General features: G+C 39.0%; 4 protein-coding genes and 1 pseudogene across 14 annotated transcripts; 3 read left to right on the top strand and 2 right to left on the bottom strand.

The window, feature by feature from the left end:
• Window positions 1–1,407: 1,407 nt before the first annotated feature.
• On the bottom strand, window positions 1,408–6,377 carry LOC148845870 (HhH-GPD base excision DNA repair family protein). 2 transcript variants are annotated; one of them, XM_088956271.1, is made up of 8 exons: window positions 5,915–6,377; window positions 4,329–5,743; window positions 4,137–4,196; window positions 3,798–3,914; window positions 3,569–3,666; window positions 2,726–3,267; window positions 2,530–2,636; window positions 1,408–1,706 (listed from the first exon to the last, which is right to left on the bottom strand). In XM_088956271.1, the coding sequence occupies exons 2-8, from the start codon at window positions 4,785–4,787 to the stop codon at window positions 1,629–1,631; spliced, it is 1,461 nt and encodes a 486-aa protein (XP_088812397.1). In that variant the 5' UTR covers window positions 4,788–5,743; window positions 5,915–6,377; the 3' UTR covers window positions 1,408–1,628. The 2 variants fall into 2 exon arrangements, with proteins under 2 accessions (XP_088812397.1, XP_088812398.1); XM_088956272.1 differs by having other exon boundaries at window positions 4,329–5,709; window positions 5,915–6,366.
• Window positions 6,378–11,299: 4,922 nt separating this feature from the next.
• ATG10 (autophagocytosis-associated family protein) lies at window positions 11,300–34,242 on the top strand. Of its 7 annotated transcripts, none has more exons than XM_088956292.1 (8): window positions 11,333–11,606; window positions 22,246–22,419; window positions 22,525–22,575; window positions 24,497–24,574; window positions 24,795–24,888; window positions 25,555–25,652; window positions 33,932–33,983; window positions 34,071–34,242. In XM_088956292.1, the coding sequence occupies exons 2-8, from the start codon at window positions 22,264–22,266 to the stop codon at window positions 34,193–34,195; spliced, it is 654 nt and encodes a 217-aa protein (XP_088812418.1). In that variant the 5' UTR covers window positions 11,333–11,606; window positions 22,246–22,263; the 3' UTR covers window positions 34,196–34,242. The 7 variants fall into 7 exon arrangements, with proteins under 7 accessions (XP_088812411.1, XP_088812418.1, XP_088812417.1 ...); XM_088956291.1 differs by having other exon boundaries at window positions 11,336–11,598; window positions 24,789–24,888; XM_088956285.1 differs by having other exon boundaries at window positions 11,300–11,598; window positions 24,789–24,888; window positions 33,932–34,242.
• Window positions 34,243–36,386: 2,144 nt separating this feature from the next.
• LOC148845872 (bacterial hemolysin-like protein) lies at window positions 36,387–80,325 on the bottom strand. Of its 4 annotated transcripts, none has more exons than XM_088952861.1 (9): window positions 79,877–80,325; window positions 79,047–79,137; window positions 56,772–56,851; window positions 40,534–40,636; window positions 40,249–40,405; window positions 39,646–39,774; window positions 38,664–38,750; window positions 37,507–37,551; window positions 36,387–36,895 (listed from the first exon to the last, which is right to left on the bottom strand). In XM_088952861.1, the coding sequence occupies exons 1-9, from the start codon at window positions 80,160–80,162 to the stop codon at window positions 36,755–36,757; spliced, it is 1,119 nt and encodes a 372-aa protein (XP_088808987.1). In that variant the 5' UTR covers window positions 80,163–80,325; the 3' UTR covers window positions 36,387–36,754. The 4 variants fall into 4 exon arrangements, with proteins under 4 accessions (XP_088808987.1, XP_088808988.1, XP_088808990.1 ...); XM_088952862.1 differs by having other exon boundaries at window positions 79,047–79,128; window positions 79,877–80,067; XM_088952864.1 differs by lacking the exon at window positions 39,646–39,774 and having other exon boundaries at window positions 79,047–79,128; window positions 79,877–80,059.
• Window positions 80,326–85,546: 5,221 nt separating this feature from the next.
• LOC148845873 (putative cysteine protease RD19D pseudogene) lies at window positions 85,547–87,248 on the top strand (annotated as a pseudogene).
• Window positions 87,249–111,312: 24,064 nt separating this feature from the next.
• Window positions 111,313–111,645, top strand: LOC148845874 (uncharacterized). Its single transcript, XM_088955901.1, has one exon. It carries the CDS (start codon window positions 111,313–111,315, stop codon window positions 111,643–111,645), a length of 333 nt encoding a protein of 110 aa, XP_088812027.1.
• Window positions 111,646–116,034: the final 4,389 nt, after the last annotated feature.

Below are 116,034 nucleotides of genomic sequence, written 5' to 3' on the forward strand. Positions count from 1 at the left end.
CAACGTTTGGATGGTTGATAAAAAAACATTAGATAACACTTTAACAGGCTAGTTAATGACAAGTACTGTATTGACACGTTTTGAAAGTTCGGGTATTGAATTATTGCATTTTAAAGTTAGGGACCAAAGTGGCACTAGAAATCCTCGCAAACCTACAAGGACGCATATGGAACAGTAAAAGAAATCCTCCCAGAGAAAAGGGAGGAAACTTAGAGGATTATCAAAAAGCTGTAATCTATCTTGTTAGTCATACGCATGATTAGCAAGCATATCAGCACATCTATAGCAATGAGACAAACCACGTTTTGGAGCTGGTCCAAATATGTAGGGAATTTTAGACCGCACTCCACTGTAAGGCACTCGGCCTTCCAACTATCATTTTGACGAACTTCGAGGGCTGATATTGTTGACAAGGAATCAGATTCGATCACAAGGCTGGAAAAACCCCACTGTAAGGCTTGCTTAGTTCCTTGATGATTTGCCCATTGACAACCCTATTTTTGAGTACTCTTAAATGAAAAAGAAAGAAAAATAAAAAAGTTATTTTGTTTATTTACAGTATATGGCATCATTTATCAAAGGATGCATAAAAGGAGAATGGGTTTTTTTTTTTCTGAAAGGAAACAAAAGATGGCCTTGTCCTTTTTCTGTTCATTCTTCAAGTTGTACTTCTGGAAGGATACAAGTACTTTAATTTCTTTTTCACTTCTAGTTCTACTTCTGGAATTGGATGTGCTTTAATTAAATATAAATTTCCTTCACCAAATTCACTATTAAAGTACTAAAAGACAGATGGCAGTAATTTTGTCTAGTAGAGTTTGAGTTTTTTCCTCATACTTTTGGACATTTTTTTATAAAGGTTTCTGATTTTGTCAATTCAAAAACCCTGTTTGTAATGCAAAAATTGTTCAATATGTATATGTTCAGTATGCTATTTATCTTCATATCCATTTGAACCTTAAATTGTTACTGATGTTTCTTTATCTGAGTTTTCCTAGTATATCCATGTGCAATTTAATTTTCCTGGTATTGACCATTTTATTTACACCATCCATTGAATACCTATATGTTCAGTATGCTATTTATCTTCATATCCATTTGAACCTTAAATTGTTGCTGATGTTTCTTTATGAGTTTTCCTAGTATATCCATGTGCAATTTAATTTTCCTGGTATTGACCATTTTATTTACACCATCCATTGAATACCCTAGTTCTGTCAGACTAAATGCATTCCAAGTAAATTTTTCCCCCATCTGGTATGATTGAAGAATCCATTTACAAGAAACATTACAAGAATAATCAGCAAGTACTTAATGCAATACAAACATATGCACATACCAATAAGAGAATTTTTTAACTGTCCACGACAGGCCATGTAAAAAGATGCCCAGAGTGAACACTCCTGATGATCAATCTCCAATATAACCTCTATGATTAATGGTATCATAAATTATGCAAGTTTCAGACAGATGAAAAGATATACAAGTTCAGCAAAGGCAATGAGAGGAAACAAAACATTCTACAAATTCTGCTTATATATGTGATTAAGCAGAAGTATAGTTGTACATAACAGGAACAGCAATTTACACGCCAGCCCATTGATTCACAGTTCATTAAATCTAGCCTTTCAGATTCTTTTTCCTTTGTGGTTTGTAGGATTCTTGGGCAGTCTACTCTTCTTAAATTTCTGAATCATATTGTAGACCTGCATCATAGGAAAATTAATAAAAAAAATGTATAGAGATTGGTTCCAAGAGAAACTAATATGTTTGGTTATGAATACAATTCTGCTCCAAAGAATTACAATCTGAAGAATGAATTCTGAGTGAAAGGCGATTCTTTTTTGAAGCTAAATTTTTTAGATTCAAAGAATACAGTTTTCATAAATTCAAACTTAAAAGCAATTCTTTAGAATCATAAATTAATTCTCTCAAAGCATGCCAAACACCAAGCTTCTTTAAGTAATTAGTTCTATATGTTCAAGTAAAACATGCAGTTTCTTTGTGCTAGTTTCCAGAAAGGCCAATACAGGACAAAAGCTTATGAAATCATTCAATATATACATGTATATCTTATATAACCTTTCCTCATAATGGATTTTCCTTTCAGGAAAGACTTTAAGGGAATGGTCTTATAGTCAGGTAACTTCCCAAAACAACGTAGGAATCTTCTGTGCAGCAACTCAGTTTGGATCAAATGGGGTCTCCATATTCCCCTGCTCACCCCTTATTCAGGGAAAAACTTTTGGCCCGAAAGACCTTACCACATGTTCAAGATAGACCCTCTTTCATGGACAACCTTTAGATTAAAAACATTAATATATACAGTTTAGTTGAGTGGACAAGAACTTCCAGGAAAATAAAAGGTCATGACCAAATGGAACAATTTCCTACATTTTATTTCAAATCTTAGTCAAATATTGGCTTCTCATTTCATGTAGTTTCCATCTTAGAAGCAATCATGTAGAGAACTGCCTATGGAGCATCAAATCAGATTATTAGGACTTGGGTTGTAATTTATGTCTGTACCTTTCTTACACCAGATGTCAATCCCATGCTTTGAATGGACTTTCCATCCACCAATTTCCATGTCACTGTCTCTTTGTCCATCTTTGGAAAAATGATGTTTTCCCCGCCTAATGGCAAGAAAAAACTTAGAATGGCATATATATACAAAGTGAATCATGAATTATAAGGTCAAGTATACAGGAGTGCACCCACAAACCTTTTAGATGTAAAACCATCAATTCCACGTACATTCTAAGCTGAATGTGGGAGAAAATATGCACATATTCTCCAACAACTTCCCTCAAGGCTATGCTACAGTTTCTTTTGGCATCAAGATTGAAAGACTTCTTCAAGTACTGATCCATTAATTTTCTCCTTGTAATTAAATTTACTTCTCCACCCAGCAGCACAGATGGGAACTCCCAGAGGCCAGCAAGCAATCCTTCTTCCGGCCTCTTGACAAGAAGAAACCCTTTGCTCTTATGATCTCCCTCTTGAATATCTGGGCCTTCAGATATTTCAACAACACAAACAGCTGCAAAATCGCATCTTTTTTCAGCCTTTACAATCTTTGTGGGATAATCTGTAACCTGTATTGATCGACAATTTCTAGAGACTGAAAGTGCATGGCATTGCTCTGAGATGGGGCATGTGGAGCAGCTCGGGCTCGATGGACTGCATATGGTTGCTCCAAGTTCCATTAAAGCTTGGTTGAAATCTCCAGGCCTAAGGGGATCAACTAATTGCCCTGCCAGTTTCCTATGCCAAAGGAAAAGTCCAAAAGATAAAACCTCATACCCGTACCCAAGCTCAGCATAATCACGGGAGTCATACTATATCAAGGTTAATAATAGAAGTGCAGAAGGACCAAGGTAAATAAACAATACTAGAAAGAAGATGAGTTGAGTGGGAAGCTCCACATACAAAAGGAAGCAGAGCTAGTAGGAAGAACTTTCCTCCCCTCTCCCAAAACCAGAAATTGAATTAAAATATGAAGCTCCAATACCAAAAAGGAAATAAACAAAACCTCTAATGAATCTAGGGATATGCAAAAGCTTACCAGAAACTCTTGATGGTTTTCCCCTCCTTTGGATTGGCGGAAATAGCTTTCAGTCTAGCAATCACCCTAACTACATTTCCATCAACCACAGGGACTGTCTGAACAACAAAGCTTGAACTGTTAATGGGGTGATAGATTTTTATTTTTCCTTCCTCTTTCTTAGGAAGGTAGGACTCTAAATTTTGTTAATTGTATAATATGCAACAGAGGAACAGCACAACCTACGCACCTCCTTGAAAGCTATGGAAGCGATTGCTCCAGCGGTGTAATCTCCTATTCCTGGAATCTCCCGAAGAGCAGGGACAGTTTTAGGGAACTCACCTCTTTCAACAATCAGCTTTGCTCCCTAACCAATCAAACTGTATGCAGTTAGAAGGAAATGAAGCCATGTTCAAATGCGAGGAAATGGGGCTCCCCAGCAAGCTGGAGAGTGGTATTTGGTAAACACTTCAGATGACAAATATGAAGTTTAAGCAATAAAGCAAGAAAAGAAAGGGGCACCAGTTGAGTCTATTTCAGCAATTTAATTGGAAATATTTCAAAGCTTCTACATTCTGGCTGAACTGACCTCCAACAGATAGCGAGCCCGTCTGTAGTATCCCAAACCAGCCCACATTTCATTGACTTCCTGCCCACATCAGGAAGAACGTCAGTCGTGAAAAGGGTACATCCCAATCGTCTTGATTCAGCCAAAATAAAGGCTGGCTTCTGTTACTTCTTGGATTAAAACCCGTCCAGAAATTTGAAATGCAAAGAATACCTCTTGAGAAGCCTGAGCGAGATGATAGACAGTGGGCCATTTCTCCATCCAACGGTTGTAGTAGTCAATCACAGAAGCAACCCTAGTTTGCTGGAGCATCACTTCGGAAACCCAGACGGCATAAGCTCGAGTTTCACTTACACCTTGTGCATTATTATCTTCATCGTCTTGATTCTTTCTCCAGGGCAGGACCCTCTGGTTCTCGTAGTACCACTGTAGCAGAGAAGACCTCATCTTTAGGGTTTCCTCTCTGGAGAAATCTTCAATGTCGACCTCTGTGTCGACGTCTCTACCACTTCGTGCTCTCTTCTTGGTGATCTTCTCCTTCTCCCCCAGCGCCATGGAGGATTTGACCGTTGTGTGGTGGAGTGGCCAGACAAAGATCACCGAGAAAGAGTCCCGAAATTCAAATTGTAAGTCTGGCCAACCTTTCGCCGCCAAGTATTGGAGATGTAGCATGGAACAGAGTTTGACTTTGACCTACAAATGGGCTTTTGCCTTCGGCCTAAATTTATGGAGATTTCTTCCCACGAGTCCCAACTGCCAAGCTAGGCTGCACTGGGTTGCAGTTCAAATTTTGCACCTGCTTCAGTTTTGCATCCTTTTGCTCGGAACTCTGAGTTGCGCCTTATGTAAATTTTGTAATTTTTGTCTCATTTGCACTCATTAGCAATATAAATTTTACTCCTCAAAACTGATGCAAAAATTTGCACCACTTATCTCCTACCTCAATTCTCTCTCATGTAAAGTGGGAAGTGGAAATCACACCATCTTGGTAGAGTTCCCTCTTCTTTAATTTCCCTTTGATTCTCCCAATCTCTCTCACTCTTCCCAACGCTGCGGCTTCTGCTTCTCTACTCCTCGCCCCGGCTGTAACAACCATACCGGTGTGGTTGTCCCCAAAGAACACCGTCACCGACACTATAACTGGCGACGAGCTTGCAGTAGACGTGATAGCCCTTCCCTTTGCGTATGGATCAGAGCCTAGCCCAATTGTTGGCGCCCATCACTTCCTCTTCTCGTTTGCCCCAATTCCCCTCTTGACTCATCTAGGGAGCGGTGTCAAGGGAATGATTGGGCTTCAGTCGCAACCGAATTGGGTTACCGTCATAGCTTGCAGCAGCGTTTAATTTCGATCAGAAGTTTGCTATCTGTTTGCCATCGTCAACCTCATCGGACGGAGTTGTTTTCTTTGGCAATGGGCCTTATACGGTGGTTCCAAGCATCGACCTATTGGAGACACTTCAGTTGGAGAAGAATCTTGTACAGTTGGACGTGGGTGCTTCGAAACTGGGGTTCAGTTCTTCACTCTTGACCCAACAAACGACGTGCTCCGACTTCAACCTCCATCCGATTCGCAGAGGCTCCTCAATTTCTCTCTCTGATTTATTAGGATTTGTATTAACAATCCTGCACTGTTTTTTTGGACTAACTACGTGAATTTTAATTTATAGACGTGTGAATGAAATTTTACTTTTTCCATCAAAGGAGATGGATGAGTTCGATAATTCAGAGGCACATTCCCAAATAACAGTATTACACCAAAAAATCTAGGAAACTACGAGAAAGGTAATTGGAAAACTCACTCCGTTCTGCTTGCAATAGTTGACATCCGTCCAGCAGTCCTCCCCTTTGACGACATCAGCAGGCTAGTACCGACTTGGTATGGTCAATGGTGGTGAAGATCGATGATGTTACCACCACCCATCTCGCCCCACACTCCTTCACCGCTTTTCAGCACATTTATCGTCCCTTTGATCACCAGATCCAAAAGCTCTCTCAATTAATTAAGTAAAACTAATTTTCATTTGTTCTGCCTCAGAGCCTCCGAGAAGGACCTCGGGGTTTGCGACTTTATCCCCAATGCAGGGGAAGCAAGGTGGATTACGCTGACGGTTCCATTAATCGTGGCTACAAGAGAATCGTAGTCGATGCGCCATTATCTTCTGAACTCAATAGCAGTCAGCCAGATAGAACCAATTTGGTCGAGTGGGACAGTGTTCGAGCAATATCGTGAGGAAGAAGATGAGCAGTGTTCGGGCATACTATGGAGTTGATGAGACGGTTATTTAATTCTTAAAAGGGTAAAATAGGTATTTTAAAAAAAAAAACTATTTATCTTTTTAACGTTTTTGTCTTGTCATTGATGGAAGGGAGGTATTTGTTAAATTTTTTAAAAATAGAGAATGCGTTTTTGTTAAAATGAAACTATAGAAAATGTTTTTTTTATTGTCAAAAAATTCAAATGAAGATTTTGTATTTTATCCTAAAATTTAAAGTGAATAGTTGGAACTTTTACATCGATTAAATCGATTGATTATGAATGGAAAAGTCAATCGATGGGGAGGTTTTTCGATGTAAACCTTACATTGAAAACAAACATGATAAAATACAGTATGGGAGTGGAGTTTTATATTAGTTAGTATTTACATTGAAAACAAAACCGGTATCAACACCCGATTTTTGCTCAATACTTCATTCGAACTTCTAACTCACATTTGATCAAACTGTTCCAATCTCTTCAAGACTCAAAGAATCCAAATCCTTAAAATTCACCATTGAAGATACCCTTCAAAATAATCCCCAAAATACCCTTCAAATCAAATTACTAAAATAACCTTTAAAACAATCCCCAAAATACCCTTCACACCAAAATACCATTTACACCAAACTATCAAAATACCCTTCAAACAATCCCCAAATACCCTTCACATCGAATTACCAAAACCCTTCATTCCCCAAATTCCCTCACACAAATGACTAAAATACCCCTCGCTCAATTGCTAACAAAAAATATCCTTCCTGAAAATTTATCAAAATACCCTCACATTGATCATCAAAATATCCCTCGTTACCCATCACATCAAAGGCCTGAAGCCAAAGTCCCCCCCATCTTGAATTGCCGAAATTCCCCCCACCTCTAAACCCTGAACAATCCAACGTACTTAAACCCTCCAAAGAATCGCTGATATGATATTTTCCCCGCAAACTCTAAGAGTTCCTAAAACACCCCCTCTAAAAAACCAATCCTCACACCTGAACCCCTTTTAAATCCTCTCAAAACCCCAAATCAATCTAGACCACCCTTGAATACTGTCTTCAAATCTCACCCCTCAGATGGGCACCTTCATAGATTTTCTTGCTCCCCCTCACCATTATAAAGGGAGGGAGCGTTGTTCCCAAGGCAAGGGGCTTTCTCAAATGAAAGAGGGGTTTCTCTCGAACAGAAGAGAGAGACACTTCGGTAAAGAAAAAAGAGAGACGAGATAGGGTTTTTTCTCTACTTAGGCTAATGATTAGGGTAAATCCCTAATCATCTTTTCCGCTTCGGTAAATCCCTTACCTCATCTTTTCTACTTCATCTGAAACCCCAATTCTTACTTAGGTTAATGATTAGGGTTTTCTCTCTATTTAGATATTGTTTGCATCTTACAACTACGTTCTTTGTTTTTTTTTTATCTGTATATTTGTGCCTGTTTTTTGAGTTCCAGTATTCCCTGGCATCTGGGGTTAGTTACCTTGCTCTTTCAGCTATTTAGACCAATTGACTAAGTCTGAAGGTGGGGACTGATTAGATAGAGGGGTGCCTAACCCCTTTCCTCTCTCCCTTTCTCTCTCTCGACTTGCTCAGACCATCCTCATCTAGGTTAGAAAAGCATGAAGTCACCAAAATCCAGCTAATTTTGAAAAAATTAAACTCCGTGAGGCCCATCACTCCTCATTACACATTTGGCGGTGGCGATTCCATCATCTTGGCCATGAAGTGAACTATCGGTTTTTTCAACATTCGCAATGGACAAATGCAAACCAATGGTGGCATTTTACGTCAATTCGCATTTACACCAAAAACAAATGCAGCCTTAAGTATGGCAATAAGTAGAGTATGCATGAAAATTGTCCTTTCTATTCCTTAACCTGTCCAAGCACCATTGATCCCAAACTTGTTTAATTTTTCCTCCTAATTTCCCTAGGTCATCCTGTTCCAAACTACGGGTACAACTTGGGTGGGCCTAACCCATGCCAAGATTGACCTAGTTTGCAATTTTATACAGTCTAGGCTTGGGATTTGGTCCTCAGGCTAGGCCTCAACCCAAAAGTTCAAGCTTTTTAGTGGGTGTTTGGCACCGAAGCATTTCGTTTGTGCTAATGTGTCATGCACATCACATCATCAATTAAACGGAATTGGCAAGAAAATCGCATTTGGCAATCCTAGTTTTGAAAAAAAAAATGATTTTTGTAATGATTAGTTTTGGAATTCAGGAAAGGAGGGGTTTCTTGAAACATCAAATTGATGTTTCTTGAATCACCTTGGTGACATGGCACATTAAAATTTGAAAAAGTTGACTACTTTTTATAGATATCACACAATTATCATTATCAATATATTATAATATTAAGCCAAATCACTTTAAATGCCCAATCAACCTACAACATGTTTTTCAAAAAAAAAAAAAGATAGGCGAAATGAAGCACTATGAATCGGGGCAAACCTTATTCCAACCCGAGCCCACTCGATTATATACACGTATATATGCACTAGTATATGTATATGTGCTTTGCGCGTGACGAATGTGATGATGATGATAGTATATAACTTCACGAGTTGACACATTTGACTCGAAATGTTGAATTTATCTACCACCAAACAGAAAGAAAATCACTTTTGGGTTAGTTTTGAATTTTGTATTTTATTTATATCAGCAATAAAAAGTTAAAAATAATTATTGTTTATTGTGTCTATTTTTTAATATGATTAATATAAAGTATTAAAGATGTGTCCAAATGTTTTTCTAGAGTTTCTATCTTTTTCATATTTTTTTTGTATTTTTATCTTTTTAAAGTTTTATTATTTAATTATGAAATCAATGGTTGGCACATATGATCCAAAAGGTTGAACTATTGACCCACCACCATCAAAACAATTTCATTTTTGGGTTGGTTTTAAATTTTATATTTCATTTCCAATATCAATAAAGTAACTATTATTTGTCACGCTTATTTTTCTTTAATATAATTAAATATATATATATATATATATATATATATATATATATATATGAAAGTGCCTACTTGCTCCTTTTTAGATAAAAACTATTACTAAGTAGTTCTCTCTCTCTCTCACACACAATTCCTGACAGAGTCTAATGAAGATATGCCCTTTAGAGCTAAGGGCATACGTTGTCAGCATTCTAGAGAGACAATCTCTCATCATTTTAATATAGTATTGAAATGTTAGATAATGTATGCCCTTAGCTCCGACCAAATTGATGTATACAAATATTTATGAATAATATAAGTGCATATTGTTTCATGATCACATTTGATATGTTTTTGTGAATTATTCCTTAAATTAAATGCTTATGAGACTCATGTTAGTTTAGAATGTTTATAGCCATTGGATAGACTTTGAGAGTTTATCTTGACAATGCTGACACTAATGTGATGTTGAATTAGTGGAGCAGTTTGTCTCAGCTATTATGGTTGGACCACAAGCACAACTGGTGGATGTTTGGAAGAAACATTGAACTCATACTCATTTGTAGTTATGCCTTGGACCTTGGAGATAGGTGGACAAAATTGGAAAGTTGTAGTTAACCACATAATTGATTATGATACTATAATAGGTTTTGGACTAAAATGTCTTTGTTGTGCCAATCAATAAAATCCATCAAGAGTCAAATATATGTGGGTGATTATAGTGATAGGATTAACCCCTTTGTCTGATAAAGTGAATATCAGGGTTTATATTCTATTTAATGAAAACCTAAAATACTGCTATTGGATTTCAACTCTATTCAAAATCTAATATGCAAAATATATTTATATGTTATATTACTATTTTGTGAAAAATGTTTGCAAAATGTTTTAATCCTGGGACCCATCCGAGCAAAGAGTTTTACATTGTATTTTGCAATTAGGGAAGAAATCCTTCCTTATAAATAGTGTTTTGATGATTATGACCCGAGAAGTTAGGTGTAAGAGACCAGGGCCGATTTACTGATGGGATTCATCTTACATAAACCATGAAGCCCATTGTCCTTGGGTCTTCATAAGGTGGCTGAATCCAAGGAACATTTATATGTAACTTGGCCCTTGGGTAGTAAATTTGGCCTAATCTCTTATAGAAGTGGGTCTGAACCCTTATGGACTTGTGTTGGACTTTTGTAGGTCTCATGCCATACAATGTTTAAGCCTATATGACCTTACAATGCATTGAAAAGTGAGCCATTAAAGAAAGTGGGCCTAAGGCCCATTACTAATATGAATAATTAGGTAGGCACACGACAACTTGACATGGGGCAAATTTGAGTTATGGATATGGGTATGGAGCACCCATTTCTCTGCATTTCCCTTCATTTCCTTATTTTTTTCTTCAAACCAAACATAGTCCAAGTGATATACATCTCTTCCCTCTTCTGTCTTACTTCTATCTCTATTATCCACATACTAATTAGTGCTTGTAAAATGGATCTACATGCTTTGTCTATACTTTGGACTGTTAATTCATCACGAAAAATGAATTCTAAAATTGGCCTGGGTAGAATAGTCTCGGTCTCTAGGTGATCCCTGAATGAAACCATACTAACACCATACATTAACGTGGTGTTTGGTGTTTGGCGTGTTGCGGGAAAGTTCAAACGACCAAATCAACTAGTCTTTTTTCTATTTAGTATCAGATGGATCCAAACACAAAAGACTGAAAATCACGAAGTTTTAAATAAAGCTTTTGATTTTTTCGCACCGAAAATCAGTATTAAATGAAAAATATAATTATTAAAAATATTAAATCTTTTAAATTAATTAATAATAAATTTTAATTATTAATTTAATATTAATTAATAGTAAATAAAATTATTAAATCTTTCAAATTTTCCCTTACATCATCATAATCCCCGCTATATATATATATATAATACTTCCACATCTTCAGAATCAAATTTTCAGTTCGTTGCAGTACTTTTTGCCATATCCAATTCTCCTCTCTCAGAGCACAAGGGTTAGGTTTTTTTTTTGATGCCTAACACAAGGGTTAGGTAAATAAGTTTTTTGTAAAATTTAGGGGTAGTAGTATTTTACTATTTTACCCTGTTTAAAACATCGCTGTCTTAGTAGGAGGTTAGGACTCCGACCAATCGAGGAATTGTCAGGCGTCCCGAACTCGTTTCTGCCCTTCTGGCTCTTCTGCCGCCCTTTTTCCTGGTTCAGTCGATCTCTGCTTTGTTCAAAATTCTGATAGCCTCCAGTGTTGTCGAGAAGGCGAAGGAGACAAGTAAGTTGGTAACAATCATCTCCCAGTCTTCGGTATTTTCGTAAGCGATATTTCTTGTTCCGTTGATCTAGTTGGTAATAACCATTGCGGATCTCTTATTTATTTATTTATTTTTTGAGTAAGTAATCTTTCTTGTTCCAGTTAACTTCTGATTGAATTAGTTAGTAATAATCAGCTCTGTCTCTGTTTTGTTTTTACACGCAATATTTCTTTTGCAAGTACATGTTAACAATCATTTCTAGTATCTTCAAATTGTTAATTGCACTCGCTGAGTTCTTGCCATCAGTCTAGGTATTATCCTCACTTTTTTAATGGTATTTTCAATCCTTTTATTGGTATAGTATAGTATTGTCTCCTTTAATATCTACTCTCGTTGAGCATCGTTGGCAGGCCAAACTTAAACCCAAGAGCCTGTTTTCTGAGTCCCTGAATACTATTCTACTAGCTGCATTATCCCCATTCTGTCTTATTGATTCATCAAAATTCATTTGTATCTACTCTGTTTCCGGTCCCTTGTATTTGATCTGTTGTGGCTTCTTGAATTGCTGCTTCACCTGCACATTAAGTTTAGATTGACATCCGGTAGCTAGTTTGAATTCTTCCCCTATTAAACATGCTTTTTCAAGATTCTCTTGTGGATGTGCCATCTCAATGTTAAAAGTCTTCGGTTTCTAGCTTTCCAAAGTTCCCACATCACAAAAAGAATTTAAGTGTTTGGTATAGCTCCCTTCAAATACCAGGCTTGAATCTCTTGTAATCTCTGAGATGCTTCCTCACGTTGGTGCCTGTCTCCATGTCCCATTAGTCTCCATACTCCCTGTGTGAAATTGCACTCTAGAAGAAAGTGTTCTATTGTTTCAAGCTGCCCAAACCGGTTACGACCTACTTCAATGTTCATGCCCTGGTTGTTTAAAATATTCTTAACCTGCAGTTTGTTTAAGCGGATTAATTGCAGAAAAATATGCACTTTTGGGGGGCAATCAATTTTCCACACTTGGAATTCCTGATAATTAGAATGATTATCAGCGCATCTAATATCAAACATGAATTCTGATGCTGATTTGATAGAGAATTCTCCATTCTTGCTTGAATCTACAATTACAATATTGGTCCTTAAAATTTCTGTGACATATTGCTGGTTTTCTTCTCAACTTAATGTAAATTTATCCTTTCCTTGTCAATAAGACCCTTTTTATAGAAGCATGTTAAGAGGGTCTTAGTTGATTCCAGCCTTTTCAAGTGAAAGCTTATCTCTTTATAGTTTCAGCTAATCACTTTTCATTTGTAGGCCCATTTGGTTAGGAGGTAGGTTTTCTCCCTTTCTAAGTCAGTTAAGGCCTTTTTTTTTTTTTGAGAAAAGTTAATCAATATTCATTGGTAAAAAAAGAAACGAGATACATGAGGAGGTGTACAAAGCAGGGGGAGAACCCCTACAATTTACAAAGGAGGAAGTTTGTCGCTATATAGATGCTCTAAGAGCGCACCGCATTTAGCTAAACCATCTGCTGTATGGTTGTATTCCCTAGGAATCCAAACTAACTTTACATTTAGGCATTCCAAAGAGTCCCTGGCCTCTTCTAAATAGTGACTTAATCTCCATGGTCCCACTTCCTTTTCTCTTAACCATTTTATTGTATTTGCTGAATCACCTGCAATGGTTATATTTTGAAATCCCAAACTTTTTATTATTCTGATTCCTGTGAGGGCAGCCATAACTTCAGCCTTTGAGGAATCTGCCATGCCTATAGGACCGCTGAAAGTCCAAACGACGTTGCCCCTTTCATCTCTTAATGTTCCTCCAATACCAGATCCAGGATTACCTAAAGCACTTCCATCAAAGTTTAAGATCATCACACCTTCACTGATGGGTCTAGGAATTCTCAAGGGTGGTTGATGGAGGTGAGGGAGAAATAAGAAAAGGTGAACATCTCTGTTGAGGTCATTGACTGAGACTCCTCTGAAGAGATCAGAATTCACCTCCCAGAGGTTGCACAGATAAGAGATGTCTGAAATTAACTCCTCCAAGGGCCTTGATTTGTTGTCAAAGAGCCTTTTGTTTCTTTCATCCCATACACCCCACAATGCTGCGTGTAACACTGATTGCCGGTAAATTTTACCCCTACTTAAGCCTGTTCCTTGCCACTGATGTAGAAAGTCCTTGACATGCTTTGGAATAACCCAACTGTAACCTGCCATTTTCAAAAAATGGAACCAAATCTTTTGGGTGAATTTGCAGTGAAGGAAAATGTGATCTGTTGATTCTCCCACACTGAGGCATAAGGTTGAAGCAACCAACTTGAGTGGCATCTACTCTGCCTTATCTTTTTTATCTAGATTTCTTTGTAGAATTCTTTATGTAGGTCAGAAGCATTCCTTGTATCACCTCACCCAAGTAGGGTTTTTTTTTAGTAGCAGGCCCTTTTTTTGACTTGGAAAACAGTTGGAAATAAAGAGTTTGGGGAGAATCGAGATCGAGTGAATTCACACCTAGAAAATTTTCGTTTAACTTAATGTTGAAAATTGCATACATGCCCCTAAATGGGTGATAAAATACAAATAAAATGGAAGGACAAATAAATTTGCATACATGCCCCTAAGTGCCCTTGCTCACAATACATAATCTCAACACTCCCCCTCAAAGTTGAGCATAGATATCTATCATGCCTAGCGTTCCTAGGTTTCTATCAAGCTTCGACTTGTGGAGGCCTTTGGTAAGACAATCAACAAGTTGATCTTTTGACTTAACAAAAGGCACACAAAATTCCTTGAGATGCCCATGGTTGGAGTACAAAATTCCTTTGCCTAGGCACCCCTTTGAGTAGGCAAGAATCTTGTTGGTTTCTTGCATATGTGAAGTTTTGGGATTATACATATACTAGCTCACCACACTTATGACATAGGATAAATCAGGCCTGGTTAAGGACAAGTAGAGTGACCAACTAGTCTCTGGTAAACACCTTTGTCTGGAAGAATGTCTCCATCATCAACACTTAGTTTATGATTGGGGTCAATGAGAGTTTCAACTGGCTTGCACCCCAACTTGCTAACCTAATGAAGGAGGTCAAGCACATACTTTCTTTGTGAAATGAAGATTCCTTCCTTTAACCTTGCCACTTTAGTTCCGAAAAAGTATTTGAGCTTCCCAAGATATTCAATCTCAAATTTGGAAGCAAGAAATGACTTTACTTGGACTATTCTAGAGCTATCATCTCCAGTGACAACAATGGTAGCAACATACACTATTAGTAGAGTCACTAGGCCATTAACCCTTCTTATGAATAGAGTATGATTTGCATGTGATTGAGTGAACCCAATTTTAAAAACAACATTTTTGAATATGTTAAACCAAACTCTAGGAAATTACTTGAGCCCATAAAGGGATTTCTTCAGATAGCAATCCTTCCCTTCATTGTTAGGGAAGGTTAGTCCTAGGGGAAGATCCATATAGACCTCCTCTTGAAGATCTCAATTGAGGAAGGCATTTCTTTTTTTTTTTTTTTTCAATGAATATTGAGGAAGGCATTCTTCACATCTATCTAGTACAGAGGGCATGATTGGTGTGCAGCAAGAGACATTATCACTTGGATAGAGTTCATTTTGGCTAGATGTGCAAAGGTCTCTTGATAGTTAATCACTATGTTTGGGTGTACCCTTTTGTCACCAGCTTAGTTTTGTATCTTTCTGAGCCATCAACCCAGTGTTTAATTATATACACCCACTTGTAACCCATTGGGACTTTACCCTCAAGAAGTGGAACAATCTCCCAAGTTTGGTTCTTTATGAGAGCTTCCATCTCTTGGTTCATAGCATCCTTCCATCAAGGGGACTACACTACATCTATAACATTATGAAGAAGAGGAACATAGGAAATGACAAAAATATAAGCATAGTAGGAAAGTGAAAGGGCATAAGAAACATAGTTAGTGATGGGACGGGTAGTACATTTCCCTTTTCTTTTTCGAACTGTAATGGGAAGGTCATCATCAAGATAATAAAGAGTACTTTGAAAAGATCTACGACTCTTCTTTGAAGAAAAAGGAGCAATTCATCAAAGCTCATGTTCCCATACTCCACAACAAAATGGTGTAGCAGAGAGAAAAAACAAACATGTGATTGAAGTTGCTTGAGGGTATTCTTCCAGATGCATGTGCCCACTTGTTTTTGGAGAGATGCAATTAAAGCAATGGTGTATCCCAGTAAGAAGCTTCCTTCACAAACTCTTCACTTTCAGTCTCCTCATCAACTTCTTTTCCCTAATGATCCCATTTTTTTGTTTTCTCAAATTCTTTGGTTGTAATTGCTTTATTCATGGCTTGAGTCCTTTCCTCAAACTCAATCCCAAGTAGTGTTTTAAAAGGCGTGGGAGGCATATGTTTAGAGGTGCGCCTCCAAGCAAGGCGCCCCAAAAACGCCTTGAGGTGTAGGCTAGAGGCGTTGACACCTCTAAGGCATATGCCTCATACGCTTTTTTTCATGAGGCCTCATGCACACCTCATATAAAAAGACAAGAAAAAAGAAAAAAGAAAGAAAGGAAAGGAAAGAAAAGGAAAAGGAAAAGAAAAAGAAAGAAAAGAAGAAAAAAAAGTAGTAATTTCATGGGCAACAAATAACAGCCACACCCCATGGGCGTTTAAACATGTGATTAGGGAAGTGGAGAAGATTGCAAAGGAGGTTGAGGCGGAACTTAAATGGGTACCAAGAAGTGCAAATGGGCTAGTTGATGGATTAGCAAAACAAGGGGCATTGAGACAACAATTATTTTGGGCTACACTGTAATGAGGGGTGAATAGAGAGATTAAAGGGGATCAACAGTCCCATCATCAAGTTGTATAAACTGCTTACAATCTGAATTTTAATAAAATACATATTTACTGATCAAAAAAAAAAGAGAAGAAAAGAGAAAAAGAAAAAAAGAGAAAGCTACTCGTGAGGTAGGCTTCCTTTTTGTATCCCATGTTCCAATAAAATTTTGGGGGGATGTTGTTCTTACTGCCACCTATCTCATAAACCGTATGCTTCTCGAGTTTTGGGTTTCAAATCACTAATCAGTCTCCTGTTTCCTAATGAGGATCTTTTGCCTCTTCCTCTTTGGGTCTTTGGGTGGATTTGTTATGTTCACATTTCCAGCCATCAAAAGCAAAAGTTTGAACCTAAGTCCTGTAAATGTATTTTCTTGGGATATGCCTCCACACAGAAAGGATATTGCTATTATGATCCAAGCAGTGGCAACCACCTTGTCTTTTTGGATGTCACTTTTTGCAAAGTCCATTCCTTTCTACAACCTTCCTTCCAAGGGAGAGCATTCCATTAAGTTGTTTGATCCTCTTATTCTTAATGAGTTTACTATTCCTCTTCCTATCCGTTAAATTTTTTGTTGAATTTCTTCAGTTGCTCCTTTTGTTCTCCTTCACATATCCCTACTCCCCCTCCTCCTCCTCCTCCTACCACTTTTGTCTCTCATCCCATTGTTTAGAAGTGGTATCAACAACAAAGGCTCAAACACGAGAAAGTTGTTCCCACACATCCAATTAAACCTCTTGCATCTCCCATCATTGAAGAGGTAACATGTCTGACTTCTTTTTCCTCCACTACATTTCTAGACTTGGACTTACCTGTTGCTATTAGAAAGGGTAAACGAAAGTGTATAACTCACTATATATCCAAACACCTTTCTTACAATCTACTTTCCCTTATCTACTACTCTTTCTTAGGCTCCATTTCTTTGCAAGCCATCCTTAAATCTTTATAAGAAGCCTTGTCTACATTAGAATGGAGGGATGCTATGAGGATTGAGATAGATGCTTTGTATAAGAACAATACTTATGCATTGTGGATTTGCTTGAGGGGAAGGAACCAGTTGGTTGTATGTGGGTATACACTATCAAGTACCATGCTAATGGTACTATTGAGAGGTTTAAGGCTCATTTAGTAGCCAAAGGGTACACTCAGATGTATGGTATTGACTACTCGTAGACCTTTTCTCGTAGGGCAAAAAAGACCTTAGTTTTGGTTTTTTTGTCCCTAGCAGCTAGTTTTGACTGGGTCCTTTATCATTTTGATGTCAAGAATGCTTTCTTGAATGAAGATTTGCATGACAAAGTTTATATGTCTCTGCATCCAGGCTTGTATGGGAAAGAGATGCAAGGGAAGGTGTGTAAATTAAAGAAGTCCCTTTATGGACTCTAACAGTCCCCTAGAGCCTGGTTTGAAAGGTTCTGGGCTGCCCTTGTCACGTTTGGAAACATACAAACTCATTTTGACCATACCCTCTTCATCAACAAAAGGGACTCTTTGATGACCTTTCTTATTGTTTATGTTGGTGATATTGTGGTTATTGGTAATGATGTATAGGAAGTTCACAACCTCAAGAAGTTTCTCAACACTAAGTTTGAAATTAAAGATCTGAGGGAGTTAACGTGTTTTTTGGAGATAGAAGTTGCTTGGTCTAAAGAAGGTATATTCATTTCTCAATGAAAGTATATCCTTGACCTTATTGAGACTGGAAAACTTGAAGCCAAGCTTACCTCTACGCCTATAGATTTAAATCACAAACTCTCAACTACTAATGGTGAATTATTGACTGATAGGGGAGTGTTCCAGAGACTACTTTGGGAAGTTATTGTTTTGCATGACATGAGTAGATATTTCCTATGTAGTAAGTGTAATTAGTTGGTTCATGAATTCTCCCAGAGATACTCATATGACGGCTTCTGAAAGGGTATTGTATTAGTTGAAGGGAACTCCAAGGAAAGGTATTCTCTTTGCCAAACATGGACATATGAAGTTGGTGGTGTATACAGATGTGGATTAGGCCGGTTGTGTTGATGACAAGAGATCCACCTCAAGTTATTGTGCTATGGTGGCATGAAGCATTATTTTATGGAGTGAAAAGCAATATGTGGTGGCTAGTTCTTTTACGAAGGTAGAGTATAGGGCAATTGAAAGAATGGTAGGATCCATCTAATGGACGCCATAAAGGTTGCGGAATGGGTGGGCGAATTTCAAAAAAAATTTCCTACCTTCTCCCAACTGGGAATCATATTCCCTAAGTTTAAAATACAATATTCAAGGATCCTACTTGAACCATAATCAAACCAGATCTGTACCAAAAGATAAATGGGAGGAATATACCTGATCCGGAGAAGCAGTATCTCCCAAAGTTGGTGTTCACGCCCAAAGAATGCTCCAAGATCCGTTCCTGCTGAAGATGACACAGCTGTGAATGGAACAGAACCAGCAGGGTGCGTCCTACACACTGGATCCTTCACAAGAATCCTCTGGAAGTACTAAACACTGAATCTTTTTCAGTCTTTCTTGCAAGACTGATGTCAAGAACAGATTTCTTGACTTTCTTTTCTGCAAAGATCTAATCTTGCAATGGCAGATGGCGGCGGCAGGAGGAGATCTCCAAAAAACGAAAAAGGCTGAACCGCTTTTTCTCTTTTTCTGGAGAGTATGAGATCTGATCTCAATTCGTAGGAGATATCCTATCTTGCGATTTTTTCTTGGTTCGAAATCTCCTCCTTTCTTCTTGATTAAGAAACCTCCTTATTAGGAGTTATCCCAATCCAAATCAGTATTTGGATAGGGGATAATCTTAATCCTTTCTGCAGATAGAGTTAGCTTACTCCTGATCTTATCAGGAGGTTACCAGATTCAAATCTAATTTGAATTTGGTCTCTAAGAGTGGATAAGGCTAAAGGCCCAATCCTTTTACTAACTTTAATCTCAAATTCGCCCCATGGATGGGTGATCATATCAGCCCACCTCGAAATGGGCTTTTGGCCCATTAAGTGTTCAGTGTCTAATTACTTTCCAATCTGCTGCCCAGTTGGGCTTCTTTGTATGGCATGGGACCCAAGCATTGATCTACACACCAGCCACATGGGTTCGGCCCAACCTCTAAAACAAGGCCCAGCCGAATTCACTGAAAAACTCAATGAACCCCTTGAGTCCATCATATGGACCCTATGGGCCCAACACTTACATTAAGTGGTCCCTGGGCCAAGCCATCTTATAAAAACCCAGGGACTGTGGGCAGGTGCAAGATTAGCCCATCAGGTATTATCCTCAATGGTCTTACACTTAACCTCTCAGCCCTTAATGATCAAGCACTGCCCGACAAGAGAGGACCTCTCCCTCGGCTGCAAGGAACAATGCCGCACTCTCCTCTCACATGGATCCCGGGAATTAAAACCATTTGCAAACAATTTGAAACCGCATACATATATATAAATATATTAATTTTGCAAAAACAAAATTCCAACGATTGAAATCAACTGCCGGCAGTTTGGTTTCCATCAGAGAGAGTGCATTCCCGATCATTACCCTTTGTTCGACAAAGTGGCTGATTCTGTCACTATGATCACCCACTCAGATGAATTCTCAAACTGCCCCAACATACCCAGGTTTTGATCCCCGCTAAGGATCTCATTGAATGGCATATCAAAGGCAGCCTGATCCAACACCTAGTGAAATGTCATAATCGAGTCTAGGGGTCAGGTGTAACTTTCCAGTTTTGCCCATCTATCTCCAAGGTCCAGGGCAATACTGGAAATCTGGTCCGGTTCAAGGATTCAAGTAATCCCATACTGCATGTGCCTCGGGTCTTACCCTGGTGGCTGAGACAGGCCATCCCAACACTTGGTGGCACATCAGCATCAGCCTTGGCAGGATAAATCTCCCCAGACTTATCCAACGGCTGTGAACATTTAAAACTAACATGAGTCTCTATAAATGTCCAGTTTTAGGGTTTTACACAGAATTAAACCAAACAACATGAATCAAACATGCACTTTATTTATTTCCACTAAATAACAAAAGTACATCAAATCAGATTGAAGCTAAGGGCATACAAAACTGTCTAACAGCAATGGCCCATGGAGTGTCCGAGTTACTGTGGCTTAGATCCCTTTTGCAAGAATTGGGCATTGATTATGAGAAGTCGATGATGTTATATTGTCATAATCAAGCGGCCATCAACATTGCTCATAACCCTGTTCAGTATGACAAAACTAAGCATATTAAGGTGGATAGACATTTCATACGGGAGAGAGTTTCTTCAAGGGAAGTTTGCTTGCCATTTGTTGCTTTTAAGAACATTTAGCTGATGTCCTAACCAAGGGAGTTCCAAAAGGAAAGTTACTACATTATATAAGCAAGTTAGGCATGATTGACATCTATCCTCAGCTTGAGAGGGAGTGTAGAGAGACTGGGCCGAATGGACCCTAGTGTCTTTTTATTTCCTATCTTTTTTATTTGTTATGTTTGTGTTATTGGGCCTGTTAATAGTTTATTCATTCTTCTATGTTATGTTATGAGCTAGCCACCCCATTAAGGGCATCTTTGTAATTATTCCCTTGAGATTAGATTAATAAAAGTGATTAGGAGAAAAGGGAACTGATCGAACTTTCTTCTCCTTCTTTTCTCACTATCTTCTTCCTCTTCTGATTTCTTCTATCTTTTTTTTTCACTTTTCTTCCACTGTTCAGATTGAAATACCCTTTTTTCTTTTGAGCTGATTTACATCTTACTATTAATTTTTCCTTCTTAGTAGCTACCACAATCAGAGGTGACTGCAGTACTTTAAGAATACTGATATATGATATGCATATGTCTACAGAACTATATCTACATACATATAAACAACTGCTAATTTTGTGTTTGTGTTATTGGGCCTGTTAATAGTTTATTCATTCTTTTATGTTATGTTATGAGCTAGCCACCCCATTAAGGGCATCTTTGTAATTATTCCCTTGAGATTAGATTAATAAAAGTGATTAGGAGAAAAGGGAACTGATCGAACTTTCTTCTCCTTCTTTTCTCACTATCTTCTTCCTCTTCTGATTTCTTCTATCTTTTTTTTCACTTTTCTTCCACTGTTCAGATTGAAATACCCTTTTTTCTTTTGAGCTGATTTACATCTTACTATTAATTTCTCCTTCTTAGTAGCTACCACAATCAGAGGTGACTGCAGTACTTTAAGAATACTGATATATGATATGCATGTCTAGAGAACTATATCTACATACATATAAACAACTGCTAATTTTGGGGCTCCTTGAAACCACCTTAATGATAGATTTATATTTCTTAGGCTAGGGATCAACAAGTGATATCAAAAGTAAGTTTTATGGGGCTTGTATAGGATACATGATGAGCTCTGACTTGGGTTTTAGGTTTGGAAGTGGTCTGGGGTTTTTATATGGTCTTCTGCCTAAACTTGAGCTGGGTTTTAATATAAACCTGTTTTTGGGTTTGTGGCTGATTGAGGGCATTCACTAGACTGTGGAATCATTATCCAATGAATCTCTAAACAATGGCATATTTTGAATCTGCTGTATGATTCTAGACCCTCCATTTTCTTGTAATAGAGCTTCTGGAATTCACATACATCAGAAGAACTTTTGTATGGATTGTTTTTCTTCTTAATCAATGACGCATTATTAGCCTTATACAAAGAAAGTGAAACTTCTTTGTAGATTCCTTTTCTAATCTTGGACTGTTGTATGATTTTGTCATAAAAATCCAACTTAAGTAGCATGGGTAGTCTAAAACTTTCAGAAATTCCACCCACCTATTTCTAATCTTGGATGTATATTCCTTTTCTTGCTCATAATAAACATATTGTCATGTGCAATGTAACAGTTTCAAATCAAGCAAACAATGGATAGTGCTTCATCATGGGATGGAACTCTCAGATTGAGCGAATTTTATTTTGCTGCAAGGGCTCTATCTCAGAAATGGAAACATATGAACCATGTACTCCCTCCATGGACATGGTTCCCTTGTCCAAGACCATCCTGGGCTGCTTCTCATGAAGTCAGTTATTGATGCTTTTTTATGACAATATTTTGCACTATTTATTTAAACCAATAGACTGATATTCTCGTTCTTTTACTTCCTTGTCTCCTTTTCCATTTGCAGGTAGAGGGGTACCTTTCCTTGGAAAATGTATGCTATCTGAGATCTAATGGGGTTGGTTCCTAAGGATCCCTATATTTTTTTGGGCAAATTTCTTAAACTATCCCTAAGGTTTAGGAAATTGACTAACTAGACCCCTACTGTTTTAGTATTGTCTTAAAGTACCCTACTGTTTCTGACAATTGACTAGCTCTATCCTTACTGTTATGATCCGTCAAGTTCCGTACACACGTGACAGCCGGTGGCATATATTTTTTTAAAACCCAATTTTACCCTTCACTCTCTTTCTCTTTCTCCTTCTTCCCCTTCGTTCTCTCCCCTGTTTCATCACCACCACTGCAAAGTGGACCCCTACACCTCCGGCCTCTCTCTGCAAGTCGTTTCATCAGCACAGCTGCCTGCCTTGGTCGTCTCTTTTGAGCACCACCTCATTCCCGAAAGCTGCTTCCCAGTGGCTTACAAGGATGTAATCGAAGCTGCACTAGGTTAGGAAACACATGTCATAGAGATGGAGAGAAGGGGATGGAGAGAGATGAAGAAGCCAGAGTCCATGCCATTGCATTTTCCTGGGCAACGATGGAGGAGGAATAGAGGGTCCTGGATGAGGATGGAGGAGGAATAGAGGGTTTACCTCTGCACCAGAGGCCTTACCATTCAGGCGCTAGGCACTAGTTCGGGTTTCAGATGGCATAGTGTTATTGGCGGTGGTCCGTTTTCTTCCGGTCAGTAAGGGTGTGGAAACACCAGAGACCTTACCATTCAGGCACAACCTCCTCTTCTTGTTATTCTATGCAGCCTGCAACACAGAGAAGAAGTCTTTTTCTTTTTCTTCACACAGCCACAGACTACAGAGGCTTTCGTGTACTTGGAGACCTTCATTGGAGTTTAGAAGAAGCTCTCTTTGAAAGATGGGGTGTTTGAATACCCAATAACTGAATCCGTGTAAGGAAACCTGGTAGGTAGGTTTTGGTTGGTTTCCCATTATTGACTTCATATTCATGAGCTTCTCCAGTCTATTAGTTGCAATTTCTTTCTGCAGTCTGCAAAACATAACAGGGGACTCTAAAATGGAATTCGGAGGAGATAACAGATGCTCTACTCTTGAAATTCCAGACGCTCTACTCTTGAAGGCAGACTGGTTCTTTGAGTTGCTTAGTAAAGCGGGTTGGAGTTCTGATGGGAGATGTTTAAATTTTGGAAAGAGCTTGCTTCAAATACCCAACTGCTTCCAAGACCCGGTCTCCATTTTGAATGTTGTAGTCACACCCAAGGGATCAGTCAAGTTATGCTACATCTTAGTCGTTGCTATGATACCTTACGCACTACAATTTGTAAAACAGCGGTGGTTTTCAAGGGTGACCCCAACAAGGACTGAGAAAAAGAGGAATGATGGGCAAAATAGTCTTTTTAATCCTTCCGTTAACGGACACTGACGGTAAAGAAGATTTAGGGACTGTTCGTCTCCTCTTAATTCTTATCTCCTAAGAGGAATCTTTTAATTTTTAAGAGAAAAATGGTTGTTCGTTTCCTCTCATCTCTTATCTCTTAAAGTGCAATCATACAATTTTTTGTTTTCCAATGATACCCCCAAAAAGACAAACAAAAAGTCTAATATATGGGGTCAAAATAGATATTTGATAATTTTCAGAATTCAGAATTCAGAGTTGAGAACAACATTCTCTGCATTCAGAGTTCAGAGGAAAGAAAAGTTCACCAATACCAATATACCTCTTAATGTAATTATTGCACTTTCAGATGTCAGACTTCAGAGCAAACGAACAGGCCCTTAGTGAATTGTCAGAAACATTTGGGGTACCTTAAGATAATACTGAAACAGTAGGGGTATAGTTAGTCAATTTCCTAAACCTTAAGAGGTAGTTTAAGAGATTTGCCTTTTTTTTTATTTCAGATGAGGTTGGTTTCCCTATATATAACCACGAAATTGATGTTGTCTTCTAACAACTGCACTTTATAGGAAGATCCTGATAGAAGTTGCACTTCAAAAGAAGAACCCAGTTACTACAAGGAGGAATATACTGATGATGCCACACTGGTACGGTTCATGTTAGTTTCTCCCTTCTCCCTGCCCCCCCCTCCCTGGGTTGCTTTCTGTTACAGATATAGATAACATTATTGGCAAATGTATTACTTTTTTCATCAAAGAAAAAATAAGATAATGTTATCCTTGATGAAATATAATACTATCATGATTCTTTTCTCTATTTGTTTTCCTGATGAATAATGAAGTTCTTGGTTTTGTCTACAAGGTTCAGAGCTGTGACGAAGAAGTGCATTTCTATGATTTCCACATAGTGTACAGTGATTCCTACAAGGTCCCAGTGCTATATTTTCGTGCATATTACTCTGGTATGTAAGCATTTTCAAATTAAATCAAATACAAAATATATTGTCTAAAGATCTCCCATAAAAAATATATACAATACCAATGCTATAGATTTCATGACGTGCAGTTTCTTATTTGGGTAAACGAGTAACCATTCTTTTCACATAAGTAATGGAAAAGGAGTTGTGTATGTAATAAAAAAGGGAGCCCCTATTCTTGAAAGAGTTCAAGAGCAGGGTGCAACTAACATATTCTGACCCAGAGAAGTCAGAAAAATCCTTCTACTCATAAAACCCTCTGGATTGTATATGGATAGTGTTCCTTCCACATCAGTCCTGTATGTGATATTCTGCCATGATCAATTATTAGGATTCTCAATCTTGTGGAATTCTTTTGGTTTGCAATCAGGTACAAAGTACAAGAAATTCCACTCGTCCAAATTGCTTTATTCCAGCAGGGAAAATTTTATCTTGTCACCTGGCCTGTGCTATAGTGCTGAAACTTGCTAGGTTAGTAAATTGTGATGTGCAGACCTGTGGAAATCTTTTTTATTTGCCACTTCAACTGCCAAGGAAACCTACTTAATGAAAATCCTCCACTAAAATGGCTTTGTAGAAAACAGTTTCCCTCACCTTGAACACACTAATCCATACATACATACACTGTATATAACACAATTGTTTGTGTAGATGGACAACCTTTGGCATTAGACGACATTGAAAAGGATCTCCCACCAAACTCTTTGAAGATATTGAGGGAGTCAAAATGGACATTCATAACTCAAGAGGTACACTTTTCTCAAAAGAACTGATATTTTCTTCTTTTTTCTCTTTAATTATAGTCTCCTTGTGTAGTATTAGATTTCCTATTTTGAGTTGCCCAGATACATTAAAGAATCAAAATGGAGCTCGAACTGAAATCTTTGAGGATTTAGTATGGTTTATCAGAAAATTACCAAGAAAATGAAAATTTTGGGTAAGTCTTTAAGGTTTCTTATGAAATTTATTAACTTTCTCATAATTTTCCCTCTCACAACAAACACAACCTAATGGTCCGTTTGGTTGCCGAGAAAGGATGGGATGGGATGGGAAGGGATTTTTTTTTCTCAACCTGTCACCTGTGTTTGGTTGTTGAGACCAGTTATCCTACCAAACTTGTTTCCCAATGTTTGATTGCTGAGAAAATTTTACAGGATTGTTGGATCCATCCCAATTTAACAAATCAATGCATTCTCCAAGCCCACATCACAAGACTTGTTTTAGAGACGACGTGGCACAGTAGTATTTGATTAATGAAATATGATTTTTTTCTTATCATTCAGATCACTTATTCATTTTTTTTTTCATGAGAAGGTGCATGTTAGCAGTTAAATGTATATATGCTCAAAAGCAAAACTTCAAACATAGCATTCCGATGTTATTCAAAGGATCTCATATAGATGTGTTTCACTCACTATGTAATCAAAAGGCAAATATCAAATCCTATAAAAACTGTTTGAGTACAATCACATATAGAAAGAGTAGAAGATCAAGACTATAACCAGTCTTGAATCCTAAAAGGTTTTAGGTTTGTAAAACAGAAAAGAAGATGAGAGAAAAAGGGAGAGAATAGAAGAGAAGCAAGAGAACACAAGTTGTTGAAAGGAGGGACAGATTCTTAACAGATCTGCCGCCGCCACTCTCTTAATATTTATAGGTTTATGTTTAGTACATGATGAAAGGACACATCTGCCCTTGGTACTTACATAAAGAAAGTAAATAAAACTGAAATAAATAACAACTGAATTAGCAAACTGACTCAAACTGACACTACTATAACTGAAACAAATACTGTTGTCCTACGAACATAGTGGGGCCCACATCAGTGTTCTCTACACTCCCCTTCAAGTTGGGAGTAGATATCTATCATGCCCAACTTGGATAGGTATGTCTCTAACTTCTTCCTCGGTACAACCTTGGTGAGGATATCCGCGAGCTGCATATTGGATGTGATGTACGGAAGACACACTTCTTGTGATATAACTCTTTCTCGCACAAAATGTCGATCAACTTTGATATGTTTAGTTTTGTCATGCTGCACTGGGTTGTGGGCTATATTAATAGCTGCCTGATTATCACAATACAACATTAAGGGCTTTTCATAGTCAATACCCAACTCTTCAAGTAGTGACCTCAGCCATAAGATTTCAGCCACTTCATTAGCCATTGACCTGTATTCTGCTTCAGCACTGGAGTGGGAAACAATACTCTGCTTCTTACTCCTCCAAGAGACAATGTTACCTCCCACAAGGGCACAATATCCAGAGGTAGACCTTTTATCATCAACACTTCCAGCCCAATCGGCATCTGTATAGACTTCCACCCTCATATGATTATTGTTCTTGAGTAATATACCTCTACCCGGGCATCTCTTCAAGTATGCTAATTTTCGTTCTGCCGCAAAAAGATGAGAAGTTCTAGGGGAGTGCATGTACTGGCTGACAACACTAACTGCATAGCTGATATCCGGCTGAGTGAGACAGAGATATAGAAGCTTTCCAACCAACCGTTGGAACATAACTTTGTCCTCAAGAGGGTCCCCACCCTCTGCACTAATCTTGTGATTTTGTTCGATGGGTGTATCGGTCAGCTTAACACCCAGCTTTCCAGTTCCCACCAACAGATCTATAACATATTTTCTCTGGGAGATAAAAATTCCCTACTTGGATCTAGCAACCTCAATACCCAAAAAATACCGTAGTGCACCAAGATCTTTTACCTCAAACTCTTGAAGAAGGAGCTACTTGAGAGACTCAATCTCATGACTGTCATTTCCTGTCACCACAATATCATCTACATATACTGCTAGTAGTGTCAGAGAGGACTCCATCCTTTTGATGAATAGTGTATGATCTGACTGGGCCTATACATAACCAAACCTTCCAAGGGCTAATCTGAACCTATTAAACCAGGCTCTAGGTGACTGCTTCAAACCATACAATGCCTTGTTAAGTCGGCAAACCTTCTTATCTGTCTCTGTATCATAGAATTCAGGAGGCAACTGCATGTAAACCTCTTCTTGTAAGTCTCCATTCAGAAAGGCATTTTTAACATCCATCTGAAACAGGGGCCAAGAATGATTTGCTGCAAGGGATAACAAAACTCGAATGGTGGTCATCTTGGCTACTGGGGCAAAGGTCTCCAAGTAGTCTATACCATAAGTCTGAGTGAATCCCTTTGCAACCAGCTGGGCTTTGTATCTTTCAATAGAGCCATCAACATTATGCTTCACAGTGAATACCCATATGCATCCCACCGGTTTCTTTCCTTTTGGTGGGTCAACCAGTGTCCAGGTATTATTCTTCAATAGGGCATCCATTTCGACTTGCATTGCATCTTTCCATTCTGGAACCGATAAGGCTTCTTGCACTATTCTTGGAATAGGGACATCGGCAATGGAAGTGAGATAGGACTGGTAAGATGGTGATAGACGATCATAGGATAGGAACTGTGAGATGCTGTGAGCTGTAGAAGTGGTGCAATGTCATTTCCCTTTGCGAATGGCAATAGGGAGATCAAGGTCATCCACAGGAGGGTAAGTGGCAACGGCGAGAGGTATCTCAGTAGGCTCTAGATCTGGAGCCGCAGAAGGAACTGGATCTGGCCGGGACTGCCGAAGACTAAGATCAACTTGCCTGCATCGCCTGTGATAGACTCTCAACTCCGGCTCCCTCTGACCACCCTCACCACTACAACCTTCATTACCCAGTGGAATAGGTGAAGGAACAGCCCCACTTCCACTCTCACTGCTCAAAACAGCCCCACTTCCACTCTCACTACTCTCCCCCTGAGGAAAGAAACTCAAAACAGCCCCACTTTTACTGCTCTCCCCCTGAGGAGAAACCCTAGGATAGTAGGGTGTCTCCTCAAAGAAGGTGACATCCATAGAGAAACCGTTTCCCTGAAACCGGATCATAGCAGCAATAACCCTTTTGAGTTTATGCATAACCAAGGAAAATGCATTTGGAGGCCTTAGGGTCAAACTTGGAATGATGAGGCCCGAGAAGCTGGATGAAACAGGTACAACCAAAGGTTTTAAGGGGAACAATGAACAACTCCTTGTCTGGGTAAAGAAGGGAAAAGGGGGTTCTCATATCAAGGACCCGGGAAGGAACTCGATTAATGAGATAAACTGCCGTGAGGATAGCATCACCCCAGAAGCGAATAGGTACATTGGAGGTAAACATAATGCTTCTAGCCACCTCCAAGATATGCCTATTCTTCCCTTCGGCAACGCCGTTCTGCTGTGGTGTATAAGGGCAAGTGCTCTGGTGAATAACTCCATGGCTACGAAGGTAGGAGGTCGATGGTTGAGCAAAGTATTCCTTTGCATTATCAGATCTGAGGACTTTGATTTTAGTTCCAAATTGAGTGAGAATCATCTGATGGAAGTTTTGGGTTAGAGCAGGAACCTCATCCCGAGAACGCATAAGATATACCCAAGAAAACCGAGTATGGTCATCAACAAACAATAGAAAATATCTGTACCCACCCATAGAAGAGATATGATAATGGCCCCCAAACATCAGTATGCACAATATCAAAAGGGAAATTACTCATTTTATTACTTAAAGAATAAGAGGTTCTACAATGTTTGGCAAGCTCACAACTCTCACACCTCAACTCTGATAGCTCAACAGACTCAAATAAAGTAGGAAACAGACTCTTCAAAGACTTAAAAGACAAATGACCTAATCGGTTATGCCAAAGCATAACCGAACTCACAAACTGGGAAACAAAAGACTTCTTATCCACTGACTCTTCCCGTCGGGTACTCTCCCCAAGAAGATAGATCCCGTTCGTCTCACGGCCAGTTCCAATCACCTTCCTCGTCTCCAAATCCTGAAAAACACATCGGTCAGGGAAAAAGGTTACTGAACAGTTCATGTGTTTGGTAATACTACTAACTGAAAGGAGGTTGGTATCAAGCTTAGGAACATGCAAAACAGAAGATAAAGAGATAGTGTCCGATAACTTGATGTCCCCCTTGCCCGAAATGGAAACAAGAGAGCCATTAGCAATGGATACTCTATCTCGGCCAGAGGACAAGTGATAAGAAGTAAACAAAGATGGCAAGCTAGTCATATGGTCAGATGCACCTGAATCTATTACCCAGCAGTGATCAGTATTACCTGGAGCTGAAGCATGGTAAGCTGAGGCTCGAGTACCTGAATGTGCAAATGCAGATGTAGCAGGAGCTGATGGGGACTGGGATGGCTGAGCTGAACTTCCAACTTCCTTTTCTAATTGTATGAGGGCAGCCCGAACAACAGCTAAAGTCTCCAGGGATATAGCTGATGAGGATGTTGAATCAGTGTTCACTGCTATATGAGCATTACCCTTCTTATTTCTCAGTTTTGCTGGGACCAAGTGAGGATGTAGCTTCCAACAAGTATCTTTTGTGTGCTTGGGTTTCTTGCAATGTTCACATACCAGATCCTGTTTATCTTCCTTCTTCCGGTCCCTTTCTGAGTCACCCCCTGGCTTGGGTTTAATAGCTGTCAAGGCTGGGAAAGAAGGCTGAGGCTGCATCATAACTTTCCTCCTGGTCTCTTCACTATGCACCAAGGAGTATGCTTGAGAAAGGGTCACACTATCTCTTGTCAATATCTGTTGTCGCACAATGTCATATTCTGAATTCAAACCAGCCAGAAACTCAAATACCCTATTCGTCTCAACTTGTTTTCTATGAGTCTGTGCATCTTTGGGACTCTCCCACTCAAGGGTCTCCAGATGGTCAATCTCATGCCACAAGGATTTCAAGGTAGAGTAGACAGAAATTGGCTTCTCTCCTTGTTTAAGGCTGTTCACCTCACACTTCAGTTCATAGGCTCTGGCAACATTGAGGGGTTGGGAATAGGTTTCTTTCACAACATCCCATATTTCTTTAGCTGTCTTTGCCCACAAGTAATTTCGGCTGATATGTGGCTGCATGGAATTACACAGCCATGCCATAACTAAATAGTTCTCTTGAACCCACTTGGTGTATATTGGGTCCTCCTTGGAATGTTCTTTCACATCTCCCAAGAGGTAACCCAGTTTTCCCCTTCCTCCAATAGCCATCATGGCTGATTGTGCCCACTCCAAATAATTTGACCCATCAAATCTCTTAGTTGTAATCTGAAACCCGGTTTCAGATACATTACCATAACTGTGGTTGCCAAAACTACTATCTCCCTGACCCTTGAACTCCATCTTTGATCAAGATTCAGTTGCTACAAACTGTTAGAGCAATTATACCAGAAAACAGAGTCAAGGAAGTAAGTCTGAAAGCTGATCCGAAACTAATCTGATCTGATCCGATCAGAAATACCAACACAAAACCGATCTGAAACTGATCTGAAACTGGTCTGATCCGATCAGGAATACCAACACAAAACTGATATGAAATCAATCTCCTATCAATCTGAGATGTTGTTCTCTGAAACCACTACTGTGGGGCCCACTACTGTGAGAGCAAAAATAGGGTTTCAACTGTTGGTTTGAAGAAAATTAGTGATCTGAAATCACTAAAGTGCTCAGCTGCACTCTCCAAGCAGTCCGCACCAGTAGGACTTGTCGTAGGGCACTGTGAAACCCTAAAAACTAATCCCCTTTGAAGAGGAGGGTTCGGCCCAACAATCAAACCATAGACACAAACTTAATCACAGTTTGGCAAGCCAAACCCTAGAGCAAACTTGAACACAGTTCGGCCCCGCTTTCTAGATAGGTCCAACCTATCTCGGCTGATTGCAATCTCTAAAAATCAGTAAAGAAACAAACTTACTGATTACGTGCCTTCGGTGTACTGTCTTCTAGGGTTACCTGAACCCTAACCTTCGTTGCCTCTTCCTGATTACCAACTCTCTGCAGGCTGTGGCAAGTCTTCAACTACTGCGAACCTCTCCTGGTAATCTCCAAGATTCAGCCGCCGAAAAACTTCTTCAAGGCTTCCAGCCCTAGCTAGTTCTCATGTGATCGGCTGGACTAGATACACATGAGAAGCCCTAGATAGGCTCTGATACCAAGTAGAAGATCAAGACTGTAATCAGTCTTGAATCCTAAAAGGTTTTAGGTTTGTAAAACAGAAAAGAAGATGAGAGAAAAATGGAGAGAATAGAAGAGAAGCAAGATAACACAAGTTGCTGAAAGGAGGGACAGATTCTTAACAGATCTGCTGCCACCACTCTCTTAATATTTATAGGTTTATGTTTAGTACATTATGAAAGGATACATCTGCCCTTGGTACTTACATAATAAAGAAAGTAAATAAAACTGAAATAAATAACAGCTGAATTAGCAAACTGACTCAAACTGACACTACTATAACTGAAACAAATACTGCTGTCCTACGAACACAGTGGGGCCCACATCAGTGTTCTCTACAGAAAGCATTCACAAAAAAAAAAAAGAGATTACCAATGGAGCATTAACAAAGTAAGTTGTACAGTTTACCGATGGAGCATTAACAGAGTAAGAATCAAGAAAAAATAAAAATAAAACTGTTGTAACAGAGATTACCTGAGATCCCTTTGGCTTGCCTGAGATTACCTAAAACAAAGCAATAATAAAGCCATCACAAATTTCAAGCCAAAGCAATAAAAAAATGGTATATAAGTGAACGATAGTTCACTTTGAATGGCGGAAGCCAGATTTGGACAAGGCAAACGCTGAAAGCCAGACTTGGACGAGGCAAACCCCGGATTTGGACAAGGTAAATGTCGGAAGCCAGATCTTGATGAAGCAAATGCTGGAAGCCAAATCTAGATGAGGCAAACACCGAAAGCCAGATCTGGAGCTCCAACGTTCAAGTGAACACCTTGACTGGCAGTTCAAGTGTTTTATGGCAATGGAGGTTGGTTTGGATGAACAGAGAGGTAGAGGATGATTAGATTCGAATGGGAACTCATTCAGTGAAAGGATACAGAAATGGTATAAAAGTGAACCAAAATCGTAAGAGGATTGCAAATCTGAACTTACCAGTGAAAGAAGTCGCTGACCAACGAGAAGACTGATGAACGGCGTGTGAAAGGAAGACGATGCTCGGAATGGTGCTCTTGACAAAATTTTCTCACTTGCTTCCTTTCTGAGTGGGGTCACACCATTTTGGTGTGACCTCGCATAGACTTTTGGGAACTCGCGTCTCAAAACTTTCTCATCCCATCCCAATTTTTTCTTCAAAACAAACACATCACAAAAAGAATATTCCTTAAAGATGCTTCCCATCCCATCTCTTTCTCAGCAACCAGGACTGTAAGGGAAACAAAATGGCCACTTTCACGGGTACATTTTCCTCTAACAAGCAAACCATTTCTGTTTCGTAGTAGTTGTAGAGTGGATGTCATCTTTTTGTTTGAAGTAATACAGTGATCTCACCATCCTTCAACCATATTTGAAGAATTAGTCTATTAGCTTATAAACCGGTTCTTTATTTTTATTGATAATAAAGGATTCATGTGGAAGGTGGAGACTAAGCCCATTTCAAGTTACATAGAGCTAGAAGAGTCGTTAAAAAGAACATCTTGATCAAGCATGCAAAGGAGTAAGGAAATGAGAATAAAAAAAAAAAAGAGAAAAATGTGCAAATAGTTGTTCTTGTTGAGAAGAAACATTCAAGGAAAAATCATGCTACTCAAGAAAACACTTGCAACTAATTTATGGCAAAATGATGCTCTTACAAGACATTTCTAGAGAAAGGATGGAGTTCAGGTTATAGAATTGCCACTACCAAACCTCAATCCTATGCCTGTGAAACTTCAGAAACGAATAGATTAGACCCAAATAATGTATCTCTTAGACCTGGCCATTTTGCTTAATGTCAGTGGCAACACAACAATATTCCAAAAAAAAAAAAACAAATAAGATCTAGAATACTCCTAAGCTGATTCTATGACCATCGAGATGCCCACATCAAAATACTCCATCCCATGGCAACACAACAGTGTTCTGATGCTACATGAATTTTGTCAATGTTAAAATTGTTGATGTGGAGGTACTCGTGATTAGATTTTTTATATAACATCTGAAACTTCTTTCTGACTAATTGCAGGAGCATCCATACTTGAACAGGCCATGGTACACATTGCATCCATGTGGAACTAGTGAGTGGATGAAGTTACTTTTTTCTGGTGACAGTTGTAACAACGAGTATGTCATAGAAAAATACCTAATTTCATGGTTATCGGTAGTTGGTCAGGTTGTTGGTCTAAAAATCCCCCTTGAAATGCTTAAAAAGGCGCAGTTATACCCTGTTTCATCTTCATCTTCTGTTAATGATGGATTATCTCGATGGAACCCTCAAGAGGATTGTTAATAGTGAACAGTTTCATCATAAGGCATATATTTATCGCAATTTTATCACGTTGGATTTCTTATTTGATTCCAAATGGGTTGTATCCAGTTGAGATAATTGTTCAAACTGGAATATCTTCTGTTCTGTCGTTACGATGTAAAATTTAACAAAAAGCCTGGCTCAAATGCCGAATCTTATATACCCCACGCCCCTGTTCCAACTTCCAACCAAGAGAGTGTTATCCAATGTGAATTGTTATTCTTGTTCCAATTTCTAAAAACGAAACAAAACTAGTTGGTTTGAGAACAAATTGGTTCTTAAAACCATGGTTTTCAAAATCGGACTGGACCGGATGGTCGGACTAGAAAAATCGGGACCTAGCCAGGTGATCGGTTCTGTTTTCTCCAAAATTGGATTTTTTCCAAAAACCATTGATTTTGGTCAACAAACCACTGACCCGGGCGACAATCGTTCAATCAGTGGTCAACAAACCACTGAACTGTCTTGCACACTTTGTCAAGCCAAGCTCAGAACAGTCCCGTATGGCACGTAACCAAAGAACGTGAAACTGAATTGGAGTGGAGTACAAATTCATCTTGATTTTGCATTTGTTTTCCTACCAAATGCTGCCTAAATTTTTTGTTTAAAGAACATGTTTTCATATATTAATTTAATATCATGTGTAATAAATGATATGCCTTCCATACCGAAACATTTTGTTTCTTTTAAAGGCCATTATTTTGATGGTTTCTTAAAGTGATCGGATCGCCCCCAGAGCACGCCCCCTGCCCATCCCCTCCGTGCACTGGGAACATCTGTGCTTGTGATGGGGAGATATTCCCAATGCACGGAGGGCATGGGCGGTGGGGGGCACTACAGCTGATCCCATCTCGTTTCTAAAGCATTGTTTTGTTTATACAAAATTTGTCGTCATTATTTTTCAAAAAAAGTGTTTTTTTGGTAATGTTGCAATTTCAAAAAGTAAATAAAAACAAAAACATTCATGTTGTGCTTGTGCATACCACACCCAAAAATTGTTTCCGTAAGGTATTTAAAACTGGACCAAACAAGGAATTATTCTAGAGTTCAGTTCACAGGTCGAACGGTCTAACCTGCTCTAACAGAAAAATAAAAAATAAAAACAACAAAAAATGGCTAAAAACTATTGTTCGGATCGATGGTTCGACCGCCCGGATCAGCAATTCACTGATCAAATCAATGGTTTTAGCTAAAAAACAGTTTTGGGGTGAAATAGAATCGATCAATCCTGGTTTTTCCAATCTGACCATCCGGTCCGATCTGGTTTTGAATGTAATAACATAGGTGATAGCCGCGCTTTAACTGTGGCATTTTTCATCCAATTCCGAACTTGCTACTAAAGAGTCATCAAAGGAGGAAGCTTTTTCTTTGTGCCCAAGAACTAAAACAATAGTCACCTTGTATCTTAATGAAAAGATCCAACACCAACTTGTAGTCAAATAAGATGTAAATCTTCGAAATTGTAAATGTTTGATTTATAACTCCGCTGTTATGTAGTAACGTCCGACCCACCATAAGAGTGAGACCTTGCCATATACAAGATGTGTGGTGCCTGATCATGTTGATAAGGTATTGGAATGTGTTTTGTTGGCAGGAGGTCCGGATTCATTCCCTGCAAAATGCTTTGTCCAAATTGAACTCGATTTCATCAAAGTGATCCAAATTCAATCCGTTTATAATTGGATTAAATGCCAATCCACCCATCTCCCATCCAATAAAATCCATTTTGTTTTAAAAATATATGCTCGTATATAGTTAAAATTTACATTGTATCCAATTATTCATTAATGAGGTTAGTTTGTAGTGTTTAATACAGCCATTGGTTCGAAGTTCTACAAAATTATTTTCAATTCATTTTGTTCAGGAAATACAACATCACAGTTTTTTATAGTTCATCATATAATATTTTAATTTTTTTAATTTAATTTATTTATACTATTGGTCCGTAGTTGATTCAAATCCAATGGATATAAACGAATCAAATTTGGACCTAACTACAACTTGCAATCCCAACTTTGGTATAACTGACTTCCGTTGACAATTCCAATTTACATATTCGCCTATTAAAATTCCGTCACTTTCAGGTGGCAAAACGAAGAAATGTCATTTTACCTAGGAAGGCTTTACACAATTCTTTCTTAAAAAAACTAGGGAAAGGCATTGAACCATATAATTGAATAAATAAGGTTATCTTCAATTATTTTTGTAAATAAAAGTATTCTTCTCACATGAAGAGTATTGGTTACATCATTTGGTTACCCTTTAAAAACTGTTGCTTGCAGTCTTGTACCATCAGAAGGGTTTAAAAAATGAACAGGAATGCACCTCCGGCCTTTTGGCATTTCATTGTATTGTTGGAGGCAGTAGGCATCATCTACTTTTGCATTCAAGATCCAGACGGTAATGCAAGCACGCTTTCATTTCTAGAGAAGCAAGGATTCTCCATGTTCTTTGCAGACAAAGCTGATCATCTCTAAGTCAAAATTTTGCAATTTCTAGAAATTGAGAAGTTGAAAATTGGAATATTCTCTGTACAAGAAATTAGCATGTGGTTCTCTCAGCTGTTCGATGAAAGCAAACTAGGAACTCTTTATTACCCTCAGCACCCTTTATTGGAGATTCAATCCACCCACTGCTGGAGAATCCAAAGTTTTCCACACCCTTTATGATCCTTTCAAGAACCTAAATAATACAACCAAATCAATGAGATTTCACATTTGCATACCTAAAAAACCAATGAAGTTAACCAACAATTATGCTTCACTGCTTTAGGACAAGTGTAAGAGTGTCTGCGTGTGCATGTAAATTTGTGGTGGGCACTACCCAGGACAAAAAAGAAAATTGGTGGACAGACCACAGGGTAAGGCACTGGGATGATATATCTTGGTGCAAGAATAAGGAATTTTTGTTTTTAAGGTTGGATGGTCCATATAGACGTATGCATACACATATAAACACGTGCTCAAACACAACTACAACCACGCCCACACCCACAGGAAAAGGCTCCATTGACCAAAAACAATTCATGATAAAGCCAAAATGGAGTGACATGAAGGCTCATCCTACAATTGTAGTCTCATAGGCTTCATGTTAGCTAATAATTTCAGAATTCAACTGACCAAACAGCTTTACTGGCACCAAGAGCTAAACACAATCTCTGAATTGGTAGTGTGAGCTGAACTTTGTAAGCGGTAAAGTTGCCAAGTAGATTCTATACTTATAAAAATTGGGTTTCTGAGGCTTCTAAATTAAATAAATCAATCAAATAACAAGTTTGGGGGATGTATACATACTTCTTGATGGACTAAGGGATCTCTTACAATTCCACCTCCTCCCACCTGCGAAGGAAACAAAATCCAGAATATAAATGAGTAGATAAATATCTTTTCTTGGCTGCGACTCATTGTAAATTAGGAAATTCATACCCATTAAACTGAAAATGATGAGAACTAGATCACAAGAAAATTTAAGGAAAAAAATAACAAATAGTTTCTAGGTTCTAGCTGAGAAGGAAATTGAAGCTTATAAAACCCATCATCCAGATATGCATACTACATACTCAACTCAACTCAAACCTAATCCCAACTATTTGGGGTTAGCTAGATGAATCATCCCACTATTGTACTCTATCAAGAGCCATGCCAAAATGATTCATGATTCATATTCATATTGGATTGGTTAAATGTTTTTATGCTGGCTGTCAACCAGAAGAAGAACTCTTGAAGAGGCTTATGCTTCCTTGTGCCCAGGAGGCTTACACCTCTTACATTCTAAACTATGCCTCACACATCCGGGTAGTGGAATGCCTTGTGTCATGCCTCCGTATTTCAAAAATTTGCCCTCGAATATGTCCTGTTCTAGTAACACTTGTCTCAGCATGCACTTCCTGTTAGTGTTACCACCCAAGCATCAAAGAGATTTGCATTTCAACAGTATAATGATATGCAAATGCAATGAACTAAAAAGGAAAATGATGAGGATGTTTGCATCTGAAAAGGTGATAAAATCTTAGCTAAGTCATTCATCTGTTGAGGTAGGGCACAATAGCATGTAAGCTGGGGAATGGGGAAAATCCCAAGCTCGAACCGCCAAGGGACTGCAGTCAGTGTAGATCATCAAAGATCAGTTAGCGGGTCTCAAGATTTGCAAGTTAAATAAAAGGGCATAATCTTAATGAGCACAACTGGATTGTGCCCAGGCTTTACCAAGGTACACCTGATAATAGTTTTGGTTCAGTTAGCAGTCATTTATGACAGACTAGTTTTGATGTCTATTCTGTGCTTTGGATTAACCTTTCCTCAAATCATCCTAAATCGTTGAAGCTACATTACAAAACCCACTGGAGGACTTAAAAGGGGGGTGGGGGGAAAAGATATAAGGAAAATACATCTATGACCTTGGATAAAATATTGAAAAGAAAAAGAGAAGCAAGTACAACAGAATTACAAACCTGTGATCTGCGGGCCTCAAACTGAGGTTTAACAAGTGTAACTAATGTTGCCTCATCCTTCATGACATTGATGACAGCAGGCATTACCTGCATTAAAAAAAATTAAGGTGCATATGAATGGTCAACAAATTAACAGAAAAAACATTTGTTATAGATAAGTCAGAACAGTGGGATGCTGCTGCTGTACAGTAAGCCTAAAACATAACACTGTCTCTACCTTAAAATTTTAAAACAAAGCCTCATTATGGAAAGAAGCTACATCATCTGTGAACTAAGCTCCAGTCTCCAACTAGGTGTCCTAAAACCGAATTCAGATCACTTAAATAAACCTAATAACAAAACACATAAATTTTGTTTCTCAAAAGTTGCCCATACTGCCTTTGACAATCCAAGAGAAGAAAATTATCATAAAAATGGATAGATCTAGCATAATTTATTATGGGGTAGCATCATCAGATCAGGGCATATTGGGAGTTAGATTAGATGATATTTCTTATCAGACCACCAAATGGAGAATCCAGATAATTGAAGGGCTAGATGATCTCTCAAATTGAACTATCAGGTGTGCAGAGACGAGATAAATGAGCAAATCTCTGGCAAATACCCAAACAATGATTAGGTATTTTTCTATTGGGATTCTTTTCTTTTTGATAGGTATACCCATGAAAAGATTAATTAACCACTGGTATCTCTACCATAGAGAAAATGTTTATAAGCCACAACTTGTACAAATTACATGGCCTATTCCAAGATAATTCCTATGTGTTTTTACTCCCAATGGTTATAATTCCAATTTGTTTTTAATCCCCAATGGTTATAAGTCCCGATTTCTACATCATCACCTTTCAAATAAACACAATCTTAAAGATATTAGAAGCGTTTTTTTCAGATAAGAAATCAGAAACAATTAGGGGTCAACTCATGATTTAAAAAATATGAGAAATGTACTAAGCTTCCGTATTTCTAATGTGTTGCAGCATACCAGGAGTATAGAGATAAAGGAAAGGTCAAGGGTCACCAAATCAACTTTTTGTGGGAGTTCAGAAAGGTATCTTAAATTTGTCCTTTCTATAACACAGACACGTTCATCTCGACGTATCTTATCAGCCACCTGATGAAGAATTTAAGATCTGTTACAAAGAAATGAAGGAAAAGAAAAAACAAAGGACAACTACAAGTAAAACCCAAGGAGATAGAAACAGCACTAGGAAATCATACTTGTTAAGACACTATAAGTCCGAAACTCCAAGTAGAAAAAAAAAGAAAGAAAAATGAGATGCATGCTTTTATATCTGAAGTTTAGGAGGCTTTACAGGTTTTCATTGAAAAAGGTTATCATTAACACATCTACACTGCTTAATAACACAAAAAGAAAGTAACAGGCAAATAGAAGTTGTGGAAAAAATGTGCTGGGATGATGTAGAGTAAGAATACTATTCACACATAATTTAGAATTTCCAAGCAACATCATTAGCAGTAGAAAGCAAAGATAGAAGAAATGAGTATTGGGGAAAACCAGACCAGATACTTCGTTAGCTTTCTCAGAATAATTCATCCAATTGAATTTTTATGAAGTAAGGCATACCTGTCCATATCCCACATCAACTCCATAAACAAATGAAGCACCATTCTGAAGTAAGCAATCAGTAAATCCCCCAGTGGATAACCCTGAATCAAGAACTACTTTTCCAGCAACATCTACACCTAGCTGTTCAATGGCAGCCTCCAACTTGTATCCCGCTCTGGATTAAAACACAATAAGATATAAATAATTTTTTTTATTCGAAGAAAAACTTGAAAATTTTAAATGGCTATATGTGAAAACACAATCCAATTTATTAGGCAGGGGTTGTTTATAGAGAATAATCACCTACATACATATTTTGGAACTACAGCCATTATCTCTACAATAGCTTTGTCAGATACAGGTGTTCCTGCTTTGTTTACCACTTTACCATCCACAAGCACTTTGCCTGAAACAGGGAACTGGATTAAGGAACCAAAAGAACCATATACAAGGAATATTGTTAAGGAACCAAAAAAGATAGTAACACTGAAAATCTTCAAAAAAAAAAATCAAAACAAAAAATAAAACTGGCTTGGAGGAACATTTTAACACTATGGGACATATAAATAGATGCAATACATAATACATATTCAATATGAATAAATAAATATTAGGCAAAAAATCTCAAAATAGCAGTCAAGACATACAATTTTACAAATATATCCACATCAAGGTGATAAATGAAAAAATCTATTAAGAAGTTGTAGTTTAAGGAAACCATACATTATTTTACTTTTATCAATGTCTAGAGTAGATGACTGATAGATGAAGAATGCTGAGACAACATCACATTGTGGATAAAAATTGTCTGTCAATTATTCACTTTTGTTTATTTAATTATTTATTTTGAGAAAGATAAAGTATAATCCATTACTAAAAAGATTAGCAACATAAATAGAAAGGAGGTATTCCTGTTTTCCAAATACAGAGAAAGACTGTGAGACTGTAGAATGCAAGGTTGTCCAGAAAGAAAAAGAGATAACAGATTAACAGTCTTTTCCCAAGAAAGCATCTCTATAAATGTCCTGAAAGGGTATATCCTTGAACAAGTCTTCAAATCACTCAGCCCTCAAAAATCTTGGCATTTCTTTCCATCCATATTGACCAAATGATAGCTGCCAAAATGGAGTTCTAGGCAGTTTTATTTTTTTCCTACTCAGACCTTGGATGTACCACCTTTCTAGGACCTCCTTTACTGACTTGGGAAGGCACCAACTAACATTAAGGGACGCAAAAAAAAAAAAAAAAAAAAAAAAAAGATGTCAAACCTTTGTTCTTCTGGGGAAAGGAATAACAAAGTGATCTTCTGTGTCTCCAGATCAAGATTGCAGAATATATGGCCCAAGTAAGGAACTTCCAGTCAACATCAAAGTGGCATATTGGGTTAAGTCTTTGGAACCTTTTGATGATATCCCAATGGATAACCTTTTTAGAAGCTGGAAGGAAATAGCTGGTTCAGCCCCTGTTAAGGATGTTGTAACTCCTATTTGGTCTCCCCCAAACACTGGTTTTATCAAGCTGTACTTTGATGGAAGTAGTGTGGGAAATCCAGGGACTTCAGGAATCTGAAGTGTAATGGGGACTCACTTTTTTCCAGGACCAATTGGAGTAGGGTGACTCCTTAAGGGCTGAGTTGTTGGCAGTAATGGGAGAAGCACAGAGAGGAGTATGAGCATTAGAAAGTTGATTATTGAAGGAGACTCCAAGTCGGTGATGGGTTAGCTTTAGGAGGAGAAGAATGGACTACGGATCTATAGCAATGAAAGGAAGAAGTTGAAGTGGCTAACACAGGACACTGAGGTAAAATTGCACTGGGTTAAAAGAAGTGAAAATTCCTTTGCTGATGTATTAGAAAAACAAGGGGTAGATAGAGAATCTTTGTTTTGGGATCAATTGTAACTGCTTTGAGAATTCACTGGGAGAGCTAAGAGAGCTTATCTCTCCCTTTTCTTTGCTCATTGTACTATGTTTTGAATTTCTAATAAAGTGATACAATTATTGATAAAAAAATGCAAGGAACTTCCAAACCTCTTTTAATCAGTTTGTCTTTGGTAAGGCATTCTTTGGGAACACCAGATTTTGGAATTTGGGTTTTCAGTAACAGATCAGCCGCCTCGCCCATCTTCTGGTCCTGGAGATCTCTATGGAATTAAGGGGCTTAAACCACCTTGTTCTTCACCATTTAATAATACTCAGAAACTAGCAATTCCTTCTTGTCAGCCACTTTGAAAAGATTTAGGAATAGAGATGTCAGGGGGTTGAGGTCCTACCACGTGTCCATCCAAAACCTTACATTTGATCCATCACATACCCTATAAGAGATCCCAATTATGAAAGAATTAAATGACATGTCCATGCCTTTCAAAACCGAGCAGCCATAAGATGAGTATGCAAGGCCAGAATCCCATCCCCAATTCCTTGATCTAAACTTAGCCTCCACTAGTTGCCTCCACCAACTTACAGATTCAATGCTATAATGCCAATGCCTAATTTCTACAAGTACAAAGCTCACCACTTTTAATCTTCTAATCCTCAACCCTCCTGCGGCCTTCTAGAACAAATCAATACCCAGTTCACCAAGTGAATCTTCTTTTCATCCTTCCATCCTTTCTAAAGACATTGTGCAATTTCTCAAGTTCATTTGCCATCTTTGCTAGGATGGGGGAACAAGGAAAGAGACAATAAGAAGGAATATTTGCCAAGATACTTTTGATTGAAGTCACTTTGCCACCTTTGGATAAATAACTTTCCAAGGAAAGTCTTCTATCAAATCTCTCAATCATTAGACCCTAGATGGTGCTAGAATTGCACTTGACACCATATGAAAGGCCCAAATATTTGGTAGGAAGTTTCGCAACCTTACATCCCATCACCAATTCTAAACCTTCACTTCCACAATCCATCTGACCAGGATAATGGAACTTTTTCTAAGATTAGTAATAACACTGAAACCACCTCAAACAAACACAGCATCCCCTATCATTGATTAAAAAATAAATTAAGAAAACACTTAGCTAAATTTTCTCTTTTGTTCAATAAGTTATGTTGTTTGAACCTTACACCATGAGGTTTAAAATGAGTAAGTTACTCATAGTTCAGAATAGATGCCATCTTACAAAACTAAAATGTGCTTTGCCTTATAATGGCCCTGAAAATTAAGATTTGGTGATGAAATCATCTATAAATTTGAAAGATAGGGAGGGCAAGAAGCTTACGGATGAGCTTTTATCAATCATTGCATGAATGAACTGATTAATTTCGCGATTGGACATGATTAAGGTTTTAACATTCAAATATATCAAGTTTGTTCTTTCACAAATTGCTGTTAAGAAAGGAATCTCTTTGTTAATAGGCAATTTCTTTGGGAAATTAGAGCTCTCATGCAAGAATTGGGCACAAAGGTTGCATGGGTTTAGATCAGCAAACAATCTAGCTGATGGCATGGAAAAACAAGGGGTTCAAAGAGATCAATTGTATTGGGGTCTGGTACCCTAAAAGGAGATTTGTATCTGAGGAATCTCTAAGGTGGATAGCTGAGGCTAACTACTTCACTAGTAAGGCAAATCTAGATGATGATAATGATGGTAATAATGTATCCAAAATTTTCTATAAACTTTATGTATTTTTTTTTATTATTAATCAGATGCAAATTGCAAAATCTAAATCTGATTACATAAACACCTTAGCCAAATATGTGATAATCATATCAAGTTTTGAAGTTTCAATATCATTGACAGGCCTACCTGCTTGGCTAGATTCTTCTTTTTGTAATGTTTTATCTTTTTGGTGAATCTTTTTTTGTTCATTTATCAAAATATGTAAGATTTAAATAGAGTGAATTGAATGAGGCTAAAAGTAGTAGTTCAATTTACAGTTTAAGCCTAACAATTAAGTAGGGATTAAGTTCAAAAATGAGTATTTTAGTCAAAAGAAAGTTCCACAGTCTTATTCATATTTTTAATAGTAGTGCAAATATAGAATTATAGATGTGTTCAATTTTTTCTATAATGTTTTTTGTATTTCTGTGTGTAAAAATAATTCTGATATGTGACACTTACTTTTTGTTTAAATATGACAAATATATGATACTATACACGTGCTTGAATGTTTTTTTTGCAAAATTTATGTATTTTTTTCATTTTTGTATTTTTATATTTTATTAATTTTACTATTTATTTATGATATTAAAGGTTAACACATTTGACCCAAAAGTTGAACTATTGATCTGTGCCAAACGGTAAAATAATTTCATTTTTTATCAATTCTAAATTATGTATTTCATTTTCATTATCAATAAAAATAATTCGTGTTTATTACAATTATTTTTTTTAATTTGATTGGCAAAAATATCATAAATGTGTTTAATTTTTTCTACATTTTTGTAATTTTCTATATTTATTTCTACTTTAAAAATTTTATTACCTAACTATGACTTCATAGGTTGATCAATTTTATTCAAATAGTTGAATTTCTTAACCACCACTTGGATAAATAATGGTTTTGTTTTTGAGTCAGTATTAAAATATATGGATTTATATTGTTAAAATTAAAAATTAGTAACATTTATTGGTGAAAAATAACTTAAATATAGGATTTAATAAGAAAAAATGGGAGTTAATACCTTAAATATAAGACTTAATGAGTAGGGATTAAATGATGTAGAAAGTAATAACTGAAATTACATTTTCAACCCTTATAATTAAAGATGGACTAAATACACAAATGTGGGCATTTTAGTAGCTAAGGCTGACATTGAAGTTGTAATAAAATGACTTTTATACTCTTTCTCAAACAAAAAAATAGAGGGCAGTTTTAGTTCAAAAAAACTTTTCACTCTGCATCTGCACTTTTATATATAGTATAGATTTGTAATCATAACCCTTTTTTCAAGCAATAAATTTCTAATAGTTACCGATAAAAAAAAATGTGGTCAGGTCATCTCTTCTCCAACTGGCTAAAGTGCAAGACCATGCCTATATTGACTAGTCAAGCCCTTGGTGGCTTCAATTCATAGACCCCAAGGCTCAAGGTTAGGATCAAATTGATTCTTGATTTCCCCAAGAGATGACAATTCTTCCTCTCAACTACTACATTCTTTCAAGGAGTTCCAACCCAAGTTTTATTTGTTGTTCTATTTCATGCTTAGAAACAAAAAAATTGAAGCTTTGAGTACATGTACTCTCCCTCATTGTCAAAACAAAGAAACTTCATAGGTCTTTCAAATTGTGCACCCACCACTGTGTGGAAATTTTGAACAAGTAATTCCTAGATTTCATCAAATAAATCCAAGTACACCAAGTATAATCATCAAGAAAAGTAACAAAACTGTAATCATCCTTAAAGGGGAGGTAGCATCTTGAGCCACTTCTTAGGCTGATTATACTCTTTCTTCCTCATCATTAATGAAAATATCATTCAACTATTAAATAAAAAGAACAAAAGTAACAAAACAATGGTGTCCAAACATTGAAATAGTAAAGATAAGACTCCACAAATCAGAGTGAACAACTGCAAATGGAATAGAACTTTCATACTATTCAAAGGATATGAAACTCTACAATGTTTTCTTGAAGTCATAGACTATACAATAATGTTCCAACTTCCAAGAGACAAGAATCAAACACACAAAGGAAGCCCCAGTTTCAGATGAGAAAAAGAATGACTACCAAGTCTCCAATGCCAATGCATTGTTTTGTCTTTAATTACTAGTAGTACTACTATATCCTTTAGACAGGTAAGATGTAGAGGTAGTTGCAGTGTTCCACAATCTATGAGATAGATCATAGAAGCTAACAGTCTCACTACCACTTAAATTCTTTCTTTGAACCAAAGCCTTGTATTGTGGTGGTTTGAGTGGGGGAGTGCCATGCTTCCTCACGGACATCAGTTGCTGTTCATTTTGGTGAGGTGTTGGGTGGTGCGCTTACATCTTGGTTTCATGACAGACGAGCCATTGTTCCATAGCTTTTTCTGAGGCACTACTAAGGCAGGGACGACAGTCCGAAATTGGTTGGTGTCGACGGTTGGTCAAGGAATATCACGGAAGTGGCAGTTTTGCATCATGGGTCCTTGGTTGAAGCCGCAATATTGGAATAATAGGAATGCGGGTACACTGGCTGTTGGAGCATGGCGGCCCTGAAGAATACAATAATGAGGAAAAAAGTGAAGCTAGAATTCATTAACTTTCTTAATCCTACTAGGGCAGTCCAGTGCACAAGGCTCCTGCCAATGCGGGGTCTAGGGCGGGGCAGATATATGCTAGGCAAATTAGGAAAATGCAATACAGAATACAGAAGCAAAATCAAACAACCTTTCCCACCCAAGTCTCTCCACTGTCATAACTAATAGCAGGCAGCTGACTGCCTCTAAGATAAAACAGTCTAAGAAGGGGGGAAACAAGCTTGGCAGTTGTAGAGAACACTGATGTGGGCCCCACTGCAGTGGTCTCCACTGTGTTCGTAGGACAGCAGTGTAGTTATTTGTTTCAGTTATAGTAGTGTCAGTTTGGATCAGTTTGTTAATTCAGTTGTTATTTATTTCAGCTTTTATTTACTTTATTTATTATGTAAGTACCAAGGGCAGATGTGTCCTTTCCATTATGTACTAAACATAACCTATAAATATTAAGAGAGTGGCGGCGGCAGATTAGAAAGAATCTGTCCCTCCTTTCAACAACTTGTGTTCTCTTGTTTCTCTTCTATTCTCTCTCCTTTCTCCCTCTTTTTCTTCTGTTTTGCAAACCTAAAACCTATTAGGATTCAAGACTGATTACAGTCTTGATCTTCTACTGCAGTAAAATAGGAAGAGAAAATTTTCCCAAAAATCAACATTGCTCCAAATCAAATCAGTATAAGATCAAGACTGCAATCAGTCTTGAACCCTAATAGATTTTAGATTAAGAAAAGTAGACGAAAAGTGAGAGGAAGGAGAAAAGAGAGGAGAGGAACAGAAGAACACAGAGGTTTGAAAGAAGGGACAGATGCTAACACATCTGCCGCCGCCACTCTCTTTAGTATTTATAGGTTATGTTCAGTACATAGAGAAAAGGACAGATCTGCCCTTAGTACTTACATGACAAATAAAGCAAATAAAAACTGAAATAAATAACAACTGAAATAACAGACTGACCACCAACTGACACTACCATGACTGAAACAAATAATTACACATACTGTCCTACGAACACAGTGGGGACCACAGCTGTGGGGCTCACATCAGTGTTCTCTACAAAATCAAATAAGGTTCCTTTGATCACAAAATATGTCAGAGATCAAATACCATGCCTTATACACTCATTCAGTCTTAAGAAGTTATGGCCCATCAATGGCAAAACTGATTTCTACAATTTTCATTAAAAAAAAAACAGAAAAATGTTGGCCTTCATCCAATGAATATGAAACTTGTAAGAAAAAACTCCGTAAGTCGAGGATTTTCAGCTGATAAATATTCTTTGAACACCAAGGTTGGTGTCTAATATGTCCAATGATGTCATTCGCATGGCTAATGATGCCAACAGGTCACAAGTGGTGAAGAAACTTCCTCAGGTTTCAAGCATGAAGTTCTAATACCAAGTTGAATTATTGTTGATTATTCTGTGGTGCTTGAGTGTGTTATGACTTATGGAAAGAGAGAGAGAGAGAGAGAGAGAGAGAGAGAGAGATGAGAATGGATTGGTTGATTGTGACCAACTAGTAATATTTTGTTGGGTTAAAAAAAGGAGGCAACAAGACATAAAACCCCTCTCAAATACATAAAATTTAATATGATTTATATGCCTCGAAGGAGTACTTATGTATTTCCCCCTCATTTACTCAATCCAATTATACCCTTATACCTCAACAATAAAAACAAAGAATTTTTTGTGGTTTTTTAACTTTTTATCTGGCAAAAAGCACCAAGCATCAAATGTGGCACTTTTATGACATGAGAGATGGTGAATCTAAATTTGATCATCCTAAAATCATTATTTTAGGAAACTAAGAAATACACTAGACAGCCAAAAATGATATGTCCATCAAACTTTGTAACGTTAATACACTAGACAGCTAAAGAAGTCATGTGACATTATCATTATCAGAATGGTGGGCAGAGGTACTCCGATGTATGATGTCTGGATATGGATATGGATACTAACATGGATACAGTAAATAGGGATACGACTCCATTTCCTAAAATCCATGACATGCATACAGGTAAGGGTACCCAATGTAATTTCCATGTACTTATACAGGTCCATATTATTTTATAGTATAATTTGTTAAAACACAACATTTTATATATTTTAGAAGTGTTAATGCTATAAAGTACATCTAGAAGTATCCATGCAATATCTGCTATCATATTCAACAATGGTACACTAGGCAGTAGGCATGCATAGGTATCTGGATATCATAGACTCCTACAAGTATTTGAGAATATATATATATATATATAGCCAAATACAGAAAGAGGGGGGAGTTCAAACATCTGACCCCACATCCCCAGGACCATTAACAATCACATACACCACAAAGATATGGAATGCAAAACATTACAACTAGGCTGATGGGAAGGGTCCCTGACAGCCACAATTCAAGAACTCAACATCCCCACTGCAGAATTCATCAACTCCTCAATCTGCAAATAAAACCCCTTCAAAACTCTTTTATTTTTCTCCAACCAAACTCTCCAAACCACACCAGAGCTGCAGGGATTAGGCTCCAAAATAATCTGCCATCTGCACTTAAACCCTGTGGGAACCAACCAGTAAGCACTCTCTGATTTTTTGGACAAACACAGGAAAGGTTTGCAGCTTTTATGAAATGAAGCCATATCTTATACCCCTTTGAGCAGTGGATGAACAGATGATCTATGCACTCATAAAATGATTACACAGAGGGCAGGCAGGGTCTTGAATTCAAATCCCTCTTCTAATCAGACTGTCTTTTGCTAGATCCTTCCAAGAGATACAGCCCAGAGTAGGAAGCAAATCTTTGAGGGAATTGTACTTATCTAGACCTGTCTACTTTTGTAAACTCCACTTCTGCCTCTTCCAATTCCCATTCTTTTCCCACTGCTAGACCCACTCACCATCCCTTCCCCTTCAGATGCTTAAATTGCTGATCACTTGAAGAAACTCCAAAACAATACCTGACACCAATCTTGAGGATTTCTCCTTAGGCTAGGGGACCACACCACCACCTCATTCTGCCACTCATATGAATTAGCAACCAGGGGCATCTTTATCAGTTGCAATCTGGTAAATCTGATGGAATAGGGGTTCACTTGGACACCATGCATCATCTTTCCAAATTCAATCTTCCACTATCACCAACTTTGTATGAAATACTTTGCAGAAAAACATTATAGTTTTGCATGATGTCTTTCCACACATAACTACCATAGGAGGGAAGGAGAACATTAGACCTCCAATCACCATTAGATGCCTCAAATTTAGCAACAATTAACCTCCCCCACCACCTCTCTCTCTTTCTCTCTCTACACCAAACCTCCATAACCATTTACAGACTACAGAGAAGAACCACATTGAAGTTTCAAATATTTTTTATGCCAAGATCCCAGCTCACAACATGAATCTTTGTCGCCCTGCCAACCCCTCCAAAGGAAGTCTCTCTGCATCTTTTCAATTCTTTTTGCCACTTTTGCAGGTGTTTCAACTGGTGCTACAGTAGTCCGAACCAGAAATAGAAGAATAAGAAGAAGAGAAGAGAAGAAGAAGAAGAAGAAGAAGAGTCTGTCGAAATCTGATGGGTTACCAATACAGTCGACCCCCTTAATCTATATTAGACTCTAATAATCTTTACAAAGACAAAAATGCCCTTACTTAAGTGTGGGGCAGAGTGACTCTAATAACACTGCCACATAAGCAACCTACTTAACAAAGATAAGAAGACTAAACTACCCCTATTCGGCACACTTAACACTCCTCCTCAAGCTGGAGAATATATGTCATATAATCACAGCTTGTTACATAGATAGCTCATTTTCCCTAAGCTTAGAGCTTTTGTAAACAAATCTGCCCACTGGTCATTCGAGCCCACATGTTCTGTATTTATCTCTCCAGCAAGAACCTTCTCTCTCACAAAGTGGCAATCAACCTCTATGTGCTTTGTTCTCTCATGAAAGACAGGATTGGATGAGATATGGAGTGCAACTTGGTTGTCACAGTACAATCTCATAGGTTTATCCATGTGAAACCCAATTTCTTGTAGGAGATTCCTCAGCCACACTAATTCACAGGTAGTGTGAGCTATGGCCCTATATTCGGCTTCAACATTGCTTCTGGCCACAACCGTCTGCTTTTTACTCTTCCATGTCACAAGATTTCCTCCAAGAAATGTGCAATAGCCTGTAGTAGATCTTCTGTCATTCACTGAGCCTGCCCAGTTTGCATCTGTAAACCCAACTACTTCAAGTTTTCCCCCTGGTTTATACAATAGCCCACGGCCTGGAGCTCCTTTCAAATACCTTACAATTCTAAGGATTGCATCCCAGTGAGGTATACAAGGGTTCTGCATGAATTGGCTCACCACACTGACTGCAAAGGAGATGTCGGGTCTCGTGATAGTCAGATAGTTCAGCTTTCCCACTAGTCGTCTATACCTTCCAGGATCTTCAAATACTTCTCCTGTATCACTGCTCAGCTTAACATTTGGTTCCATAGGGGTCTCAGCCGGTTTTGCACCTAACAGTCCTGTTTCTTCCAATAGATCAATGACATATTTCCTTTGGCACAAATTTACACCTTGTTTTGACCTGGCAACTTCTATTCCCAAGAAATATTTTAATGTTCCAAGGTCTTTTGTTTGAAAATGATTTTGCAGAAATACCTAATTTATCACTACCAGTGATGACAATATCATCCACATAGACCACTAATAAAATCTTCCCAGCTTCTGAGTCATAGCTGAACACTGAGTGGTCAACCTGGCATTGCTTCATTCCAAAACTCTTCACCACTTTGCTGAACCTCCCAAACCAAGCACATGGAGATTGCTTCAACCCATAAATTGCCTTCTTTAGTTTGCACACCTTACCAACCTCCCCCTGAGCAACAAACCCAGGTGGTTGCTCCATCACCCTCTGAGTTACAGGCCGCCTAGGAGCAGGTCAAATGACGAGTCCACTAGGGAGCTCGTCACCAAGTAGCTCTCCACCAGGGAGCTCGTCACCAGGTAGCTCTCCACCAGGGAGCTCGTCACCAAGTAGCTCTCCTCCAGGGAGCTCGTCACCAAGTAGCTCTCCACCAGGGAGCTCGTCACCAAGTAGCTCACCACCAGGGAGCTCGTCACCAGGGAGCTCGTCACCAGGTAGCTCTCCACCAGGGAGCTCGTCAACAAGTAGCTCTCCACCAAGGAGCTCGTTACCAGGTAGCTCACCACCAGGGAGTTCGCCACCAAGTAGCTCATCACCAAGCAATTCGTCACCAGGTAGCTCACCACTAGGGAGTTCGCCACCAAGTAGCTCATCACCAGGTAGTTCGCCACCAGGGAGCTCCATCATCCTCTGAGTCATAGGCCACCTAGGAGTAGGTCAAATGACGAGGTACTTAGCCAAAAAATTGGTACATCACAAAAAAATTGGTACGTGACTAGAAACGACTACATCAGTAACCTTTAGCAACAAGTCTGGCCTTCAGATGCTCCACACTACCATCTGGCAAGTATTTCACAGTATACACCCATTTACAGCCCACAACATGCTTACCAGGTGGGAGAGTAGTAAGTTCCCCCGTTTGAGTATGTTGAAGAGCAGAAAGTTCCTCCTCCATTGCCCGCCGCCATCTAGGTGAACTAAGAGCTTCTTGAACATTATTAGGTATGGAAATAGAGGACAAAAGTGAAACAAACTAGTGATGTGAGGTAGAAAGACGAGATAATGAAACAAAATTGGAAATGGGATGGAGGGTAGAACTGCGTTTACCTTTCCGTAAGGCAATGGGTAGGTCAATGTTTGAAGATTCAGCAATAGGAGCCAATGAGAGGATCCACAGACGAGGTAGAAGCCGGAGGAGGGGCCGGTGTCATTCGACGTGTATACACTTGTCGGATCAGTGGTCGTTCAGTGGTGACCTGCACTGGATGAGGTGATGAGTCTACTCCAACAACAACTTCTGGAACTGGATCACTGACAGGAAGAGGAAGAGGATGTAGGGGTGAAGACAAGGGTGCTTCGTGACTGGAGAAGAAGGGTACAGACTCAAAAAAGGTGACATCAGAGCAGACATAGCACTTTCGGGTAATGGGATTATAACACTTGTACCCTTTTTGAGTCCGAGAGTAGCCAAGGAAGACACATTTAATTGAGCATGCATCTAGCTTGTCTATTCCAGGACTCAGATTGTGGACAAAGCACACACAACCAAAGACACGAGGAGTTAATGGAAACGGAGATAAAGTGGGAAACAAGATAGAGAAGGGGGACCGACCATGAAGAATAAAAGAGGGCATCCGATTAATGAGAAAACACGCAGTGAGTACATCATCACTCCAAAACCGTTTAGGAACATTCATGTGGTAAAGCATAGACCGAGCAGTTTCAAGAAGCTGACGATTCTTCCGTTCAGCCACCCCATTTTGTTGAGGGGTGAAAGCACATGAGGTCTGATGAATAATGCCATGTTGTTCTAAATACTGTTGAAATGAAGTAAGAAAGTATTCACGACCATTATCTGAACGAAGAACTTTGATTGGAACACCAAATTGTGTTCGTATTTCAGCATGGAATTTTTGAAAAATGGAAAATAATTCATTTCTTTCTTTCATTAAGTAAATCCATGTCATTCTTGAACAATCATCAATAAAGGAGACAAAACACTTGTACCCATTATAAGACTATTTTGATTGGACCCCAAACATCTGAATGAACCAAAGAAAAAGGACTCAACATACGACTCTCAACTCTTGGACTGAAGGACACACGACGGTGTTACCAAACTGACATGACTCACATTGTAAGACTGGCAACTGACTCAATGACGAAACCAGCATCTTGAGAACCTTGAGAGATGGATGTCCCAGTCAGCAATGCCATTGTAAAGGAGTAAGGAAAGTCTGAAGTGCAATTGAAGATCCACCACCGTCAAGGTAATACAATCCACCAGTTTCATGCCCCCCACCAATCTTCTTCCCCGTCTTGAGATCCTGAAAAACACAAGTGGAAGGAAAGAAGGTAACAAAACAGTTAAGAGCTTTGGTTATTTTACTAACAGACATAAGATTAAATGGAAACTTAGGTACATATAAAACAAATGATAAGGGGACAGAAGCCATGTCAACATTACCAACACCACAGATGGGAGATGAGGACCCATTGGCAAGTGTAACAGTTTGTGATGTGGAGGTTTCAGAAAGAGAAGAGAACACACCTGGAGTCCCGGTCATATGATCTGAGACTCTAGAGTCAATAATCCAGGAAGGAGTTTTAGATGACATGCAAGCAATACCTGATTGGGCAAGTGGGGTAGTGGTATGCTGTGAAGTAGTTTGAAGGAACCGTTCATACTCATCACGCGGTACACTCATCATCTCCCTCCCAGAAGTAAATGTAGATGTGGGAGGAGTTCGGCCTGCCAGTTTACTGTCACTGATACTAACCTCGCCTGCTACAGCATGATTAGCCCATTTAGAGGGGAGGGCCATGTAGGTCATAACAGAAATTCACTGTGTGTCCTTCCCTACCACAATGAGTACACTTCCTTGTAGAGTTATTTTTTCCTCTGCCACGGCCTCCCCCTGAGTCATGGCCTCCTCTGGGAGAATGACCACCCCCTCTTGTACTATGTCCATCTCCTCTAACTGTCACAAGTGCTGATCTATCAAATTGTGTGGGGTTCTCAGTCTGTCCCAAAGAAATCCTACGAAGCCTTGAGAATACTTCCTCAAGTGTAGGAAGAGTAGAGCCCCCCAGTATTTGGGCTATAACTGGTTCATATTCCGACTTCAACCCCACTAAAAATCTTGTAACATCTAGTTGTTCCCTTTGCTGTTGCTGAACTTTAATATCTGAAGTAAGGGGATGATAGACATTGAGTTCATTCCTTATTCTTCATGCAGGCATAGTGCTCTTCTAGTGTTTTGGTTCCTTGTTGTAAATCAAAGTACTCCTAATACAACTGATATACTCTTGTTGTGTTATCTTGTCCAGAATATAACTTCTTAGCATGCTCCCATATATCCTTAGCCGTATTAAGGAACATGAAGTTGGCACTAATTTTGGGCTCCATACTATTCCACAGCCAAGTCATGATTTGAGCATCTTCTTGTTCCCAATCATCAAACCCTGGAGAGTCAACCGGCGGCTTCTCGTCTCTTACATGCTTTACTTTCTTTTTGCCTTGAGAAAAACTTCCACTGATTTAGCCCATGGAATATAGTTCTCCCCATTCAGCTTAATTGAGGTCATTTGTACCCCTAGGTAGTCGGGAGAAATAACCACACTAAGTTTCTGATCATTGTACCCATCTCCTATTGCCGCCATTGTACTCTTTCACAGTTGCCTCTAACCTTACTTCTCAGCTACAAGCTGATTGATGTTGTTCACAGTCTGATACTTCAGCACCTATTGCAGCCCCTAAACACAACAGTGGGAGCACACACTTGTTCTTGTTCACACTACTGCTGACTTCACACACCTACGACCCACATAAGCATCAATTTACCACTCACTAATCACAAATAGGCCCTCTTACAACCACTCTAAAAAAATTGTGCATCACAAGCACCATAACACAGTTAAATCTGCTACACCCAGTTCAGACTTATTTAACACACTTAAGAGGGCATTACACAATCACAAAGAGCTCGGCAAGGTCACTGCATTCCACCTTACATTACTCGGCCACTTACTGCAGCCCTAACACCACTCGGCAACTCACAGCAGCCCTACACCATTCAACAGCTCACAGCAGCCCTACACCACTCGGCAACTGCACACACAGCCCTTTCTAGGGCAACAATGAACCTAGTTCTCTAGGTTCCAATCAATACTAACAGCTTCTTGTAGGGTTTCTACCCAGAAATATCAATAACACTAGAAGAAGAGATAACCGACCTTCCTTTGAGAATATCAACCAACCATTCATTGCTGAAGTCACTTTCCTTGCTGAAGAAGGTTATGCGCAGCAGAGAGAGACGAGCTGTGACGTTTCTGACCTAGGACGAACCAGTTCTCTCCATTGACTGACCAGAAACGAAGGAGAAGAGTCACGAACACAGCTGAGGTGCTTTACCAACTGAAGTAGGTCAGGAGCATGGCTCTGATACCATGTTTCGACTGGTGCTACAGTAGTTCGAACCAGAAATAGAAGAAGAAGAAGAAGAAGAAGAAGAAGAAGAAGAAGAGAAGAAGAAGAAGAAGGGTCTGTCGAAATCTGATGGGTTACCCATACAGTCGACCCCCTTAATCTATATTAGACTCTAATAATCTTTACAAAGACAAAAATGCCCTTACTTAAGTGTGGGGCAGAGTGACTCTAATAACACTGCCACATAAGCAAGCTACTTAACAAAGATAAGAAGACTAAACTACCCCTATTCGGCACACTTTAACAACAGGGATGAGGATGAGGGACAAAAAGTAGGTTGGAAGACTAATTAAAGTGCTCTTTATCAAGGTAATTTTCTTCCAGGAAGATAGCCTTTTCTCCATCCTTTCAAGCACCTAATTCGAAATGGAAGAGGCAGAACATTTGGCCCCAAAAGGGAGGCTGAGATATTTTATGGGAACAAAGTCCACCCAGCAAGCAGCAACTTCAGCTAGGTCATCCACATCCTCCACCTGGCCAACAGGGATTAAAGAACTTTTCGCCAGATTCACCTTTAATCTGGTGACCACCTCAAACCACATTAGAACACCCCACAGCAGAAGGATCAGAGAGTGATCTGACCCCAAAAAGAAAACGGCATCATCAGCAAAATGAAGAACCTGCACCTTGCCCGCTGAAGGAGCAATAGTAAAACCATCCAAACTGCCCCCACTAGCCACTCTCTTAATAAATTGGGCCAATACCTCCACACACACAAATAAAAAATAATGGGGAGAGAGGTTATCCCTGCCAAATTCCCTTTGAACTTTTGAAAAAAAAACTGCTGACTGCCCATTTATTTTTATAGATAATTTAACATTGTCATAAGATTTTTCATATGATATAAAAATAACATATATATTAAGTATCATGCATATAGAGACATAGGCCCAAAGCCCGGCTGGGCCCATTATCACCCATAGTGATATCTAAACCAAATTCACCAGGAAAACAAAAGTTTTAAATTGACACTATTTCATCTAAATTTTGAAAGCATTACACACTCCCAGAGCAGCTTGGGTTGTATTTTGTTTCTCATGTTTACTTTCTCAAGCATCCACACCTGATACCTGCACCTGAAATCCTTCTCTCTTAGGCATCTTCATTTTTTCTTGTATTCCATTTTTCATTAACAAGCTTCTTTGGTTCTTGATTAAAAAAATACCATTTAGCTTAGCATGCTCCTCAATATTCACAGGGCAATTAGCTTGGCTTCCAACTCAAAAGTGTCACTTACCTTGCAAGATCCATGATTGTATGAAGGTCCGGCTGTATTGCTGAAACCTTTCAAGACAAATCTCATCCAATCTCCTTTTCCTGAAAATTTCAGTAGTAACAGGTAATGTTAATTATTAATAAAGTCAATGATAAAAATTAAGAGAATTTTTTTAAGAAGAAATTTTAATTTAATGTATCCTCATTTCTGACTGGGAGAGGGAAGAGATTAAGAGGATTTCCTCAAGTAAAGTTTTGTAGTCTGTTTTCATGAATCAATAGTCGAGTTTTATATTTTTTCTGCTGAGTTTATTCACATTTGCTGAGAATGATCATCTATTGGGCCAATAATGCTAGACCAGCATTTGGGTTCAGAAAGAACCAAAGGACATCTTATGGATGAATCTTAACCCCAGGAAGTGAACCTCTAATGTCTGTACTCTGTAGACAGCCATCAGTTCCATTATTCCTAGTGTTTTAAAAATGCAGGGGCAATTTGCGCCACAGGCGCAAGGCGCAAGGCGAGGCACACACCTTTTTGAAGCAAGATGCAAAAATAAAAAAAAAAAGTCAAAAAATTCAAAAATTGCCAAAAAAGTTCAAAAAAATGCAAAAAAAAAATATATAAATATTAAACACAATACTAATAAAAAATAGGGTAAATTACAGATAGGTACCCTGTACATTGGGGGTAGTGACAGATAGGTACCCTGAACTTTCAAAAATAGACACTTGGGTCCATTTGTTGGTACTCCATTAGTTAAAATGTCAAAAAATACCCTTGTGTATTTTTGAGATCATTCTATAGAATGCCATCATCAGAAATTTTGAATATGTTATTTGCTGTCCATGTGAGAACATCATCATGGGGAGACATTCGATTACTTGAGAATGATCTCAGAAATACACCAGGAGGGTATTTTTGGCATTATGTAATGTTTAACTAATGGATGAACCTAAGTGTCTACTTTTGAGAGTTCATGATACTCAAGTATTGCAATTGAAAGTTCAGGGTACCTTACAAGGTACCTATCTGTAATTTACCCTAAAAAATATAAACTTAAATTTTAAAATGAATGTTTTAAAAAACCTATTATCTAAAATTAGAATACATAAGCATAACATGTAAAACGTATTCAAATGAAAATTTAAAAATAAAATCAAACATATAAAGCATTTTCAAGCATGTAAAACCCACAATATCTTTTTTTCCTCAATTGCATTACTTCAAATAGCTAATGTGACGTAAAACATAATGCACTCCTGATTCTACGAGTCGCCTTTGTACCACACCCCTCAAGGCAAGACCAAATAAGTCCATGTTAGGGTCTTAAATTCTTAATTCAGACACAAAAATAATGATTTTATAACTTTAATTGCCTTTTAAGAAGATACTTTATTTGGATGAGTGAATGAACATTAGCAAATAGAGGGTTCTTGGATAGCTCGTGAAAAGCTTAGCTCATGGGCCGGCTTGAAATAATGATTTTGTCCCTCATCCTCAGCTCATGGCCACCATAGGTAAGGGGGAACCTCCTTGGATTATAGACTCAAGAGCCTAAGAACATATGATCAATATTTCCACCATTTTCTCCTCATACCACCTCTACTCTGATAGAGATAGAGTTTCATCAACTAATGGATCCCATGCTCCGATTGCTAGGAAGGGGTCTGTTGAGGTAACCAACACCATTACCTTGCCTTCTGTATTCCATGTTCCTAGATTGAGCACTAACCTTTTATTTATTAGTAATTTGACACGGAATTTGAATTGTTCAATAATTTTTTCCCTTGATCATTGTGTTTTGCAAGATCTGAAATCAAAGAGAACGATTGGGTGTGGTTGTGAGGTGAATGGAATCTATTTTCTTGATGTGCTTCCCAGTCATCAAAGTCATCATGTCAATTGGGATAATGAGTCAAATTCAGTGGGCCAGGTTATGCTAGGGCATAATCGGTAAAGGCACTTGTCTTTTACTTCTTTGTGTTTTTTGTTTCCAAAGTTGTTCGAGTCTGTTAAGTTCTCCAATTTAGAGTGTGGGGGTTGTCAACTTAGAAAACATTGTAGATATTCTTTTAAAGCAAGCAATAAAAGATCTTCAACTTTTGACATTGTTCATACTAACGTGTGGGGACCATATCATATTCCTTCTATGGGTGACTACTGTTATTTCCTCCTGTTTGTCAATGATTATTGTTGGTACTCTTGGATATACTTGATGAGATTCCGTGATGAGGTACTTTCTTTGGTACAACAATTCCATGAGATGGTGTTACCACAGTTTGGAGTATGAGTGAAGGTGTTCAAATCAGATAATGCTCGGGAATACTTTGAAAAAAACCTGGCATTGTGAAAGTAACAAGAAGTATGATGGTGAGCACTTCAATTCCAATTTGGTTTTGGGGTGATACAGTCCTTACAACAATCTTCTTGATTAATCGGGTACCCTCTCATGTTCTTGGATACGCTACTTTGTTCAACCTTCTTTTTCATGAAGGGGAGATGTTCCATATTCCTTTGAGGGTATTTGAATGTGTACGCTTTGTCCATATTCTTGGTCCTCACTACTCAAAGTTAAACCCTAAGGCGAAGAAGTGTGTTTTCCTTGGGTACGTAGGAAATCAAAAGAGGTACTTTTGTTATGATCCGGTCTCAAGGATTTGGTATGTCATTATGGATGTCACTTTCTTTGGGTTCACACCCATTCTCTTAAGAAGTCTTTCTCAGAGGAAGTGTTTTGCGGAAGGAAGTGAGCAATCTACACCACTTTCCATTCTAGCTCCTTTGTCCACTCTAGTGTCTGACCCACCTACTCCAACTCCTATGTTGGCTCCGCTACGTCCTGCTTCTTAGTTTTTTACATGATAATGCCTATGATAGCACAAGGAGGTTGATTCCACAGTAGAGGAACCCACACCACTCCCTATTGGCTGATCAGAGATTCCAGTTGACATAGACCTAGGTATGCCTTTTGCTCAATTTGATGTTTTAGTTCCTATTGATACTACCACCCCTGTTCCTATCACCATTGTAGATGATCTAGACCTCCCTATTGCACTCTGCAAGGGGAAGAATAAGTGTACAACCCATTACATTTCACATCGCCTTTCCTACAAGGGATTATCTCCCTCTTATCAAGCCTTCCTTTCCTCCCTTGACTCTGTGTCTATACCCAGGAGGGTTAGTGAGGCCCTCTCAAACCTGAGTTGAAGATAGAGAGAAAATGGAAGCATTGATTAAAAATCATACATGGGAGATTGTGGATTTACCTGATGGCAATGAGACATTTGGCTGTAGATGGATTTATACAATGAAGTACTGGGCTGATGGAAGTATAGAGAGGTACAAGGCGAGGTTGGTTGCATAAAGGTACACTCAAACCTATGAGATGGACTACCTAGAGACCTTTGCACCGGTGGCCAAGATGAGTTCGACCTAGATCCTCTTATCTCAAACAACTACCTACTCTTGGCCCCTCTTCTAACTTGCTATGAAGAATGTTTTTCTTAACGGAGGCTTGCAGGAGGAGGTGTACATGGACCTTCTACCTAGCTTTTATAGTGATGTGGTCAAAGGAAAGGTAAGTAGATTAAAAAAAGTCTTTATATGGTTTGAAAAAATCACCCAGAGCTTGGTTTGACAGATTTAGGGAGTGCATTGATTGTATTTGGCTAAATTATCAAAAAAATAATAATTGTATTTGGCTATACTCAAATCCAATCTGATCACACCCTATTTGTGAAGAGAAGGGGATCATTGGTGTTAGTGTTGACAATATATGTAGATGACATTGTAGTCATAGGAAATGAGTTGAGTGAGATTGACAACTTGAAGAGGAACCTACACTAGGAGTTTGAGATTAAGGAGCTTAGGGAGTAGAATTATTTTTTGGGCATTGAGGTGGCAAGGTCCAAGCATGGAATTTTCATTGCTTAGAAGAAGTATGCTTTGGACCTACTACAGGAGACAAGAAAACTTAGGGCAAGGCCAATTGATACACCTATTGATCAAAACCATAGAATTAGTGCTTTAGATGGTGAGTTAGTGAATGATGTTGGAAGGTATTAGAAATTGGTGGGTCGGTTGCTACACTTATGCATGACAGGACTAGATATCTCTTATGCTGTTAGTGTGGTAAGTCAGTACACGCATGCCCCACAAGTTCAGCACTAGAAGGCTACTGACAGGATACTTGCCTATTTGAAGGGACACCCAGGTAGAGGCATATTGTTTGTTGAGCATGAACATTTGAAATTAAAAGTTACACATGTGTTGTTTGGGCAGGGTTCCTAGATAATAGGAGATCTACATTAGGAGTTTGCACTCTTATTGGAGGTAATCTAGTTTCATGGAAGAGTAAGGAACAATCAGTTGTAGCAAGGTCAAGTGCAGAAACTGAATACAGAGCTATGGCATATGGTGTTTCAAAGTTCCTCTAGGTCCACCCCATGTTATGAGGGATTCAAGTTGAGGCAAAGAAACTATGATGCTATACTGTGATAATCAAGTAGCAATTAACATTGCCCATAACCCAATTCAACATGATAGGACGAAGTATATTGAAGTGGATAGACATTTCATAAGAGAAAGGGTGACATCCGGAGAAATGTGCCTACCATATATTGCATTTGACTTATAGCTAGCTGATGTTCTCACAAAAGGGGTTGCAAGAAATAAGCTTGAGCAAGATCTATGCAAGTTAGGAATGTGTGACATCTATCCCAACTTGAGGGGAAGTGTTGAGATTCGGATAATAATACTTGAGTTTTTGTTTATAAAGTCCAATTAGAGTTACTGGGCCCAAAGCCCATTAGTTTATGTTTTATTAAGAGTGTTTTTTATATTGATTAGCAGTAACCAACTTACTAAGGGTATACTTGACATTGTAATTAGATTTATTTGTGAGTATATAAGATAACGAAAGGGGCAGCCAGATCTGACTTTTGTCTCTCCCATTCTTTCCAATTTCTCTCTTCTTCTCTTCTCTACAAAACTTCTTTTCTATTTCTTGTCTATCACAGGTTTCAAACCAGATTGCAGTTTTCCATTTTCTACTCAATCTGCACAAGTCACTGTGCAGTGGTCCATGCATTCTTTATACATTTCTATCCTGTGTGCATAGATACAAAAGAGAACTATACTCAAAAAGAAAAAAAATAATAATTGTAAGGTTTACTCCTAAAGTATTTGTGTGTTCCCATGCAAGAATATAATTTACCCCCAAATTCTTTCAGCGGGGTATCTTTTGTTGCCAGTCCTACTCTCCAATACCACCTTACCTTCTTTAGATAAGCCCTTCAGCTGCCAACTCCATAATAGGCCAGAGTTTTTGGGAAATAAATCTGAACTTCAAAAAGACCAGGTAGTTTTACCCATAAACTTCTAGTCAGTCGGCAATGGATAAGAAGATTGTTAGAGCCTGCTATAGAAGGGTAGTATAGACCTTTTTTATTAAGTTATATGTTAATTGTTTAGCTGATGTGGCTCTCACTTGAGTGAGGGCATAAGAGTAATTCTTGTTTATATAGAAAAGTATAAATAAAGGCTGGCCGACTAGAGAATATGAGTTTTCTCTCTAGTTCAACTGAAATTGTTCTTCTTCTTCTCCTTCTTATCTAAAATCGTACGGACACTATATCCGAATTTTATCATGGTATCAGAGCTAGGTTAATCAGTTCAGATCAGTCTCCTTCTTTTCTCTCTATTCTGCGCATTCTTTCCTAGGGTTTTGCAGAATTCTCACTAATAGCCAGGAGTTTCTCAGAAAGAAAAAAAAAGGACTGGTCGTTTTCTCCTTGTAGGGGTTTCCATGCCTCCAATGAGTGCTGTTGTTGTGGTTTTGTATGGTTGGTAGAAAACCCTCTACTTGACAGTTCGAAGAGGGTTGGTTTCGTGAGGATGGTGACGGTGCAGATTTGGTGAAACAGGTACATGATCTCTGAATCAAATTGTGTTGTGTAGGAAAAAAATATATATTGATATGTCGCAAAACTGAATGTCCTATTCGTGAGGTGTATTGTGAGGGTTTATGGTGCTAACAGTGGATGGCAGCAGTGGTGTTGTTGCTAACAGTGGTGAAGAATTGTGAGTGTTGTTGCTGAAACCTATGATAGTAGGAACCCTTGTAGTATTCAGTTGTTAGTGTGTAGTGTGGTGACTAATTAGTACAGTAGAGTGACAACCTAGTGGTAGAATTTCTCCCATTTTACTTGTGCAGTCATGGGAGACAGCAGTGAATGCAAATCAAGTGTGATGGTCCCTTCTGATTATTTGAATGTGCAGATGACTTCTATAAAACTGAATGGTGAGAATTATGTGCCTTGGGCTAAATCTGTTGAAGTTTTTCCGAAAGCCAAGAAGAAAGTGAAGTATATGAGGGAAGAAAAACCCCCAATTGATTCTCAGGGATATGATGACATGGCTATGGAACAGTATGGAATCCAAAATCAGTGTGAACTTCATGTTTTTAGATACAGCCAAAGAAGTATGGGATCATGCAAGGGGATCATGCAAGGAAGCTTTATTCTGGACAAGATAACATTACTAGGATTTACCAACTGTACCAAGAGTATTTCAATTTGCAACAGGGGAATTAGAGTCTTGAGGACTATTATGCAAGTATGAGAAATCTGCGAAATGAGTTGAATGTGTATCACCCTCTTACACCTGATGTCAAAATTCAGTAACAACTGAGAGAGCAGTTGGATGTGACCAGATTTTTAGTAGGGTTGAAGTCTGAATATGAATCGGTAAGGGCACATATACTAGGTGGGTTTGCTCTTCCCTTTCTTGAGGAAGTGTGTGCTCGTCTTCGGAGGATCTCAGTTGGAACCATAGAGAATTCCATTATATCAGATAGGTCTGCATTTGCAGTTACGAGAGGGGGAGGCCGTGGTGGTAAAGGAGGTCAACTTAGCCGTGGTAGTGGTGGTGGACCCATGTATGGTCGTGGTGGTGGTGGAATGTGTAGTCGTGGTGGTGGTCGTGTTGGAGGTCGAGACTCATGGGGGCATACTATCAACTTCTGCTATGATCTACATGGCCCACCTTCAACCTGGACAAATCATACAGCCGTAAATGGTGGTGATTCGAGACAAGAATCTCAGCATACTGATCAAATACCCTCTATATCTACAGATGCCTCCAGAAAGGAGATGTTGAGTGTTCCACGGGATGAGTATGAGAGATTCACTCAAGGTACATCTCAGTAGAACACGGCTACCCTTGCACACTCAGGTACGATTTGTCTAGCATCCAAACCTTCCCATTGCGTTATAGATTCTGGAGCTTCCAATCATATGACTAGGACTCCAGGTGTATTTTTATCCATTTCTCCGACCTCCACATCTCAATTTGTTACTCTTGCCAACAACTCTACATCTGCCATATGTGGTGTTGGTAATGTTGACACTGACTCATTATCCCTATCCTCGGTTTTATATGTTCCCAAGTTTCCCTTTAACCTGATGTCTGTTAATAAATTGACTAAGTCTCTTAAAAGCTCTATAACTTTTTACCCTTCCTCCTGTGTTTCAGGATCTCAAGGCGGGGATGAAGATTGGTGGAGGACATGAAGCTGGTGGACTGTATTATCTTGATGGAGGTGGTTCCACAAAAGCCCTTCAGACATCTTTTTCTCCTCATCAGTGGCATTACATTCTTGGTCATCCATCTCTTAGAGCTCTTCAGTTACTTTGTTCCGTCATTGAGTCGTCTTTCTACATTGAATTGTGAGCCATGTCAGTTTGGGAAACATCATCGTGTTCCCTTTCGTCCTAGAGTTGATAGTCGTACATCGAGTCCTTTTTCTTTAGTTCATTTGGACATCTGGGGTCCAAACAGAATAATCTTATAATGGTTACAAGTACTTTGTAATTTTTGTTGATAATTATTCCAGGATGACATGGCTTTACCTTATGAAAGAAATTAGTGAATTGTTTTCTATTTTCCAAAAATTTTATGCAGAGATTCGCAATCAATTTGGTGTACACATTAAAGTTCTCTGTTCTGATAATGGTCGTGAATATTTTTACACACCATTTCAAGAATATTTGGAACAACATGGCATTATCCATCAAAGCTCGTATACCTACACCTCTCAACAAAATGGGGTGGGCTGAGAGAAAGAACCGTTGCCTTTTGGAAACTGCTCAGTCCCTCTTACATCATATGAATGTTCCCAAACCCTTCTGGAGCAATGTTGTACTTACATCTTGTTTCCTTATTAACCGCATGCCCATGTCTATCCTTAAAGGTTAGTCCCCATTCTCTGTTTTGTTTCCCACGTTGTCTCCTTTTCCCCTTACTCCCTGATTTTTTGGATGTCTGTTTTGTTCATAATCTTGAGCCTAGAATGGACAAGTTAGATGCTAGATCCACTAAGTGTATTTTCCTTGGCTATTCCAAGACTCAAAAAGGGTATAAATGTTATAATCCTAGTTCCTGACGTTCTTTTGTGTATCCTGATGTTACATTCTTTGAGTCTGTTCCTTTCTTCTCCAAGTCGGATGTTTCTTCTCTTCTGTTGCAATCACCTCCTCTTCCAATTCCAATTGAGGACCTCGTTCCCCTTGTTCCAGTTGTGACCAAGTCTTTGCCTCCAGTGCAACTACCTATGGAACGACCACCTATTCGGCAAGTGTATACACATCGTCAAGCACCGTCTCCTCCAGCTTCATCACTGTTGATAGATCCGACAGTTGTTACCACCCCAGTCCCACCCCCCTTTTCTGACCTTGATCTCCCTATTGCTTTGCGTAAAGGTAAATGCAGTTGCACTTTTCACCCCATTTCCAATTATGTTTTTGTACCTCGCCTTTCGGCTTCCCATCGCTAGTTTGTTTCTATGTTATCCTATGTGTTTGTTCCCAATTATGTCCAGGAAGCTCTCACTTCTCTAGGGGTGCGCCAAGCAATGGAAGAAGAACTCTCAGCCCTGACTCGTACTCATACATGGGACCTCACCACTCTTCCGCTTAGTAAGCATGTTGTGGGTTGTAAGTGGGTGTACACGGTTAAATACTTACCTAATGGGAGTGTTGAACAATTGAAAGCTCAATCAGTTGCCAAAGGTTATTCACAGCTATATGGTACCGATTACACAGACACCTCTCCAGTTGCCAAAATTGGGTCGATTTGTGTTCTGCTCTCTCTTGCTACTATGTTCGATTACGCAAACACCACTAGGGTTTGTTGCTTAGGGGGAGAGTGACAAGGTATGTAGACTTAAAAGGCTATTTATGGACTTAAACAATCTCCCCATGCGTGGTTTGGGAGATTTAGTGAAGTGGTGAAGAAATTTGGAATGAAACGGTGTTAGGTTGACCATTCCATATTCAACTATGAATCCAATGCAGGGAAGATCCTATAGGTGGTATATGTAGATGATATTGTTATCACAGGTAGTGACGGACTAGGGATTGATAGGTTGAAGACTTACTTGCATGATCACTTTGCGACAAAGGATCTTGGTAAATTAAGATACTTCCTAGGGATAGAGGTAGCGAGGTCCAAGAATGGTATTAATCTGTACCGAAGGAAATATGTCATTGATCTGCTAAGAACGTTGTTAGGTGCTAGACCAGCTAAAACATCCATGGAACCAAATGTTGAGTAGTGATGCAGGTGAGGAGTTTGAGGATCCGGGAAGGTACAGAAGGTTGGAGGGTAAGCTAAATTACCTAACCATCACTCGACCTGATATCTCATTTGCAGTCAATGTAGTGAGTCAATTTATGCAGAATCCTCAAATTCCACATTGGGAAGCGATCCTAAGAATTGTGCGGTATTTGAAGGGAGCTCTAGGTCGTGGTTTGTTATATAAGACTGGAGGAAGTCTTGAGATAAAAGGATACACGGATGCTGATTGGGACAGTTCCATATCCGACAGAAGGTCCACTACAAGGTATTGCACTTTTCGTGGTGGGAACTTAGTGACATGGAAAAGTAAGAAGCAGACAGTGGTAGCAAGAAGCAGTACAAAGTCTGAATATAGAGCCATGGCACACACAACATGTGAACTGGTATATTCGAAGCATCTCCTAGAGGAGATGGGAGACTCGATTGATACTCCTATGAAGCTATATTGTGATAATCAAGTTGCAGTTCATATCTCCTCCAATCCAATGTTTCATGAAAGGACGAAACATATAGAAGTTGATTGCCACTTTGTACGTGAGAAGGTGCTTAATGGAGTGATAAGTACAATATATGTGAACAAAGGAAATCAATGGGCAGATCTATTTACCAAAGGACTGAATCGGGAAAGAGTTTACTACATATGTAACAAGCTAGGACTATATGACATATATTCACCAGCTTGAGGGGGAGTGTTAGAGTTGGCTGTAGAAGGGTAGTATAGACCTTTTATATTAAGTTATATGTTAATTATTTAGCTGATGTGGTTCTCACTTAAGTGAGGGCATAAGAGTAATTCTTGTTTATTTAGAAAAGTATAAATAAAGGCTGGCCAACTAGAGAAGATGAGTTTTCTCTCGAGTTCAACTAAAACTGTTCTTCTTCTCCTTCTTCTTCTTCCCCTTCTTATCTGAAACCGTACGGACACTATATCTAAATTTTATCAAAGATAATCCAAATCTTTGGAAGCTCCCTACACATTACACATCTACTAGATTCCACCCTCAAACCTTTTCTTGCTAAGGCATCCGCTGTTAAACACTTCCCTAAAGTCGTATCTCACATCAAAAAGGTTGTTGGGTAGAAAGAAGAAGAAAGGAAGGAGGAAGAAGAAGAAAGGAAGGAGGAAGAAGAAGAAGAAGAAAAAGAGAAGAGGTTGCAGACTTAAGGCCTCAAAAGAACTACTTCATGCGAGTGAAGCATTTGTATTTATACTATGCTAGCCGTACAATACAAGAGGTCTACAAAATTACAAAAATACCCCTACAGGCACTAAACCTGTGTACAATACATATAATACACCTGTCAACACTCCCCCTCAAGTTGGAGCATAGATATCAATCATGCCCAACTTGTCACAAAGATCTTGGTGTCTGGAATGGTTTAGCCCTTTTGTAAAGATGTTTGCTAGTTGGTCTTCAGAGCTGATGTATGGAGTCCATACTTCGCCTGTGATGATTTTCTCTCTAATAAAGTGCTTGTCAACTTCAATGTGCTTTGTTCTATCATGTAGTACCGGGTTGGCAGCGATACTTATAGCTGCCTTGTTGTCACAGATTAGAGTCATGGGTTTGTCTACTGGAAAACCCAACTCTCCCAATAGAATCTTTATCCACATACCTTCGGCTACTCCGTGTGCCATTGCACGGTACTCAGCTTCAGCACTGGATCTAGCAACCACGGTTTGCTTCTTACTCCTCCAAGTAACAAGGTTCCCTCCTACAAAGGTGTACTAACCACTAGTAGACCTTCTGTCACTTTGAGATCCAGCCCAATCCACATCTGTGTAAATTTCAACTCTCAAATGTCCATGTTTCTGGAATAATAAGCCACCACCCGGGAACTTCTTAAGATACCGCAGTATTCTCTCTACTGCTTCAAGATGAGTGGACCTACGTGCATGCATGAACTGGCTGAGAACACCAACAGCATATGCTATGTCTGGACGAGTCATAGAGAGGTACAACAATCTCCCTACAAGCCTCTAAAATTGCTTCACATCCTTAAGAGGTTCACCTTGGCTGTCACTTAACTTATGGTTGGGGTCAATGGGAGAGTCAACTGGTTTAACCCCAATCTTTCCAGTGTCCTTAAGTAAGTCTAGGACATATTTTCTTTGGGAGATGAAGATACCCTTTTTTGATCTGGCAACCTCAATTCCAAGGAAATATTTTGCGGGTCCTAGATCTTTCACTTTGAACTGAGTGGCAAGGAAGCCCTTCAAACTTTGAATTTCATCCTTCCAGTCACCAGTAATAATTATGTCATCCACATATACTATTAGGGCAGCCATTTTACCTTCTGCCCTTTTTACAAACAGTGTGTGATCTGACTGACATTGCTTGTATCCCCTCTGCTGAACTGCAGTATGAAATCTGCTGAACCAAGCCCTTGGTGATTGCTTCAGCCCATATAAAGACTTCTTTAACTTGCACACTTTCTGTTCATTTCCTTGAGACAAAAAACCGGGGGGTTGAAACATATAAACTTCCTCTTCAAGGTCACCATTTAAGAAGGCATTCTTGATGTCGAGCTGGTGTAGATCCCAATTTAGATTGGCAGCAAGAGAGAAAAGTACTCTAATAGAGTTCATTTTGGAAACAGGGGCAAAGGTTTCTGCATAATCAACTCCATATACTTGAGTAAAACCCTTTGCTACTAAACGAGCTTTATACCTCTCCACGGTTCCATCAGCCCCATGCTTAATAGTAAACACCCATTCAGCCCACATGAATTTCCTCCTTATTTTCGGTTGCATGGAGATCAAAAGCAATGACATAACCATACTATTCTCCTGATCCCATCTATTTTCGGGTGACCTATCCTTCCATTTATGTAGCTGATTTTTTCCCTTGCAGTTATGTATAACTTGATCCCTCTTGACCACTCTAGGTAATTTAACCCATCAAGAGGAACAACAGTCATAGGGAATGATAGGTCACTGCTCCCACTCATTCCATTCAGAATTGTGGAGATTCCGGATATAGCTGAATCTTCACAATTCACGATTCTAGGTTTAGAAGTACACAAAAAACAAAGGCACACTGCCTTACGGAGCTGCTACAGTCCACAACTAGGCACTTGCTGATTTTCGGTTTCACAGAGAACCAAATACAAACACTGCAGCTGCAGTACTAGTTTGTATGACCTACACTTTGTATGAGTCCACAGAACAATATACGAGCACTGCACTTGCAGTGTAACCAGGTCTGAATGACCTACAGTTTTACAACTTTCATGAAGCTCTCTCAGTAGGAGCAGCAACACAGGTGTTGGTTCACCACACCTAATCGGCTGATATTCACTTTCCAGGGCAGCCGAACAGTCACTTAGGGTTTAGGGTTCACCAACAGTCCCTTAGAGAGCTAATAGAGCAACACACATTTGGAGGAGGAAAAACAATAGCCGAACAGTCCTTACTCAGATTTTAGGACATGAACAGTCCATCGAAATAGTGCAAGAAGAGAGCCATAAACAGAGAAACTTCAGTTCAGTACCTAGGTCACCCGAACTGTGAATAGGCAGTACACTCATGGATCCAATCTTCTCTACAGGCCAGATTCCTTCTTCGAACCTCTGGGATGGTTTTCTACAGTCTTCTTAGCCGAGCAACTCCAGCTGGAGAGTGAAGAAGGAAAAAACTTGTAGCAAAACCCTTTTTTGCACTAGGAAGTTGAACAGTCAATTTTCTTGTAGCAGAACCCTACTCAGCAGTGGAGACTAACCACAGCACTAGAGAATGCTTCCTCTTCCTTGTCTTCGAGCATCAGGACTATGGCTTCTACGCAGCTGTGGAGAGAGTCCTCAGCTAGTTGTTTTCAGGCCTGGTCGGTTCCGCTCTGATACCAAGTTGAGCAGAAAGAAGAAGAAGAAGAAGAAGAAAGGAAGGAGGAAGAAGAAGAAGAAGAAGAGAAGAGGATGCAGACTTAAGGCCTCAAAAGAACTGCTTCATGCGAGTGAAGCATTTGTATTTATACTATGCTGGCCATACAATACAAGAGGTTTACAAAATTACAAAAATACCCCTGTGGGCACTAAACCTGTGTACAGTACATATAATACACCTATCAACAAAGGCTACTTTGGGAGGGGCTACAGAATGGCCTCTGGACAGCTTTCCAACTCCCCAACACTCTCATTTGAATTGTTGTAAAAAGATCTGACTGAAAATAATCAAGACTTTTCCAGTAACCATACCTTTTTATCTCTTCTTGTCTGATCAGGTGTGGAATTGCCAACATTTGCATTAGTTCCATCCACTGCCCTATCTCCCAGTCATTTAGATTTCATCTAAAAATCGGACACCACTCACTTGAACTTGTTCCTTGGAAAAAAGCTTCAGCAATCAAGAAGGGCAGCCCAGTACACGAGGCTCCCACCAATATGGGGTCTGGGGAGGAACAGATGTGATCTCAAATAGTGTAGGGAAGAGCTGTTTAAGGGGTTGGTCTCCGCGCCAGGGATCATATCAAAATTTTATCCTCGAGCCATCTCCCACCACATACTTAATTTCCTTTCTGAAATCACTTAGATATTTCTGAACACCCCTCCACAATGCACACCCGTAAGGCAAATTAGTCTTAGCTGGCTCCCAACTCAAATTGCTTTCTCCATACTTTGCCTGATTTATTCTCCTCCAAGAGGGCATTGGGTTGTTCATTCCATCTCCAAAACCAACTCTTAGGTATGATTCATGAGATAAGAAAGCCACTCAGAAGATCTCCTCATATCCAATCCACGGACCATGATGGTCATTGAGTCACCTTCAACAAAAAAGTTCCTCTATGGTAAATCCTTTTGCAATTTCATCCCTTGAAGAGTGGCTTAAATTTCATCCTTTTTGGCTATAAAAAAAGTGATTAAACATTTCAATATTACTGTAATAGAATATTTTTATTTGTTAGTGGCATTAGTTTAGTACAAGTTCTTTATGATAAATCCTTTTGTGATTTCATCCCTTGAAGAGTGGCTTAAACTTCATCCTTTTTTGCTATGAAAAAGTGATCAAACAGTTTTGGCCATAAAAAAAGTGACCAAACAGTTCAGTACCACTGTAGTAGAATATTTTTATTTGTTAGTGGCATAAATTTGGTGCAAGTTCTTTTACCAAGACTGTACCATCGCAAAAAGTTAAATGCATTCCTTGCTACTAAATTAATGATAATAGACAGTAGTCAGTAAATAATATACAGGGAAATTTTCATTCAGGCAAAGTATATGCCAAAGCAACAGAGTTTGGGTGGCTTCATAGGAGATTCAGACTACATGAAGATAGAGGTTTTAGCTCCTGCAGTGGCTCTCAGATTGCTAAATAAGTTGTGCCTATCTTCTCTGCCTATGGAAGAAGATTCGGCCAATGCCATAAGATGAGCAACTGGGTTGACCACGCCCTGTGGAGTTTTTTTTTTTCTTTTTTTTTTTTTTTTTGAAAGATGAAGTACATCAAGAGAGGAGACACACAAGGATTACAATGGAAGAATTCTATCACTATACAACGAGTCCCTGTGAAACCCAGTAAGAGCCACCAGCACCTATAACTTAGAAGAGTCACCAGTCCTTATTGGGCCACTAAAATCCCAACAAATATTTCCATCCCTTCCCTTTATCAAACCTCCTACTCCTGCATCATCCGGGCTCCCTAGAGCAATGCCAAAGTTTAACTTCAAGGCCCCCTCCCGAAAAAGTGAAAGGACCATGGGGGTGGCCAGACTATTAGGGAGGAAGGAAGCAATTGGGTTACATTTCTCTGCATAACATTCATAGACATTGCTTTGAACAACTCAGAATTTACAGCCCATAGGTTGCCAAGGTAGGTTAGGAGATCAAATCTTCAACCAGTCTGGCTTACTTGTCAAAGATTCTCCTTATTTCTTTCTTCCCAAAGGCCCCACATTACAGCATGGACCACTCTGGCCAATAAAGTTTTCCTCTTCTACTGAGCCTCCTTCCTTGCCACTATAATAACCTGTTGCAAGTTGAAGGGGTAGAAGGACTAGGAGCAGACCAAAAAGGACAGGGATTGAAGTACGTAAGAAATGATTTAAACGCTCTTGGTTTAAAAATGGATATGGCACTAAATGGAATGGAATGGTGAAACAGGATTCATGTAGCCGACCCCATAAGTTGGAATAAGCTTAGATGATGATGATGAAGATAATGGGAGAAGGCATTAAGAGAAGTGTATAAAGAATGTATAAAGGTGCCAAGACAATATCAGAGTATATTTTCATTATTTTTTAGAAGAGTAAAGTATGATCCATTAATAAGAAAAAGTGGAGAAACCAAAAAGAATCCCCATAACTATACAGTTAGAAAATGTACATATTAGAAAGGACTATCCACCCCCACCATACCCTGCCCTACCCCCCAAATAAATAAAAACAAAAGCAGTGCACTAGTTAGCCCAATGGAGTTTCATGTTTCAAGCAAAAACAATTTTGGAAAGTGACACCCCCGAATAGTTGGGAAGCAAATAACCATGAAACACCATCAACACATTTCACTGATTAACTCATCCCCTTTAGAAGAGTTGCTGTCATAAATTTTTGAGTTTCCTTCCATCAGTAAAGTCCAAATGACAGCTTATGCAATAAATTACAATAGATTTCCATGCTGAAACCCCACTCCTATTGATACCAACAATGGATGATCCTTCAAGGGTTTCGATATCAAACCTTGGAAATACTTGACTTGTATTATGGGAGTTGAGGAAGCAATTCCAGATCCTCCTGCTGCAGTCACAACGCATGAAGGTATAATCAGTGAATCTACCTCCTGATTGCAAAATATACAGCCTGTGAAAGGGACCTCCACACCCCTCTTGATTAGGTTTTCCCTTGTAAGAAATATGTTCCAACAGGCAGTCCAAACCATGAAAGCAATCCTTCGAGGCACAACTAGGTTACAGAACAACTTTATCTGGAAAGCATCTATTGCTGGATTAGATAGCTTCTTTGAAAGGGATCTGATAGTGAATTCACCTAACTTCTTCCATGTCCCTTAGAGAGGCAAGTTCTTTTGTGTTCAGTGAAAGCTAAATTACTGTAGCCGAAGTAGCAGAAAAGAGAAGAAGAAGAAGAAGAGATGCTGGAATGTCGAACTGAACTGCTCAGTCGACAGTACTATTATTTATATTATGATGTAGTACAATGATATAGGAAGTTACTAGAATGCCCCTGATTAGTGATGGGGCACCCAGACAACTTAAAACATTAAACAGGATTAGGCCCATTAACAAAGGCCTAATACAGAACAACTTAAACTTAAGTATAGGCTAATAAGAACTCTTATCAGCCGAATACTCATACATACAAAGACTTCAATCCAACACTCTCCCTCAAGCTAAGCATGGATATCAATCATGTTTAGCTTGCCAAGCATGCCCCTAAACTTTGCTACTGCTAGCCCTTTAGTCAGTACATCTGCAATTTGCATCTCAGATGGAGTATAAGGCACACAGAGATCACCCGAGACAATTCTTTCTGTAACAAAATGCCGATCAATCTCAATATGTGTTTGTCCTGTCATGCTGCACGGGATTGTTGGCAATGTTGATGGCAGCTTTATTGTCACAATACATCCTGAGAGGACCTTCAGCCTTAATGCCAAGTTCATTAAGAAGAGTTCTGAGCCATAAGAGTTCAGCAACCCCGCAACCCTGTGGGCCATAGCTCGATACTCTGCTTCTGCACCTGATCTAGCCACTACATTCTGCTTCTTACTACGCCATGTGACCAGGTTTCCTCCCACAAATGTACAGTAACCCGAGGTTGACTTCCTGTCTCCAACAGACCCAGCCCAATCTGCACCAGTGTAGGCTTCAATTTCAATTCTATTGTTTTTCTTGAAGAGAATTCCCTTCCCTGGGCAAGTCTTCAAGTACCTGAGAATCCTTTCAACTGCTTTCATATGAGGAATCTCTGGAGAGTGCATAAATTGACTAACAACATGCACAACATAAGCAATATCTGGCCGAGTGAGGGATAAGTATATCAGCTTCCCTACCAATTTTTGATATCTCTCTCTATCACAATAGTCCTCCCCTACTGATTCCTACAGACCATGATTCTGTTCCATTGGAGTATCTGCTGGCCTGCACCCCATCATGCCTGTTTCCTCTAGGAGGTCAAGAACATACTTCCGCTGACATATGTAGATTCCCTCTCTTGACCTGGCAACTTCAATCCCAAGAAAATATCTCAAATGACCCAAGTCTTTGATCTCAAATTCAGAAGCTAGAAACTCCTTCAGTCTTTTTATCTCTTCCAAGTCATTCCCGGTAATTACCATATCATCCACATAAACAATGAGTACAGTAAGTTTGCTATCCTGTCTCCTTATGAACAAGGTATAGTCTGCACCACTCTGAGTGTACCCCACTTTCTTCATGGCCCCACAGAGACTCTCAAACCATGCACGGGGAGATTGCTTCAACCCATATAATGCTTTCCTCAGTTTGCACACCTTTCTACTAAAGTCATAGCCTGGTGGAGGTTCCATAAATACCTCTTCATGAAGGTCACCATTTAAGAAGGCATTCTTCACATCCAGTTGATGAAGTTCACATGAAAAATTTGCTGCTAGTGACAATAGAACCCGAATTGTGTTGAGCTTTGCTACTGGGGCAAAGGTTTCCTTGTAGTCAATCCCTTCTTTCTGAGTAAACCCCTTTGCCACAAGTCTGGCCTTGTACCTTTCAATGGACCCGTCCTCCCTGTGCTTTACAGTAAACACCCACTTGCACCCAACAGTGGTCTTCCCCTCTGGCAGATCCACTAATTCCCAAGTTCTTGCTTTCATTAGGGCTTTCATCTCTTCATTCATAGCTTCTTTCCACCTTGGATCAGACACAACCTCTGAGTACCTAGAAGGAACACGCACAGAGAAAAGAGCAGACACAAAGGAGTGATAGGCAGGAGATAAATGTGAGTAAGAAACAAAATCAGCAATGGGGTGTCGGGTGGTGCAAGAGCATATAGGCTTACGGAGAGCAATAGGAAGATCTAAATCAGAAGTATGAGAGTTGGAATTACCTTGGATTGTAGAGACAGATTGATCCGAGTCCAACTGGTTGCTGTCATGAGGTTGAGGTCCCCTTTTTCTTCTGTTGTATGTAAGTATCTCTTTTTGTTGCCTACTGGAGCCTTCAGGGACATCTGCAGCATCAGGAGAGGTAACCGGCACAGTGGGAGCCTCACTGAGTTGACCCGGAATGTCACAACAAGGAATAGGAGATGATGGAAGACCTGAGGTAGATAGGGGAACAAAAAAGGAGAGAGAATGAGAATCCTCTTCCATCCCACTAGTCTCCCCTTGAAGAGGATTCTGAGAAGACTGAAAATAAGGTTGAGACTCAAAGAAGACCACATCTCTGGTGACATACTTTCTCTTGGAGACAGGGTCATAACACATGTAACCCTTTTGTGTAGGAGAGTACCCCAAGAATATTCCCTTTATAGCCTTAGGATCCAGCTTGGTCTTCTTTGGATCCTTCACATGTATGAAACATATACAGCCAAAGACCCGAGGAGGAAGGGGAAAGTCTGGAAGAGTGGGGCACAAAACAGAGAAAGGGGTTTTCATACCCAACACCTTAGATGGCATCCGGTTTATCAGATATGATGCAGAAAGTACAGCTTGAGACCAGTATTGCTTAGGGAATTTGTGATGGAATAGTAAGGCTTGAGCTGTCTCCAATTGATATCTATTCTTGCGCTCAGCAACCCCATTCTGCTGAGAAGTATAAGCACAGGATGACTGATGTAGTATGCCAGCATCTTCCATGAACAAGTTCAAGGATTTTTCAAAGTATTCAGCAGCATTGTCTGACCTGAATTGCTTAATCTTCTTATTAAACCGTGTTTCAATCATCTTACAAAATGCCATGGTTATCCGTGGTACTTCATCCCGTCCTTTTAACAGGTAGATCCATGTACAACGAGAGTAGTGGTCAATAAAACTGATAAAGTACCGGAAGCCATCAAAGGAAACAATGGATGAAAGGCCCCAGACATCAGAATGAACCAAATCAAAAGGAGCACAAATTTCATTGCTGGAAATTGGATACACATTTCTACATTGTTTTGACATTTGACATACTTCACAGGTTAGACTCTGACTTGGAATGCCCTTAAATAATTTGGGAAACAACATTTCTAATGAGGAGAAAGACACATGACCTAGCCTAGCATGCCAAAGATGCAACTTAGCTATTGATTCCACACTTTCCGGATTACTAGCAGCAGATGCTTGTAAGGCTGAGTCGGTGTCTGCATCAAGGTAATAGAGGCCTCCATAAATCGTTCTCCTTGTCAATCTGTCCTGGAAGACGCAATGAGTGGGAAAAAATGTTATACTACAGTTCAAATTTTTGGTAAGTTTTGAAATAGACAAAGGATTTGAGGTAAGACTGGGAACATGTAAAACTGATTTAAGAGAGAGGTCCTTGCTTAGATCAACAATTCCCTTTCCAGAGATAGTGGAGAAAGACTCGTCAACAACTCTCATCTTATCCTGACCAGACAACAAATGATATGAAGAGAATAGGGAAAACATATGTGTCATATGGTCAGTAGCACTGGAATCAATAACCCAAGAAGTAGAGTCAATAAAGCCAATGGCACTAAAACAGAGGTTGTACCTGATCTAGCAAGAGATGTAGAAGCAAAAGAAGTATTTCTTAGACGAGCTAATGCCCTGCTAAGGACCTCAACCTCACAAGACACTGTTGGTGTATTTGATGAATTGTCATCATTGTTGCTGGTGACAAAATTCCCACTTGCCGCAGGCCTGTTATCTCTAGAAGAAACATCTCTGGGTATTGAAGACATCTTGACTGCAGCCACTATGTAGGTGACACTGATTAAGACTAGCCGAAGCAGTTCTGAAGGTTCTGAACCAGTTCTGGAGCAGATCTGATTAGCTGAAATGATCACAGCAGGTTCTGACAGCACTCAACACAGTTTCAGACTTGCCGAGACTGTCGCAGTTCTGAAATAGTTCAGTTACAACAGCAAGCAAGGAGTTCTGGGCTGGTAACCGACCTGAAGCTAAGGGTTCTCAACTATTGTGCTATGCAGACTCCACTTGAACTTCGAGTACTGCAACTGTAAAGAGAGTGCCCTTCCTTGCGGCCAATACTAGGACTGCTGACATCAGTCCTCAACTAGGGTTCACAGTGCTGAACAATCTGGAGTTGGCAGCTCCCTAGGTAATCTCACAGCAGTGGTGAGGGGTTTCAGACTGATAACCACCCTGAACTTGGAGCTGTTTGCCACATTGCTATGCTAGTAGAAGTGTTCACATTGCTGGTAGAACACTAGATAGATTTCACTTGGGCTGAACCAAAAACTGCAACAGTTCGGGTACAGTAGCGAGTGAACAGTTCGAGGCTGCAACAGTAGCAAGTGAACAGTGGGCTTTGTAGAAGAAGCTAAGTCTGTGCGAGTCTTGCTGGAGCACCAAAGCTGCAACTGTAGAAGTAGCTAAGCCCCTTTCGGCTAGTGCTAGGACTACTGAAATCAGTCCTCAACTAGGTCTGTCCTACACAGACCTCTCTTAGTAGCCAAATAGCTACTATTTGTTGGAAATAACCTAGTAAGACATCTACTTCTGGGTCTTACTTCCCTTGAGTCCTACAACCAAGAGACACCCTAGGTTCGAACTTGCTTTACTCTTACACCCCTAGGTCTTCACTGCAGCAACCTAGAAAAGGAAGAGAACAGATGAAAAGACAGCAAGAGAAGAGAGTGTGTGCCGGCTGAAACCAGGAAGAAGCTAATGCTCTGATACCATGAAAGCTAAATTACTGTAGCCGAAGTAGCAGAAAAGAGAAGAAGAAGAAGAAGAAGAAGAAGAAGGGATGCTGGAATGTCGAACTGAACTGCTCAGTCAACAGTACTATTATTTATATTATGATGTAGTACAATGATACAGGAAGTTACTAGAATGCCCCTGATTAGTGATGGGACACCCAGACAACTTAAAACATTAAACAAGATTAGGCCCATTAACAAAGGCCCAATACAGGACAACTTAAACTTAAGTATAGGCTAATAAGAACTCTTATCAGCCGAATACTCATACATACAAAGACTTCAATCCAACATTCAGATGTCTTCTACAAGATCAGCCAACTCAGACAGTTTGCCTAGAGTAAGAGGTGGGAAGATTGGATTTGTATTGGAGATCACAGTGTCCAGAACAGAGTAGACACCGTTTAGCAATTCTTCTTGTATTAATATTCAATATTACTCAAATCCCTTGAATTATGTAGTTTATGATGGTACTTCTCTTATTCTCATCAATAGTAATCATTTTCACATTATTCATCAAAGAAGAAAATGAGAAAGGAATACCCTCATAAGTCAAACCATACTAGTTTAACTCCTTTTTCCTTGGCCAATAAGAACAAGAGTTAATAACATTTGTTGCCAATAGAAAATTCTTATGTTAACCAACAACAACCAAAAGAACAAAAAGTAAATTTCAGCATATAACAGAAATAAACAATCAATGATGGTCAAAAGAAGAAATTCATAATGACAACTAAGTAACAGTAATGATTGTGGACATAGTTTTAAACAACCCATGAAAAGAAAACAGAATTGAAAGTTGAAACAGTAAGTCAACAAGCAATAAAGTGAGCAATGCAAATCTTACTTCTTAGGTGGTTGTATGCTTCCAGACTTTGAAACAGCATAGGATCTGATTACAGTACGCATATGGGTACTGACCCACGTCACTGTAAAACCTTATAAAATATCAAAATGTCAAAAAACGATAGGAAATTAAACAAAAATTAGTTTCCAAATCAGAATGCAACGGGTTAGTCTAGTGGAGTCAAAATTAAGAAGGCCATGCACAATTATGTAAAATCTTCACTTGTCTTTACTGATTAAGATGACTTGAGGAGGGCCATTACCCAATGTTGGTCCCTGATAATCGGGGTCTTGGGAGGGGTGGACTGGATATAGACTTAGCCTTTGGCATTTTTCGTGCACTAAAACGTGAAAAGTTCTGGAAGTTTTTCTTTTGTTCAAACTGAATGAGATGAGTTACGAGTCAAATTGTCTCCTAGCAACAAGTTCATTCCATTAGCAACATAAAGAGGGAAAATGGGAGTATGGATATGAAAAATGCCTAAAAAATCAAGCAAAGGGAGTAAAAACTAAGACATCTCAAACCATTTTCTAATTCCCAGAAATACAAAACCAAAGAAGACGACGACACAATTGTTGGTCAGATGATTGCAAATTTCCAGAAAACTACACAAAAGTTTAATTCAAATTTCAAACATTGAACCAGATAAGGATAAATTGGATGATTCAATAAAAGGGGTGTCATTTCTCTGAAGGGATTCTGCTTATTTAACTATACTAGACTAGAGAAAGATGCACAGCTCTGAGGAAAGGAAGACAACACAGTGAGAGAAATGAGATGAGTCAGTGTAAAGCAGATAGACAGACAGTAGAGGAAAATGGAAATATTACCGGGAAATAGTCGACTGTGTGATTTGTAGAACAGGAACAAGTTCGGAGAACGTGAGATGGGGAGTCTTAAGAGCCCCAGAGCCATTTCTTCTCGGTTCTTCAGTCCTCTTTCCTCTCTTTGGTCTGTTTTCGAGCCAGTGAGATGCTGTATACTTGAAAAGCGTCTCGTCCAATACAGGTGCTGACTGCTGACGGATAAAGGAGGAGATCGGATTTGCTCCTGATAAAGCCGCCTCACACCATCCTCATAGCGCATCGCAGCATCGCAGACGTGCATTGAGAACATCTTTCGTAGTTGATCAGTTATACGTGACCAAAGTATTGCCACGTGTCAGATAAAAACAATTCATATTTAAGATGTTCCCAATATGATGTGCTGTTGGTCGTTAGTGGGTGCGCTGCGCAGATGTGAATTCTCATGTCAATGATGTTCTCTGAAAACTAGACCGGACAATCGGATTGGGTCATCAAAGACTGGACTTAACCTAAACATTTAGGTTAGGATTGACCCACAGGTTAGATGGGTTATGGTTCACCTGGCCGGGTCAGTTGGTCTTTGACTAAGTCAGTTACATTTTACCAAAAAATACAGTTGATTTAACCGTCTGATTCTAACAATTCCACCATCCAAATCAATATTGATTTGAAAAGTTATTAGTGTGAAAAGAGGTAACATGGTGGTGACCTCGTGACCCAACCTGACCCAAATTTTTTTTGGGTCATGCCACCTAGTTCCGGTGGCTATATAGGGGAGGATCGGGAACCTAACCCACTTTTCGGGTTGGATCGGATTCGTGGGTTGGGATGCCTTTATCTAGATGAAGTTAGCGTATGCCACTCCCCAAATTTTGGCAATGGCGGGATTCAAATCCCAGACTTTGCTGGAATGAAACTGTTAATATACCAACTGAACCATCCCGTTGGCGAATCCAATTATTAAGTTCATTTTATTCCTTTTTCATTATACTTGTATTTATAATATTAATCATGGTTTTAAAAAAAATCCAAAAATGAAATCATTTTGGCCATTGGTTTTTGGGTCAATGGTTTGATCGTTCGGTTCGAATAAATGGTCTATTCTAACAATAAAAATTAAAAATGGTTAAAACCGTTGGATGAATCGACGGGTTGATAATTCGACCACTCGTGTTAATAGACCATTGACCAATTCAATGGTTTTTGGCCAAGGACTGGGTTTAAGGTAAAATGGAACCAGTTGCCTAGATGGTTCCCAGGCCAAATGGTCCAACCGCCCGAATCAATAGCTGTTCAAAAACCATGGTATTAATTCTCATTCTTTCATTGAATTATCTATTTAAAATTACCTTTCCAGTTAATTAAATCCATAAACAATAATTTCAATTGTATAAAAACCTATATAAAACTTTTTTTTCAATTGGTGGGTAATCAATTCAACCAATTGAGTCAATTGGATCAACCCGTTATGCCAAAATAAAATACTAAAACTTTTAAAAATATAAAAATAAATATATGTATATTTTTTAAACTGGCACATCTGTGTTTAAACTATAATAAATAATCGTGCATTGTGGTGATGCCTGGCTCAATGGTTTAAGCTTGTTGGTCGAAAAATATGTTTGGTTCAACCTACTTTTAGTGGAAATAGTGATGCAATGCTTACTTAAATTGTGATGTCAAATAAATGTTTTTGCAAGAGTAAAGTAGCCATGAGAAGCTGATCTAGCACGTGCAAGACAATTGAAAACGCCTTATCAAGTATCAACAATCTTAAGATTCTCACCCCTTTTTTGTGCCAAGGAAGCTCACCATTAGAAGTTTAACAATATTGGCGTGTGCCTAGAGTAGAAGTTTTTACCGAGATCGGCTTCTGTCAGTACAACTTCCATTCCAATAGTTTTTACAACCTTGCATTGGGAATATCTCCATACTTAGTGTTTTATTTCATGGGGAGATATTCTCAATGCAAGGTTATAGTAGGTTGTTCAAAGGGTGTGAGTATGGCCTTGCACTGACTGAAGCCAAACTCATTTTTACCTATAACATAGAGGTTATGCAACGCCATGGTGCAAATTAGGGGTGTTGATAATGAGACGGGATCGGCTGCCCACATAGCATGCCCTATAGGTGCCCTATCGCCCATTCCCTATTCCCCCTCCATGCATTGGATTTATCTCCCCATCACAAGCACGGGAGATGTTCCCAGTGCACGAAGGAGATGGGCTATGGGGCGCGGCACATTCTGTGGGCAGCTGATCCGATCACGTTCATAGTCAATTGGGTTTGGTTTGGAGAAGATCTCAAGTCAAATCTATAAATTATAGTCTAAAAAATTTACAGACCAAATCAAATCGTACTTAATTGGTTTCTATATTAAAATGGTTTGGCTTGGTCCGAGAATTTTTCATACTATAATCTGTTGATTTGATTTGTTTTTTTAATACGATTTGGGTCATTCTATTAGACTTAATGCAATTAGAAAGCCCAAGTAACCATACATGCTTGCATAAATAAAAAAACATACTTCAAATATCAAATTGAAATGTTAACAAGTGCTACTATTGTCACACGTACGCACGCACACACACATAACCGTCGTTGACATGAATGGTCAGACCATTTGGCCTAGAAACCACTAGGCAACTGGTTCCATTTCACCCTAAAACTGTTCCTTTGCAAAAAACTATTGACTTGGTTAGCAATCTGCTGACATAGGTGGTCAAATCGTCGACCTAGACAACGGTTTTTGGCCATTTTATTTTAATTATTTTTTAAATCAGAACGGGCCATTCATTTGAACCAAACGATTGAACTATTGACACAAAAACTAGTGGCCAAAGCGGTTCTAGTTCAATGTTGGTTTTGAAAAATATATATATATATATATATATATATATATATATATATATATATATATATATATATATATACTAGTAAAAGTGTATGCACGTTGCACATGACAATATCAAATGATGATGATAATAGTCAGCAACAAATGGCCTTAATGGTTGAACCATTAACCTATTTAACTAAGAAAATGGACTATGATTAAGACATTATATTTATAAAAACCTCTAGATTGTGCCTTTTCTGATGTCTTATACCACCTATATTCTCTTTGGAAATGGCATACATGTCATCCATCATGATTTTTTTTTTCTGTAATGGAAATTTCAAGGTTTCAATTTTTTTGAGGGAAACCAAGATAAGAATGGATAAAATTCTATTAATTTCAAGCTAAATAAATAGGTGAGACACTAAACAAATAGGGAGGATATGAAAGAAATAGAAAAAACATCAGAGCAATTTAGACAATAGCCCTTCTTGTTGCTAAAGCTATGCAGTTGACCTCCCTTGTTGAAGGAGATTCCAAGAATGTGATTGGATGGACCACCAATTCAGACAATAGCCCTTGACAACTTGGCCTTCACTCCTTGCTAGGTTCATGCTTCAGATGGATCCTTAGAGAGATTAATCAAAGAGCTGAGTTTTAGCTAAATCAAGTTTGAGATGACTTTTTTGTATAGTGCTGATAAATTTCCTGATTCTTTTGTTATACCATTAATCTTCCTCCAAATTTGTTTTTTGAGACACATTTTACCAAATTCTCTCACTTTTGGACAAGTACATTGAAATCATAAAGAAACCCTTGGAAATTTAGACATATTGGAATAGTCTTAGATATGATGTAATTTGCAATTACCAAAAATATAATGTGGATAAGTAAACTTTGTATCCATTCTAATTTCAATCCATCGATCCAACAACTTCTCAGGTTGGATAGATTGTTGAGGAGACTTCTCATCATGAAGTCCTAAAGCCAAGTAGTCAACCCCAATCCATTCCAAGGATTCTGTCAATGTAGATGAACTGATGGACTTGTCTAAACTTAGCCTAAGGGATGTTGATAATGGTCATATGGAACCTTCAGTTGGTTACACTAAAATTAATTGGAGCTCCACCAAGGCAATCAGCCTTCCATGCAAACCCACCCGTTAGTCAGCTTTGAGCAATAGCAACAGTAGTGCAATTCATGCAGTTTAGATCATGGAGTATGGAGGTTCTCTATAACATGTTCTTTTTGGTATACTTTTAACTACCCATTTATAACTGTTTATAAACTATTCATTTATAACCATTCAAAAACTGTCCATGGATTATAAATAATTTTGTCTTAAAGACACTCTCACGTGTAAATGCACATACAAGTTTATTAATAATATTATATGTGACCAAAATTGTTTCATTTTTTTTTTTGTACTTCTATTTAAAAAATATATATTTTTAATAAATACATCATGGATTAACCTATTTGACCTGAAAGGTTGAACCACTAACCCACCCCCTAGATAGGAAGATGGTTTAATTTGTCATTGGTTTTAAGTTGTATATTTGATGTCCATCATTAATAAAATTATGTCTATTTTATCATAGTTATTTTTTAATATGATAAATGTATAATAATAGAAATGTGTCCAGTTTTTTTCTATATTTTTTGTATTTCTTATATTTCTAAATTTGTATTATTTATTTATGACACTATGAAATTATTCATTTGACCCAAATGGTTGAAGTACTTACCCATGACCTAGATGAAAAATATAATTTCATTTCTAGGTTTATTTTAAAAATATAAAACTTCATTATATTAATAATTATTGTGTATGGATTAGTGGAATTTAATGATGATAAAAAACTTTAAAAATATTTTTTATATTTCTAAATTTGTATTATTTATTTATGACATCATGAAATTATTCATTTTATCTAAATAGATGAACTACTTACCCACCACCTAGATAAAAAATATGATTTCATTTCTATGTTTATTTTAAAAATATAAAATCTCATTCTATTAATAATTATTATGTATGAATTTATTAGTGGAATTTAATGAAGATAAATAAAAATATAAATGTTGGATTCAATGAGAGAGAATGTGCTTAAATTTGAGACTTAATGAGAGGTAATTGAATGTACTTAATGTTACACTATAAAATGTATGGATGTTCTAACAATATTTCTGGAATTTTGGTTGAACAAAGCTTACCCTTTCATTTGACATTTTGTAAAGTGTAAATAAGGATAGAATATGTATTTTTCAAATTAAATAACTGCAATAATTCAATGTGTATTGAATGGCAATTGAATTACTTGGAGAGAAATTACCTTTTAACGTTGACATTTCCAAAGTCAAAATGAGGACAGAAACATGTATTGTACAACTTGTTTGATAAAACCTTTGTAAAGATTTAAATTAATGATTGTAATTTGGTAACTAAGGCTATGTTTGGTTTGAAGGAAAAGGTAAGGAAAGGAAGGGAAGAGAAACCAATACAAGGTTTGTAAAGGTTTTCATACCTTTCCTTTCCCTACATTTTCCTTCAAACCAAACATAGCCTAAAAGTCTCTTAAGTATACTTAATACTTCACTCTTCCTCTTTGCGTTGTTGGTCAAGTGTTACATGCATCTTCCTAGCTATTTCATGTACAATTATCCTGAATTATAATTAAGCCCAAGTGTTCTTGTTTGGATGTTTACATTGAACAAATAATAAGTTATCTTATTGAATGGCTAATGCTTAGTATTTAATCAATGTCCATTAATGTCCAATGAGCAATATTTTAAAATTTTAATTAGGGCTTAATTAGTTTACCTCGTTCCCAAAGGACTAAAAGATAAAAGCGATGATGTCAAGTTGGGAAATGATGTGCATGGTTATAGCATTTTTAACTAATGGATCCAAAGTTGGGATTAAGGATATTATTAACCTGTCGAGGTTGATGCAGGTTTGGCCCAACCTAAACCTGACCCCAAACCCAATTAAGGATGACCCGATAGGGTTGGGTCAGTTCAGGTTTACCTCTTAACTGACCCACTAACATCTCTAAACCTACTAGACCTTCTCTCACTTACCACATTCACACAAATACATAGAATTTTAGAAAGGCTTAGAAGTATAACCACGACCCATCCTCTCTCCTCCCCCATGTCCCTATGGTGTCTCCAAATAAGTTTAGAAGTAAGAAACCCCCCATGGATAGTGCTAATCTCCAAGGCAAAAGCTAGATGCACTCTTGGAAAAAAAATTGCAACAGAGAACAAGATGATATTCAACAATGGTTCACACTAAAGAAGCGTACAGCTAGCTTGGCTTTCATGGTGTTTTTTTATTCAACTGATATCTAAAGAAAACAGACAAAGAGTGGCCTAATCAAGAGAACAAAATCTTGGGGTAGAGACCCCCATTACCACAACTAGCAAAAGTTGATATTTCCCCGGAAGTATATACTGTTGAAATGTAAATGAATAAGAAACATAAATAACATAACAATAAAAGTAGGGTAATTGTTCAGAAATCACCATCACTTTTTATGAATTCTTTTAAATTCATCATCATGACTTTTCAAAACAGCCAAAAACTCACCATGTCAATAAGATTTTATTTTCTAAAACTCACCATCTGTTAGAATACTGTTAAAGTTCATTGACCCAAGTTGTCCACGTGAACCTAAATGCAAGTTTCATGACCAAACTGCCCTTAAACGATGAATCAGCTTGTTGAATATTTTTTGATCGAAATGCCCTTAAGCGCCCAATCCTATTTCATATATAATATTCCCACTCACTATCTCCCTCTCTCTATCAGCGATTTCGTTTGTTTCCCGAAACAGTTCCCATCAAAATCTCTATACTTTCTAACGTCTTTCTCTGTTCTTTTTTATTCAAAGGTTTCTAGGGGAAGCAGGAACACAGGAAGTAGAGAAAGACGCTGCTTAGAGCCGTTCACTCACCGGTCATCACCTCTGCTAATATACGCTCCTCTGCACTACTCCCTGTTGCTTCTCTCTCTCTCTCTCTCTCTCTCTCTCTCTCACAGTTCCCACTGCTCTGAAACATCAATGGAAAGTTGAAAACGTTGAAATTGATGCAGGGAAATTGTGGATCTTGTTGGGCATTTGGCACCACAGGAGCTGTCAACAGCTGGTGGATTGTGATCACATGGTTCACTGCTTTGATGACTCTAACCATAGCTCCATTTATCAGAATCCAGAAGCAATGTTGCTTCATACTTCATTTTTGAATTGATGATTTGTTCCATGTTTGTTTTTGTTTGTTTAGTGCGATGCAATGAACGTGACTTCCTGTGATAGTGGATGTGGTGGAGGCCTAATGACCAATGCCTACAAGTATTTGATGGAGGACGGTGGCTTGGAAGAGGAGGAGACATACCCTTACATTAGAAAACCTGGTGAATGCAAGTTCAACCCAGAAAAAGTGGTGGTGAGAGTCGTCAACTTCACAAATATCCTTCTTGATGAGAATCAAATTGCAGCCCATTTAGTCCACCATGGCCCTCTTGCAGGTGAGCATTTTAAGTTTCTGGTTTAGATCTCTAGGGGAAGCGGGAACCCAGGAAACAGAGAAAGACACTGCTTAGAGCCGTTCATTCACCGGTCACCACCTCTGTAACATACGCTCCTCTCAACTGCTCTCTGTTGCTGCTCTCTCTCTCTTCAAGACTCCTTTTGACCGGACAACAGCCATGCCACCACCCGGTCCGCCACCACTGTCGCCACTGTTACCACCACCCATGGTGACCACTACGACCACACTTCTCTTTCTACTTGTGGTTTTCTCCACCACCACCCTGTTATTCTGCGTCCAGAGGAGTCCTAAAGCACTAGCTGAGATCCAGGCCTTGGTATCGTTCAAGCTCAATCTGCATGATCCGCTTGCCGTGTTGAACGGCTGGGATGCTTCCACACCATCCGCTCCCTGCGACTGGCAAGGCATTGCCTGCTATAACGGTCAAGTTAGCGAACTCCGCTTGCCTCGTCTTCAACTCGCTAGCCAACTCACTGACCACTTTGGTAAACTCACCGAGCTCTGCAAGGTTAGCCTTCGTTCCAACGCCTTCTTCTCTTTCTAAATGCTCTCGTCTTCGCACCCTCTTCTTGCAATACAACTTATTCTCCGGTCGTTTTCTGCCGGAGATCTTCAACCTCACTGACCTTCAAGTTCTCAATGTAGCTCAGAATTTTCTCTCCGGAACCGGTATCTGGATTTTGATGCGGATTATTTCACATATAACATTCCCGCTCGGTGAGTGTCTCTCCTGATATTTTAATATTCACACTCAAGCATGATTGAAGAGAATTCAGAAAAAATAATGGTGGGTTTTGTACAATTACCCATAAAAGCAAATAGTAATGGTAGTGTAGTTAATAGATTTAGTAAGGTTAGAGTTCAGACTACACTAGCTTTGTTTCTTGCAAATATAAAAGAAAACAAAGAAAGAAATAAAGTATAGATGTACAAGATCTCAAGGTTTTATGTATTGCAGTGTTTAATAACTTAGAACAAATAAAATAAACTACAAATTAGATAAGAAAAGACACAACAACACAAAAGATACATAAGATTTTTAAAGAGGTTTCGACAATCCTACCTATGTCCTCTACCCTATACCACCAGACCACCACTAAAGCTTTCTATTAACTGATTGGACTTCTTGGACATTAGCCAAACCTTTATAACCAATAAGACTCCACAAGTGCCTACATACCTAAATCAATTGGACTTACACCAGGTGCATCCAAACCAATAAGACTTCTGGATGCTTGCAATACCTTGTAGTTAGGTTTAAGAGAGGTGCCAAAAAGACCTTAAATGGTATTCAATAATGGTGAACATCTACATGCTCAAAAATCTTCTACCATTACAGCATAGGAGCATGTTTACAACAGAACCTCTCAATAGGCAAAAGTCCCTCAACCCTAACCCAACCCAATTTGACTCGACCTTACCCTCTCCTATCTTCTTAAAATCTCGTAAAAATCTCTTAATCTTTGACTAAGAAACGTAAATTGCATTTTTTACAACCATATTTTTTATATTTGCTACTTTGATGTTTTGATGGATTTTTAGTACAAAAATGAAAAATGGAATTTCAAATGATTTAGAGTCTATTAATCATGAAGTAAGAAATAATAAAGCATAAAAATTACTAATGACTTTACCATTAGGGTTAGGCTCAAGAATCAAGATAAATAGACATGATGGTTGGGTAGCTTAAGATGTCAACCCTAACCCAACTTGAAGTGAAGTTGGAGTCAACTCTAACCCTAACTTGATTGTCAACATGACGAAATCCAACTTGACTTTTTTCTGTTTGGTTCAGGTTAACCTATCTCAAATTGTAGCCCTAATTTGAGAGGGCTTAAGATTGGTTCAACTATTTTTCTTTGAAGAAGTTCTTGCGGTGCATGGAAATGTCTAATAGATGATGATGATGATGATCAAAATTTGATTCTTTAGATTTTTTTTTCTCATCAAGCATAACCTCAAAGCATGGTTTTAAAAACAGGACCGGACTAGAAAAACTGGGAATGGGGAGGTGATCGGTGCCGTTTTTCCCCAAAATTGGATTTTTGCTAAAAACCGTTGACCCGGGTGATTAACCATTTGATGGTTTTGACCATTTTTTATTTTTTTGTTAGAATAGATCGATCTTTCGAACCATTTGACCCGGGAACCGGACCCTGACCGGTTCATTGTCTGGGTCGGTTTTAAAAACCTTGCCTCAAAGTTTCCTAAATAGGCCCCCGTCTTGCAAAGTCAAGAGCTAACGTGTGTGTAAATCTTGGGAAATCCTCATATTGCACCCCAATATTATTTATAGGGCAAGAATAGTACTAGGATGGGTGACCTCCTGGGAAGTCCTCGTGTTGCACCCCAATTTTATTTATTTATCTTTGGAATTTAGCTTGTATTTGTAAGTCTGATTTACAGGGTGTTACACCGTCTTGTGTAGCCCCTCTCGGTTTCTATAAAAAAGGGTAAATTACAAAGTCCCCCCTATGCTTTGTTTTGTGACAAAGACCCCCCCCTATACTATGACCGTGAGACAAAGACCCCCCTTGTTCGTTAAATCAGATGACGGAATACATTAAATTACCAAAATACCCCACTAATTTTTTTCTATTTTCTTTTTTTTTTGCCCTTTTTCTCTTAAAACCTATTGTTTTCCCTTTCTTCTCTTCTTTTCCCCTCCCTCACTGTCCTCTCTCATTCTCTCTCTCCCAACTCTCACCCAATGCCATGAGAAGGGATTCTCTGCTCATCTCCTCCAAACCCAAGCCTCTCTTCTGCCCACAGAGACACTTTAACCTCGGAGAGTGAGAGGTAGAAGCATCATCATAGCCTACAAGAAACAGTGAGTTAGGGGGGACCCAGATCAGAAACTACAAATTCAGTGAAGATTGTAGAGACAATCTTGTTTGGGACTGGGTCTTATTAACTTACCAGCTGGGCACTGGGTCTACCCCAACCCAAAACCCATTAAAAAGCAAAAAATAATTGTATTCGTCTATTAGACAACTGGGTAATATTCTACGGGAAGGGGAAAGATGGGAAGTGGATTGAGTAGTTCAAACATTTTGAACATTGAATATGAAGATGAAGATCAGCTCCTGGTCCTAGCAGTTGGATTCCATTAGTAAGCTTCCGTAATCCTGATAGCTAACTGAGGAAGGAAGATTTGGCCTGACCTCTTTATTATGAGACACGTGGCAGAAACGACACCTCGGCAAAAGGGATCAAGCCTAGGCGGGAACAAGGGGACACACTTCGCCGAACTAACCCACCTTGTAACAGCTCGGGATGGACTTCGCCGAACTGCACCTTGTAACACCTCAGGGTGGACTTCACCGAACTGACCACCTTGTAACAGCTCGGGGTAGACTTCGCCGAATTGTCGCCTTGTAACAGCTCGGGATAGACTTCGCCGAACTGCACCTTGTAACAGCTCGGGATAGACTTCGCCGAACTGCCACCTTGTAACAGCTCGGGACACACTTCGCCGAACTGCCACCTTGTAACAGCTCGGGATAGACTTCGCCGAACTGCCACCTTGTAACAGCTCGGGACACACTTCGCCGAACTGCCACCTTGTAACAGCTCGGGACACACTACGCCGAACTGCCACCTTGTAACAGCTCGGGACACACTTCGCCGAACTGACCCACCTTGTTACAGTTCGGGATACCTCCGAGCTCAAGACCGCCTCGCTCAGCACTTCACATCATCTTCTAGGCACCAAAGCCAAACAAGTCGTACCATGCCTGGCACCAGGGAAGTCCGTGCCCGAGGTCGCCACGCCTGACTGACTTGGGATCTGACGTTTTGGCAGTAGCACTCTAAACGGCCACCTGCCACTGCCGCCATCTCTAGTTAGACGGTTAGGCAGTGACGGTTGTCTCAGCAGAAGGGACGACGACCGAGTTGACAAGCGCAAGGGTAATCATACCCGATCTGACAAGGGCCTCGGGACGAGTACGGGAAGCGACTATAAGAGCCCTCTGCCCCCCGACAACGGAGGTATGCAAACTTTGCGCTATCTGGTATTACCCTGCTTTTGAAAGATTCTAACTTGAGCTTCGGAGCCTCTACACCGGATTCCCCTCGGAGCTTTGCTTTCCCATCTCTCCCGTTTCAGGATCCCTGCTACCCTGTTTGAAAGCAAGGCAGCGGATAGACTTCGGTATAGGGGTAGCGCGGGGCGACCAGCTCGAGTCCCGCAAGTGCTACGTTGCCGCCCTAAAGGGAAAAACCAAGGCGGCCGACGACCTCGAGCTGGAGCGGCCGGCGGAGCAAGGTGAGGAGCGAGCTTCGGCCACAGAGGAAACAGTCGCAATCCAGGCTTCAGCTACGGACCCAGCTCGCACACTAAGCATCGGAGCTTCCATCGAAGATCCCCTACGAACCGAACTGGTAAGTTTCTCCAAAATTTAGATATTTTTGCCTGGTTCGCGGCCGACATGCCCGGCATTAGCCCCGGACTGATAACTCACAAACTTAATACTGACCCTGTAGTCAGACCCGTTAGACAGAAGAAACGCAACTTAGCCCCTGAACGCTGGAGAGCGGTCGACGAGGAGGTTGAGAAGCTCCTCGCAGAAAACTTCATAAGGGAAGTCCACTACCCGAGCTGGGTGGCCAACCCAATGTTGGTAAAAAAGGCAAGCGGCAAGTGGTGCATGTGCGTCGACTATACCGACCTGAACCGAGCTTGCCAGAGATTGCTTCCCCCTCCCCAGAATTGACCGCCTAGTGGACGCGACCTCGGGAAACGAGTTGCTAAGCTTCCTGGACACCTACTCGAGCTACAACCAAGTTAGGATGGACCCATCCGATGAGGAAAAAACCAGCTTCATTACCGAGTTCAGTCTGTATTGCTACAAAGTCATGCCCTTCGAACTAAAAAACGTCGGCGCAACTTTCCAAAGACTTGTAAATAAGCTATTTCAGCCCCTGATTGGTACGAAGATAGAGTGCTATGTAGACGACATGGTCGTCAAAACTCAGTTTTCACAAGAGTTAATACAAGACTTAGATTCTGTTTTCCAAATCCTGCGACACTTTAGCATGAAGTTGAATCCCAACAAGTGTGTCTTCGGCGTCACCTCGGGCAAGTTCCTAGGCTACAGTCAATCGGCGCGGTATTGAGGCCAACCCGGACAAAATAAAAGCCATTCTAGATATGAAACCACCTCGGAAAGTAAAAGAGGTCCAGAGGCTAAACGGCCGCATAGCCGCTCTAAGCCGCTTCATATCTAAGTCAGCAGACCGCTGCCTACCCTTCAAGGCAGTCAAAGGCAAAGGGTTCGAATGGACCCAGGACTGCCAGTTCGCGTTCGACGAACTAAAAGGTTACCTCGCTAGCATACCAACCTTAGCCCGACCCGAGGTGGGCGAGGTCTTACAACTGTACCTCTCGGCGAGCGACGAGGCGGTCAGTTCGGTACTAATAAAGGAAACAGACCAGGTCCAACGACCCATATATTATGTTAGTAAAATTTTGCAGGGAGCAGAGGCAAGGTACCCAGAGATAGAAAAACTAGCATACGCCCTAGTAATAGCAGCTCGGAAACTCCGCCCGTACTTCCAGGCTCATACAGTCATCGTCCTAACTGACAGACCTCTCAGACAAGTTTTACTCAAACCCGAAGTCTCCGGTCAACCGACGAAATGGGCCATCGAACTCAGCGAGTACGATCTCCAGTACAAACCGAGAACCGCTATCAAGGCCCAACCTCGACCTACTGGACGAGTTACGCACCAACCTCGACCTACTGGACGAGGTAAGGGACCTCGCGCACATCCGAACAGCGGCATACCAGCAGCAGGTAGCTCGCTACTACAATAGCAGAGCGACGAAGCTTCCGAGTCGGCGACCTGGTCCGGAAAATTATGGTGCCCGAACCCGGCGTCGGCAAGCTTGGACCTAATTGGGAAGGGCCCTTTAAAGTAAAAACACCGCTCGGAGGCGCATATGAACTCGAAACCTTGGAAGGCAAACGAGTACCCCGAACGTGGAACATCGTGAACTTAAGGCGATACTACCTTTAAACCACCTAGTGAAGTGGACGAAATCAGGCCATGTGCCACAAGGCAAGTCAAGGAACTTTAGCACATTATCAGCTCGACAAAAAATCAGTTCGCGGCATAAAAGACGGAAATTTAAAAACCTGGCAAAGAAACAGCTCGGGGAAGATGAGCAAGGGGAAAAAAACACTCCATTGCAAAAATAGTACATTGGCAAAAAAAAAAAATTACATGCCCGGAGCCACTTCTTCGCCATCGGAAGGCACTTCAACAACACCCGAAGGCCCTGCCTCTCCTTCAGAGTCCGGCTCGCCATCGGCAGCATTGGCCATCTCCTGAGTTATGCGCGAAGTGGTTATGGCACTTACATCGAGGTCGGGATATGTATTCCAGATTATCCACCGGCTCAACTTGAACCCCCTCCTGTAAGAATCCACCATCAGATCGTCAAAACGCGGGGAGGCAATGTAGTCTTCAACTGCCTTCTGTTTGGCGTCTTCAATGCCTTGGGAGAAAATCTGTGTTCTCTCCCTAATGTCCTCCTGAAGATACTCGACTTGATGCTGCAAATCCAACTTCAAGTCCACCATGTGCTTGACAACTACCCCCATGGCCTCGGCGTCACGCTGAGACCTCACCTGTCTGGCCATCACGACGCGAGCAGCCTTTTCAGCAGCGTAAGCAGCCGCCTCAGCAGCCCGGGTATTTGTCTCTGCAGCACGGAAGGCTTCTTCAGCAGTATGAGCAATAGCCTCAGCAGCTCGCGCCTGTCGCGAGCTCCTCTCCACTTGGGCCGCCAAGGCATGAATCGAAGAATTCACCTACCAAAAGAAACAAGTGAGCAAAAAGACAACAGAAGCAACGGAAATAAAAAAAAAAAAATCACTTACCACCATGGCATGTGTTACGGCGCGGCAAGCGACCTGATTCAAGGGAAGATCGGTCCACGCCGCGACCTCCTCGGGGAAAGTAGCATCCCTACTCTTTTGAAGAGCGTAGTTCGGCATCAACATGCTCCTAAACTCCCCTTGAGCTCCCGAGCCTGAGGGCCCAGCCCGCGTATGAGCAGACCCGGAGTGAGGAGCACTCGAGTACGCAGGAGCGCCCGTATGAGTGGTTTCAGCGAAAGGCACCCCGGCAGTCTCGTGCACCGGTGGAGTCACTTCGGGCTCCCTGGGCAGATCCTCTGTCGTATGGTCTGGGGCTTGGGGCTCCTCATCCAGGGGCAGCTCGTTACGAGTTCGCTTGGCGACCCGCTTCCTCCTCTTCATGCCTTGGAACAAACGCCCGCCGCGAGTTCTCTCCGTATCCATCACACCTGCTGAACGAGTTCGACATTAGAAAAAATGAACAGAGCAAGCAAGAAACCGCATAGCCAGAAACCTACCCGAACTCAGGCCGGCTGCAAAAAGCTTAGCCTCCGTTAAGTAGTGGTGACACTTTAAGCCTTGTCGTGCCCACTGGCGAAGACCCTTCACCGTCTCTTTATCAAGAGTTACGCCCGAGTCGGGAGCGGCCTCACCCCACCCGGTCTAAAAGGGCCATCCTTGTGCACTTCGCATGCCGAAGTAGTCCCGCTTCCACGCCGGGACCTTGTTAGGGAGATCGTGCAGAAGCTTAAAACCCTGGCGAGGAGTAAGGTAATACGCCCGTCTCCCCCCAGGAAGAGGACCCGCCTGTCTCTTGAGCATCAAAATAGAGGAGAATATCTCTAAGTCCAAGGGGAAGTTCTGCTCGCAAAAAAGGGATATCGTCCCCACCAGGTTCCGAATAGAGTTCGGATGAAGCTGACCAATGGTGACACCGAAGTGGTTTATGACTTCGACGAGAAGGGGATGGAAAGGAAGTCGCAACCCTGCGGCGAGCTGCTCTCGAAAAATCACGATCTCGTCGGGACCGTGTTCCCAAGGAAATTTACCTGAAGGAATGAAATATGTGTACCCCCCAGGAAGATTGTAGGACAGAAGTATGGATTGAAGCCCCTCAGGCGTCATGGTCGAAGGACCAAACCTATCTAGCATCCGACCTCGGCGGGAGGTAGACGCCAAACTGCCCGAAGCAACTCGGCCCACTAGTTCATAGTCTTCAAGCTCCACCTCAGGATCACTGAAGCAGTCTGGGGACACGGCTCGGTTGGTGGAACCTACGTCGGCCCTACTCGAAGAATCGTCTGAGCTATTAAAGCTAGACATTGGGGAAAAGATGGATTCAAGAAAGTACTCACCGGAAAGTTTGAAGAACAAGCTAAAGAATCGTGAAGACTATAACCAGCCTTGACGCGAGCTGGAAGAGACCTAGACGCGAGTTGGAAGGTTGGACGCGAACTCGATAGACAACCGCAGAAGTGAAAAACCAACCGGGGTCCCCCACTATTTATAGCTACAGTAACCAAGAATCGACCGTGCAAACTGAAGACGATCCGACGGCCCACGTTCTTACCAACCGCGCAACCCTTAAAGTCGAGACGTGATTGGCACACGTCTTTTCGAAAAAAGCGAAACGTCAACACATCTTTTTGAAACCGACGTTGCTTCGACACGCGTCTTTTCGAATCTGACGCGCCGCACGTCTCCCTGACAGTCGACGGCGTACGTATAGCAGTGGCGTGCCTTTTTGAAATGACCCGCTGTCACGTCCCAGCGGTGCGATTTGGTTTGAAATTTAAAACGCGCTGTCAACCACCAGCGTTCTTAAGTCATGTTTCCAGCCTTCTCGAAAATCGAAAAAACCCTAGCAAAAGCGTCTCATACAGTGAAGGTTTGAAAGACGGGACAAATCTACAACCACCTCGTGAAAACTCCCCGCACCATGGCAAGGCCCTCGGCGCAAGGAGGGGGGGGGAATTGATGAAGATTTGGCCCGACCTCTTTATTATGAGACGTGGCAGACGACAGCTCGGCAAAAGGGGTCAAGCCTAGGCGGGAAGGGCACACTTCGCCGAATTAACCCACCTTGTAACAGCTCGGGATGGACTTCGCCGAACTGACCTTGTAACAGCTCGGGGTGGACTTCGCCGAACTGCACCTTGTAACAGCTCGGGATAGACTTCGCCGAATTGCCGCCTTATAACAGCTCGGGATAGACTTCGCCGAACTGACCTTGTAACAGCTCGGGACACACTTCGCCGAACTGACCCACCTTGTAACAGCTCGGGACACACTTCGCCGAACTAACCCACCTTGTAACAGTTGGGATACCTCCGAGCTCAAGACCGCCTCGCTCAGCACTTCGCATCATCTTCTAGGCACCAAAGCCAAACAAGTCGTACCATGCCTGGCACCAGGGAAGTCCGTGCCCGAGGGTGCCACGCCTGACTGACTTGGGATCTGACGTTTTGGCAGCAGCACTCCAAACGGCCACCTGCCACCGCCACTGACGCCGCCATCTCCAGTTAGACGGTTAGGCAGTGACGGTTCTGTCTCAGCAGAAGGGACGACGGCCGAGTTGACAAGCGCAAGGGTAATCATACCCGATCTGACAAGGGCCTCGAGACGAGTACGCGAAGCGACTATAAGAGCCCCCTGCCCCCCGACAACGGAGGAATGCAAACTTTGCGCTATCTCGTATTACCTTGCTTTTGAAAGATTCTAACTTGAGCTTCGGAGCCTCTACACCGGGTTCCCCCCGGAGCTTTCCCATCTCTCCCGTTTCAGGATCCCTGCTACCCCATTCGAAAGCAAGGCAGCGAACAGCTAAGACCAGCCGGATCGCACTCCATCACTAACGCCTGACCCAATTTCTCTGAAGAACATAGCGAGCGGTGGCCCCTCTGAGTAACAACACTCTCGGCTGGGTTCTTATAATATGATCCATTTCCAGTCTAATATTGTCTTGCCGTCGTTCTCTCTAAACAAATTAAGCGTCGGAATTTACTTTAAACCATAAACCAATGGTGGCTAATGATAGCCAATAAGCACTCTCCTCTTGTTTCATCTTCGAGGCGAGGAGAATGCTCGTACCATTCATGGAATTATGCAAGGGTCTCGGTTCTGATAGCCATCAAGGACAGTCGGAAGTTAACATTCGCTTAGGGTAGAGAGAGAGTGTGCGTGGTTGGGGAAGATGAACACAGTATTTTTTCCGTTTAAGGGTAATATAGGGATTAAAAAATATTAAAACGGCCTTTTTTTAACGGAAGATTAACGGAAGGGTCTTTATCTCACGGTCATAATACAGGGGGTCTTTGTCGCAAAACAATTTACGTCGGTTTCCGTGCGTGTAGAAATTACGCGCTTTTGCCTCTTAAAAAGCCTCGATGGCGCATTCTCCGGTACCCTTGCTCACTCTGCAACTCTCGCCCGCGCACTCTCACTTCTCACTTCTTCCAGTTTTCCATTGACATAATCGACTCACAAATCATTCATTCACGTTGATATCTTTCACGCTAGGGTTTGTGAAGACTGAGCACGTGATCAGAGAATGGCGTCCAAAAGTTTTCTAAACAGATTGAAGGGATTGAAGAAGAAAACCTACGAGTTATCTACGCTATGTGGGGTTGATGCTCTAATGATTGCGTACGAAGGTGAAGGCTCGGAGGAGCCTCATATATGGCCGGAGGATCCGAAAGAAATCGAGCGCATCATAAATCGGTACAAAGGTCTCAACGAAGACGACAACAGGAGCGGAAAGCGAAGGAAGCTCGATGTCTCTGGCTTTCTTTCGGATGTGAAGATGGCCATAGACGATCAAATGGATGGGTTTTCTAACGCTCAACTACAGGAGGTTTTGGCTGCATTGGAATCCAAGCTAGCACTGGTGCGGTCGATGAAGGAGGAGCTAAATGCTAAGAAGCAAGAGAAAAGCGTTCGTTTGAAGCAAACAGAGTTGGGGACTGAAACAATGAAGCTAGTTTATGAGAGTCATCCTATTCATCGTCATCACCATCATCTATTGTCTGATGAGAGCCCCGTGAGGACGGCGACCATGACAGATTTGCATCCTTTTGATATCTCCACTCAGGATCCATTGGCAATGATATTGATGCAAGATTTGCAACTGTATCGAGGGTTAGCTTTTTGACCAAAGCACAATGTATACAAACTATGACACTGTTAATTTTGAAATTATTTTGTACCATCTTTTATTTATTATCATTGGAGGTCTATGATAGTTGGGAAGCCACAGCTAGTGGTTCAATTTTGCATAGAATCAGTTTCTCTTTGTTTATATATATATTAGACATTCTTTTTTTTTTTTTTCTGATTCACCTTTGTATAGCAGCAGATATTCCTTCCATCCATTTTGGTGATGGAATTCAGAAGATCTATAACAACAGATGGAATCTTGTATGGTTTGTTTCGTTTCCTTCTAATAAACCAATTAAATAGTAAAAGTTGCAGAAACTCAACAATACTTGTTAGATTGAACAAGGCCTCAACAAGCAATTAAAACATGTATATTAAGCTGTAGATACAACCAAGAAAAAGGAAAAGGAAATAAGAATCCAAGGCTTTGCTTTCATAAGATTTTTTTGCTTTTGAGCTTTGGGCCGTGGAAAACAAATTGACCAAAAAATTGTTTCGATCGAGCATTGGGTAAGAGATGCTTTTAAAAGCACCGCAATGTGAAGTCAAAATACTTTTAGGCTGCAAACCACAAGGCTTTTTTTTTTTTTCTTGATTGGTAAAACACAAGCCTAAAATTGGGGCTTTATGCTTTTGGGATTTAAAAACACAAACCCTGAAGTTTATCCAAAAGCAACCCAAACTTTCATTTCTTTCCTTCAACAATTGTTGAACAAGAGAAATACATGGACATTAGAATTTTGAGTATTTAGTATGAACCTAGCTCCATTAAAGCTGGCTTTCTGTTTCTATCCTCCTCCCTTGTTTTATTTAGATTCCCTGTCTAGACTTCTAAATTTGTATTATTGCTTTTAGTATTAGTGTATTACTTTCATTGTCCACACATGTATTCAATGTTGCATATTTTCATATACTCACCCTTTTAGACCACATTGAACATTTTTTTTATCAACTGCTATTTGGATGAGTTAATCTGCTTTGCCAATGAAAGATTGTTTTGTGTCTCAATAACCATTGATGACTTGTTATGCTTTGGGCACTTATGGGTGCAAATTACCTTCATTTTCCAAGTTCCTTAGTATTCGTATTAGAAGTTTAGACTCTAAATCTCTTGCATTACATACCTTTCCTTAATTTTATTACTTCCTATTTTCATTAAGCTCATCAAATGCTTTGAATGTTTGAGATGGCAGTTCTGTATTTCAGAAGCATATAAACTTTCTAACGAAATGAATGTGATACTCACTTACATTGAAGAGCTTAAGAACTTTAGAAATTGGTCCAAACATAAGAAAACAACATCTTATTACTAATATTAACCAACTGGTACTCTCATTTTGAAGCAGCAAGTCACCTATCACTTCATATATGTCATATTCTTACAGGGTCTTTAAGATGCTACATGAAATTAGATCAATTCTTTATCCTCTGGAATTGCATTTTTTCTCATGTTGTCATCATAGAAAATGGAGCAATTTTGGTTAAGGATCAAAATTAATCCATTTTCATTAACAATCAAGAACATCTCCATTCAGATAATGAACTTGTGCTATTAAATGCAACTGTGGTGGAAATATGGAATCGTATCATTGCAGCTGGTTTCCAATCATGGTTGAAAGTATACATGTTTATTAATCTGTACATAGTATCTTGCTTTATTGTTTTTTTTTCTTTTTAAATTAAATCGGTCAACTAACTTAGCATGAAAATGACAAGTTGTTGACAACTCAAAATATAGGTCTTCATATATATACTGGAAACAAACTTAAGGTTAGGCAATGATGTAATATCATTATTATATATCTTTTGGCCCAAAAAAAAAAGCTCATATAGCCAACCCTATGTAATTGTACAAGACTTAGATGATTATGATGATTTTTCACAATTTTTTGTTTCAAGTTAGTGAACTTCTGGCCATAAATGATAAAATCACTCTCCTTTGCATTGAGTTTTTGACATTTTCTCATGTATATATAGGATTGGAGCCTCCATTAAATGATATTATGCATTTACGCCTCCATGGATAGGTTATATCAACAACATAACTTGTAGGGTTTTCTTTTGATTGATGAAAACAAAATTAATTTCATAAAACCCAAGAAAAAAGGTTGAAATAAATGGAAAATAAAAGGTTATATATCAGATTAAAAGATTAAAGATCCTGATCCTCATTGGCCTCTTAATTAACAAAAGGGACAAGATGAAAAGCTCCATTGACCCCCTTAAACTCCCCGTTTATGTCTTGTGTGATTATTCAATTTTTTGGACTTTTGTCTCTATTTGGAAGGAGTATAAATACAAATATATAGAGTGCAAAACCTTGTATTTTGTATGTATTTGTTCTTTATATATATATATATATATATATATATTTGTACTCCTTCCAAAGCCTTCAGTACATATATAAGATGCATTTCAAAAACAGGTTTCAAACCTGTTTATTTGTTTATGTCTTTGAATGGCAAGGAAATTTTCATGTATTTGATTGTAAAGCAATTTTATTTGCACTAGTACAAATGCATGGGAATGTAAATTAAAAGAGTGCAAGTTTTGGTTTAATTTTGTTTTGGGTTTTATTTTATTCTGTTTCAGGTCTTATTTTATTTTATTTCTACTGCAATAAAACAAATTAAGGTAAAAATTGATACAAAATTAAATCAGATTTACACCCAAATTAACATCACAAGGTAGCTAGATTATTTGCATTAGAATGCAAATACAAAAGGGTCAATACTCACTGGGGGAGGCCTGTCCAATGCAGGCGGATGAGGAAAATTAAACCAAACGAAACCTTGTAATCCAGAATGCAGGCTGATGAGGATGAAAATAGTGCAGACCAAGGTTTAAAGCTAAGGGCCCATTTGGTTTGCAGTGGAATCGGAATTGGAATCAGAATCGAAATTCATTGGAAATCGGAATTGGAATGGTTCATTCCCATAGTCTGTGTGGTTCAAACAGAAATGAGAATGGGAATTAAAATTAACAGTAGTGAGATTTCATTCCTAAAGAAGGGGCAGGGAATAGCCTTTCCCTCAAATGGGAGAATGCCAGTCTAACAAGAATAAAAATGGGATTTCAATTCCATCCAACCAAACAGTTGGAGCTCATTCCGATTCCAATTCTAGACCCCTATTCCCACTAACCAAACGGGGCCTAAATATTTGAAATCAATACCTACAATTCAAGGTTGTCCACTAACCAATATTACTCCAACAATTCTTCTGTTTTATTTTATATATAAAACTAGAATGAAAAGGACCCATGGAAGATTTAGTTCTCAGCAGTTGAACTAATTAAATGGACTTCAATGCGAGATACTGAAAAGCATGTACGAACTTGAAGAACATGTCAATTTCTTGGATCAGAAATGGTTCAACTGCTTTATGCTGAACTTTTCTTCGTTTATTGTTTTTCAGTTATCCAGTTCCTGTCATGGCTTGACCTAGGGGAACATCCAGCTACCAAATACATTTAACTGTCCCCCTTTCCATCCTGGTTTTCAAATAAATGTGTAAGGGGTTCTCTCCCATGTGTAGGGATGGTAATGGGGCGGATTCGAGGAGGGTTTTATAAATTTTAGGCTCTATTCTCTTCTCTAAACCTCTCAATTCGTACTTGCCCCGGAATTCGTAAAATGTAGGATTTTGAGAATTCAAACGGTTCAAATCTTTCCTGTATATGAAAATGTAAAACTCTCCCTGACTTTACCCTCCTTGCATTCAAGGGTAGGGGCGGGTGGGTTTATAGCATGCATCTAATTTTCTATTATTTCTGTCACATATAACCAATAAATATGTAAAATAACATAAATAAACAATAAAATTTTCAATTATTTGATTAAGACAAAAACACAAACTATCAATTATCCTTCACATAAAATTCAGCACCTAAAACATAAAATTTATATACTTTTCAACAATATACGGGCCGTGAAGGGTCAGGTTTAGTCTAATACCGTATCCTATTTGTACCTATATGGGTTGTAGAATCCTCAAATCCGTCCCCACCCCAAAACACATCCTTCAAGCAAAAGCCCCGCCCCATTGGAGAGGGTGGGGGTGGGTACCCATGGGGTAGGGTAGAAATTGTCGTCCCTACATGTGAATTGTTTTCTTGTTTTGAGTTTCAAAAACAAAGCAAAATCATCTGGTTGAAAATAAATTGGTTCTTGGAATAAAAACAAACAAAGCATGCGCTCGGTTGTATGCCTTTTTCTTCTTTTTTTTTATCGTTTTCAAAATTGAAACAAAAAATGCATTCTTGAATTTTTGGTTTAAAGATCATATTTTCATTTGTTAATTTAATATGTTTTTATTTTCTGTCCTAATTTTATAAACAGATGAAAACAAAAACATTCATATTATAAAAAATATATATTTCCGGTAAGGTGTAAGGGCCCTCAAATTGGGATGGGCTGCCCTTTAGTTCTTCTTCTTGTTTGATGTAGAATGGGTTGCCATGAATTTCCTAGAAATCAGCATAAATGGCAAAAACTGTCTCAAATGTAAGCCTCAATAGAGCGAACCAGCTAACATATCAACTGATCCACCCTCTAACTACTTATTTGAGAAGCCTAAATTTTTAACTACTTAAAATACTTGGTATAAAAATGCAAGCACAACTTAGTAAATTGTATTTCTCTGTACTTTACACAAAAACCTACAATTACCTCCTTTTTATCTTTGTCCCAGTAATGGAGACTTTGGAGTTACAAAATTTACCCTTACAATTTATTAGGGTATCTTTAAATGTGATTGAAAATGTTAGATTTTCCCTTTTATACTTTTTATAGATTATAATTACTTTATTCTTTTAGAATCTCATTAGGGGATTTTTTTAATTATAAGTGAAAAATTCTTTTGGGGTATTTTAATAGTTTTTTTTTTTTATGAATTGATAAATATAAGGGTAAAATAAATGCTCTTGAAAAGTTAATGCATTTGACCAACATTTTCTATCCAAGACAATAATAAAAAAGAGGTAACTGCAGGTTTTTTTTTTCTTTTTTAGTACTACAAGGGAGTTTTTTATAAAAATAAAACCTCTGGGGAGGTTTTTTATATTTTACCCATATTATTATTACTATTATTATTATAGGGGACCATTTGATAACGTCTGAATTTGGCTGAACTGAACTGTTCATCAGTTTATTTTTCAGTGAATAAGAAATTAAGTAGGGTTAATCAGCCCAGCTCAGAATTCTTAACTCCATCCTACATGGGGATGAATCCTGAATGTGGATTGATGTTACGGACAAATTCTATAGTGGGCTGCAGTGTATTTTACCCTTCTTTAATTGTTGGATGTCATGTCGATGTGACTAGTATGGTAATGAAAAATATTATTATGATGATGGTACTATGAAAATAAATAGTGGCCAAGCGCTTGCAACCCCCACCCCCCCAAAAAAAAAAAAAAAAAAAAACCACAGAACACGGACATGAACTACAACAATTTAAACAGAACTATGTCAGTAAGTGTACTATCTTAGCCACTTTTTATAGTTTCTGACCTTGAAATATTGACATTATTTTGGATGGTAACCATCTAACGGCCATATCCTTTTCAACGGTTTATTAGAAAAAAAAGGATATATGTAGCCCTCTGGATATATACATGTGGTTTTAATAAAAACTGGAGGCAACCCTGTTTCACAAATAAATAACAGCAAGAACAAATGACATACTGGCTTTATGAACTAGGAAGAGTTCATCATTGTAGAATAAGTTTTATTTGTTACCTTTAAGGCTGGAAGTTCAAACCCCAAATTTACCCGAAACAAATTACATGATTCTATGAGAATAAACTAACCTGAAACAATTTACAATCACTTATTTTTAATTAGTGATCAATGTTAATTAATAATAAGCCTTATACAATTAGTTAGCTATGAAAAGCATTGCCAATGTTTGTAAGCCCAAGAACAGTCAAGAGTTTTGATTAGCTCACCAACTTTGGTAATTTGAGGCATTATCCAATCCCTGTCTCTAGTTGATGTTTTATAGTGGACTAAGTAATAGCCTACAGAGAAGATTTGCATGGCAACTATACCTGTTCATGGGCTGGGTAGCTTGATGGACCGGCCTAGTCTGGTTCGACTCATTATTTTTTGGGCTTGGTCAAAATTTCAGGTTTGCGGGCTCAGGTTCAGGTTTTTTCAAATAAATTTAGCCCGATGCTATTATATAATAAAAATATAATCCAGTTATACATAATAAATATATATAATATATATTTATTTATTAAATTGTTATCAAATATTAATTTATTATTCAAAAAATATAAATTAATTTGTTATCAAACTAATATAATATTATTTTATTAAATTGCACTGAAAATATGACATTTTAAGTGCAGATTGGGCTTCGGGCTTTATATAAGGCTCGAGCTTGGGCTTAGACAGTTTCTATTGATAAAGAGGCAAAGCCTGACCTGAACCTGGCCCGACCCGTGAACAGATCTAATGGCAACGACCATTTGCAAGGAGAGGTACCAATCCCTCTAAACTTTTGATAAGACCTTTTATTATATAATTTGGAGCCGATAGGAGATGGCCCCCTTAAATAAAGTACTGGTCCATTAGAAGAAACCCATTTAATGTATATACTGGTTAGAAAATCCCCATGTTCTATAAAGGAGTAATTAGATTTAGCCTCTGCTCTTTTTTGGATCTTGAGAGGGGGGAAAGTTGGTTAATGGGATTTTGATTTTCATTGACCAAGAAATCCATGCTCCTTTTTTAGACTTATGTGAATCCTTCACCTACCCAGGTATAAGTGATACCCATCTCGGAGGAGGTTAAATAACTTTCTCACCTAGGGGAAAGTTGTCAAAACTAGGATGGGACAAAATAGCCCCTTTTTAATAATAACTTTTTATAGTTAAGTGTGTTTCCTAGCTTTTTAATAATAACTTTTTATAGTTAAGTGTCTTATTTACCTAGGTAAGTGTGTTTCCTATGAATATTTACCCAAGCAAGTGCATTTACCTAAACAAGTAACTTACTGCAAAGAGAATGGGGCTCTAATTTTTTAATAAAAAGAAAATTGAATTAATTGTGGGTGGGTCTAAATAGCTAGCCTCATGTTTGGTGTTTTCTGTTTTCCTGAAGATTCAGAAGAAAATCACACATACACACACAAAATATTGAAGGAGCTGGAAGCAAAGGGAGAGGACGAATCTTAGGCTTAGGCATGGTCTTCCTTCATTTGACATACATAAAACAAGGGGTTTAAGAAGTTGCTTCTAAGTTAATCAATCATGACATCCCTATCATTATAGGCCTGGTAGTGATAAGGAATTTGGTAAAAAAAAAACAGAAGGAATAACAGGCTACCCTCTCCTTTATCCAAACTCCCTTCCTCAACTCTCTCTCTCCTTTCCCCTTCCCACCACTCCCATTTTGTCAATTCAATGTCCTTTCTCTCCATTCCTTAATTAAGATAACAAAATTAATCAATTTACTGTTAATTATGTAATTAAAAGTATTTTTAGAAAATTGATTTACTTAAAATAGAGGAAAATTTTAAAATATAAATAATATTTTGATATATATAATTAGGGCCGGGGCAGGGTAGGGCCTTCACTCTCTATCCCCGATTAGGGATTCCTATTAACCCCCATCCCCACCCTCACCCTTTCCCTGCCCTATTAATCCCCATTGGGTCAAGAAGGTTGAGTACTTGGCAAGAATGGGAAAAATTGACATCACTAAGGGGATGTTTGGAACCGTTGCTGTTTTTCAAAAAAAAAAAAAATGGTGCCACGTTGGATCCACATAGGTGTTTCAACAAACATCCATGTATCTCATTGTTTGGTTCAGCCGATTATTAAAATATCGGGCATGTATCGAAAATCGGGACCCCACTAATGCATTCATGCATCGGTGAACCATTTCCCCCAACGGTTGACTGGTGTGTATCTTATGTGGTGCTTACCTGTCAGCACATACATGAAAAACGGTGATGAAAATCACCTTACCAAACAGCATAATGTTGCTCACTGCCTACATGGTTGAAGTGTTTTTTTTGGTGAAAAACGAGTCTTGGAAGCATGGGCGTTTTTTCTTGAAAATCAGTCCCAAAAAGCGCCTAAGTAATTTTGTTAATTAAATAACCAAACTAAGTTTTATTAAGCAACCTAATAAATTAAAGGTTTAAAGTATTAAAAATTCAGTAAATTAAGTAATTATTATGGAAATTAAGTAAATCAATAATTTACAAAATTAAGTAAGATCATTAAATTAATGTGTTAATTATGTAAATCATTGGTGTTATACAACCCAATAATAAGGTTTTGATTCAAGAATTTAATGAAACTCAGATTGTGCTGGGCAATGGAAGATTGTTCAAAATCTTCCCAAAATACTTTATCCAATTTTATAAGGAATCGTAGCTAGTTCTACTCTATGGGATGTATATCTCACTAATGAGATATGCTATCTTAATATGGAAATGTAATAGAGTGAGAGACGTGAATAGTTGTGGGGAGAGAGAGGGTTAGATATTATAGGTAAAATATAGATAAAGGGTGCTGAATGGGCAAAATGGGAGTGGTGGGAAGAGGGGATTTCTGTGATTTATTTGGTCACTATATATATATTTCTAATCCACTAATCCACCCATATTCTAGCCAATAAGTCTCACCTGATGATAAGAAATCAATAGCATGTTTTTGAAACACCAACCGAGTGGTGGCTTGTTGGTATGTTAGCTGGTTTGCTCCAGTATTGAAGCGGAATCAATTAATGCAACCACCGATTTGGGAAAATGGGGTTATAAGTGGTGTGTGGTAGCACCAAATACTAAAAAAAGGGGCATGCTTTGAAAACTGATTCAAAAATAAAATTGCGCTTTTCTATCATGGCAGTGGGTTAGTGGTTTAACCAATGGGTCATAAATTAAATAATGAAAAGATTAAAATACATAAAAATTATAAAAGAAAATATAGAATAATTAGGCATCCTGTAGTATTATACATTTATCATATTAAACAAAAATATGTTTGATAGATAAGAATTATTGTTATTAATGATGAAAATGAATAAAAATACAAAAAAAAAGAAGAAAAAGAGAATAAATGTTTAATCCATGTCTTGCTATCGGGTCTACCAGGTTGTTGACCGAGTGAATGATTTATCTTTTATTTTTTATTTATTATTTTTTGCAAGTGAGCGATTCATGGGTAAAACGGATCAGAAATCTTGCTGCTTGATGGATCGACCAGTCTGATTGTGGATTGAAAACATTGGTTAAGGGTGGTTTGACAGTTAAACATCCTCAACCTCTTGTCCAAACTGATAACCAAATTTAGATAAATTATGCTTTCAAAACTTTCTCTTCTTATTACCTCTTAAAAAAACAAAACTATCAATTGTTAATTCTATTTTAGATTCTTATTTCAGTTTTAACTAACCTGGGGTTGAATAGAAATTTATTTAGGTTTGAGTTGGAAAATTTAGGTTTTGACATTAATTTGGTTACAAACCAAGGTCCATGTTCAAGGTTGGCCCTTAACCCCACCCAATTCATCTAATTCATACACATGTTTTACTAGAGAGGATTAAGAATAGTTTTATTAGAGAAGAGTAATGATGGATTTTAATAGAGAATTTGGACATAAGTGGGTTTTTATGGGGAGACATGTAAGGGTTAAATGAGTTTCAAAAATATTTAATAGGAAATAAGGGGTTTAATGGAAGGAGGGGAGATGTTATAAACATTGATTATTGAAGGGGAGGAGGGTTTAAAAGTTTGATTTTATTAAAGAAGAGTAGATTTTAATAGAAAAAAATTAGGACATAAGAAGGTTTTTATGAGGAGACATCTTTGCACATTGAGATTTATCAAGGCCTTATAATAGGAGATTAAGATAATTAATTTAAAAGTTTTTTTTTTTGTATATATAGATATAAATTAATATATCTTTTTTGTACAACATAAATTAATATATTGGTTTGTGGGTTTGCTTGTGCACTTAATATAATCAGTTGCATAACGGATGTGGATCCAATATAATTTGATTAGGGGGTTGACCCTAACAGGCTAGGCAGTAGGCTTTGTTTCTTCACTCAACCAATTACTACTCTTCTAGAAGAAGATGATAAGTTAATATTCCAAGCAGCTTTACATCAATCTCATCACAATAATTAATGGGTTGAGCACATAACTTGTTTATCTCAAGCAGAACCCACGTTGGATAGGTATTGATTCTTCACTAAAGACCCATGAAGATGATAAGTTAATATTCCAAGCAGATTTACATCAATCTCATCACAATAATTAATGGGTTGAACACATAACGTGTTTATCTCAAGCAGAACCCACGTTGGATATGTATTGATTCTTCACCAAAGACTCATGAAGAAAGGCTTCTAGTCAAGGTTCTAAATATTGATACAGGGCCTGTATTGGTACTTTTTATATGTTTTATTTATTTATGTTTTCAAAATTGGTTCAGAGGGGTCAGTTTAAGTCCCAACTACCCTCTGAATCATAACCTGATCCGATACACCTTTATAAGGACATATCAGAAAGACCCCAATATGATACATATCGGCTGATACAGGCCGATGCATAAGGATATTTTGAACCTTATTTCTAGTACATACCTACCCATGATCTCACCTGATGTGCCATCGCTATAGATGATGAATGGGTCAATGTTTAATCGCCTCAATTGTTGAAAAACATCCAAAGACAGTACTGAGGCAAGTGGAGAGGGAGATTGGGACTCCTCTCAGACACATAGAGCTTAGTTATCTTGATGACATAAATGAAATAGAGCACTAACTCATATAGACCTCATCACACAGAGGATTAGGTAAAGAAGAAACATCAAGCCCAACGACTTTGCTTCCAAATGATCTACCTACCCAGATGACATAAAGAGAAAAAGAAACAAGAAAGATGTATATATAAACTATATGGATTTTTTTTCTTTGAAAATGATTGAAATCAAAACCTATCCTCATCAAGAATTTAGCTACAACTAGAAGAGAAGAACCTTTTTGGCTTGAAGACCAAGATATACTAATTAGATATTCTTAATTAATTAAGGCTTAGAAAGTTGAAACCGTGAATAGATGTTTCTTAAAAGAAAAATGAGTAGAAATGACCTGACCTGGAGAGGGTCAAAAACAGGGAGATATTCTTTGTTATTCAAAATAAAATAAAGAATATAAACGAAGGAACACCGACTAATATTATCTAATTTGCAGTATTAATGGCGGTTTAAAGTAACTAAATTGTAAAATATTATGACTACGTATCATTATTGGTCAAAGCTCTCAACCAGTGAAAGGGCTAGGCTGGATTTCCAGCAAAAACATGGTAATCTGATCTGGTATTTCAAGTCTATATCCAATTGTGAAGACCTTAGCTCCACCATGCCATATGTTGACCATGCAGCATTGAATTCTGAATCCATGCAGAAACTAGCCTCTCTCTCTAGCTTGTCATAATATAGATTCAAAAATTATATATAAAAGAAATATAAATACATAATCCTATCTCCCAGACTTAGAACAACAAGTTGTATGAAGAGGAAAAAGAAAGTTTCTTATGTTTTGTAAAAATTTCTCCCAGTTGGAAAAGTTACTTATGCATAACATTTACCTGGGTAGATGCACTTACCAATGATTTTTTGAATTTTAGGATTCCCAAATAAATAATAAAATGACATCTCTATCCATAAAAAGTAACTATTAAAATGGATAAAATAGTCCTTTTGTAAAAATTTCTCCCAGCCAAAAAGTAACTTTACTGTAGGGCCTATTGCTTAATGCAAAGAGAATATAAAAAATTTAATCACTGAAAAACTTTTTCATATATATTTACCTACAAACAAACGGGGCCTAGGTATTTATCAGTGAATTCAAATAGGGAGTCCATTTTGGGAAGAAACCCTTAATATAAATTATCTCAGACTCCATCAAATATCTCTACCCATAATGGTTCTTTACCAACCTGGCCCACTTGAATTTCTTGTTTGACTGCCCCTCTACAGTCTAGGCCATGACAAAACTCTAAACTAGCAGAGAGAGGCGGCTAGTGGGCGAGACAAGCCGAATGCGACAACCACACCAAGACACCAGCAGTGAGCACGCAGCCTAAAAAGGAAGCCATCAGTAGTGCTGACAGGAACGACCCCCCTGAGAAGAGACTAATAATCTGCCTTTCTAAAAACGGTGGGCACCCTCTTTGAGGGTAGATAGTCCAAAAAAACACAGACAAAATGATCTCAGACACCCAACTAGACTCTTTTTTATTTGTCTTCTGGCCGGTTCTCTTTTGGTTCCCTTAGCTTAATTAGGCGTGCAAACACAGATGCTTGATGGGGATGGATTGGATTACATAATCTTGTTCCAATCTTCAGCTATATATCTCACATCTAACACATTTTTAAGAGGGAAAAGAGAACCAAATTAATGAATTCCTCAAAAACTTATTATAGTTATAGAAGTATAGAAATCTTAGAAACTTAACTAATGCATTCCCATATTTAGGCCCCTTTTAGCTGATTTTGATTCAATATGGAGTTCCCACATGAAGGGTTACATTAATTACATCTCTTCCCTTAGACTGGAATTTTCTGAACATTGACGTCTAAACCAGTACCAATCCAATGGTCTTGGGGACCCATGAACAGGGTCTCCTTTTTATGAGCCATTTGATGAAACCCATGATGAGAAACACTTAAATCAAACGGCTCAAGATGACCAAATATAGTCTTTTTCATTTATTGGTGCATGAGTGAGATTATTATTGATTTGATCAGTACAAGACAATATATTGCCACCTGGAAACCAGAACACTTTAAGGCCAGATTCTCTTCCTCATCTGATGATTATTTAAATGTTTTAATAAGGGCAATCCATTAAGATTTCCCCAGCTAAAAGTCAACAATGACGTGTTAGACTCTCTTGGATCCGTTTAAAAGAACAAGTTGTGTAGATAAATGTCTCCCCACCAAACCCAATATCTATCTTTCTATCTTCCTCCAACCTTTCTAATCATTCAAATCTCTCCTCCTCCAAGAAAACAATGGCCGAAGGTCTGATCCCTTACGTCTACAGGGCAATCAAGAGGTCCAGAAGTCGCCGGAAGTATGAGTGTATAACGTTGGGAAGGGTCCAGACTTTCCCAGCTTATAACTATGGTGAGTTCCCTGCTACCAACGGACACTACTATCTGGGGCCACCACCGGAGAAGATGGAAGCTGGACTCCATGAACAGCCTGGTCCCCGACGATACAGGTCTATGGGAGGTTTCTCCAGTGCCCGGCTCTACCCAAAAGAGGACAAAGGTCCTGGTTTATCCAAGGATATGGTGCGTTTTAGCAGCAATCGTTTTCTCTCTTGCACCACTGGTGCATAATATATAATGTGCTTTCTTTCTCAAGTTGTCTGTATGAAGTGATGGTGCCAACAACGTCAAATGGGTTGGCTTTAAGTGTCTAGAACTGTAGAAAGTAGTCTTGTTTTTCAATCATGTATTTGTGCCTGCAAGGGTGATTCACTGATTGTGTGTGTGTACATATAGAAGTTCCTGCCAAGAATAGTTGTCTGTGGAAAGAGCAAGAGATATATAATGCTTCTATGTAATCTGTAAATGCTTTCTTTGTTTTGTTCTCGAGAAATTGAGAAGAATGATCAACATTTTGAAGTTTTGATGGTAGGTGAAACATATATAATAGCTGAACACATGGCTAATCATACACTTAGATTAATTACTGACCATTTTATTTGATTTTTTTTTTTTTTATGTATGGATCTTGTGAACATGTTCTCTCTCTCTCTCTCTCTCCTTTTTTCTTTTCTCTTCTTCTTCTTCTTCTTCTTAAAATGTTGGGGTTATAATCAATATGGAATATAGATGGACTCAAATTGCAACTCCACCAGTTAGAACCATTTTATTTGATTAACTATTTTATGTATGGATCTTCTGAACATGATATCTCTCTCTCTCTCTCTCTCTCTCCTTCTTCTTCTTCTTCTTCTTCTTCTTCTTCTTCTTCTTCTTAAAATGTTGGGGTTATAATCAATATGGAAGGTAGATGGACTCAAATTGCAACTCCACCAGTTAGAACCATTTTATTTGATTAACTATTTTATGTATGGATCTTCTGAACATGATCTCTCTCTCTCTCTTCTTCTTCTTCTTCTTCTTCTTCTTCTTCTTCTTAAAAAGTTGGGGTTATAATCAATATGTTAGATGGACTCAAATTGCAACTCCACCAGTTAGAACCATTTTATTTGTTGATTAATTATTTTATGTATGGATCTTCTGAACATGATCTCTCTCTCTCTCTCTCTCCTTTTTCTTCTTCTTCTTCTTAAAATATTGGGGTTATAATCAATATGAAAGGTAGATGGACTCAAATTGCAACTCCACCGGTTAGAACCATTTTATTTGATTAACTATTTTATGTATGGATCTTCTCTCTCTCTCTCCCTCCCTCCCATTCTTCTTCTTGTTAAAATGTTGGAGTTATAATCAATTTGAAGGTAGATAGACTCATGTTTTTAAGAGAGTGCAATTGGTTTCAAATTGCAACTCCACTAGCTTGAAAAGAGACGGAGTTTAGAAGTTAAATCATTGGAGGCGGTTTGAATAGACGAACTCGTTGGAAGTGCAAATTAATCACCTGTTCACATGGGTATGGGGGAAAAATCTAGTACTTAGGTAGCACCATAGCCCGGCATATTGTTGAGATGGCAGTTTTGTAATTACATGCATGGGCATAAGATGGCATTTTTGTAATTGACCAGGACAGATTCTATTGCACGTTGAATGATTCATGATTTATGAGGTGGTAAACATGGACCGTTGCTACCCAGTTTGACAAAGTACCAAACTTGAATGTCTTTTTGCTAAGAGGTTTACACTCCAATTCCTCAAGGTTTCTTTCTATTAACGTCAACATCATTCCAAGCTTGGATTTATATATGATAGAGAGTAGGGGTGCCCACGAGCTCAACTCTTCACGACCTATTCGAATTCAGTTTGGCTCGTTTTCAACTGAGTTTGAACTTAATAAAACTCGGTTCATGAGACTTGCGAGCCAAGCTTGAAAAATAATAAATTATAAAAAATAATATATATTATATATAATATTTTTAGTTTTATATATAATAATAATTAATTTTTATAATTTTTAATTTTTTAAATATCAAATAAAAATTATATATAATTTTTTATTTTTATAAAACATTTTTCTCAAATTGAACTTGAGCTTACGAGCTTTAGACTCGAGCCAAGCTTGAGCTCAAGGTTGTAGCTCAAATCGAGCTTGAGCTCGAACCTCATACTGCCTTGACGAGCCGAACTCGAATCCACCCCTAACAGAGAGTGAGAACTTCCTGCGGAAGTGAACTAAATTTTGTCTAAGAATGAAAAGCCTACAATCAGGATTAGGAGAAGGTTTCTAGCACAACTCGATCGAGTTGATTTGCCTTGATGTGATGAGTAATTAAATTGATTTGTGTTAATGTAATGAGCAATTGTCTCATTTTAATTAAATGGGGTTCGTTGAGGGGAGTTCAACTTTTCAAGGAGCCATTGCTTAGTTTGATTTGATGGTAAAATTTTGGGCTGACAAGTGCAAAAATAAATTCGACTACAAGAATTGCCATATAGGACTGCAAATGGTGTTGATTGAGTTCACATTGGCACCCCATACAGCACGCCCCGCAGGCACCCCACATGTACATCTCAGCGTGCATTGAGAACATTTGTATTTGTTATTGGGAGGTGTTCCCGATACACGATTGGGATGTGTTATGAGGTGCCCATGGGGGCCAATGCAAATTTGTATCGATTTGTTCGAATTGGATTGGTATAATTGGATTAAAATAGACCACCCTTTATTTGCTTCAATATTATCCAATTGGATACTATTTCATACATATGTTTGTATCTATTACTAAAGTTAGTTTGAATGTTGTATAGTCACATGTTCATATCTATAAAATTTATGTTGTATTTAATTAAAATTTCAATTCATTTTATTCATGATATACAATATTTACATATTTTTTTAGTACATTTTATCAATAATATATACTATTTCCATTATTTTATATAATTGTTAGTTAATTTGAAATATTCAATCAGAATTCATCCCTATGGCCGGAAGATTGATGGGTCCATATAAGGGTGTTAATTGGATTGGATTTGGTCCAATCCGGTCCAATCGAATGTGAGTTCATTACAAATGGACCTGGTCCAATCCAGTCCAATGAATATTTGACCATTTTGGATTGGTCCAGAGACTGTTCAATCTGTTCAAATTCCTGTTAATTTAAATTGGTCTCAACTCAAACCTGGTCCATTGACACCTATGTTCTAATCTTCTATCCATGGACCAGAAATTGGTTCAATCCAATATAAATTCATTATGGACAGACTAGGTCCAATCCGATATGTCATATTGGTCTGTCCAGTTCGTCCAAATTCAATGTCTTATTGGTCTGTCCAATCCGTCCAAATGGATTTTGATTTGGATAGAGTCCAACCCAAAACCGGTCCATTGACACCCTAGGTCCATATCCAGTTCAGCCCTCATGATTAAGTAATGGCCTATTCATCATATCATTGCACACGCCAATCGTGTTGTGCTATGAGAGAGTTTTCCATCGCAAGCTGGCAACACATAATGCACAATATATCCAAACTCAACTATGGCACCATTGTTTGGTGTAATGGTAAAATCTTGGACCGGCAAATATGAGAAAGTGGCTTGAATATGAGAGTGTGGTATTTTTTTTCTTTTCTTTTTTTTCGATAAAAACCAAGAGGTGCTATACAAGATAGTGAAGGGATAGAAAATCCATCACATGGACGCCCAAAGATTGCGGAATAAGTGGGCGAATTTCAAAAATTTTTCTCTCCCTTCAACTAGGAATCGAATTCCCCATTTAGAAAATCATATTTTCAATGATCATTCTTGAACCGTAAACTGAACCAAACCTGAACCAAAAGGAGTAGGGAGAGATAATACCTGATACAGAGAAGTAGTATCTCCCAATGGAGGTGTTCATGCCCAAGGAAGGATCCAAAATCTGCTCCCACTGAAGATGGCGTAGTGTAGGGTGGAGCAGAATCAGTAGTGTTCTTTCAAAAGAACTTGACCCTTCTCAAGAATCACCTGGACGGCTTGTGAATACAACTCCCACCAATTTTTTTTCCAAAAGATTGGTATTAAGATCCAATCTTGATTTCTCCCAAGAACTGGAGATCGAACTGCTGTAGGCAGCAGTTGCAGGAAAGATGCGGCAAGAGAGTATTTGCAGGGTGCAGAATTCTCTCTTCTGGTAATCTCAGCTCTGAAGACAAGGATGTGAGTCTTGCATGTCTAAAGGCTGCCGCCCATTCTCCTTTTATAATCTTAAAGGGATCATCTCCTAATCCCATTATGAATTGCTAACCCAAATCATATTTGGATTAGAAGCCCCCTTATCTGCAGATTAGATCAGCCATTTCCTAATCTAATTAAAAGGCTTCCAAATCTAAATTTCATTTAGATCTTGGACTCTCTAAGTGGATAGGGTCTGGGCCCAATCCTATCAGCTGATCCATCTCAGAATTCGCCCATTAAGTGACTAATCAAATTAACCCAGTTCGAAATGGGCTTAAGACCCATTTAAGGTTATGTATTCATTTAGCTTTCCAAACCGCTACCTAGTTGGGCTTCCTTGTATGGCGTGTGACCCAAACATTGATCTATACATCAGCCACATGGGTTCAGCCCAGCCTTTGTTACAA

This window comes from Nelumbo lutea, chromosome 7, assembly GCF_056320005.1.
Source record: "Nelumbo lutea isolate HS-2025 chromosome 7, American lotus-T2T, whole genome shotgun sequence".
In the NCBI taxonomy this organism is placed as follows: domain Eukaryota; kingdom Viridiplantae; phylum Streptophyta; class Magnoliopsida; order Proteales; family Nelumbonaceae; genus Nelumbo; species Nelumbo lutea.

Coding starts and splice junctions, on each gene's coding strand:
- ATG10 (XM_088956285.1), top strand. CDS start 22,264: ATGGATAGTGCTTCATCATGGGATGGAACTCTCAGATTGAGCGAATTT. Junction 24,889..25,554: donor TTTTCGTGCATATTACTCTG/GTATGTAAGCAT, acceptor TTGTTTGTGTAG/ATGGACAACCTTTGGCATTA. Junction 25,653..33,931: donor GGACATTCATAACTCAAGAG/GTACACTTTTCT, acceptor GACTAATTGCAG/GAGCATCCATACTTGAACAG.
- LOC148845872 (XM_088952861.1), bottom strand. CDS start 80,162: ATGTTCTCAATGCACGTCTGCGATGCTGCGATGCGCTATGAGGATGGT. Junction 56,852..79,046: donor AGCATACAACCACCTAAGAA/GTAAGATTTGCA, acceptor TGAAATTTTCAG/GAAAAGGAGATTGGATGAGA. Junction 40,637..56,771: donor ACAATCATGGATCTTGCAAG/GTAAGTGACACT, acceptor TCCCTGTTTCAG/GCAAAGTGCTTGTGGATGGT.
- LOC148845870 (XM_088956271.1), bottom strand. CDS start 4,787: ATGCTACATCTCCAATACTTGGCGGCGAAAGGTTGGCCAGACTTACAA. Junction 3,915..4,136: donor GGGCTCGCTATCTGTTGGAG/GTCAGTTCAGCC, acceptor TTGATTGGTTAG/GGAGCAAAGCTGATTGTTGA. Junction 1,707..2,529: donor TGACATCTGGTGTAAGAAAG/GTACAGACATAA, acceptor CCTATGATGCAG/GTCTACAATATGATTCAGAA.
- LOC148845874 (XM_088955901.1), top strand. CDS start 111,313: ATGGCCGAAGGTCTGATCCCTTACGTCTACAGGGCAATCAAGAGGTCC.